At 34.4% G+C, this 144179-nt stretch overlaps 1 protein-coding gene across 1 annotated transcript; it reads right to left on the minus strand.

The window, feature by feature from the left end:
* Positions 1–19539: 19539 nt before the first annotated feature.
* On the minus strand, positions 19540–91128 carry ME2 (malic enzyme 2). Its single transcript, XM_051969619.1, has 16 exons — positions 91033–91128; positions 73947–74066; positions 72197–72330; positions 70793–70942; positions 68735–68810; positions 67422–67583; positions 66982–67085; positions 64722–64831; positions 64516–64613; positions 62888–63001; positions 54807–54921; positions 52271–52413; positions 45673–45775; positions 41598–41668; positions 38856–38954; positions 19540–23941 (listed from the first exon to the last, which is right to left on the minus strand). Exons 2-16 carry the CDS (start codon positions 74052–74054, stop codon positions 23774–23776), a joined length of 1755 nt encoding a protein of 584 aa, XP_051825579.1. The 5' UTR covers positions 74055–74066; positions 91033–91128; the 3' UTR covers positions 19540–23773.
* Between the last annotated feature and the right edge of the window lie 53051 nt (positions 91129–144179).

The raw sequence follows: 144179 nt of genomic DNA on the forward strand, positions 1-144179 counted from the left end.
ACCGATTGAAAGTAATTCTATCATATACCATTTAATTTAGGTCACATTTTTAGGATAAAACTCTTCTTCCCCTCTCAAAAACTCCACTCTTCTAGACTGCCTGAAATCTTTGAAATAGCAGTAAACTATTTGAGATTTGAGATGGAGACACAGCCCCTGAAAATAAAATGGCAATGGCTCCTATCTCCACCTAAATTTTGTTCTCTTCCCTATGTGGACTACTATATTGGGAAGGGGAAAGATTTTAAAGTGTAAAAATTCCCCTAAATTTGTCCAAGCCATGTGGAGATAGACCACACCCTTTTACAGAGTACCCAAAGAAGAGTTTTGAGACTTGAGGGGTAGGAGGAGAAGAGAGCGGGGAGTGGTTTGGAGAACATAGGAACCTATCTAGAGAAAAACTAAGGCTGACTTTAGAACATGGGGCTTGGAGGGTTTTTTGTTTTTTTGGAAAATTGCCATTCTTTGGAGAGGTTGGACTGGATATAAATCCACATGCAGCAATTCTGGTCATTCCCAGGGAATGAAGACAGGGAGAGAAGCTTGAAAACTTAAGAAAAATTTGAATTAGTTTTCATCAAGATGCCTTATAAGCTCTTTTAAATCTCAAAATGGACAATTTTTTTCCTTTGTAACTCATCTGATTTAGAGAAACATAGTAGATAAAACCCACATACAACACAAACTGCTTTAAAATTCCTTTTCTTTCTGTCTAGTATAGAGTTGTTCCCTACTTCTTGGAGACGTTTCTCTTTTCTTCTGGAATTCCACTTCTTTACTTCTCCCCTAGAGTTTCTTGTAAATTTTTCTTGTGCAGATCCTTCCTGCACCCTAGTGTATAGATCTCCACACTCCATTGACCCCAGATCACTAATATTTATTCAACTCTAGATTTCCTGACATCCTCTCTCTTCCAGGACTATATGAGAAGTATATCCTAGGAGTTCCCACTCCTTGGTGCCATTAAATTCCCCATCTTACTAACCTGTCGGACACCTCAGGCCCCATAAGATGGCCCCAATCACCAAAGGCAAATGTAGATGGTCTACGCTCTACTTTGGTCTGTGCACAGAGTTGTGTGGCTGCTGCAAAGCCTACTCTAGTTCCCTTGATTCCTGGATTCATCAGTGACCTTACTTACCAACATGGTCCTGGGATCTTGAACAGTCTATAAGGGGGGAAAATCCAATCTGAGCCATGAGGGCTTTGAAATCAATGAGACCCATCTCTTTGTGCTTTGATTGGGCCATCCTAAACTCATCATGTCTGGATCCTGGACAAGCCCCCATTTGTAAGAAATAAAAGACCTTCCTAAGATCTCCACTGACTCACTGATGAATGTAGGAAAAATTTATTTTACATTCTTGCAAGAATGGGTACCTAGGTGAGTAGAGACACCTATGAAATTCCAAAGGCAGCATTTTATTTCCATCCTGAAGCACAAGTAATTCCCCATTAATTGGATGCTACAGAAGTTACAAGCCTGGAATCTCCACCCCTCATTATGTAATCAGTCCCTGCTCTCAAGGAACTTCCATTCTAGAAGAGGGAAGTTAACAGAGGAGGACTAAGGGCAAAGAACAAAATTTTTTTTTTTCAAATCTCCTACTACCACCCCTTGATCAACAAAGTCAGTCCCTTCCTCCAAGGAGCTTACATTTTTGGGGGAGAAAATAATCTCCACCTTTAATTATTCTTTGACGTTCTTGTGGGTTTCAGTTTTCTTATTTAAGTTTCATTTTTCCAATTTGATCTTCATAATTGGAAAACAAATGCCTATCCGTTTCTCACAGGAGGCAATCTGAGAGAGGAGGAGAAATAGAATGGTATCACTTGAACAGGTAGAGGAGTTAGGAGTAAGACTGTACCATCAGGTGAGATAGAAATGGAGGAGGAAGTGATAGAAGGTACTTGAATGATAAGAAATGAGCAACAGGGGAGAAGAGGGAGTTCATGGCAGATAACCTCATTTTTTTCCTGTAAAATATGAACAAGGTTTTTAATTGGAGAATGGGTGAAAGGGGAGTGCTGGGAGGCTTGAGGAGGAATGAAAAGATTTGGAAGAGTTTTTGAGAGTAAAATAGTGGGTTACAGTGAAAGAACTCTGGGAGATGACTATGAACCACTACATAGAATTCCCAATCCCTCTATTTTTGTCTGCCTGCATTTTTGATTTCCTTCACAGGCTAATTGTACACTATTTCAAAGTCTGATTCTTTTTTGTACAGCAAAATAACTGTTTGGACATGTATACATATATTGTATTTAATTTATACTTTAACATATTTAACATGTATTGGTCAACCTGCCATCTTAGGGAGGGGGTGGGGGGAAGGAGGGGAAAATTTGGAACAAAAGGCAATTGTCAATGCTGTAAAATTACACATGCATATATCTTGTAAATAAAAAGCTATAATAAAAAAAAAATAGTGGGTTGATAAGGAAGGAAGGCACAACAGAATTTCTTTTACCTTCACATTTAAAAATGGGTCTGGGAATTTTCTTGATATATAACTGGGGGGAGGGGGCAAAAAATGGATCTGGAATTATTTTGTTTCAGTTCTATTTCCTTTGTCCTTCTCAATTTTTAGTTGTAGGTAGCAATCTCTACCTGACCTGGGAGTCCAAGCCGTGGCAACTGTAGAGTATTGGCTAGCTCCCTGGAGGTCTTCAGGGTCAGCCAGACTCAGATAAATTAAAGTCCTTGGTCTTTAGGGGAAGAAGTGAAGGAGGCAGGCAAGCTGCTACGAGGCTTGCCAAAGATGAATCCTGGATTCTGGAGTCCGGAGTCACCAGCCTTTCTCCTCTTCCTCCTGCCACCAAGTACCTTTGGCTTCTCTCCCTCAGCCCTCTAATCCTTGCCTATGATTATCTTAACACCAAACATTCAGCAAGCACCAATGGTGAGAAGAGCTATTTATTCAAATATATGCTAATAGTCGTCTCACATTGAATATGTAATTAGCCTTAAGTGCTCGATTATCTGATTCAAGCATACCTTTTTGGAGTTTCATCCCTCTACAAGCTGTAGCAATTCTTTGTACCACACCTACTGAATAGGCTGAATCAGATATTATATTTATATCTCCTGGATAATAAGTAAGAGCTAGAATGATTGCATACAATTCATTCTGCTGAGTGGACTGAAAAGCAGTTCTGACTACTCTCTTTATAGTTAAGTCATGAGAGTATACAGCACAAATATTATGTTTGGATGCATCTATAAAGATAATTGGTCCTTTAAGAGGAACTTTAGAAACCTTTTCTTCAAGAATCCATTGCCAATTATGTAATAGTCTGGTGATCTTTAATGGAGACCCATATGTAAAATTTGGAGCCATGGCTAATAAAATTTGCCACTCTGGGATGGTTTCACAGCATACATTAATTTGTGCATTAGTATAAAAGGTGTATATCTTGTCAGGTCTTGTCCCATATAATTGTACTGCTCACTTAATGGCCTTTAATAAAATTCTAGCCACAAGCACTGGGTAAGGAGTAAGGCTTTATTCTGGTTGTGCCGGGAGGTTCACCCACTATATCACACTGTCTCCTTGATGAAGGACTGCTGTGGGTGCCTCTTGTGTAGCAAAAGCTGATATTTTCAAGGGTTTTTGAGTGACTCTTTCAACCACATTGGATAAAGCCAGTTCAACTTCTCTAAAAGCCTCTTGAGCTTCTTTTGTAAGGTGGTGGATTTAAAGCACTGTCTCCCCTTTAAATGTCATATAATGGTTGTAATTGATGGGTAGTCAAGCCTAACACTGGTCGCATCCATTGGATATCTCCTATCAATTTCTGAAAGTCATTTAAGGTGTTTAGCTTCTCTGTTCTTAAGGACAGTTTTTGTACTGTAAGCACCTTAGGGTGTACTTCATATCCTAAATATTGAAAAGGAGCGTGTTTTTGAATTTTTTCTGGAGCTATATGTAATTTGTAGTTCCTTAGTGTTTCTATGGTCTTTTGTAGATATGCTTCTAACATTTGCTCCTCAGGTGCACATCTTAATATATCATCCATGTAATGTAACAACATAACTTATGGAAATGTTTTTTCTTACTGGAGTAAGAGCAGCAGCCACTTATATTTGACACATAATAGGACTATTTTTCATTCCCTGTGGCAAAACTGTCCATTCATATCTTTTATAAGGCTCAGCTAAGTTAATGCTGGGCACTGAAAAGGCAAATCTTTTCATATCCTCTTTATCTAGAGGGATAGAATAGAAACAATCCTTAATGTCTATGACCCAAAGAGGCCACTCTCTAGGCAATTGAGTAGGAGATGGAAGCCCAGGCTGAAGAGTTCCCATAGTTTCCATCTGTTCATTTACCTTTCTTAAATCAGTCAACATCCTCCATTTTCCAGATTTCTTTCTTACAACAAATACTGGGGAATTCCAAGGACTTAGAGAAGGTTGTAAGTGTCCTTAGTCAAGTTGCTCCTGTACTATATCTAATAAGGCCTATATTTTATCACTACCTAAGGGCCACTGTTCTATCCACACTGGTGTATCAGTTTTCCATTGGATAGGAACAGATGAAAGTGTTGGCAGGTCTTCAACAGCAGCCATGCCTAAAAAATAGAGGTACTCATTTTTAATCCTAATTGTTGTAAAATGTCTCTTCCCCACAGCTTGATGGGAATTTATTCTACTATAAAAGGAGCAAAAACTCCTGTTTCACCTTCAAATGTTCATCTCAAAGGGGTAGCACTAACTTCAGCTGCTATTGACCCTTCTACACCAGACATGTAGGTGTCTGCCTTAATCTTTGGCCAGTGACTGGGCCAACTGGCACCTCTAATAACTGTACGATCTGTATCTGTGTCTACCAATCCTTCCAATGGTAGGCCATTTATATAGATAGTGAGCATAGGTCGGTCAGCTGTCACAGCTGCTGTCTAGAATATTCCTGGATTCTGTTGCTTAGAGTCAGAATCTGGGCGACTATCACCATATTGCCTATTAGGAGTCTGTATCAGTAAATTTGATGCTACTACTTCTCCTGGGTGTTAAGTCACACATTGCCTACCTGTATTAGTGACTGGGATATTATCTACACATTCCCCAGTTTCCCACATCAGTGTATGGATGAACACTGTTTTGTAAGTGCTCTCAGGAGGTGAAATGGTCAAGCTTACTGTGCCTGGAGGCAAGGGATCCATAGGCTGGAGATGAACAGATTTCACCTGTCCAGGGAGTATCTCAGTTGTCTCTGCTGCATACAGCTCTGTTCTCCCCAATTGTAATTCCTTTCTCCCATCAGGTTGCTTCCTGGCTGATTGATTGTGTAATTCCTTTCTCCCATCAGACTACTTTTTGACTGATTGGTCATGTCTGAGTACTGAACTTCCAAAGACTCTCTGGGTGTAGCATTGGCTGCCATCATGCCTCAAGTGTTTTTTGCCTGGGGTCCTGGAGCTGGACCCCTCACCCCATTTCCCTGAATCACTCTACATTCTGATGCCCAGTGGAAACTTCTGTTACATTTTGGACATGGGGTTTTGGGTCTTGTTCTCCCACCCTGTTTTCTCACTCTTTCTGTGCCAACATTGAGCTTTCAGATGCCCTACTTTACCACATTGAAAGCATTGATGAGTCTCTCTGGAAGTCCCTTACTAAAAGGAACCCTGTCTTCCCAAATTTGGATCTTGGGAAGTCTGCATCATAGCCTGGGTATAAAAGGTATTTGTGCCCACTCTGCCACAGCATCTTATGATCCCCTCTAAAGGAGCATCCTTGGGTAGTCCTAGTATAATTCTTCTACAGACTTCATTAGCATTTTCTTTTTAGCAAGTTGCCTTATCATAATGTCTGTTACTGCATTTTCACCAGTAGTTCATATGACAGCTGCTACAGGTATCGCACAAAATCAGCAAAGTGTTCATTTGGCTCCTGTGCTATTTTTGTGAAGGCTTCTCTTCTGTCCTGGGAGAACTCCCCATGCTTTGATAGCAGCAGCAGCAGCAATATTCTTATATGCTGCTATGGGGTAATAATTAATCTGCACTAAAGTGTCTGCAGAAGGACCTACACCTGTTAGTTGGTCATAGGTGATTGGAGTATTAAATCCAGTTTGCCTATTTCATTGGTCTTATATCCTACAGAGCTCACTATATTCAGAAAGCCACAATAAGTTTTGTCCAGGTTCTAAGCATGTCCTTGCTATAGATTTCCAGTCACTAGGAGTTAAGACTTCATAAGCCAAATTCTGTAATAACATCTTAACATAAGATGATGTAGACCTATAAAGAGTGCAAGCCTTTTTCAGGTCTCTGAGGATTTCCAGTCACTAGGAGTTAAGACTTCATAAGCCAAATTCTGTAATAACATCTTAACATAAGATGATGTAGACCTATAAAGAGTGCAAGCCTTTTTCAGGTCTCTGAGGATTTCTGGATCAAAAGAGTATATCTTCTACTTTCTTGCTCTGAAGAGTTAAGCTGTTCAATCACAGGATACATTCCTATTCTCAAATCAGCTGTATTCTGCCTTCCTCTTTGGCTTTAAGTAGTGCCTTTTGCAATGGAGTCTTAGAGGAGGGGTGGTTGCTGGGGGGTTGGTGCTGGTGATATCACTGCCCCTCCCATTCCTCTTCCTCCCTCCACCCTAGAAGGTGAAGTTGATGGGGGAGGGTCAAGGACCTGTTCTGGTGTAGGGGGAATTGAAGCTGGACCTTGAGAGAGAATCGTCATACCTTTTTAAGTACCCCATGCCCTTTGGCTATTTTATCAGTACCATCCCCCTTCTCTTCCTCTTTCTTCTCATGCTTCCTTGTCTGACTATTCTCCTTAGAGCTTTTCTTTTTTCTAGAACTTGAGGGATTCTTTAAGGCCAATTGTATTATGTTGTATATATGGAATGTTTCCTTAGAAATTGAATGAGGACCTTTATCATTGTAATATTCACATAGTTGATCCTCTACTAGTTTCCAATTATCTGCCTCTATTCCAAGGGGAAAATGCGTTCTAATGTATTCAAGAGTCCATCAATCTGCTCTCAAGTTACAGGCAAATCTTGCCTCTTTATTAGTCTGAGTATGCTGTAGATCTCCCTCGGGGAGAATCTTTTCCCAATATCTGCCCCATTTCAGCTAGAAAACAAGTCACTAGTTTAGCTTTTAAGAAAGTAAATTCTCTGTCTATTTTAATACTCACCCTGTTTGATGATCATAGGGACTTCTTCAGTGAAATTAGGGTCCTTTGTGCACATTGGGTGCCAAATGTAAAATACAGGCTAGCTTCCTGGAGGACCTCAGGATCAGCTGGAGTCAGGATAAATCAAAGTTCTTGGTCTTTAGGGGGAGAAGTGAAGGAGCAGGCAAGTTGCCATGAGGCTTGCCAAAGATGTATCCTGGATCCTGGAGTCCAGAGTCTCCAGCCTCTCTCTCCTAGTCCTGCTGCCAAGTGATTCTCTCTTCTCTCTCCCAACCCTCCAATCCTTGCCTATGATTACCTTACTACCAAGCATTCAGCAAGCATCAAATGTGAGGAGAGCCATGATCCAAATATATGCTAATAAGGCCATTGTCTCACATCTAATTGGTAATTAGCCTTATCTGCTCTGCATTCTCATATTCAAGTATACCTATTCAGAGTTTCAGTCCTCTACAGGCAACCTCAGAGCAGGGTCTACAGGCCTAATCATCCTGGTAGGGAAACCCTGAGAAACTGGGATGGCTGGGACTCAATCCCAAGGAGGGTTTCAGATTTGGAACTAGGATTGTGCTCTACTAAATTAAACTATGACCCTAATCCCTTTTACTTTCCTGGAAATTAAAGTAGTATGGGGGGAGGAGGCAGAGAATATATGTCACCAATGTGTTGGGGAATTAAATTTGTGTATTTGTGATTATATAATTTAAAATAAATATTCTTTTGTAAAAGCTAATCTAACTATTGTTGGATTTCTTTTGATCCTGATTGGATCTGCTATGAACTTAAGGGTTTTTCAGGAACAAGTAGATAGAAGCTGGGAAGCCTTACCTAGTCATGTTTGTTTGAGCCCATGTGCTGTTCATGTAATAAAAGAGCAAATCTCTGTTATTTGTGATGGGTGCCTCTGTTATGATTGTTTCAGTCAGATTCAAATCTCTATTATACTATTTTTATAATATTCTTTTGCAATTATGTTCTCCCAATCTATTTCATATTTCTATTCTATATTACCACTTATGGTACCTTCATATCATTTCACTTAGTATAGTATTTGGAACATAGTGAGCACTTAATAAATATTTATTGGATATTGAACAACTATGTCCCTTATTCTGGACATATATAATATGGGTTGTGGTTCCTTTAAGAAACTACATTTGTGATTCCTTTCAGATTGATTTGTTCCTTTCTGATTCCTCCTGGCTGAGGCATTATCAATCCAGGAAGCTAGGGTCTTTGATTCACAAATCCTGGTCAAAAGGATCCCTTTGAATTCCAATAGGAGATCCGGGCTTGTCCCAGCCCCCATGGGATCTGAGCCAACTTGGGCCATTCCAGCCCCCATTCTGATGATCTGCTTGGGTTTCCCAACCCCCACCAAGCAAATTCTAGCCCTCGCTGAAACCCTGTGACTCCATCCATGGGCCCTCTTGGGACTCCATCCATGGGCCCTCTTTAGCTAAATCTCTCATTATAAAAAGAGCCAAACTAAAATCCTCTCCTTGCAGAGGTTCCAAACATGCCATGCCATGGTATGCTATGCTTGGCACTCCAAGGGCCTCTGTCCACTGGAATACTGTTTTCAGTGCTATCCCTTCTTTACTCTCACCTATTTCCCTAACTAGACTTTAACCTTACTTCCAATCCCCATAATAATAAATCTCTTTTATGAATCTAGGTTTTTGGGTCTGTAAATTCCTTTACAGATTACCTATGCTTGCGCCAAATCCCAAGGGGTTGCAGGGGAGACAAACCCCTCCATTTGATACCCTGAACCCCAAACCTGCCCCTAGACCTTATTTACTCCCTGACCACCAGAAACCCTAATTTCATTTGGGTACCCCAAATCTAAACCTCCTCAATACAATGCAACATAATTAATGCAACATAAAATCATAGTAACTTTATTAGTTATTAAGTCATATTCATATTGAACTTGTATAATAATGTTGTTGTTTTTCAGCCATGTCATGACCTCATTTGAGATTTTTCTTAGCAAAGATACCGCAATGGTTTGCTATATCCTTCTCTAGCTCCTTTTACATATGAGGAAACTGAGACAAGCAGAGTTATGTGACATGCCCAGAGTCACTTAGCTAATAAGTGTCTGGGATCAGCTATAAATTCAGGTCTTTGTGATTTTAGGCCTAGTACTCTATCCACTATTCCAACTAGCTGCCCATTGCTTTTGTTATTATGATGCTTTAAGTTTGCAAAACACCACAATGTCATCACATTTCATTAAAATTCCTAGACCTTATTCAGATTCACTGTTACCTAGCCACTTGATTCCCATTTGTAATTGTGAAACTGATTTTTAAATTCAAGTGTAAAACTTCACATTTATCTGCACATTGTACCTGTTTGGATATTTTTAGATCCTGACTTGTCATCCACCATATTTACTGACTTGCACAGCTTTGTGCAACATCATAGCTATTTTGGTTGTCAGTTTAAACCTGCCTCTCTTCTCTCCATAAAGTCAAGGGTAAAAGGGATATGGTGGGAAAGGGTGGACTTTGCCCCAAATTTGAATGGCAGCTCTGTAACTTATGTATTGTGTGGTCTTGAACAATTCATTTAACTCTAGATCATGATTTCCTTATATTTAAAATGAGGGGATTGGATTCAATGGCCTATGTGATAGGAGAAATATCTTCATGGTCCCCTGATATTTGGGCTAGGCTAGTTTTTTTTCTCTAAAAGGTTATTGAAACTGTCCTGGAGACTTAATTAGCTCAGGGAATTAAAAGCTGCGATGACCTGGGAATATCAACTAGGTTATGAAGAATCACTTGGCTCCTTTCTCAGGAGCAAGATAACCAACTTGGTACAGAAAAGTAGCATTCTGCTGAATTAATGCTGTATCTTCCCTGAAGCTCATTCTCTTCAGGTGGCTAAGTAAACCTCCATTTGTTAACTCTACCATGTGCCATAAGCATACATTTCATTTGGTCTCATGTTCAAACCTGAGCTACTTTCTGGTCTTGAACCAGGTTTGGAGTACTCAGCCTCTGCTGAAGCTTCCAACTCCAGATCCAACATACAATGACAGTGATTCTAAATGCATTCATGATATAGTTCTGGGTGATGAACAGATCAAAGGAAAAGCCAGACTAAGGTCCTTGCTGCCCAGAAGATGAAAATCAAGTAGGCATAATAAGGCATATATGTAGAAAATATTTCAGAAAAATGCAAAAGAGATCCAAGTGGAATAACGAGGTCACTCAAGACTAAGGAACTTAAATTGAGCCATAGAATGTGAAAAGGAAATTTATATGGAAAAGAAAATCAGTCAATAAGCATTTGCAATAGATAATCAGATGGCAAATAGTGCCCAATCAAACCCAGCTTGTCAGCTGTCTGGAAGGAACATTAACTTAGAAAGCCCTTCCCTTGCTAGGTCCTAACCCTATTGCCTACTTCCTACCAGGTACTAGCCACCCTTCCCAGATGTTTGCTTACCCTACAAATACCCTGCCTGAATAACACAGAACCCTGCTTCACTCAGACTTTTAGGCCTGTTACCCTCCTTCTTGAAACCTTCTTCCCTACTATTGCTCTCCCAGGTCCATCAAGCCTTAAGAATCTGCCCTGTTACTTTTTAATTTGAATTTCCATCTGAATGGCCAATATGCCTGAAGGATTACCTGGCCTTTCCATGTATTCCTAAATTGTATCCTCCTGTGTGGGTTGTCTTTCCTAATTAGAATGTGAGCACCTTGAGAGCCAATTGTTTTGCTTCTTTATTTGTAGTCTCAAGATTTAATGCAGTGAGTGTATGGGACTAGTAAGCACTCAAGAAATGCTTTCCCATTCCATTTTTAAGCACCTATTTTGTGCTGTGTACTATACTAGAGATATTTTCAAATATTCAAATGTGATGCCATCATTTGGCTGTCACCTTCAATAGTGCAGATCATAAAATTTGTTTGCCCATTCTTTGTAACTTGTGTTCATGTCCTGCTAATGGGGTGAATAAGACCCAAACAAAAGACCAGGCCCTTAGCAGGTAGGTGGGCCATAAAGAGGGGCATTGATAAGACATCTCTGTTGAATTTAAGTTGGCCTTAAGTGAGCTTTTGTTGAAGTGGGCCCTTACTAATTTTCTTGAATCGACAGTATTATCTCGACCTCCATAGTTACTGTATGCAATCAGAAGGCCAAGCTATAGATGTCAATCCCCATCTCCACTCTCACACCCCACTTATTTCTCTACTATATAAGGCCCTGCCCTCCCCCATCTTAATTGCTAGTTCATTAGGAACTTAGCCTGCCTTATGGCATCTTCCCCTTGTTAACTGTGAGTTCCACTAAGGTACTTAGCCCACATTTTCTCCTTGTTATCATTAAACTCCCTTTTGGAATTTAGTTCAATGCTAACAGTGTAATAACATCTTTGTCTCTTGATTTGAAAATGGTCTAAGCCTATAAATTCTTTTGAGACATTTCATCACACTGCCCTAAAACCTCAGCATATTTATTTTGGCTCAATCATTGTTTCCTATCCTTCCCATTAGTTAGCTTCAGAGGAGCCATACTACTTCTATTCAATCAAGGAAGGCCTTACTCAATTTACCCTAACATTTTAAGAGTCCAAATGCTGCACTTGAACTTGCGTAACCATCATTCCTTGCTCCATGACCAGCTGGTTCTATTATAGTTCTAGATATACCCTATAACTGCTTAGGTCCCCAGTGTAGTGTTCTACCCAGACCTACCTTTCCCAAAATTTGTTCTCACTATGCTTCTTCCCTTTGAATCTTACCCATATTTCGTTTCCGGAGGGGCAGGTTCTCTGCCAATTAAAGTGGCAACAGGACAATATAGCAAAGTAATTCATGTTAAAGGGAGAAATACAGACATTATTCCCCTCTTACCCATTCTAGGTTACACATTTTGTTGCCATTGTTGGTCAGTCATTTTCATTTGTATCCTACTCTTCAGGACCCCATTTGGAGTTTTCTTGGCAAAGTTACTAGAATGATTTTCTATTTCCTTCTCTAGCTCAGTTTGCAGATGAAGAAAGAAATAAAGCAAATAGGGTTAAGTGACTTGTGCAAAGTCTTACAGCTTGTCTGAGGTCAAATTTAAATTCAAAAAGATAAATCTTACTCACTCCAGATTATATGTTTATTTTATTTTAATTTTAAAATTAAAATTTATTTCTTACCCATGCTTTTCCCCCAGCTTAAAAAAAAGAAAAACAAACCGAATATAATAAAATACAATAATAAAATTCCCACATTGTCCATATTCAGAAATGTATACACATATGAGTCCCTTTTCTCCATATATTAACCATTGTTGGACTTTGTTTTGCTTATGACTAATCCCTCCCTGAAATTATCCTTTCTTTTATTCTAACTTGCCTCTTTCCTTCCTGTTTCCCTATTGAGTGAAATATATTTCCACATCCAAATCCGCATATCCTGCCCTCTTTTTGACCAATTAAAAAAGTAAGATTTACAAATGCCTTGGTCTAACTAAAACAATGTCTTTTATAGTACAAATAGTCACCTCAAACAGTAATATATATAAAAGTAGAAGAACCCTGCTTTTTTTTTTTTTTTTTAACTCTACAGACTATTTATATTGATTCAGTGGAATTTAGTAATATCAAAATATTCTTTGCACGGTATAAGACTAATGCTAAAGAGCTTGTTTCTGCTAAAATAATTATAAATTATTTCATTTTTTAAATTGGTGTAAAAAGTTGCAAAAAACATAAGAAAATATATTACACTAGTGGTGATACTGTTATCAAGATTTTCTTCCCTAGTGAAATGATTATTCCTATGTCAAAATATAGTTCTTGTTCATCAGTGCTTCTGAATAACTTGCAGTTATGTATGATTTCTTGTCTGATAAACAATGTTTATGGAAAGAGCAGATACCACATAAATACATTTGCACTTTTGACAAATTTCTTGCTGCAAAATATCAACTGAAAATCTGCCAGCATATAAAGGATTTTCTGGGGTTAGAGTTGATATTAATTAACATAAAAATTAATGTTTAGCAAACACTGTAATTGCAGATAAACCAAGGGGAAGGGATGCTATTTTGTTTGTTCCAAACCAACAGCACTTAAGAAGGTATTATATTTCTATATCTGTATTTCAACTTAATTGTATTTGATTGAAACATTTAAAAGAAATGAAAAATGAAATTTAAAAAAAAGTATCATCTGCTTCTCTATCCACCTCTCCTTATTTGCCTAATTTTCTATTTGTGTACTCAAAATATATGATATGAAAAAGTTTTTTTTTCACTTTACCTTTCTCTTTTCTTACAGAACAATAATATTCCATAATATTCATATACCATAACTTATTTAGCCATTCTCCAATTGATGGGCATCCACTCGGTTTCCAGTTTCTTGCCATAACGTGGTACTTTTGCAAAGAAATAGAGTAGAAGTGATTTCTTGTATCTCTTTGGGGCCATGAAACTACTTCAGTTTCAAAGGTAGTCTGTGGAATTGTAGTCCTAAAACGATAGCTCCCAAATTCCCAATGGTGAATTCATCTTTAATAGCCAGTCATTTGATGTAATAATTATAAAACATCCCCTAATAAATCTGGAACACTTCCCCTAAACACACACACACAACACACACACACACCCTGTACTAGAAGGAAGAAATGGCATATACTTAGTAATTTAGTACACTGTAGTGAAACACATGGTCTAAACAATTTGTGTCTATGGTACTGCAAGTTCCTCGTGTCCACTTTTTCCTTATGATGTTCTCATTTTGTTCTCTCTTGGTCAAATCATTCCCCATTATTCCCTGGGTCTGTGCAGCTCCTAATTGTCAGAACTAATTCTCCATTGAAATCACAGATAGCTCTCTCAGGGAGCTGCCAGGCATCATGCTCCTTAACCATCAAATCCATCCATCGTATTTTAGTCCCCATATGTCTTTCTGTATATCTGGCTGGATGCAATATCTCCTACTGGGTGAGTACCTTCACTGTTGGTTAGATGCGATGGCTAATTCAGGGGAGGAGACAATAATCTTTGTGCTGTTGTTACAGCACAAATAAGGGGTTTATACTCCCCAAGGATGCTACCTGCCCCAACGTCCTTAGGGCTGGTAGACAGCTTTTTAAAGGACATCAGATCAGGCTTGTGGTCTGCTTCATTTCTAATTCAACAAGGAAAGCTTTTTTGACTTGACTAAGCAACATCAAGGCTAGATCTGTTTTCATATGTCATTTATACATTAACACTTTATTATCTATAGCTTTCTGTAACTATAGCAGCAGAGATGGAGGAAGGGGAGAAATTAACTATATACCACCCATCACTCCCAACTACTTATTATTGGAGGGGATTGGAGAACATCTGAAAATTAACCAGTGAAACAAAGAATAAGTATGCCCTGCTCAAGAACAGGTCATGTCAGATTAAAATTTCACTTTTTGACAAGGTTATTAAACTGTTAAGTCAGGAGTATTTGATAGAAATACCTTACCTAGATTTTAGCTATTTGACAGTCTCTCTTTGTTCTTTGCTGCACACCTTGTTTACTTTTTTCTTCCTTTCATCACCCACCATCATCCCCAAGCAAGATATAGTTAAAAAAGATTTATCTATGTATACATATATAGACACACATATATCCTTTCCTTTCCCTGCTGATTCTTTGCTTTTAATTCCGCTCCTAAAAACTTACCTTGCTATTACTTAACCTCCCTCCACCCATGGATCCCTCCCTTGTCTTCTTCCCTTATTCTTTGCTTCCCCATCAACCCATCTTTCCCTCCTTATTTCTTTATAGATTTTGGAGGGTGCTAAATCCTTCTGGCATATATGTAGCATTGTCCATTTAACCCATTCCCAATATGAGTTAGTTTTCAGAACTACAAGCCTTCCTTCCCCCTCTAATGCCTTTGTGTTTCCTCTGCACCTCATTTGTATGACATGATTGCTATTTTTATCTTAACTCTGCCCCAATCTTTCTTTTGAATCTGCAGGTTCGTGGAATGTCCTTCCCCACCCCACCCATTATTATAATTTTACTATATTTTTGGCCACAAGTCTAATTGCTTAGATTGTAAATAAAAATGATTCCAGGATCTGTGTCCCCTGTTGTTCTAGCTCCAGCAACAATTATAGTTGGGTTTTTTTTTCTTGTTTTTTGCAAAATTTTCTTTGAGATATATATATATATATATATATATATATATATATATATATTTTTTTTTTTTTGGAAATTGGGCAATAATATTCCTATATGTTTTCCACAAAGGATCTCTTTGAGGGTGGTGATCAATGGATTTTTCCTATTTCTACTTTCTTCTCATGTTCTATCACTCAAGGATAATTTTCTTGTATAACTTCTTGCATTATTGTACAAGGTTCTTTTTTTGGTCACAACTGTCAAGTAGTTCATTTATTCTTATATTTTCTCTTCTTGATCAGTTCTCCAAATCTGTTGTATTTCTTACATTTCACATTTTACTTTTTCATTCTTTATACTGTTTTGTTATTTTTTAGTCTCATTGTTTCACTGTCTTTCCCTTATCCAATTCTAATTTTCATTTTTGAGACTTACTTTCTTTTCTATTTGGCTAACTTTTTTCATAATCTTTTCATGGATAGTTTTTATTTTGTTTTTCCTCAATGTTTCTTATTTGATTTTTAAATTCTTTTTTGGGTCTTATAAATTCTCTCTTGGCAGGGAGCCATTTAATGTTACTCTTTGGTATAGAGCAACTTTTTTACTTCTGTGTCCTCCTCTGAAGATGAACCCTGTTCTTCCCTGTTCCCATCATAAATTTCCACGGTGGGTTTTTCTTCTTCTTTGCCAGTTATTTTTTTTTCCAAATAAGAGGCATTAGTATAAGTACCTCTAATCATAGGGTAGGGGGAGATGGTGCCTCAAGCTTCACTTCAGTTCTCTCAGATTTGCTCCCAAATCAAGAGCTCCATCATCTAGTAAGTGCCCTGCATCAGCAGCATCTTAGTCCCACTGCTTCTGCACTCATGGGTGTGCTGGTTCTTTCTCATCCAAGAGCCTGGCTTGGCAACATAGCTAAACCCAGCACTCCTAATCAGTAAAGATTCACTTAAGAATTTCTGGAATCAGACCCTGACTTCACAAACAATCCAGATGGTTTAAGTTTCTGTGATTTCTGCTGAGGGGCCAGTCAAACCCAACCAGCCCCAGGGCTCCCCATATGGTGTTTCTGAAGTAGGTGGTTGCACTGCACATGGTTAATCTCTAATTTCTTCAGATTTTCTTGCGTTGTATCTGGAGGACCCTTTTTCTGCCTCATCTTCTTGATTTTTCACCAGTCTATGTGATGAGTCTATGCCCTGAGGCACAAATTTGTTCTATTTGTGGGGGAAATCTGGAGAACTTGAAATTTACCAACCCACTCAACCATATTCCCTAAATCCTCCCTCAATTGCAAATCTTAAATTACCTTTTTCAGTTGTCATATTTTGACTTCTCTAGCATTTGACATCAGCCTCTACCATTTCCTTAATAGTTTATCTTCTATGAGTCTTTCCTAACACAGATCTATTTTTATTTTCTTAATGATTACCCCTCCTTCATATTCTTTATTGGTTTACTATACACCTCATGCTGTATTATGGGTGTATCATAAAGCTCTGTACTGAACCCATTTATCTCAACACTCAGTAATCCCATCAGCTTAAATGTAACTTTTCCTAAACCCATTCCTCTTTTAAATTTCCTATTTCTGTTGAGTGCATAATCATCCCGTCAACATTTATAGCCTGTACTTCTATCATCAATCCTTCTCTTTCACACACCCTATATTTCCATTCAGATGCCAAGCCTTCCTGCTTCTATCTCTACATTTGTTTCTTTCATTCTACATCCATAGCCACTGCCCTAGTTCAGGCTCTCTCATCAACTGATCTCCCTGCATCTGGTCTTCCCTCTTTAGCCATCCTCTCTACACAGTTGCCCGAATGGTTTTCTTGAATTGCAAAATTGCTCTATTCCATGATCAGTAAACACCACTGGTTATTTCTTCCCAGATAAATTACAAATTTAGAATTCAAAATTCTTTACAATCTCACCGATCTTTCCAATTTTATTCTACATTCCCCTCCCTCCCCATTTTGCACTCCACAGTTCAGGCAAAGCAACCTTCTTGATATTCTGCACATGACATTCTGTTTTGTTTCATTGCCTTTGCATTGGCTAGCCTTCATGCATGAATAACCTTCTTTTATCTCATTTCCAATCCCTTGTTTCTTTGAGGTCTGCCTTCAGGAAGCTTCTCCTAATCTCCCAGCTATTATGGTCCTTCCATACCACAAATTAAATTTTCCATATATTTGATATTTATGTCTAATCCATACAATATAATCTTTTTTTAAGACAGCAATTGTCTTTGTATCTCCAGATTCTATCACGACACCTAATAAATGCTTCTTGATTTAACACCTGACTTTTTTTTTAACCTTGGAGTATTCCCTTCTCAAAGCAAAATAGTCTAGAGAAGATGCTTGGGAGCTGAATGTAATAGCAGTAAAGATATAGCTATTGCAAAGGATGAGCAAGAACACTTTCCAGTTGGCCCTGCTCATGAAAAGATGAAATCTTTCCTTTAGAAGGTAATGCAGTGCTTAAGCGTGCAGGGCCTTGAGTCCAAATCTAATCTCAGACACATCACACATATTAGCTATGTGTTCCTAGGCAAGTCACTTGTTTGCCTGTTTCCTCAACTGTAAAATAAGGAAAATAGGAGCAACTCCCAGGATTGTGGTGAAGATCTAATGAGATAATTAGCACAGTGAATGACACACAGTGCTATATAAATATTAGCTATTGTTTTTTAAAAAATTATTATTTTTTTTTTGGCGAGGCAACGGGATTAAGTGACTTTTCCAGGGTCACACAGCTAGTATGTGAGAAGTGTCTGAGGTCAAATCTGAACTCGGGTCCTCCTGACTCCAGGGCTGCTGCTCTGCCCACTGCCATCTAGCTGCCCCAACTATTAATTAATTTTGATAATACCATAGAACTTTTCTGAAAGAATTAGTTTAAAAATGGTGCAAGATGGTAATTATTTTATACTTTGTAACATGGTTTTTACTTTATTCCTCCTTCCTAATAAAATGTACAACCTTGAATTTATGGTCCAATATTGCATTTTTCTATAGTTTAAGATGAAAGTACAACAGAGATAAGTATTTTGGGAGGACATAGCCAAGTAGAAAAAAACATCAGAGAACATAACATTCCACAATGTGAATTGAAATTGGTAATATTTTCATTGAATTAGGCATTCTGGAGTTATTTTAAAGTTTTAAGATAAGCCATTTAAAAAGTAACCAATATATACAATGGTATACTTAAGAACAAATACATAAGCATAATTTATGAATAGGAAAATTTTACTAAGAAAATATAAGACCAGAACACATCAATTACAATGCCCTAAAAGAGAAAAAAAATTTACATAAATTTTTTATAACTGATCACTAGACCTTCATATAATAAATCAATGTTGCATACAAACATTTTCCCTCCTTAAATTTATATTCCCATGAATAATCAACATAAAAAGGAATCATTCTTTTTTTTTTTTACCTTAAATATTAATGGGGGAAAATAGTAAGTAATGATTTTTGTAGTATATGATTTCCTTTAAATCAATAATCAATTCATGTAATAGATTAGTTTGTGAAACAGTATAAATGGTTAAAAAAATTGTTGCAGTTCTTTGCTCAATTCTACATTTTGAGAAAAGTGAAGGAAAACATTTAGGATTAAATTTTTTGTCAAGTATTTAACTTTCTGCTCATCAGTTTTAATTGTTTTCTTATCCTGTAATAAATTATGTACATGTAAAGTTGCACTTATACATGTACGTGCAGTAGATATTATCTAATACTTTCTACAAAATGAATATATTAGCATAAAATGGGAATTTTAAAAATCCTGAGTTGAGGGCAACTAGATGGTGCAGAAGATTAAGAGCACTGGACCCAAGTTTAAAGCTGGCCTAATACACTAGTTATTTGACTTGGGGCAATTCACTCAATCCTGCTTGCCTCAGTTTCCTCTAAATGATCTGGAAAAAGAAATGACAAACTACTTCAGTATCTTTGCCAAGAAAACTCTGAATGGGGTCACAAAAAGTGGGGCATGACTGAAGCAACTGAACAAAAGTTGAGAGGTAAACATGAAAAGGATGAAAGAGATAACTTTTAAGAGAACAGTAAATGAGTGTTTCATTTAAGATAATTTTCGAAACTAAAAGGCATTTATATTCAAGAACAAAATGAAAGGGCTTAGAGAAATAATTATTCTTGTCTCATCACTCTCTTTCATATCTTGAGTATTACTAATTAATGTTAGAATTGGAAGGTTACAATCAATGATTGGTTAAGTATTTTTTAATTTGAAAAAGCATTAAAAAAAAATCACTGACATTGAAACAAATCATGAAAATCAAGAAAACTCTTAATTTATCAGCAAGATTTCCTCCTCAAACATAAAGCTTAAAAAATTTGCTCAACACCAGAGAATAAGAGTAACAAAAAAGGGTTTAACGTTTTTTTATATGGAATAGATAACAGTAGAATATAAAAACACAGCTTTTTAGCAAGAAGCTGTTACAGAAAAGATACAAAGCTTTTAAAGACATTTTATTTAATGTACAGTTTCTGCAACTGAACTTTTAACATATTTTCATTTTTATCCCACTATCCCCTTATAAAAAAGCAAAAAGATTTAAAATTCTCAAATCCATTTTGCATGGAATTTTCAGTGAAAGCAAATCAACATTTCATAAAGACTACTGGCCTTTCTTAAGTCCACTCTTATTTAATAGATTTAAAAACACTGTGGGTCTAATTCTATGCTCACTATTACAAGACACAACACTGAATTTAACACAATTTCTTTACTAATAATATGGGAAAATTTGCTGGTTAAATTAAAATACTGAAAAACCTCAACCACATTAAAGACCAGGAATTTTTTAATAGTTGAATTATTCTAATCGATACATTTAAATGTTAGATTTATTTATTTAGTTTGTCTGCAAAGTGCTCATTTCAATACTAGTAGAAAATAATTTTGATGCATATCAAAAGATCAGAGTTAGTACTATTTCATAACAGGTGACATGTCTCATTGTAACTTTCTAATTTATTAATATAGCAGCATCTGAACATATGTAATTTCAGATACAAAATACAAGCACTGCCAATTGCATTTACTTCTTTAAAAGTGAAATTTCAGGATTGGGAACTTTAATTAGAGCTCTTATAACTGTGCTCCTATACAACTGACCCTATTATTGTTAATGAATTCAACAATGTACAGTATGAAGAAATCATCCTTGGGGCACCGAGGACTAAAAAGGACAATGAATATGGGTAATATCTGAATGAAGTATAGGAAAAGAATTTCTCCATATCTCCCTCCTGGAAGCTTTGTGACAACTGTTTATTTACTATTCGTTTATAATTGCTGTTACTGACTCCAAGCTGTAGATAACATTTAACAACCATTACACATTAATCCTAAAACAATCAATCTGAATTCAGAGAAGCAGGACTTATTTCTTAAGGTCTTAGAATTTAGTATAAGGTAATGCAAATTGTTAGTAGACAATATATTGAAAAATCAGTTGGATTTTTTTTCAAGATTACTCTTTACAAAGTAAAAAATGGTTCTCATTTGATGAGTCTTTTTCTAAACCAATACAAAGAAATACATTGTAGCTAGATGTATTTTCAGGAAATCTTCTGAAGCATTATCTTCAATTCAAACAAATTACATTTATTTTCAGACCAATACCTTAAATTTAAGTGAACTTATAGACTGTAAACACTAAGATAGCAAAAATAGATGAAAAGTCATTCTATGTAAAAAACATCATTTGAGTTGGTATTTTAAAAAATATTTAAAATGCAGAAAACTATTCACAGTATTGAATTTAAAACTCATACCACATTTTAATACTTTTAGCAATTTAACCAAAATCTCACACTCACATACTTTCCCCATTATAGTGTAAATTAACCTTCTCTTCAATTGGGGAAAGAGATCAGTGAAGCAATCTTTCCCCTTATTCTTACATAAGTGCTCCATTTGGCCTACACTATATCTGGTACCAGATTATAATATTTTTTTACTCTGGACTATTAAATCATCTCTGACAAATCAACAGTGGTTCTAGTTTCTTCTTTCTCCTGTAAGGTGCAACTATTTCTCTGTTCCTTATGAAATCAATTACATTTTCCCCAGACATAATCTCATAGAAAATTTTTAAAATTAGTTTATTTCCAGTTTTTTCCCAATCTACTTCTCTATATTAATATTTTCAACCAGTGTATATATTGTTGTAGTCGATTTAGAAAGTACAATTCTTGAGTAACACTAAGAAGAATCAAAACATGAATCTGGAGTCATAATCACATGAAATTAACAAACTTCTATTGTTAAAATAAAATTCTCCTTAGTTTTCTGTCACAAGAAAGGACACTGGTGTCTAGCAGCTTTAAAGATACCTTAAGATTTAAATTTTTTAAAAACTTGTACTACCAAGTTTCTTTTCCTGACATTTTCTTGAAAACCATATTACCAAAATGTGTAAGCCATTTTCCCCCAAGACAAAAAAACACAAAGCTTACTGCTTTATTTGAATTATATGTAAGGGCATTCACTAAAGATGCTCACTTTATTTCTAAAATGCATAATTATACACTGAAAGTATAGCAATGGACATATTTACCAAGAACGTAAAATTTATTTTCTAATTCGCAGTTCCTGGCTTCAAAAAACAATAGCTGAAAGAAATCTATAATTATGCCCATTATTTTACATTAGAACCTCAAATTATTACAATTTTATGGATAGGATCATTTTAAAGGTTACCTATTTTAAATGAAGAGCAATGAGGAGGAAAAAAAGTTAAATGCTTAGTCTCCAAGCATGAAAAATGCATAACTATAATTTACTTATTTCATAGGAAATAGATTTACAAAACATAGTGGTGAATAGTCAGGGCATCCATTTATAATTATTTAAATCAAATTTCCTAAGAAGTCATATTAAACAAGGGGGATCAACTGAAAGGTTTCTGAGTTTCAAAAAACACATACTCAGAATTACCATCAATCTACCTTTCAACAACTCTTTCCACTGAAGAAATGAAACAAAAGAAAAAAAGATTCCCCTCTTAAGAGCCACTACACATTTTTCTATAATGTTAGAGGAATACATGACTATTGTGAAGAAAATCAAGTAACTTACACATCTGAAATGAGATTACAAATTACTATGCTGACCAAAATGTATACTTCCAATTAAATGTTGTTTTTCAAATCTCAAACTCTTGGTTTGGAATTGCCTCTAAAAAGGAAAGAAAATTAATCTCATTATTTTATGCTTAAATCCCTAACCTGCAAAAGATATACTCATCTTCCTAACCCACTTCATATATCACACTTGCCTCTGAACAATTTTTAGCTACTTCTAAAACTCAAATCCACCTCATGAGAATGAAAATTTTTAGTAAAAATCAAAACAAAAAGACCCCAGTATTCTAAAAATAACTCCAAAAAATTCTAAAAATGTTGTGAGAAATGACAAGGTAGTAGGAGGAAATACAAGAGATTCCCAAAGAGATGATTAAGAAGGGGACTATTTAGCTGAATAATTTATGAATATGATACATTACATTAAGTCGTCTTCTGTATTACATCCTGTTCTTAAAGAATCATTTGCAATTCAAGAAGATGGAAGTATTGTCAATTACGCTTGTTTCAGAATATAACTTCAAGATTGAACAATTAATTAGTATGCTGTTAATTATAAACCAATATTACCTATGTAAAGTTTAAAAAAAAAAAAAAGAGAAGATCCTGATCACAATTTTGGTGTATTTTTCAATAGACTGGTTGACCATTTCCTTAGTTTTTCTAAAGCTCATACTAGCTCTCATTTCACCCTACTAATAAAATATTTTAGATAAAATAAATAATATAGAAAACTTTTCCTATTTCACAACTCAGTCTGTCAGAGATTGACAAAGTCTATGGTTAAATGGAATAACATTTTGGATACCAGGAAAAGCTTTCCTTTAGACTTTAGAAAAGTGTAGAGTTTCTAATTAAAGGGATTTCTTGCTTCAAGTTAGAATTCAAAATTTGTTTTTTCACTTCCACAGGAGTGAATTTTAAATAATCCTGAAGGAATTGGATGGGAGAAGATTATTACTTATAATGGCAGAAGTAATTTTACTTTGGCAGTCAGCAGTGAATGGGAATACAATAAACACATCTAAAAAATACATATGCATTTATATTTTTAGCATATACGGTGTGGCATGTACTCCAAGCTTGTATTAGAGCATTATAGTCGTTTGAACTTTTTTCTTTTTTAAAAACGCACAAACAATGTAGGTGATGTATTCTCTCACAGATCTGATTTATAGATATTTGGAGAAATAAATCAAGCAAAATGGAGTAAGACAATAAAATACGGGAAAAAAAAAAACCCCTGCAAATATCAATTATTTTTTCTACTTGGTGTGGAAAAAATGGGGAGGGTGGGGAAGGAGGTCCCTGCAGCTTAGCAAGTGTCCTTTTAGAAGGAATGCTTCTATTCGTGTAGTTTGGGAGGATGTGATGCAAATTCAGGCCATTCATATACATCTGGCAGCAAAGACTCATAATCACTTCGCCATATTCTTGATCTAACATAGTCACTCTTGTTTTCTGGTTCTGGGTAACGGAAAGCCATCTTCTTGGCATACAGATATTCTGTAATCTGAAAGATAAATAATATTATTATGCAGTTTGCATGTAATATCAAAAAACAAGAGTAGTATATGATAAGTTTTTTTTTTTTTAAATTTGCTGGTTAAATTTAGTTCTTTAAAAGAACCCTAAGTTCTTTTAGTTCTTATTAGTATATATGGGATGGACAAGAGGCCTTCTCAAATAACTGACCCCTACCATAGTTTGGGGCTATAATTTCAGGATCTCCCTTCTTTGCTTGTACCCTTGCTTAATCTTGCACAAACTACTTTGTAATTTATAGCCCCCCTGCTGTTGTACCCTGAGAGTGGAGTGGATTCTTGTGAAAGACTGTGAGCCTTGATATTAAGTCAGGAACAGCTGGGAACAAGATGGGCTAAAAATTGTTTTAGGGTATAAAACTGTTCTTTGTTGCCTGACCTTTTCCTCACTTCACTATCCTGGGGAAGGCAATGCCCTTTTTCCCCAGGTATTGAATAAACTACTTTCTGCTCTGACTCCAAGAAATGTCTATTTGGATTATTTTGGTCCCACACAGTTCAAAGTAGAATTTACTTTTACTTTTCAATTGTAATCTATTGCCTTCTAGAGATGGAAAAAAATTTAAATGACTGTCACTCTACTTTTGTATACAAAATATGAGTAATAATGTTTATTCTATGACAAACACTTCTCTTACCCAGAGGTTAATATTCTAGAAACCTTAAATATCTTGAATAGTAACTCCCAAGTAAGTCGAAAGTAAAATGCACAAATAAAACAAAAACTACCCTGTCGGGCAAGAAAGAAACTATCATTGAGCAACAATAAAATAGCTGGGAAAAGTGAAACCTCCAATGCAATAAAACTAGCTGATCTGATATACAGATGCCAATCAATTATCAAGCCTTTATTAAACAAGTCTGACATGAAGGAAACTGCCAATAGTACAAAGAGAAAGATGAAATGGTCTCTGTCCTTAAGGAGCTAATGTTCTATGTGGGGAAACCATATGTCTATGGCTAAGTAAATACAAAACACACACACACACACACACACACACACACACACACACACACACACACACAAATATACTGGAAGGTAAAGAAGCTAAGACTACAACCAGGAAATCAACTACTTGAAAAAATTAAGCATTATACTTCAAGGAAAAAATGGTGATTCAATGAAATAGAGGCAGCAGTTTTTCAAATGAAGAAATCAAAGCTACACGTAATCATATGAAGTATTCTAATCACTTCTGATAAGAGAAATACAAATTAAACCGCTGAGGTACCACTTCACATCAAAGGAAAAACCCTGAAATTCATCCAATCAGGATCAAAAGAAATCTAACAATTATAACACTGTCACAGAATTGCACAAATCAGCCAGAAGCTAAGAAAAACAAGTATCAACATAACCAGATAAGGGACTTGCATAGTATAGAAGTCTTTTTTTCAGAGGGAGCAAAAGCAGAGGGTGGGGACCTTGGTAGCTGTAGAAAACAACCAGATGCCAGACTGGCATCATTGTGCCACAGAATTGCAGGAATTCTGAGGTGCCTACACACCTTACTGTAATCCAAAATATCAGAGAGGATCCTAAAGATCTAGTGCTCAGAAATTCAGGGGAGTCACAAAAGAAGTAGATGTGAAAAATAAAAAATGATGGAGAGGATATAGGAAAATTGGAACACTAATGTACTGTTGGTGGAATTATAAATTGATCCAATCATTTTGGAGAACAAAGTATAACTATGTCCAAAAAGCAACCAAACTATGTATATCCTTTGAGCTAGCAATACCACTGCTAGATTTGTATCCCAAAGAAACTATTAAAAAAGGGAAAAGGATCTACATTAAATATTTATAGGAGCCCTTTACATGATGGAAAAGTATTGGAGATTGAGGGATGGGGAGTGGGCTTAACAAGCTTGGTATATGCATGTAATGGAATACTATTGTTCAATAAGAAATGATGAATGGGCAGATTTCAGAAAAACTTAGAAAGAATTGTATGAACTGGCACAATGCGAAATAAGCAGAATCAGGAAAGCATTATACATAATAATCACCAACATTGTATGATGATCAACAATGAATGACTCAGTTTTCAGTATCACAAGAATCTACAAAATGCACAAAGGATTCAGGAAGGAAAATGTTATCCACGTTTGGATAAAGAACTGATGAACTCTGAATGCAGATCAAACATAATTTCTTCGTGGTTTTTTCCCCTATGTTTTTTTCCCTGTTTGATCAGTTTTTTTTTTTTTAAATGACTATGATTAATGTGGCAATGTTTTATGTGATGGCACATATATAACCTATCTTAAATTGCCTATTGTTTTAAGAAAAATGGAGGGAAGGAAGAAAAATCTGGAACTCAAAAATCTTATAAAAATGAATGCTAAAAATTGTTTTGAGAGGTAAGTAGGAAAAAATATAAAATCTATTTTTAAAAAGTAAATATAAAATACAAAGTGAGGATGTGGAAAACACTGGCTGCTGGAAGAGACTAGACAGGATAGGAAAGGACTCATGAAGGAAATGTTCTTGAATTGAATGCCAAATAATTCTTCAAAATATAGATTGAGAAGAAGAGGGTGGGGGGAGAGAGAGAGAGATAGAGGGAAAAAGAGAGAAGAGCAAGGGGGGAAGAGAAGGGAAAGGAGAGGGAGAGAAAGAGAGAGGGAAGGAGGGAAGGGGAGAAAAATAGGGAGAGAGATAGAAAGATAGGGAGGAAAGAGGAGGGGATAGGAGGGAGAAAAGGAGGTATGGAAAGAGGAAGAGAGAGAGGGGAAGAGAAAGAAAGAGAAAGGAAGGGAGGAAAAGGGAGATAGGTGAAGGTATTTGAGGAAGGGTAACATGATAAAAAATACCAGATAGGCAGCTATATTAGAGCAGGGAAATTAAAGAAGAGGCTATTGAAATATCTAAGTAAGTAGTGGTAGGGATAGTTGCAATATGCGTGGAAAGAAGGGAGAAAGTGTTATTGAAGAGAGGAAGATAATGGTAAAATTACAAACCTGGATGAATGGAAGAATGGTAGTGGTCAACAAAAATAGGGAAGAAAGGCGATTTGGGAGGTGGGGTAGGAAAGATGACGTCTATTATGTATAAAATCTACATGTTGAGATTGCTATGCCTACAGTAATATAGTATTATATTATATTATATACAGTAATATATATATTATGTAATAATATATAAAATCAGAAAAGCTAAATATCAAGAAACACGGCAACAATGTGCTATGAAACAAAGGAAGAGTGAGTTTAAACATCAAGGAAAATAAGTAGAGGAAAGCAATAAACAGAAATAATTGGGTTTATATACAAGCTCCTAACAGATATTCTGATGGCTGCAAGAAATTATGAAGCAGAGAGAGGATAAAGTGAAGTGTTAACAATGAAAAGAAAAATAAATCAACCAGTAACATTCCAGTTGCCTCCATGGCTTTATACTTAAGGCACATCAACTTTACTGCTATTTTTCTGAATGTTTAGTAAAATAAGACCCATTTCAGTAGTTTTCATGGGCATCACTATATTCAGACAGTATTGTACTGAAGGGATACCAAGTAGGGCAATGGTAGTGCACCAGAAAGCTGAAACATAAAAAGTAAGTACAGGAATAGAATAAGTACAGCCCAGATGCCAATCTATAGGATGGCTTCTAAACTTCCTATGAATGTATCAGAAAATGCTCTTAAGTGTCCCAATGTAAATGAAAAAGGTAAAATAATTTTTTTGGGAGAAGATGAAAATGATTATAATATGTGTTTTTCTCCTTCCCTGCCCCAATAGGTGGTTTTAGCACTTAAAAAGAAATATTTCACTAGATATTCCAAAACCCCCAACAAACTCTGAAACAATTTTATGCATTTTTTTCAGACAGCTCTTTTCTAAACACTTTATAAACCTGGTTTATTTTGGTTAAGTTTGCAAGTCTGATTCTTTCAGGTACTAATGAATCAAGTGTCTAATGTTGAATAGAATAAAAACATGCTGTTCATTTGTGCTAATGACACAAATTACATAAAACAAAACTTTTATAAGGATTGTCAAGAACTGCCTAAAAACTTCGTGCATTTATCTTTTATTTAATGATAATCTAATATATAACAAAGATATGTTTAAATGACTGATTCTTTCACCTTTAAATGGTGTGATCATTTACTTATTTCACCAAAGCATCAAAATAACTCAAACATCATTATGGAACCATTGGCTCATTTGAGAACTGCCAAACAATAAAGACCACTGTAGAATTGAACTTGAGGAAACAGACTTAATATCTGGCAGTATTTTATACCATCTTTCAATCTCCCCTTCTTATTTTTTTTCTCATTGATAAAAACCACTTTATTTAAACTTATTGTAGGTCAAAATTTGTTTCATCATCAAAGCATCATGATAATCATGCTATAATATTAACAAATTAAATCAACATGCTATGCTATGAATAAAATATTAAGGACTTATAGTGTGCAAGATTAGGTTCTGAGGATAGAAAAATGATCAAAATAGTCCTTGTCACCGAGAAGCCTAAAGTCTAAATGGTGAAAGAAGAAATACATAAAAATACATATGATATGAGCTAGATTTGTGAGGGCAAAGGAGGAGCCTAGAGAAAGTGTTTTAAGAAATATGAGAAAGATAACCACTATACCTGAAATTGTCTTGAGAATAGAAAAATATTACTAGGCAAAGATGTAGAAGGAAATATCAGCCAAAGAACATGGCCTGGTTGAAATCATGTAGAATGGGAAGAATAAAATTGGGGAACAGCCACTGTTCTAGTATGGTTAGGTAAAGAGTATAATCAATAAAAATTGAGAAGTCAATCAAAGCCAATCTTTGAAGAGCTTTAAATGTCTGACTAGGGTGTTACTATTTTATTTTAGAGGTGATGAAGAGCCACTAAAGGTTTTTGAGCAAGGGAATTTTTCTTATATGTCAGAAAGTTTATTTTAGCAGTGTAGATTGGATTGACCAATTATGAAGTTATTACCATAGTCACCAGAAGATCATAGCATTGTTGTGTTAGAACTAGAAAGAACATTAAGGGTTATCTAATCTAGTGAGGTGAAGTGATTTGCCAAGGCCAAAAAGGTTGTCAAACATGGGATGCAGAGCTCTGTCCCAGGATGGATGCTGACTCCAAAGATGACTATGCTATTACCTTCTCATTTAAGTGGGGAGAGCCTGGTCTGCAGCAATGGCAGAACAGGAAAGGATAGTCCCCACTAGAGATAGGTTAAAGGGAGCCAGAAGTGACACCACACAGCATCTGAATGGGTACATGAAGGAAAAGGAGAAATCACGAAATCTATTAAGGTCTAGAGCCTAAGTGATGGGGAAGGTAGTACTACTCCAAAGTTTTGAAAATGAGACTAGGAATTAAATTTTGGACCCATTGAATTTGAGCATCAGGAAAATGCACCACTGGAAATCTTATATGCTACCTCATAGATAGCTAATTTCTGTTTGGTATATTCTAATTTTTAGAGATCATTTCTTTATGTCTAATTCTAGTTGTCAGCAATTTAATTTCTTGAGTAAGAATCATCATTTTTTCTTCTAAGCTATTTATTCATTTTCTAATTCTTTCCTCAGGGCATTTAAGTGACACAGTGAAAAAGCATGCTATGCCCAGAATAAGGATAACTTATCTTCCTGAATTCAAATCTGGCCTCAGATAGTTAAGTGACTGCATGACTCTGGGAAAGTCAGTTAATCCTATTTGAGTCAGTTTCTTCATCTTTTATAAAATGATTTGAAGGAAATGGCAAACCACTCCATTATGACTGTCAAGAAAACCTTAAATGTAGAAATGAAGAGTTGAATAAAACTGAAATAACTCAACAAATCTTTCCTTCCTCTAGAATTTCTTTTTTATAATTTTTAATCTTCTGCTTAATGTTTTCTAAGTATTCATGTTGTCCTTGTGGAAAATGTTTTTCCTCTCTGCTTGCAGTTGTTATGAAGTTGCTTGCTTTCTTTTTGGGTATCTCTAGATTTGTAATAATTTGCAAGGATTTAATCATTTTTTAAATAAAAATTTTGATATTCTCAGACTTCTGGCTTTAATTCCTGATTTGGAGCTTTGTGCTAGGATGAGATTCTACCTTTCTATCCCTTTTATGATACTTTTGAATGGTGTAGTTGGTGCTCTTTGGTATTGCTCAGTCACTTGAATTTCTGCCCTAACTACAAAGTTACTAAGCCTGGATATTTAGGGAGCCCTTTTAAGACAATGTAAGCTAGCTAATAACTTCCTAGATCTGGGGTCTTGAGCTGGCTACTGTTAAGTCATACTTCTGGTTACTGCTGATATTATATAGCATTTGCAAGATTCCTATATTGGGGCTTTTTTTCAGGGAGCTCTTTGCTCTTGCCAACTCTAGATACAGGATCTGGTAGGCTACTCATATCCTTAGCCATCTCTGCAGTTCCTGGAGGAAGGACATCTATTAATGATCCTAGCTTGGCTAGTACCTTTTCCTATTAGCCAAGAGTTTCTAGCTGACTTCTTATCCCTTTCTAGGGTGGAAGAAATCACTTATAGTTTCTCAATGGATTTCTTGATTATTATTTTTCTGGTATGAATTCTAGGATTTTGATGGACTAGGTATAATAACTGGATGTACAGTCTCCTTTTCAAGCAGCCATATTGTCAGTTTTCTCATAAAGCTTTAAAAAGATGGGAAAGTAGGCATATGGTATTGTAGTTATTGATGTCTTCTGGAATACTTTTTCCAATATTAATCAATATGTTGAGTTTTTCCAAGCTTTGAGTATAATCTCCTTTTTTCAGATACCCCTTAATGAATTTGCATGAACCATCAAAGGCACAATTTGGGTGAGAAAGAAGGGTGCTAAGAACTGTCAGTGTGGGCTTATATCCCAAAGAGATCTTAAACAAGGGAAAGGGACCTGTATATGAAAGAATGTTTGTGGCAGCCCTCTTTGTAGTGGCCAGAAATTGTTAACTAAGTGGATGCCCATCAACTGGAGAATGGCTGAATAAATTGTGGTATATGAATGTTATGGAATATTATTGTTCTGTAAAAAATGACCAACAGGATGATTTCAGAAAGGCCTAGAGAGACTTTCATGAACTGATGCTGAGTGAAATGAGAAGGGCCATTATATACTTATATCATTATATACTTCAACAACAATACTATATGATGATCAATTCTGATGGATTTGGCCCTCTTTAACAATGAAATGAACTAAATCAGTTCCAATGGAGCAGTAATGAATTGAACCAGCTACACCCAGCGAAAGAACTTTGGGAGATGACTATGAACCACTACATAGAATTCCCAATCCCTCTATTTTTGGTTTCCTTCACAGGCTAATAGTATCCCATTTCAAAGTCCGATTCTTTTTGTACAGCAAAATAACTATGAACATGTATACATATATTATATTTAACATATACTTTAACATATATAACATGTATTGATCAACCTGCCATCTGGTAGAGAGGGTGGGAGAAGGGAGGGGAAAAATTGGAACAAAAGCTGAAAAATTACCCATGCATATATCTTGTAAATAAAAAGCTATAATAAAAAATAAAAAATAAATAAAATTAAAAAAATAAAAAAAGAACTGTCAGTATTCTACAGTTAGTGATATAGAACAGATAAAGTTTTTAATGTGGTTGACACAATAAATACTGACATTATTTGAAGGTATGTTTTACAGAATAAGAAAGTTATTTGAAAGGCTATTTTGATTCAGTAATAAATTTTTGTAGAAAGCCAAGTTACATGATTTTTATATAGCCACACAATTTTCAATTCATTTTTGAGACAAATAACCAAGAAGTAAACTGACGTCGGAGATCTTTTCCAGAAAACATTTTCAAAGAACCTCTTGATATTGGTATTGTTTTGCCCCTCATTCTTAGATCATCTACATTAATTAAGTAGTAGATAACTTTATGTACATTATTTACTGGACAGTATGTTAATCATAGAGAAGCAGAGACAAAAATTAAAGACTCTACACTAAGGAAATTCTATTACATTGTGAAGATGTACAGAACCATATTTACAAAACAGATATAAATTCAAGATAAACTGGGGCCAATACCAGGAATTGGAGAAATCAGGAAAAGAATAATGTAGAGAAGGTACTTAAGCTGAATCTTTTTTTTTTTTTTTTTTTTTGCTGAGGCAATTGGGGTTAAGTGACTTGCCCAGGGTCACACAGCTAGAAAGTGTTAAGTGTCTGAGGCCAGATTTGAACTCAGGTCCTTCTGACTTCAGGACCAGCACTCTATCAACTGTACCATCTAGCTGCCCCTTGAGCTAAATCTTAAAGGGAAACCAAGAGTGAGGAGAAAGCATATGTCCTGTTAAGCATTTCTAGAAAAGTATTGCATTAATTGGACAGGCTAAGCCTCAAAATGGAGGCCATGGGAAAAAAATAAAGCAGCTTGTACTAAATCTTCTCCCATATTTCCTACTATACCAAAAAATGTAAAACAGATGTTGTACTTTACCATGAAAGAAATCTAAAATTTGTAAATGGGAATCAGAAGGGCTGCAGCTTGTGAGTTATTATAAGATGATGCAGTTTTCTGGCAAACTGTTTCTTGAAGACAAAAATCAAGCATAATCAAACTTGAAATTCTGTATTATACTTAAATTATTCTCTAATAATATCAATCCTGCTGGAACAAATTCCCACTGTAGCAGAATGGACTTTATAAAACTGTTCTGTTTTATGTTTTCTTCTTATTTTTTTTTTATTCTCTGCATTAAACAAAAATGTCTCAAATGTTTTGAAATTTTTTTTTTGGCATCACTATTTCTTTGGCATCACTATTGTTCTTGAGTCATCTCTTGAACGACTCTTTGTGACCCAATTTAGGGTTTTCATGACAAAGACTGAAGTAATTTACCACTTCCTTCTCCGGCTCATTTTACAGATTAGAAAACTGAGCCAAACAGGGTTAAGTGACTTGTCCAGGATCACATTAATATTTGAAGCTGGATTTGAACTTAGAAAAATGAGCCGAGCATATATTTAAAACCGTCAGTAAGCATCATATGCAATGGGGAAAAACTGGAACCTTTCCCAGTGAGATCTGGAGTGAAGCAAGGTTGCCCACTATCACCATTATTATTCAATATTGTATTAGAAACACTAGATTCTGCAATAAGAGTCGAGAAAGAGATTGAAGGAATTAGAGTAGGCAATGAGGAAACCAAACTATCACTCTTTGCAGATGATATGATGGTATACCTAGAGAACCCCAGAGATTCTACTAAAAAACTATTAGAAATAATTCATAATTTTAGTAAAGTAGCAGGATACAGTGCCAAAATGTTTGTGGCAGCCCTGTTTGTAGTGGCTAGAAACTGGAAAATGAATGAATGCCCATCAATTGGAGAATGGCTGGGTAAATTGTGGTATATGAATGTTATGGAATATTATTGTTCTATAAGGAATGACCAGCATGACGAATACAGAGAGGCTTGGAGAGACCTACATGAACTGATGCTAAGTGAAATGAGCAGAACCAGGAGGTCATTATACACTTCGACAACGATATTGTATGAGGATGTATTCTGATGGAAGTGGATTTCTTTGACAAAGAGACCTAACTGAGTTTCACTGGATAAATGATGGACAGAAACAGCTATACCCAAAGAAAGAACACTGGGAAACGAATATGAACTATTTGCATTTTTGATTTTCTTCCAGAGTTATTTTTACCTTCTGAATCCAATTCTCCCTGTGCAACAAGAGAACTGTTCGGTTCTGCAAACATATATTGTATCTAGGATATACTGCAACATATCTAACGTATATAGGACTGCTTGCCATCTTGGAGAGGAGGTGGAGGGAGGGAGGGGAAAAATTGAAACATAAGCGAGTGCAAGGGATAATGCTGTAAAAAATTACCCTGGCATGGATTCTGTCAATATAAAGTTATTATTAAATTAAATTAAATTAAATTAAATTAAATTAAAAAAACAAATAAATAAATGAAAGTAGCAGGATACAAAATAAATCCCCATAAATCCTCAGCATTTTTATACATCAACAAAATCCAACAGCAAGAGATACAAAGAGAAATTCCATTCAAAATAACTGTTGATAGCATAAAATATTTGGGAATCTATCTACCAAAGGAAAGTCAGAAATTATATGAGCAAAATTACCAAAAAGTTTCCACACAAAGTCAGACTTAAATAATTGGAAAAATATGAAGTGCTCTTGGATAGGCCGAGTGAATATAATAAAGATGACAATACTCCCTAAACTAATCTATTTATTTAGTGCTATACCAATCAGACTTCCAAGAAAATATTTTAATGATCTAGAAAAAATAACAACAAATTCATATGGAACAAGAAAAAGTCGAGAATCTCAAGGGAATTAATGGAAAAAAAAAATATCAAATGAAGATGGCCTAGCTGTACCTGATCTAAAATTATATTATAAAGCAGCAGTCACCAAAACCACAAGACAGAATAGTCAACTATAGCAATCTAGTGTTTGACAAACCCAAAGATCCTAACTTTTGGGATAAGAATTCATTATTTGATAAAAACTGCTGGGATAACTGGAAATTAGTATGGCAGAAATTAGGCATGGACCCACACTTAACACCATATACCAAGATAAGATCAAAATGGGTCCACGACCTACGCATAAAGAACAAGATTATAAATAAATTAGAGGAACATAGGGATAGTTTATCTCTCTCAGACTTGTGGAGGAGAAAGAAATTTGTGACCAAAGATGAACTAGAAACCATTACTGATCACAAAATAGAAAATTTTGATTATATCAAATTAAAAAGCCTTTGTGCAAACAAAACTAATGCAAATACAAAGTTATTATTAAATAAAATTAAATTAAAAAAAAAACTAATGCAAACAAGATTAGAAGAGAAGCAACAAACTGGGAAAACATCTTCACAGTTAAAGGTTCTGATAAAGGCCTCATTTCCAAAATATATAGAGAACTGACTCAAATTTATAAGAAATCAAGCCATTCTCCAATTGATAAATGGTCAAAGGATATGAACAGACAATTTTCAAATGATGAAATTGAAACTATTACCACTCATATGAAAGAGTGTTCCAAATCACTTGATTAGAGCAATTCAACTCTATGATACCACTACACACCTATCAGATTGGCTAAGATGACAGGAAAAAAATAATGATGAATGTTGGAGGGGATGCGGGAAAACTGGGACACTGGTACATTGCTGGTGGAGATGTGAACGAATCAAACCATTCTGGAGAGCAATCTGGAATTATGCCCAAAAAGTTATCAAACTGTGCATATACTTTGATCCAGCAGTGTTACTTCTGGGCTTATATCCCAAAGAAATACTAAAGAAAGGAAAGGGACCTGTATGTGCCAAAATGTTTGCGGCAGCCCTGTTTGTAGTGGCTAGAAACTGGAAATTGAATGGATGCCCATCAATTGGAGAATGGCTGGGTAAATTGTGGTATATGAATGTTATGGAATATTATTGTTCTGTAAGAAATGACCAGCAGGATGAATACAGAGAGGCTTGGAGAGACTTACATGAACTGATGCTAAGTGAAATGAGCAGAATCAGGAGATCATTATACACTTCGACAATGATATTGTATGAGGATGTATTCTGATGGAAGTGGATTTCTTTGACAAAGAGACCTAACTGAGCTTTAATTGATAAATGATGGACAGAAGCAGCTACATCCAAAGAAAGAACACTGGGAGACGACTGTGAACTATTTGCATTTTTGTTTTTCTTCCTGGGTTATTTTTACCTTCTGAATCCAATTCTCCCTGTGCAACAAGAGAAGTGTTCGGTTCTGCAAACATATATTGTATCTAGGATATACTGCAACATATCTAACATATATAGGACTGCTTGCCATCTAGGGGAGGGGGTGGAGGGAGGGAGAGGAAAAATCAGAACAGAAGCGAGTGCAAGGGATAACGTTGTAAAAAAATTACCCTGGCATGGATTCTGTCGATATAAAGTTATTATAAAATAAAAGAAAAGAAAACATAAAAAAGAAAAAAAAGAAAAGAAAAATGAGCCATCTTGATTTCAGGTCTGGCATTCTATACCCTGTGCCATTTATCAGCCCTTTACTACTTCTAACTTTCATTAAAAAACAGGAATAGAGAATGGAAGAGAACGGAATCACTCTTGCAACAAGTAAACATATTCAAGCAAAACAACATCCATAGTAGATATCCAAAAATATATCTTTTTTTCTGTACCTTGAGTCCATCACATCTTCATCAGAAGGTTGATAACATGATGCATCATGGAGACGTTGTGATCAAGGGCTCTTAAGTATTAGATTTTTTTTTTACAAGGTTTTTTAAGATCTATTTTTTAAACATTAAAATTCTTTCTTGATGTATAAATCTCTACTCTGGGTCACATAAAACACATAATCCATAAAAAGTAAGAGTTGTAGGATCTTTCCAAGAGTAACATAGAGGAGCAAACTGAGTTAGATGCAACATAATTACCAAAAAATTGTGCTGGAGAAAAAAGTTATAACCAAAAAGCCATATGACTAGAAAATGAAATGGGCCAGATATGTAACAAGACCAACGTGACGTAGGAGCTATGAAGTGTCATGAAATTTTAGAAGATCTCTCGCATATTAGGTGGATTCCTGATAGAGAAGAGTCATATAAAATGTGAAGATATGGACAGGTTATAATCTGAAACACTAGAGGAACACTCACATTGATGAGATCAAAGGTCTATCAAAGTAAAATCTAAGTAGTACAGAAAGTTAGAAGTTACTTCTTGCTTATGTCTTTGGGAAATATAACAGAGGAAAGATAATGCCGCTTCTAGGTTAAGGTGGGGAAAATTTTACATATTTATTAAAATAAGGGTTTTTTGATACCTTTTGTTTTAACATTGCTAGAATTTCTCCTTGTAGCTATTTCTCAATCCTTTTCCATTGTTATTTCACATGACAAATAATTTTTAAAAAGAGAGAAAAATCAGTAAAATCAATCAAAACATTAAAAAAAAAATCTCAAAATACATTCAAAGTTACACATAACGGATCTCTACCAACAAAAAAGAGGGGTGGAATGTCTTCTATTTCTTCTTTGGGACTAATGTTCATTTAAAATTTTGCAACATTCACTTCTGATTGCTTTGTGGTAGTTCTTACCATTTATGTGGGTTGTGGTCATTGTAGATAGATTTTTTTTTGGGGGGGGGGGGGCGCGCGGCGCAAGTATATGTTGTTTTACTCTGCATCAGATTATGTGTATTTCTCTGTATTAATTTCTTATAGCACAGTAATATCGCATTACATTCAGGTAAGACAATTTGCTTAGCTATTCCCCAATCAATATTCCTCCTATCTTTTCCTTTCCTTCTCCATTATTAATACCTTAATTCAGCCCTTTAATAATTAATACTTAAAGACTATTTCAATTATCTCCTAACAGATCAATTCATTTCTTGTCTTTTTTCCATCTTATCTTCTGTGCTTTAGATAAATTATTTATTTGTTCCTATCATCTTCCTTTTTAAAAGAAACAGTCTATGATCTCTATTGTTTACCAAAAACATTGCAGATTTTTTAGGCTAGAAGTAAAGGTTTCTTCAATATGGCTATTACTTACCTTTCCAGCCTTATTTCCTTTCACATATCCTGTAATCTGCCTATAGTGAACTACCTGCCTATACTTGAACATGTCATATTTTCTCATTCTTATTCTTTTTTCATGTAACTACCTTTGTCTGGAATGTCTATCTTATCCTGTTTTCAAATAATTGAAAGACTTAGTTCATACATTTGAAGCATTGGAAAAGGACCTCTCTTATGAAATAAATATATTCTTCTTTATATTACAGCTATTTGTGTATGTGTGTATATATATATATATCTTATCATGTTTATTAAATTAAAAATTTCTTGAGGGCAGAAGACATTTCCATAACCTATAGCACTTACTATAATAAGTGTATACTATAAAAGTGTATTACTATAATAAGTATATAATTCTACATAGTAGGCACTCAGCAAAGGCAAATATTTTTGATAATTAGCAAATCTTTAGTGAATTCACTAATAAGTTTATGAAACATTACTACGATGCAGAAATTTATGTTAAGTTATAGCTCTTATAAGTCAAACAATATCTAGCTAGCTGTTCTTTTTATAGTGGCAAGAAATTAGAAACTGAATGGATACCCATCAATTGGGGAATGGCAGAATAAATTATAGTACATGAATATAATGGAACATTATTGTTCTGTAAAAAATAATGAACAGGTTGATTTCAAAAAGGCCTGTAGAGACTTATATGAATAGATGCTAAGGGAAGTGAGCAGAACCAAGAGAACATTGCACACATGTGATGATTAACATTCATATACTATAACTTATTCAACCATTCCCCAACTGATAGGCATCTACTCAGTTTCTAGTTCTTTGCCAGTACAAAAAGGACTGCTACAAATATTTTTGCACATGTGGATCCTTTCCTCTCTTTTTATGATCTCTTTGAGATACAGACCTAGTAGACCAAAGAGTATGTAGGTATGGTATGATAACTCTTTGGGCATCGTTCCAAATCACTCTCCAGACGATTTTAAACTGTAAAGATTATTTGGTCTAACTACACATTGGTAGCATAAATACCCAACAACAACAAAAAATCAATTGTATTATCTTTCTCACTCTGAAACCAAATTTGAACATCTCAAATGCTTGCATGTAGTTTTTTTTTTTTTAATTTAATTTTATTTAATAATAACTTTGTATTGACAATCCATGCCAGGATAATTTTTACACAGCATTATCCCTTTGCATGTAGTTTTGATTTGTATGTTCATTCACCAACAGGTCGCTCTCTCACAATGTCAAATTCAAAAGCACATATATTACAAAAAAACTACATTTTATTTATTACTTACTTTAATAGCAATGTTAATTGAAACTTCCTGAATATTGGAGAGTCGTGGGTAAAGCCTTCCTTCCTCTAGCTCCTTTTCTGTCAATTGTTCACTCAATGCCTACAATACAGAAAAAAGCATTTTTAATATCACAGAATCATTACAGTTATCTGATGAGGGGTATCAAAGACTACTACAGGAAATAAAACCCACAGGCTTACTTTCTGACAGCAATAAATCTAAAACACCATCCGCATATGAAAATACATAACTACACATAAAAAAAAGTTGTATTCTTGTTAAATTCTACTCAGCAAAGACATCAAAAAATCACATGAAATTTCTGAAATTTTAAGAAATCTCAGAGATCACCGAATTTAATTCTCTCACGTTTTATTTTTTTTTTGATCTTCCTTTCTTTTCAGTAAAAAAAAAAAAAAAAGTTTTATTTAAATTTTTGCCTTTATTCCAGTCATTTGTAGAAGTTGGAAGAATTTCATCACCAGAGTGACTCCATCTTTGTAAAATATAAGAAGTAAGAATAAGTCAAAACACCTGTTATCATGACTAATAATAGTAAAAATACAGCAATTACTATATGTCAGGCAATGTGTTAAGCTCTTTACAATCATTATTTCATTTGATAAATTTATACAGATGGGGAAACTGAGGCAAATAGAAGTAAAGTGAGTTATTCAGGGTCACACAGCTAGTAAGTTTCTGAAGCCAGATTTAGACTCAGTTCCCAAACCTAGGCCTGGAACTCCACTGCACCATTTGCTAGTTCTTAAAACACAGACACTACATTTTCCCTACTAGTTGCATGCTCTAAAATTGTGTCTGAAAAGTTACTAAGAAGAAAGTTCATGCTTAAACTCATAAAAGCTAATAAGATTACCTAAGGAGTGTATAGCAAAATAAACAAACAGAAAGGGGTACATTGCATTTAGGGATGTGTAATATCAGGAAAAGATTAAGAAGGAACAATCAGTATAAAGAGAAAATGAGTATCATGAAAATTCTAGAGAGAAGAGAATATTCAAAAGGAGAAGGTAATCAAAAGTGTTAAATGTTTCAAAGAGGTATAAAACAATAAGGATTGGAGTTGCCTCTCACATTTTATAAATAAGGAAGTTGAGATCTAGCACTATAAAATGATTTAAGGGCACACAGACAGTTAAATACCAGAACTAAGATTCAAAACTAGGATCTGGCTCCAAATCCATTTTTCTTCTTACTATACAAGTGCTTGATATTATTCTTAGACTTCAATAATTATTTGAACTACTATTTCAGAATGAATATCTATAGCTGTCCTCAAAAATTAATTCCTATTCTAGACTTTATGGAGACTGGAGTTCAAATAAACCAAATATATCAAGAAAAAATCAGCAGTAAATTTGAATTTTTTCTACGGTCAAATGAAAAAAAAATCAGTTTTACTGATTTAAAAGAAAATTTTAAAAATTACTCTACAAAATGCACAACTTTCTGGTGGGTAAACGAGAAATGCAACAGGCATACTACTTTCATTGCCAGACTGATTTAAACTATTCTCTATTAGTATGAAAAGAAACTTATCATATGTTCAATTTCAATTCAGAAAGCAATTATTAAACACCTATTATATATCAAGCAAAGAAGCAGAAAATAGAGATACAAAGACAGAAAAGAAATAGTTTCTCTGGAATGTGAACTATTTGCATTTTTGTTTTTCTTTCCGAGTTGTTTTTACCTTCTGAATCCAATTCTCCCTGTGCAACAAGAGAATTGCTCGGTTCTGCAAACATATATTGTATCTAGGATATACTGCAACATATCTAACATATATAGGACTGCTTGCCAGATATCTAGGGGAGGGGGTGGAGGGAGGGAGGGGAAAAATCGGAACAGAAGCAAGTGCAAGGGATAATGTTGTAAAAAAAATTACCCTGGCACGGATTCTGTCAATATAAAGTTATTATAAAATAAAATAAAATATTAAAAAAAAAAAAAAAAAAAAGAAATAGTTTCCCTGCTCTCAAAACTTTTATTGACGGGGTAGGGATAGAGAATGGGAGTTGAATTCAGCATTGAGAAAGAAAATTATTATAAATGTTACCTTAAAAAAAATCTATGTAATTTAAAAAATTTAATTGTTATTATTTTGGGTTATATTTTAAGTTCCAAACTATCTCCTTTTCTCCGTCCCTCCTAATCTTTCTCCAGAAGAAGCCACCATTTAGCACAACTGTGTGTGTGTGTATAAAGTATATTTTTATTTATCAGTTCTTTCTCTGAAAGTAGACTGTATCTTCCTCTGTAGTTAATTTGAATATTTATAATATTCAAAATATCTAAGTTGTCCTCTGAACAAGATTACTGTACTATAATACTGTTCATTTCATTCTTCATTTATTTCATACACATCTTTCCATATTTTGTTAAAATCAACCAGCTCATCATTTCTTACAGTATAGTAGTATTCCATCACAATTATTACCAAAACTTGCTCAACCATTCTTTAATTGATGGACATTCCCTCATTTCCAGTTCTTTGCCATAACAAAGAGAGCTGCTATCAATATTTTAGATCACATAGGTTCTTTTTCTTTTTTCCTGATTGGGAAATATAACTAATAGTAGTATCACTGGGGTATATGGTTTTATAATTTTTGGGGGTTTGGGAATAATTCCAGATTATTCTCCAAAACACTTGAATCAGTGTCCCAATTTTTCCACAACCCCTCCAAATTTCTTGTTTTGCCCTTCCAAAACAGTTACCTTTGAAGCTTCTAGAAAGACGTGATCACTGATATGCCGAACACCACTAAGAATTACAGCTAGAGCCACACCTAAGATAAAATGTTTTAAGTTATTTGACAAATTAATCTCATATCACATGAAATTTCATGTTTTTCAAAGAGTGCAAAGAAGACATAATAATGGTCATTACTTTTCATTTTAAGAAAATTCCTTGAGTCAATAAAAAATGAAAACTATACAAAATACTAAATTCCTTCTGCTAATCTCCCAAACTCTGGAAGTTAAAACAAATAAAAAAATGAACATCAATGTCAAATAACTATGTCATGTTTTATTAATAATAAATGAGACATTATGGTAAAACATAAAGACCATTCATTGCATTCCAAGTCAGGAGACAGGTTCTCATTTTAATTCTACCACTTACTAGCCCTACAATCTTGAGGGAATTACTGCTCCTTTCTCAGTCTCCGTTTTTCCATCTGGAAAACAGGAACAATAAAATCTGTTCTGCCTGTAGTATAAGCATGAAAAATACTTTTTTTGCATCTCTACTGGCCACGTTATGAACCAGGAGTAGCTATTTACCACATAATCATCAAGTAGTTTAGAGATTTTTGAGGAAAAAAGTCCAGGAATTCATCTGAACCATGAATTAAGGTTCAAGTGTAAGCCCACCCCTTCCCTCTCTTTTATTTATGATAATGCCTCCTTGAGCATCTTATGTAAGTCTTTTTCCTTCTCCCTCTACTCATGTATTCCTTTTCTTTTTTTCCCCATTTTTCTCTTCAGACAGACAAAATATAATAGAACTACTCCCTAAACCTTGCCTATTTGGACTTCCTCTATAATTTCTTATGATAGGATTCATCTCCCCATATTACAATGTAAGTGGTTTATTCTTATTTAGTCCATGATCATTGTTTGTTTACTTTAAGTTTCTCTCTCTCTCTCTCTCTTTTTTTTTTTTTTGCTCAGGCAATTGGGGTTAAGTGACTTGCCCAGGGTAACACAGGTAGGAAGTATTAAGTGTCTGAGGCCAGATTTGAACTCAGGTCCTGCTGACTTCAGGGCTAGCACTCTATCCACTGCTCCTTCAAGTTTCTTTTACCTCTTTTATTTGAACTTCAAAGTTTCTATATAGCTCTGGTCATTTCATCAGGAATTCCTGGACGGTTTTTTATATCCCCTCCTTCCTTCCTTTTCTGTAGGACAGTACTCAGTTTTGGGGGGTAAGCCAATCTGGGTTTTACCTTCTGAAGTAGCACACTCCAAGCTCTCTGTGCCTTTTGAAGTGGTGACCGTGAAATTGAATTAAATTATAACTGTAGCACTGGGCTTGAATTCTTTCTTTCTGGCTGCTTGCATGATTTTTAATTTGACTTGGGAATACTGAATTTTAATTATAATATTTCTGGGAGTTTTCATTTTGGGGTTTATTTTAAAAAGAGATAACCAGTGGATTCATTTTGACTTGGCCCTCTGCTTCTAAGAGATCTGAGGAATTTTCCTTTAAGTTTTCTTGAAATATGACATCTAGATTCTATTTTTGGCAATAACTTTCAGAGTCCAATGAATGATTTTTTTTCCTCAAATTATCAACAAGATTAGTTCCTTCTGTTATACATTAAATTTTTTTCTAGCCTTTTGACTTGACTTTACTATTTCTCATTTTTTAATGGAATCATTAGCTTCTATCTTGTCTATTATAATTTGTATTTCTTGTGTCAGACTGTTAATTCCCATTACAATATTTTCTTCTACAGATTTCCTTTTTTTTTTTTTTTTTTTTTTCGGCAAAGGCAATTGGGGTTAAGTGACTTGCCCTAAGTCCCACAGCTAGGAAATGTTAAGTGTCTGAGACTCAGATTTAAACATCCCTGATGTCAGGGATGGTGCTCTATCCACTGCATCCCTCTTCTATAGATTTCAATTATTTTCCTTTAGCACCTTCATTTTATTGACAAAAACTTTGATGATAATGAAACTTTTGTTTCATATTTATTCCCAAGCTGAATTTTTCTTTGAAGTTTTTTCTTGTCTGGGTTTTGGAGTTAATTTTTCTTCTCCTTGTGGGTTTGTATCAAGCATCTTTGTTACTATAACACCTCTTAATGGTGGAAGTCTTTTTTTGTTTGTTTTCTCCTTTTTCCAGCCTACTGCCTGACTTTGGGCTTGATATTAGGACTGGACTCTGTGCACTTCTAAAGATAAGGTCTGGGGTGAGCCTCTTGCTGTTTTGAATATTCCAGGCATAGTTCAGGCTAGAAATCTGCAAAAGCTTTCAATACTCCTAAAAGTCTGATCCAGGGCCTGCCTTGGTTCCAATTCTTCAAATTCTTGACCTGGTTTTAGGACTGAGCAACAATAGATACCAGCTGAGTCAGCCTCTATTAACCATTTGGAACGCTGTGCTGGTTTAGAGGGTCACAACTGATGGCTCACCTATGATTTGGGACTCCTCTGCAGGTGGCAGAAGCTACTTGATCCTGAACCTGTCCTCCCTGTACACAGTCTTAGGCCTGTGGTGGGACAATGGTGGGAAGCAGAATCAGGGTTAAGAGAGATTTTCTTTATCTTTCTGTGGATTCACAATTGGAACTTAGTTATGGGGACCAGTGCTGCCAACTGAGATGTCCCTGCAGCAGTTTGGGATCTATGCAGCCTCTTCCAATGTTGGAATGTTCCTCAAGAGGTGCTCCCCATCAGACTCTCCTCTCTATACCAATTTTGGCTGTAACTTTTTCTTGAAATTTCCCATTAGGATTCAGTCTGGGGCATTTTCTAGATCTATTTGGAAGAATTTTTGAGAAGAATTTGTTATACTGCTTCTTGCTACTCTGCCAAATTGTTTCTGCCTTCAGTCCTAGCATCATTCATTCTTAAAAGCTATAGCAGAGGAATGCAACCGTAGTAGGGTCTAGCAAGCAACAAAGGCTTGGAATCAATTAGTGATATATTGAGAATCTTAACCTAGGTATGTCTGAAAAGGAACTTCATTAGATTATTAGTAAGGTAAGGAATTTTTAAAAACTAAACCAATTGTCAAAGATCATTTAACTAAGAGGGAAAGTACCTGCACCAACAAAATTATAGATCCTAAAGTAATGAAGTTAAGTTTTCATCTGAAATTCAAATATTGTCAAATCAATTATTCATATCAACTGAAGAGAAGAGTGGTATGGATACTACAAAATTAAATTTACTTTTCCCCTATTTTGGTTAAAAAACAACTTTTTTTTCTTTTAGTTGTTGTTTTAAAATTATTTCTAGCTCTTTATATTTTTCAATAAAAAAATGAAATTTTATGGCTTTAATGTTACTGAAGGATATTATAATTACTGTCAATACTCATTCACATAGCACTTCACAGTTCACACATAAACACATAGAATGAAGTGCTTCATTTAATTATCTCAAATGATCTTTGCATTAGTCTTATGAAATACATAGTACAATTTTATGATTCTCTCCATAACAATACAAACAAACAAACAAACAAACAAAAAAAAAAAACCATAAAATCCAGATACACTAATGCTTAGGGAGTTCACAACATTTCAAACAAAATAATGAAGTAATTGAATGAATGAATGTAAATGAAGTAAATGAAGTAAAATGAAATCTCCAATCATAGTATGAATGTTGTTCTGCTTTCCCATCTAATTCCATCCCTTTTCACCATCTGAATACTGGTAGTTGATAGCATTGTTTTTCATATTATAGCAAAGCTTTTTAAAACAAATGGAAAAAGCTTGGATAAGTGCTTACTTGTTTTACTACTAGTAAATACAATGCAAAAGATAATGGAATATTTCTGTGGATTATTTTGATTTTCATGATTTGTTTAGTTTTGATTGATCAATTGATAATACTACATTATAGATTACAAACCTCAAATTTTCTAAGACTATAAAATTCCTAGAATTTGAAAAATACTGTCCTTTTGTAGGAAGAACAAAGTTAAAACTGCTTATTTCTTTGTAAGACAAACATTATTCCCATCATTTTCTTTGTGTGTGGGTGTGTGCACATATGTGGATGTGCACACACAAAATTAAATCCTATACTGTAAAATATCTTTGGAGTTTACCTGGGAAAATATAAGCATTGTTTCCTTGGCCTGGGATAAAATATCTTCCATCTTTTAATTTCACAGGCTCAAATGGACTACCACTGGCAAATAAGCATCGGCCCTGTTTAAACAAAATACAGTATTAATGAAAAATATCTTTAATAACTAGGTGACTTTTTCTGAACTACAATTCAGTAGTGAATCCACACAAAAGAAGTCCTAAAACTATAGGACTTATAAAGTGAAAGTTATAAAGCAAAAAAAACGGAGAGATCTAAGTCAATATTTCTAATGCAATAAAAGCTAGCTAACATTGAAAAAAAACCCAAAATTTATATATTAAAATGGACAAGTACAATATAGAGTAACCATATGAAAAATGTTACTAATTTTGAAAAAACTGATTTCCAAGACAAAAGACTTTTTAATTTTTCTGTAGTCAATTTAAAACCAAAAACCAAGGATAAAATGCCTGGCAAATACCACAATACACATGATACTGTTACCTGTCAACATTACTGAGAAAAGAGAAATGAGTACAAAAGTGATACCATGTATGTTCAGAGAAATAAGCATATGTCCGTTATTTTTTCAACTTAGGAGAAAAAATAAAACTTTGTTATTACCTTGAAGGCAGGTACTGAGTTTTCTAATTATTTGTATCCTCTAATAACTGGTGCAACTAGTTCTCTAATAACTCTGCAATCAAATGCTCACAAATAAATAAAAAAATTGACCTAAGCAGCACTTATGTGAAATCTCAGATATGAGATATTCCTTTCAAGTTTGTTTATAAAATAAATTTTTGTAAAGTGAACCACTTTCCCATAAAATACCAAGAAGTCAGAAAACAAAGAAGAAACTAGTCAATTAATGAACACTATAAGCAGTCATCTAACATTCAAAAATTATTTATAAAGAACAACTGAAAATACCATGAGGTTTCACAGTCAGATTTAAACTAACTCCATAAAATATTAAGGACAGATTTTTTTATGATATAAAGCTATCAAGCAGTTTTTAATGGTTATTTCTAGCCATTACAAATTCTGAAAAGGCAGAATCAGTGGTGTAATTCTACCCAGATCATTTAATTCTTGTAAATAGAAACAAAGAATAACATTCTGGACTGAATAATTTTTAATAGTACACTTACATCCACATTCTTTCCTCTCAGGTAGTCTCTTAAATTCTACATCTATAATAGGCTGTTTTTTAAAAAGAAAATATTCTCAAACAGCAGAGGGCACTAAGATACCCAAATCTTCTAATACCTTCTCTGAATACAAGCTACCATATTACATGTAAAACATGACAAAGCATTTTTTAAAAGCTTTCATAAAATGAATTTACCCAAAAAGTGCTCTCCTTCAAAGTAATGATCTTGAAAAAAACTATATGCTTACTTCATCAATATTGTAACATCAAAATATTGTTGGGAATATTCTCTTAAAATATATTTCAAAATATACAGGATCACAGGAGTTTGGAGTTGGAAGATAATTTAGAAATCTAAGAAACTCCCTAAATTCATATTAGAAAACTGATGTCCAAATTCATGGAGGCAATAAATGGGAGAGTAGAGATCTGAACTGTGAGACCTCTGGATCTAAGATTCTTTTTATTATGTCAGGATGCCTGTCTCTTAATGTTTTTAGAGATCACAAGTCTTCAAAAGCCTTTGAGGAAAGATTTGATTGCCAGAAGTTAACAGTTAAGCACAGGGCTTAAATAATTGCCCAGGATCAAGCAGCATAGGGGAAAAGCAGGAATCTGAACTGCACCACACATGGCTAACAAGATGATCAGGTTGGACAATGCTATTTTTGGTTAAAAATAGAATGTGACTCAAGGTAGGGAGACCAGTTTTCTTGTATGGCTCAAATTATCTATGAAGACTTAAAGAATGTCTGAGAAAGAATTTCAGAAGCCTTAGAGAGCAGGTGATCAACCTATTGCTAGAGTAAGAAAAGTCTGAAGAAATTCCCTGACAAGAAGTCACCCAATGTTTGCTACAAGTGAACGGGAAAAGAAAATTTTCTCAAGGTAGTCAATTTACATTTTAAGCAAAGTTTCAACATATTCAAAAAAGGGGGGGGGGGGGGGAGAGGTAATTCTTAACTCTGTGGGTCTTACCAATACAGGCTGTGGCAGGATCCAGCCCTAGTGGAGTAATTTGCTGACCACTGATCTACATCAAAGCTTCTTAAATTGTGGGCTATGACCCCATATGGAGTTGTGTAACTCAATGTGTGATATTTATTATCAGTAAATATATGATTTGTATATCTATTTTATATATCCATTGTAAATAGCAATTATTTCTGCTTTGGCCAGAAATCCTGAAGGTCTTCTCCTCCCAGATTCATTCATTCATTTGTTTGTTTGGACTAGGTGAAAGAGTAGATTCTTTGCCTCAATTACCACCTAGCCTTAATCACTGAATGGGTGCGACCTCAGTCAAAATAAGATCTATTTAAGACTTTAGTTTACAAAGGCCACAGTTTCCTATCGCATCCAGGGCCATCTCTAGTCATCGTGATATATATCTAGTCACTGGCTCTAGAGGGGAAAGTGAGGCGACTTTATTCAGCCCTGCCTCACTTAAATGCAATTCACCTCTATGCCATGGGATTACTCCCGAATATCATGGTCCTCTTTGAGAATGAAGGACCAACAAAAACAACAGGTAAAAATTTCTTGAGTACAAAGAAGTTGTGTCTGGAAAAAAATTTAAGAAGCCCTGATCTAGATTATTTCTTTGCCAACTTTCCTTGATCCAATTTCTTGATGCTCCTTTTTACTTCTTCCTCATATAGTTGCCACAGATATCCCTGCAGGGCCGAGTCTAGGGCCCGACTCTCATACATACCTCTTGTGTCTCTATAATGTTTTTCTGCATTAAAAAAAAACCCACAAACTTTTTTTCCTTGTTTCTATATAATTTCCTAAAGAAGAGTCCCTAAAATCTTTTGGATGTCACTGGAATAAAAGTGGTACTCTAATACAATTAACTTCAAAGGACAACATTTCTTTCAATTGTAAAATTTTAAAGGTTCATATATTTCATTTGCCTTCCTGATCCTTTCTTAAACACTAATAATAGGCAATCTTCTAATGACAGAGAATCTCATTAAGATAGCAAATTACATTTTTTGGACTTCCAGTTTTCTTGACTTATTATAGAATCATGAAACACATAAGAGTCAGAAAGGATCTTAGAACTCATCTAATCCCCCAGTTTCTTAAACTGTGGGCCTTCTCTGGGGCTTTGTAACTGAATGTGATTTAACAATTTAACAAATTATGACTTGTTATCAGTACCTATTTTTATATAAAATTTTAAAAATTTCTTGAGTGAAAAGGGGTTGTGAGTGGAAAAAGTTTAAGTGCTCCTCTAGTTCAATTCTGCCAATTTAAAGATGAGAAAACTGAGTCCTAGAGAGGTCAAAGAACTAGACCAAGGCAGAGATCTTTATCTCTTTATCTAGTCTAGATATATCTAATATATGTAGCATATCAATATATCTCTACACACAAACATGTATGCATGTGTGCAAACTCTTAGAGGGCAAAGACTTATGTTTTTTGTCTGTGTATCCTTAACACATAGCTTGTAACTTGCATAGAAAAAGTGCATAACAAATGTGTAACAAACTAAAAGATCTCATGGACTCAAGACTCTTAATGGGAATTTAGCCTGTGAGGAATGAAGGTGGGGTGGTGATATTAAAATGACATTCTGGTTTTATTCACTTATACAACAACAATACTAATAGCCCACACACTTATGTTTTTTAGTGATTTACTATAATGCATTTCATTTGATCTTCAAAATATGTTCTAATGGAAAGATTATTGGATTTAAAATTAGAAGACAAGGGTTTGAATCTTATTGCTGCTCCTTATTAATTATGTGACATTGGTTAAGTTACTTAATCTCTCTGTGCCTCAGTTTTCTCACCTACAAAATAAGGATAATAAACTCTTACTTCTGACCTTACAAAAGGCTGTTAAAAGTATGGCATGAGAATATATGTAAAAAACACTCTGAAAACTAAAAAACTCTGCATTAGGTAGCAGTATAAATTTTAATTACTAACATTTAGGAAAAAAAACTACTAAAAATAAAGAGTTAAAAGATGGCCTGAACTTAAACCATGGATATTTTCCAAAATAGCATAGCATATATTTGTTTGGGAAGATGGCATAGTTTTAAAAGATAACAGAGAAGGAAGATTCCTCAACCATTTGCTTCTTCTAAAAGAACAATTATCCAAATGGAAAGAGCAGAAAGTCCTCTTGAAAAGGAGTGCTGCCCAAGGCAGGTGAGGAAATAATAAGATGGAACCAAGCTACTTTAACTTAGATTGTTTCCAAATTTGGTCCAGATTTAATTTCAAAATGACTGCTGGTAATTTTTAAGAGAAATCACAGAGAAAGAAATACCAGAAGACTAGAAACTTGACCAGTGCTACTAACAATGTCAGAAAGAGTAGATTAAAGAAACTACAGACCTTGATATAGAACTGATATTGAGAAGATGGTAGAGTAGTAGGAAGTAGTACAGCTGAGCTCCTCCCTATAAATCCTCCAAACAGATCTAGAAAATGTACCAGGCAGAATCCTGATGGGAAAATCCAAGAACAAGTAATAGAGTTATTTTTCCTGCATAGGTTGGCAACAGGAAGACAGACTAAAAGACCTTCAGCCCATGGAGATCAGTGGCCAACGGAGCCATGTACTTTTAAGCATAGGGAGCAGCTTTGCACCAGGGTGAGCAAAGGTCCCAGACTCACATGAGGGAATCTTGAAGGGGACAGGTGCCAATTGGAAGCACCACTGCCCACTTTTCAGTTTGGTATCACAGATCCAGAGTATACTGAGGAGGGGGTGTATGCCCAGGTGCTATTCTGAACAGTAGAAGGCCCAAGACAATGTATTGAGAAGAAGCAAGTTCAGAAGCCAGTAGCAGTCATGTGCTTCAGACCAGAGAAAGACAGCAGAAATTTGAATTGCATTTTGGACATAGTCTGCAACCTGTAGAGGAATATCAAAGGGCAGGAATTCCACACCAAAGGGTAGTTGTACTTCTGTCAGTCTGAACCAGCAGAGCTTTCTAGGGGGCTAAGAGAGCCCAAGACAAGCAACATTTACAGTTGTCCAACTCAGAAACTTGTAGAGCTCAATTGGGGGTAGCAGTCAACTTTGCTCTGGATCAGATCTGTTTGGAAGCACTAAAAGCTTTCACATGTTCCCACTTTGAGCTGTGCCTGAGTTCCTAGAAAAACAATTCGGGAGTTTCAGCAGTTTGGGAGAGGGGGATTTTTGCTAATTGATAAAAATATATACTTAAAAAAACTGGCATTCATCTCCGCCAACATATTTTCTTAAGAACAAGCCATATTAACTTTATTTCCTTATTTTCCTTTTGTGACTTTCTTTAGTCTCAAGATCAAGGAAAACAGATACAGAAAGTCAAATAACGATGCATTCAATAATTTTTACCATCTTTAAAGTGCCAGTTGTTATTATTTGGGATGAACAGTGTCCCAAAAGCTTCTGTGAAGTTTTAAGTTAATTTAAAATTGAACTAAAAATTGCAATGAGACATTGGATCCCTACATATTGATTATAGCAAGCTTATTAAATCAAGTCTCACTATTTTCATGAATAAGATGATGAAATATGAGCAGGTATTGTTAATAATAATAGCAAACTAATGAATAATTGTTCTGTGTCAAATAGCAAGAGACTCAAAAGGCAGGTCATAAAAGTAATCAAGTTATCTAGAATACCAGGTTTTCCATAATTGTTGTATCACCTATGTTTTGTCTTCCTTTACCCAAAAGATACCACAAATAAGAGATGTTATGATTTTATATTTTCCCCAAAATGAATTTTAACAGGTTTCATACACAGCAAAACACTATAAAGTATCCATCATCCACAAGCAAATTAAAACCAACAACTTGGTACCATTCTCCATTCTTCCCAGCTGGGTATATGCTTATCAAAAATAAGAAGAGTCAATGTTCTTGTTGATACTTTGTTCTTGAAGATGATCAGACTCAAGGAAGTTCCTATATGATGGCTGTACATCTGACCATCATATGTGCCAAACACAAATGATTTAAGACGTATCAGTTATTTAGGCTAGTTGTGATCCTTTCCCTCCCTCCCATTAGAGTGGGCAAATCAGACTACCTTCTTTTGTCAACTTTTTTCCCTAAGATGATTACTCTTTAAAAATCATTACATTTTGAGTATCAGTTTTAATAACTGATTAGTTCAGTTCAAATAACACTTTAAACTACCTTTTCATTCATTTTTCTTTTAACAAACTTCAAAACACAGCTAAAATATTTGAATCAGATATATGCTTATTCTTCATCTCTCTTATAATTAATATATTTATGTATGTACTCTTAGTAATTTTTTGCCAAGCTCTATACAACAATCTAAATTCTACACAGATCAAGTTCTAGTAATGCATACAGCATTAAAAATACTCAAATCAGAAAAGATTGCTTATAGTAAATTTTTGATTCCTTAGAATTAAGTCTTAGAAAATTATATTTGTTTCTAAATTTGTTTTCTTATCCTCAATTATCACCTCCGTAAGTGTGTATGCTTCTTCAGCTGTGCATTCGGCCTTTATTGTAGGATTGCTTAATGCAAATATTACTGGCCGTTCATTGATTGAGGCCATGGCTTTGATCACATTAGGAGTAAAGAGTCGACCAGCACCTGCAACACCTGTAACATAAGATAAATGAACAAAATATTTCATTATACAAACAATAACACCTTTCTCCTCTTTCATAATTAATGAGATGTAAGGCACTATTGGGATTTGTGAATACAAAGATAATGAAACAGACCTAGATCTTATAGAGCTTAGTGGAGAAGAATAGCAAAAGATGTATACATTTTATACAAGATGTGATGAGCATAAGAAAAATTTAGGAAAAGAAAGACCACTAATAGTTTGGGCAATCATAAAAAAGACAACATTCAAGTTAATCTCTGAAGGCTTAAATTTTTGAGGTCCAGATCAGAATTTGAGAAACATATTTCAGAATGTGGAGAAGCTTACATGAATACATGAAGTTCATAGAAAATGGAATATTGAGTTAATGGAGTAATTATAGTCCAATATGACTGTATTATCTGAAGGGGAATAGAATGAAACAAAACTGGAAAGGTAGATGGGAGCCATAAAAATGAAGAAGGCTTTAAATATCAGGCTAAGGTGTTTATATACTATACTAAAACACTGGGGAACCAGTGAAGGTTTTGCAATAGAGAGTGTGACATGGCCCAGGTCTGTGTCTCAGGAACATTATTTTGGAAGGTTTTTGGAGAACTTGCTGACATACTACTGAGGTGTTATCAATTTTATCTTTAAGTTCAATAAACATTTCCTTATACATAATAAACACTCAATTCTTGATTGTTCATACTTTTTAACAACATTGATTTGAATAAAATTTCAAACATTGCAAAAGAACAGTCTAGAAAACTAAAATGAAAGAAGCTATTTCTTAAGCTCTCAAATAGTTTACAAGTCTCAGATGTCTCTGTGTTAACAAAATAGTAGGATCTTTATTTCAGGCCCTACTCAATGCAACAAAATTTCAGAATATCTGGACTTGTCCTTTGAATTTTTATAAAACTATGTTCACTATTGAAGTGAATGTTTTAATAACCTATTATGAAGGTCTTTTGTTCTTAAAACTATTTCCTTCTGAAGCTTTTGCTCAAAAAGAGGCAACATATTATGCTGGTCTGATATCTTTTAATTTTTGGAGACAGAATTTTTGCATTTTGCTAAGAATAGATTTATAGAAAAGGAAGATTTCTTAGAGATTATTTAGTCTAACCCATTCACCTGAGAAATCTGAGGCACAGAATAATAAAATGACCTACTCAAACATAGGCCACATGGCTAGTTAGCTACAAGATCAGGAGTTAAACTTGGGTCTTCTCCCTAGCTCAACATTTTTTCATTCCCTTTACAGACCTGAAACATTTCTGATTGTGTATGTACCATTATGAGGACAGTTTAGCATATTATCTTAGCTTTATCCAGAATGTAAATTCATCATTTCTTACTAACACTACAAAACACTCTACAATGAAGCATTAAGAAATAAGCAATAATTCCTAGATAATATGCTATACTTTCCATATATTATAAACAATAGAACTGTATCTAAAGAAATATTGATCTTATGCTAAAAGGATGAATTAATATATTTCCTTGACAAGCAATTATTAAGCTTTATGAAGAATTCTGTACTAGGTGTTGGGGGAGACACAGTGAGTCAATAAGGTAAGACTTCTATTCTCACTGAGCCTGAGGGATGTGATATGCTCACAACCAAATGATACATGTGAAGTAGATAAGAGTTTAAGAGTTCAAGAAAGGGCTCTAATCAATTCAAGGGACTAAAAGTACATTAAAATTGAGAGGAAGTACTTGAATTAGACTATGGGAAAGGTAGCTATTTCAACAAGTAACACTTGCAGGATATTCCAGGTAGAAAGAATACGATGAATAAAGGTACAGAGGTGAGTACAGGAAACTGTGAGTAGAACACAGCCACTAAGTATAGAGAGGAAGAGTATGAGACAGACTAGAATAGAGAAGTGGTGTAATATTGTGAAGGACTTTAAGTATCCTTAAGTATCAGGATACTGAGCCTAAAATTCTATCAGTAGATAATCAGGAGACACTAAAGAAATAGCAGCAATATACAATTCAACCAATATTTATGAAATGCAATATCCATAGCTGGGTGCTAGACTTGAGCAGATCTATGTATAAACAAGATTAATTTGATATTGGAGTGATAAATTATAAAAAGGAGAGAGAGAAGGGGATGGGGAGAAGACTAGTTACTGCAGGTAATTATGAGGGCCAGTCGGGAAGTGGGAAACGAAGACAGATAGATTGTAAAAAAGCAGACAGTGTGGCTAATCACATTATGTAAAATGAGGAAGAGGCAAGTTTCAGAGTTGACACCAAGGTTTTCAATATAAGAATATGTATTCCTAAACCTCCAACTTGACTTTTTCAAGAGGCAGCATTAGTTTGTGTTTGCTTAACAAACAGATCAGTAAATTGGATTACCATCTTTACTCACCAATAATAGCTGTAGGTTTAAGTATATTTACTGCATCTTCAAAAGTTTTAGGTATGTTTTCAGGAGCTAAGTGAGCAAATGGTTCTTGATGGCTATCTATCATATCTTTCCTTCCCTATATTTCCAAGTGAAATAATACTTTTGTTAGTATAGAAGTTATAATAAAAAGACATCATTTTTATAAGCATAATCTTATCTCTAATTTAGCCATGCACATCTTTCTATTTTCCTTTGTAATTCTGAAGTGTCCCATTTTATTTATTCTTCCCCATATATCAGAAGATCTTATTACTTCTAAAAATTAGCTTTTTCCTATTGATGTCCTTTCTCAAAATTCACTCGCTCTGGGAAATTCTCAAATCTCAAAGATAAAAAAATAAAGAATATAATAACTAAAATTCTCCTAGTGCCCAGTCTTTTTTCTTTATATATATTTTTTCTTCATAAGACTTCTTGAATTCACTTCTGTCTTATAGATTCTTACTGCCAAAGCTCTTGTCTACCACTGTTTATGAGACTATAAGATCTCTAAGGACACCACAGTGATGACATCACATTCAAGTTTTGTATTCCCCACTGTGTTATGGGGGAAAATACATGATATGTGTTTGTTTATAAGTTTGTTGAAGTTAATATGTTGACCTGCAACCATTTTTTCAACCTCTGTGTTTACTCTTCCTTCAATCTTATTAGCAGCAGGAATACTGGCATTCCTCTTAAAAATATATACCATAGGTCGTAATTAAAAAATATTTTATTGGCATTCCCCTTTATTATATGACCATCACTTCCCACGGAGCCCTACTAGTTTATTTCTATCTATCCCATAAAAACCATTCCTTGGAACAAGTAAGTACAGCCGAACAAATTAAATAAACATCTTCCAATTACTTTTCACCTGAATTAGAACTAATCACAGGCTTCAAACATGCTCAAAATTTCATACTAAATTCTCCCCTGCCCCCGTTTCAGAAAGGAACAAACTTTTGCAAAGTATTTCTAACACTTCTTTCTTCTCTCTCCCCTTCCTCTTTCTTTTTCTCCTCTCTCTGTCTTCAAAGTTCCAAGCAAAGGACTAATAACAACATTGCTGGGGAGAGGCACAAAGAAAAAACATCTTAGATCACAAATACAGAGAGAAGAGACCTCAGAGGTCATCTAGTCCCAAATTATCTTTATAGAAAAAGATACTGAAATCCAGAGAAGTTAAATTACTTTCCAAATGTCCATCACACATGTAGCAGTAAGCATTAGCAAGTTCTGAATCCAGGTTCTCTTGATTCAAACAACCGATCAAACAACAAGTATTTGTTATATGCTTAATACTTGTCAAGCACTGTGTTAGGTACCGGGAATAAAAACACAAAAACAATGAAATAATTTCTTCCCTGCTTTACTTCTCTGGTATAGAGAACTCCTTATAAAGGAAGTGCCTCTACAAATATAAGTCAGCATTTACTCTATAATTTAGTCTTAGGTGTCTTTGGCATTGAAAAGTTGTATGACTTGCCTAATGGCACAAAACTAGCACATATTTTATACCTAGGTCTTTCTGAATTTGAGGCCAGTTGCCCATAGAGTGTGCTACTCTGAATGAATATAATGAATAAAGTTAACTTGATTTTGAGATTTTTCTCTGAACTAGCAGAGATAGGACTTGAAAAATTAATGGTTACACATGACTGGTAGGAAAAGCAGAAGACCAAGAATATGAGGAATTCTAAGATGAGAGAACAAATGTGGTTATCATTTATCTTATCCTTGAGCTAAAAATATTGGCATTTGTCTTACAAATATATGCAACAGTTCCAATTACTTTTAAAAATATTTTATTGATATCCTCCCTTTAAAAAAAATTTGACTATCACTTTCCACTGACTACCTATTTACTTGTATCCATGTAAAGCTTTCCTATGGGACAAATAAATATAATTGAACAAAGTAAATAAATACACATATTTTTTACTTTGTTAAATCTTTATTGTTTTATTTAATATATCACAACTACATTTTCATCTGACCCAGACAACCTTGTGGCCTCTTTGACAATTTAAGACTCATCATGCTGAGTTCCAATCTGATTTCAGACACTTACTAGCTATGTGACTCTGGAAAAGTCACTTAACGACACTTACTAGCTATGTGACTCTGGACAAGTCACTTAAACCCAGTTTGCCTCAGTTCCTCATCTATAAAATAAACTGGAGAAGAAAATGGTAAGAAAACCCCAAATGGAGGATTGAAATGAGTGAACAACTATCTACCTAACAGTAGTGCTGAGGAAAGTACTTTGTAAACGTTAAAGTACTATACAAATATGCTTTTAAATATGATGTTTAGCAAATTATTAAAATGACTGATTATAAGAAGACAAATGAAACAAAAACAGAAAAAGAGCGAGAGTTAACTATAGGCACAGGGACTGGAGCAGTGATTTGACTGGTACAGGAAAAATCCAGGTAAAACATCTATCAGTCTATGTAGGACAGCATTTTCTCTTTAAGTATAAGATAATGTTCTGGAGTAGTCCTGAGAGGTTGAGTGACTTGTAATGGATCTAACAGACATGTGTCAAACTCAGAACTTGAAACCAGATCTTTCTGATTTCTAGGACTGCTCTTTGTGTTCTATTCCGCAGATTATGGTGAAAACAAATAAGTTTGCTGTGGATAAGAGAATATGAGAGGTGGAAGGACAAGTCCATAGTCAAAGGATAGAACTTTGAAGTTTAAGATAATGGAGACAGTACAGGATTGTACGGATTGTAGGATGATGAACTCATGATGTTTTTAATGAGGTAGAGAATTTATCACAGGAGTTAATAAATTATGAAGTCAAAATATTTAGGTATTGAAAGTATCATAGAATTAATGCTGAAGTCCTTCCAAATGATGGCAAGAATAGGGACAAGAAAAAGCCTATGTTTTAAAGTAATGTTGTAATTGAGAGTAAAATATTTTAACATATTGTAATTGGACCACTGAATAAATTAACATTTTTCAACAATTGAAACTGGGTCATTTAAAATTTTATGTTTTGTATTAGTGTAATGTGTAAAACTACTTAGCAGCAAAAGATTTACAGAAAAATAACATTTTCTTTTCAATCTGTGGCCCTGGAGTCAAATGATCTGAATAACAGGTAATTTCTATGTGCGCATGCACACACGTGCACACACACACACACACACACACACACACACACACAGAGCATTGTGTCCTGTTACATTCCTTCTCCCCCTGACCTGAGGGGTAAGGAGTAAGCTTACTGAATAAGCTTAACTGTGAATGGTTAAGGTATTTACTATATGAAACAGATGAAGGAAGAGTCAGGAATTTTATAAGACATATTTGACATAGATAAGGTATTCAGAAGAAGAAATAGCAGGACATTTCTACACTGATTAGCACTGATCTAAAAAGAAAGTACTAAAGTCACACTAAAAAAAATTATTTGCAACAGGTAAAAGCAAACTTAGAGTTCTCAGCAAATATCTGACTTTTATCTGGGTGCTGGCCTCAGTTTTCTCATCTGTAACATATATGTAACATATGTAGGACTGGAAAACTTCTAAGTCTAACATTTGGGGAAGAAGAAGAATAGATAAAGCAGGAATAGTGCAGAATAGTGCAGAGGGAAAGATGGAAAGGCAAGAAACAGGTTTTAGTCAGAAGAAAAAAATATGAAATAAGGGTCAGGCTAAGATGAAATTATCTCTATGGGCAGCTAAGGTAAGATAGAGACATGGAATATTGAGTAGGTTAATGATCTAACAATCAGAATAATCAAAGGAACATCAATGTGAATGTTTAATGGCCAAGTATGAGACCAAGGAGTAAAATGGAGGAAAAATGGCAAGCCAGTGAATGAACTCTTTGGGAAAGAAGGGAGAGCAACCCAAAAACTAACAGGTGATAGTAAACAGAATCTGTATAGAATGGATATCTGAGTAGAGGTTGCTAAGAAATAATAGAAGAAAAGTCAGAAATAATAGCAAAAATAGATTTTTTTCTCACAGATTTTGAGAGTTGGAAGAAATCTCAGATCTAGTCAAACCCATATCCTATAATATACCTGACAGGTGATTAATCTTAGATCTTAATCTTAAAATCCAAATCTTAAGTTTAAATTCTTCTTGAAAAACTTAAAGCAGAGAATCTTACAATCTTAAGTCAGGTTGTACCAATTTGGGAAAGATTCCAAATCTTTCAATTACTGCTTTCAATTAAACAAGTTTAATTCCTCTTACATACGACAGTTCTTCAAATTCTATTAAACAGCTGTCATGTTCCCAGTCACTGTGAAAGACCAAGCACAAAGCTTGGGTACTCCACTGGAGACACCCTGCTATATTAATGCTAACTTAAAAACTACTATTGGAGGCCAACCAGTTTTGTATCCAGCTGTTTAATGTATGACAGTTTAATATATATATCTTTCCATTTATTTTCCCCACAAGAAAAGTATGAGAACCTTTAGATAAATTTAGATAAATGCACATATCCTCTATTCAATGAATGATCCTATCAGAGTAAGAAAATGAAATTAGTATGGTATATCCTCTTCTTGCTTTGTGTAATCTCTAGTTTTCTATAGTGAGAACTATCTCTAATGATTTTTCTGAACCAGTGTGTTGATGGAAGGAGCAACCAGCCTTAGGAAAAGTGATAAAAAATGAAGCATTGACTGGAAAAAGTTAGGTTTAAGCCTAACTTTAAAAAGGAGAGTATGAGAAGATGATATAAAAAAAAAGAAAGTTTATTATAAAAAGACAGTTAAAAGTTTTAAGAGAGAATGGGGAATGAAGAGTGATGTGGCTGAGGACAGTAATAAGAGATAAAGTAAAAAGACTTTCCTTTTGACAGATATCTATGTTGAATTACAGCAACCAGAGGAGTAAGAGATAGGAATTTGTTAGCTGTACAAGAAGAGAAGTGCTAAATTGATTGGAATTTATCCTAGTTGAGTTCTACAGTTTAAGGTTAATGGAGTAAGGAAAGATGAAGAAGGGAAAGTAGCCATTTAACATCAGACAACACCCAGATGAGACTACCACTTTATTTCTCCATACTTCCTCTTCATAAGCCTTAAAACAGACAAGAAGGGTCATGTATAAGAATATTTTAATCCTAGGCATTTCATAGCTATTTTATTCTACCCACACCTCTTTCTACCACAAATTCAGCAAAAAGTTAGAGCTGTGGCAGAGACCAGACATCTGTGTGGGAAGCGACAGTGGTGTTACCTTCATCTACCTGTGTTTTCGGTGGTGAAAGAGAACTGAGAAGACAAACCCTGCAATCTTCCTCCCTCTCTTTAATATTTAATTTCTCCCTATCTATTAGGTTATTCCTAGGTTATAGCAACAAATATGCTCAGATCTCATACACATGCATATGTGTATATACACATTTATAAATGTGTGTGTATATATAAACACACACACATAAAAACATACATTTATATATATGTATGCATGCATGAATATATCCCAGACAAGTTCTTTGATCAACCAAACCACTAGAAAAAGCCATCTACACACTGCCGCCAATTTTTTCACTTATTTCTGATTCACTTAACTGAAACTCACCTCTCCAAAGTTATGAATTTGTAATTACCAGATCTAATCACTTCTCTTAATCCTCTTCTCTGCAGCATTTCAATGCACTTTGTTCCTTTTGAATGCTCTTTCCTATTTTGTGTGACACTTCTTTTTGGTGTCCTCCTACCTGGCTGGTCATTAAATGATCTCAATGCAGATGATTCTTGAACTTACACATACACATCCATGTTCTTCCCTGAATTCTAATATTGTACCATAAACAGATATTTTCAACTCAATATCCTAGTCTACTAATCTAACTGTCCAAAATAGAACCCAATAAATTTCTTCCTAATCTATTCTCTCTACTCAACTTTTTTTTTTTTTTTTGAGGGCAAACTCTTCTATACTTGATCACTTAGATTTGCAATTTCTAAATTCTAAATTCCTTGACCTTTCATTATCCCCCATATCCAGAGAAGTTCCCAAATCTTGCCAGTTCTACCTCCATATCATCATTCTCATCTGCCCCCATCTCTCATTCACATAGTTAACAATCTAGTTCAGGGCTTCATTATCTCTTGCTTGAACTACTGCAAAATCATCTTACTGAGCTCCTTGCCTTAAGTTTTTTCCCTCTCTAATCCATTCTCCACAGTCAGATAGCAACCACAGGGATGCCAAAATGATTCTCCTAAAATTCCACTATGACTATATCATTCACTTGCTAAAAAGAAGTTCCAGTGGTTTCCCAGTTGTTTCTAGGATCAAATACACACGCCTGTTAGGCACTTAAAATGCTTCTCAACATGGTTCTAGGTGACATTTCTAGTTTATTGTAGGTTACTCTCTTTTATGCATCTTTTTGTTCCAACTAAACCTGTTGTTCTGATTTACAATATCCCATCTCCCATCATGCTTAGACATTACTATCTCTTCACCTTTGTTTTTGGAATCCTTGGGATGTCCATTACTTCCTAAATAAAGACTTTCTTGACTTCTGACACCCTGATCGTCCTGGCCTCAGCAATTTCAAGTACAAGAAACTCTTGGTAAAGTGCACTCTTATCACTGCAGGTCAGCGCCTTATCTGAAACTTGTAGGCTTCCTGGCTTCAAAGCCCATTTTTTCCTACCATTTGTGCCCCGCAAAGTACTGTGTAAATACATTAAATTTACTTATATGTGCAAATTTTGTTTTCTCCAATAGAATGTAAGATCCTTGAAGGATTCATCAGGTATTTGGTTTTTAGAGTCATTTATTATTCCTCCCTTCTATTGTTTCCTTTCCCAGTGAATAATAAAAAAGAAATTAAAATGTACAGGAAAAAATCCTTTCCCTACCATTCCCTTCCCACATTTTTTTTCTTCTCACAGTTGACTTCACCCTCGGCCTACTCAATGGCCTTCCTTCTTGCTGTTGCTCCCTCAGGACTTGCCATCTCTCAATTAAGTCTTCTGATTGTTTGACCCTGGAGTGTTCTCCATTCTTACCTCCACCTTCTGGCTTTCTTCAAGACTCAGCTCAAATCCTTCCTTTTATATGAGGAAATCTTTCTCTTATACTTCCCACTGCTAAAGATTTCCTTTTGGAATTACTTCCTATTTATACTGTTTGTATGTTGTCTGTACATAGTTATTTATGTATTACCTCCCTCATTAAAATGTAGAGGCAGGGACCTTGGTTTTGCCTTTCTTTACAGACCTAGAGTAATTCAGTGCAGTATCTGGCACAGAGTAGGTACTAATTATGTAATAATTCACAGGAATGCAATCTTTAGGAAAAAGAGAAAGACTGTAAGGAATTTGGGGGAAGAAAAGTATTACCATCATCTATCTCAGCAAAACCAACAGCAACATTTCTGAAGTGGCACCATGGCTTAACCTCTTGCCTTGACTGTGATATAGACAAATACTGTTGTCTTTTCATCAATTCAAAAATGAATCCTGCCTGATATGAAATCCTTTTATGTGGCTGCTCCCTGCTTAGTTCAAACCCCTGACTCCGAATTTCTCAAGGACTTAGTTTAGAATCTTCCTCAGAGCTGGGATGAGAGCCTTCTTGGCTCTCATTCAGACACATGCTTCTGGGGTGCCTGCCTCTTTGACAAACTCAAGAAGTTCCATTTTGACTAATGGAACTTCTTCATAGTATATGTTAGAGAGATGCCATTGGTTAAAAAAATTATTTTATTTTCAAAAGCACCATTAAGTCAAAAGAAAACAAAACATCCTTTTTCCTGTAATAGTAAGCTTCCAGAAACAATTTATATTCCAGAAAATTGGTAACTGTAATGAATTCATAACATTGGGATCTCACCAAAAGGTTTGGAATCAAAGAACAGACTTATATTTTATATTCCCATGCCTTCTCTATTAAATGGAAACTACATTGATTTTAAATAAGAAGATGGTTTTGTGATATTAAATACAATAATACTTGAAAATTAGATTTTTATCACACAAAAAAAATCAAACATTAAAATACTACTGGGGAAAAAAAAAGTGTTCAGCTACACAAATTTCAACTGAAACCTTACCTTGACTAATAAGCCAAACTTGTCAAACATCCAGATTTTTTTTCGTGCTACTTCTTCTGAAATACCATTTTCCATCATGGCCATAACAATGAGGTTTGCAATTCCAAGAGCAGCCTGATGAACAAAATTTGAACTTCAAAAGTCAAAGAAATATAGCCCTTAATTTTATTAACTTCCATAAAGAATGATTATCCAAGATCAATATCCATCACCAATTATTGGTATCAAAAACAATATAGGTTTCCCCCTCATAAATATTCCAAAAGCCAGTTTCCTATGAAACATGCCCATTCATTTTATGTATAGATGCCACGAGGTATGTAGCTATCTAAACATTGAGATAAATATATAAACAGGTAGATAGGTATATATGTTTATATATACATATACTTGTACTTGCATATTCTGATACCTCACTGTGACAAGTAATCTTGAAGTAATAGAGACTAGGGTACCAGAGTAGAAGATTTAAAAGGTGTTGCTTTGCTGAACAGGCTTTCAACTTATAAACTCTCTGTCTTGTTTGATAATAAGCCTAATTAAATTCAGAGAGGCTAGTTTTGGTCAGAGAAAAATAGGCTTTTCAGTCAGAGTTTCTCTCTTTTTTAATTCAAGCTTTTTATTTTTCAAAATAAATGCATGGATATTTCTTTGGCATTAACCCTTGCAAAACCTTATGTCCCAATTCTACCCCTTCTTTCCCCACTCCCTCCCCTACATGACAAATAGTCCACTATATGTGAAACATGGAAGAAATATATGATAAATCCAATATATGCATACATATTTATGCAATTATTTTGCTACACAAGAAAAATCAAATCAAACCAGAAAATTAAAAAATAAAATGCAATCAAACAACAACAAAAAGACTGAAAATGCTATGTTGTGAACTACCCTTGGTTCCCATAGTCTCCTCTCTGGGTGTAAATGGCTCTCTTCATCACAAGATCATTGTAACTGGTCTGAATCATCTTATTATGAAGACAGCCACATCCATCAGAATTGATCATCATAGATCTAACTCAGTTTCAATTGATCAATGATGGACAGAAAAAGCTACACCCAAAGAAAGAACACTGGGAAATGAATATAAACTGTTTGCTCTTCTTCCTGGGTTATTGTTACTTTCTGAATCCAATTCTCCTTGTACAACAAGAGAACTGTCCGGTTCTGCACACAAATATTGTATCTAGGATATACTGTGGTATATTTAACATGTATAGGATTGCTTGGCATCTGGGGGAGGAGATGGAGGGAGGGAGGGAAAAAATCGGAACAGAAGTGAGTGCAAGGGATAATGTTGTAAAAAATTACCCTGGCATGGGTTCTGTCAATAAAAAGTTATTTAAAAAAAAAAAAAAAAAAGAATTGATCATCATATAATCTTATTGTTGCCATGTATAATGATCTCCTGGTTCTGGCTCATTTCACTTAGCATCAGTTCATGCAAGTCTCTCCAGGTCTCAGTCAGAGTAATTCTCAAAGATCATTTGCAAAACCACTTGATTTTGTATATCCTCTCTATACATTATACAGTCATGATTTCTATGTAGTCTTACATAATTTTTAATTCCTATCTTTATTTTCATAGCTAAAAAAAAAAAAAAGCAATTAAAAGAACTCACCTCTCCTGCACCAAGGAACAAGATAGTATGCTCAGAGATTGGTTTACCAAGAACTTTCTGTACAGAAAGAAGACCTGATAGTGCAACAGAGGCTGTCCCTATTAAAAACAACAACAACAAAAGCCCCATAAGATTTAACATGGAAGAGCACATTTTAAAAGTGTTTTTTGTTTTTAAAGTAGGAATAAAATCTGAAATTATTTTACCTTGAATATCATCATTGAAGGTACAATATTTTTCTCGATATTTTCTTAGAAATCTGAAAGCATTGTGATTTCCAAAGTCTTCAAACTGAATAAGAGTGTTCTGGCCATATCTAAAATCAGAGCAAAATCCAAACACAGTTGAATTAGTCATTTTAAAACTGCTTATATTCCAAGATATAACAATGTATCCTTCAAAACAATTATTTTTGTTGTTCACTTGTTTCCAGATGTGTTTGACTTTTCAAGATCCCACTTAGGGTGTTCTTGGCAAAGGTACACTGGACTAGTTTGCTATTTCCTTCTCCACCACAACAATTCTTTACTGGATATTTTTGTACCTATAATCTCATTAATCACATGAGGCATCATAATGGCTAAGTGTTACCTATTCAACAAAGATCTATTAAAATACAGCATTGTGAAAGAACATAAGAGATGCCTAAAGACATTGTTCTTAAAAGCTCTTCCTTTGAAAAAACTTAAAATTCAATTTTATACATGGTATATAAATATGAAAAATAACAGAATTCAAAGAAATGTGAAATGTATTAAGTATTACAAGAGTTCTAAGGGCAGGGATCAACGTGGGTTGGAGTATTCAGCAAGGGTTTCAAGTAGATAGTGAAACTAACTTAAAGATATTTCAAATCATTCTTCAAATTATCTACTTTCAAATAAGACTATGCAAATCTTTCAAGAAAAGCATGATTAAGACTTTTTAAATTGTTTTCATAGCTTTCACCTAAATTAGCCTCATGTATTCTGTTTCGAAGCTCTAGAAGCATGTTGTAGAAACAGGGCCCTGGAGTCAAGAAGATCTGGTGCTATTGTAAGACCTATTTCTGAAACCTTTCATTACTTAAAATTCCATGTTGAAAAAAAGTTGATAGTAGGCATCAATAAAAGAGATTTTTATCCTAGGAATTACCTATACCAGCAAAACAATAGATGAGATTTTTAAAAATAGCATAGAAATAAAAATATATTAGTAGATACGTAATTGTCTAAAGGCCTGAAGCAGTAAAAAGTATAATAGGAAGTTCAAACTAAAAATGGAAAATGGTAGTATCTTGAGATCAAGATTTTAAAACATAAGGAGAGGGAGCAGCTTGAGATAAGCACAAAAGAAAATTATCTAGGGATTATAGCTTTATACAAGCTAAGCAACAAAGTTAATATTGAATCAAGGATCCCAATAGAATGAATCTGTAGATTAAAAAAAAAAAAGCCCATATGACAAAAGGTTAAAAAGTCATTGAGGTTCTTTGATGTGATAAATTGTATATGAAAAGAAGAATTATCTGAGAATGTTGTCCATTGCTCCTCAAATTCCTGGAGGACAAGAAGATGTGAGATTTAAAAGAAATTCCAAGTTAGAATTTTCTCAACTCTCAAGGTGCTAAAACACTGGCATGAGCTGCTAAAGGTAATGAGAACATCTCAGGTTCATTATTTAAAAAAAAAAATCAATATTTTACTAGCTCCTAAAATTTGGAGTTGGTAAATTATCAATTTGCTCCAATATGTTTTCCAGGTAGGAAAAAAAAAAAAAAAAAAAAAGGATATGCACATTGAAGACACAAACAGAAAACTCATTAGATAAGGGTTAAGCCAATTATAGAGAAGATTATATATCTCTCACTTATCAATTGGCCTAATCAAAAAACAAAAAGAATAAGATGCTCTTTTAAAATGTAAACTCTTTCTAGCTTTCTTAATCAGAAACTGAGAACTCTTCTTTAAAAACATTCTGTGAATTGATTAATGTAAAGAATGTAGGACTTGGAGACTTGTGTTCAAATTCTGGCTCCTATATGTACTGTGTGACACTGAGCATTTTATTTGAGCTATGATATCATATGGAGATAGCTAAGTGATACAATGCAGAGAGCTCTGGATTTGTGAGTAACAAAGATTTGAATTCAAAATACCACCTCAGACATTTCCTAGTTAACTGGCTTAATCACTGGGTAAGTTAGTTAAATTCTCTCAGCCCGTTTCTCATCTCATTTTGTTTTTTAAAAACAGGGACAAGAGCACCTCCTCATAAATTTGTTGTGAGGAACAAATGAAATCTGTAAACCTTCCAAACCAACCTGCAAACCTAAAATGTGCTACATAAAATGTTATTATTATTATTTTACAAAGTTTTGTTGCTACTTTTAATAAACTTAACTTTAACTTGTAACTGAAAGCCCCCTTCATACAACCTAGTAATTTTCCCCTAATACTTTAATATACTTGTAATTTTATTAAATACCTGTCAGTTATGGCTGCCATAAATTCATCAATCAGGTCATCATAACTGTTTGAGCGATCTCTTTTCTGATATAAGCCCATATAAAATGGATCTTTTAAGAGTGACTACAAAAGAAAACAAACAGTATAAAAAATAATCTTATTTACATAATTTCCATGTAAAAATATAGCATTAAATGAATTAATAAGAAACTAAAATTCTTGCTATTTTTCCTAAAAACCTCTTTGGTAGCCTTGCACTTCACTTTATCATACTAGATATGTTTAGTTTGACTACAAAACCAGCAGCTAAGCTAAATTCAATCAATAATTCCGAGCCAAAAATATAAAATGCCTGGAAAATTTCTTTCTTATTCATCAATTAGAAAAAAATACAAAAGAAATAATTTTCATAACAAAGAACTGGCAGACAAATAAGAAGGTGGAAAATGTTAAACTCACTGGATTGTCAGTTCCCACGTCAATACACACAGGGAGGCACTTATCTGGCCGTATTCCAGCACAAGCTGTATATAAACAAAGCTTTCCTACTGGAATTCCCATTCCATAGACACCCAGATCTCCAAGGCCCAATATTCTCTCTCCGTCAGTTACCACAACAGCCTTAATTACAAAAAGATAGATGTTAAAAGTTAAGTTAAAATATTAGAGGTTAAAATGGTATTTTTTACAGGATTTGTTTCTTAAAGTACTTGTAACTATAACTTTGTCAAATTGTCTATCTTAAAAAATTTCAAAGAAAATAACCTAAAAAGAACACTTGACCTTCTAGAACTATTCCTTGATAAAAGTATGTTAAGAAAAATGAGTTAAAACTAATCTCTCTCTGTTAAAAGCTCTCCCTGGTAAACCTTTAATTTAAACATGGAGGCAAAAGAATGTGCTAAAGGAACAAAAGCCTTTAATGTGTCAAATCACAATAATCATGGATAAAAAAAGAAATTGTCACACAAATATATGCATGACATGGATATCTAAATTATTTTAATGGATAAAGATTGCTCTTTGGCTAAAGATAAATCTAAAACGCTTAGATAGCATAGTGAATTTCACTAAGTATTTATCCCCTCAGTTAATTAACAAAGTTCTGTTCAAAATAATTATTTTACTGCGATATTCAAGCATACAAATGTAAAAACAAAAACACTTATAGGTAAAGATGCTAAAATTTTATTTGATGAAAGAAAATAGGAAAGGAAACTCAGTAATGAATTTGGAATCCAAAGATTTGAGTTTAGAACTTTAACTATCTTTATAAATCATTTCTTCAAATTTTAAAATGGGGATCATGATACTACTACTAGGTATACTTCACACTATTGTAGTAAAACTTGGAAGTAAAATATGCAAAATGCTTTTGTTCAAATAGGAAATGGATCTAACCTAGAGCTTTTAAAGAATTAAAAAATCTAGCAATCAGTCTTACACAAAAAATAAAATCATGAACCCCCAAATAAAAAGCTTCTTGGTACTTTAAAAAACTGAAATCTAAAAGAAGCTGGGGGCAGGCAAGGGTCAACACTATCGCCATTCTCTTTTTCTGAGTGAATCAATCTTTTCACATCAGCGATTCCTAAAGAGAAAGGTTATCCCTTACATTTGTACAATACCATGATATCCTCATTAAAAAAAAGCACTATGACATAAAAGTGCAAAATAAACTATGACAACAATGAAAAATGTTGATGTCTATGTACATAGGTAACTTAAAGGGAAAGACAACATTGTGAAAGGGAGAGTTGTGCTATTAGTACCTTAACATCATTTTCTGGCCAGTTATCCACAATTGATCTAATATGGCCTCTGTCTGAGATTGAAATAAATAATCCCCTGCAATAGAACAAAAACACTTTTGCACTTTACAATAGTTTACTTTCTTTTGTGTTATGAAGTCCCTCCCTCCCAACTATTAGTAAATTAGATTGCTTTGTGTAGTTTAATGAGAAAAGGCAAGTCATTGCATATTTCTAAATTGATCTAATTATGCCCCACTGATAAAACTGCTTATTAAACAGCTGTCAGGGGACATTATTATATTAAAATGCTATCACTGTTTTATGTAAGATCAGGCTACCATACTCAAATAAAGCTATCAAAATGATATAAAAGTCAATCATCAATATAAGTATGAAATTATAACAACTTCTATGAAGTAAATCAATATAAAAATGTCATTAAAGCTTGAAAGAGTAGCAAACAAGAGAGAAGAAAATATATAATAGCTTAAAGTGCAAAGTTATATAAAATATAATACTCTTATCCGGAGTAAAAGAAGATTTAATTATTTGGAAAAAAATTTCTCTTCCCCTCACCAAACTATATTTGAAGATATAGTCAAATAGAAATCAAAAAAGTAAAATCCAATTTTGCTATAATTTTCAATCTTCTGCCAACTCATCCTTACACAATCTCTATGTTGCTGTTCCAACTCTTAGATCAAATAATCATTCGTCCAACAACAAATATCTACTGAACTATCTAACATGGCAAAAAGCACTATGCTAAGTACAGCATGTTATGGTACAATCTGCAAAGCTTAAAATTTACCTGAAGAGGTAAGACATAAAAAGATAATGAATATAAAACATGACTGACACAATCAAAAATGGTCACGGTATCTTGGAATTAGAAAATCAGAAAGATCATCTAGACCAGCTCAAGTTTAACTGGGAAAATTCTCAACAACTTCTAAAACAAGGGAGCAAAGAATGATTAAGGGATAATAAAGTCATCAGCCTAGATGAAGAAAAAAAAATTCATGTGAAATACTAGGAAGAAAAAGTAAAAAAGTACATTCGAGATGAGTTAGGGACAGCAGTAAAAGGGAAGAACATAAAGGATTTTTAAGAAGGAAAATGGGAGGTAGTTAGCAGTATGGATTAGATGAGGGAATCTGATGAGAAGAAGAGCAATTAGAATGTTTCATTTCATTATATTTAACTTCACATCTGAGAGAGAAAGCAAAAAAGCAAGCAAAAGAGAGAGAGAGAGGGGGAAGGGGGAGAGGGGAAGTATGGCAAGATTTTTGTTTAGCTCTATCAGCTGAACAAAAGACATTAGAATATAATGAAATGATAAGAGAAAGAAACCAACAGAACTCAGTACTCCATGAATATGTGTGTGCTCAAGATATTTAGAACTAGAAAAATCACTATCCGATTACTAACTGGAAAATGAAGCTTTATCTATTTTATGAAAGGGAAAAAATGAGCAGAAAAATATAAAGTTAAAAAAGAACTGAGGAAAATCTCTTAAATTAGTAAGAAGGCAGTGATAGCCAGACTGCCAAGTATAGTTTTAATGAAAAGTAGACTATATCTCTATTAGAATTCAAAAAGAATTCCCAAAGAGGTATCTTGATATAGTCAAAAAGAACAACAGACTGACAATCAAAAGACCTCTATTTTCTTCCTGGTTCAAACACTAAATTTCTCTGAATCTAAATTTCTTCATCTGTAAATAGCAGTTAAAATACAATTTACTTACAAAATACTTTGTAGACCATAAGGAATGACACAAATATTAATTATTATTACTTAGTATTATGCTTATTTTTTGAGCATGAAATAGAAAAAATCACCATAAATTTTAGGAGCAATAGGAATATAGTAATAATCATTTCTGTCAAAAAAGTTTGCTTGTTGTTTTTCTATTACTTTTACTTAAGCTACTGTAATATAGAAAATATAAGACATGAGGAATAAGAGGCATGTCAACAAACAGACAGGAACTACAGATTAAGTATAATACACTGTATTTTCTATAAGCCATGGTCACAATAATTTCTAAACATAAATAAGAATTAGCTTTACTTTGGTCTCCGAAAGATGTGTCCATATTGTGAACAGGCTAGACCCACTGTTGGAGTATATACTATTGGCATTAATCTTTCAATGTCATCTTGAAGAATCCTATAAAATAACTTCTCATTTCTTTCTTGAACTCCCATTATGTAGATATATCTGAAAACAAGCATGGTACATGATAAATAAACAAGCTTAAAGATGATTTACTGCTCATGCTCCAAAAATATACATGAATATATCATTGTATATTAATAGCTTGGTTAATAACACAGAAAGCACTACTTTTTAAGGCAATGTGATCATAAAAACTAGTGTTTCTGACTATAAATTCAGAAAAATACAACATAAAATTTCATTCAACTCTAGGAATCAACCAATAAAGATATTTCTATTTATGCACTTAAAAGTATTTAAGTATAGAACATAACAAATTATGAAAAAGAATTTAAATATTTATAGATTCTAAAACAAGTAAATAATATTTAAAAAAGAATTGATTATAAATTATTACAAAGCTCTTCCCATAGCTTCCTTTGATCAGTTTTGGGCAATAGAAAAATAAACGAAGAGGGTATTATGCAAAACCAAAGTATTACTGTCACAATATCTCTTAAGAATAGGTTAAATCTCTTTAACTCTTTCCTTTATACTATACTGCTTCTCTGTGACAAATAGCCATAATAGGGTGAGCAATTTAGTAAGTAGCTTATAATCCATGTAATGTAAGAAAAAAATACAGAGAACAGATAAATGAAATACAGAAAGATGACTTAGGGGGAGGACATGGTAATTATTTTCAAACATATTAAGGACAATCACACGGAAGGGGGATTAGATTTATTTTTGTAGTTTTAGAACCCAACTTCTTAAATTGTGGTTCATGACCCCATATGGAGGTCTCATAACTAAATGTGGAGGTCATGAAATTATGATTTTTATCAGTTAATGTTTGATTTGTGTATCTGTTATATATACCTATATACCTAGGGTTATGTAAAAATTTCTCAAGACAAAAGGGGTCACAAGTGGAAAAAAGTTTAAGAAACTCTATTTTAGAGGATAGAAAGGCAGAACTGGAATAACTAGAAGCCAATTTCGATCTGTTAAAAGAAAGAACTTTCAAATAACCTCTTTAGATACAAAGGGATATTGTAGAGGAAATTCCTGCATTTGGTGGGAAATCAGACAAAATATTCTATAGGTAAATTTAGGAAAAGTTTCCCCTCAATAAACTTACAATGGCAAATAAAAGTGAAATAAAATTATTTAAATAATCAAAAGAAAACAAATTGCAGTACAATGTCAAAGCACTGGTTGTATTACAATAATGAAATTAGTTTAATCCTAAAAATTGGAATCAAACTCCCACTCCCAATTTAACAAAAAAACAAATTTATGACAAATTCTTACTTTTCCAAAGGATCACTTATTCTTTTTATGTTTCTATGGAATCTTAAAGCTTGAATATCCTGTGTCTCTATTTTAGGAGGTAGAAGTCCTTGAAGTCCAAGCATTTGTCGTTCTCTCAATGTAAATGCCATTCCCTAAAAGAGTAAAGGTCAAAATATTGTTTATAAAAAAGTTAATCAACATTCATAAGCAAATTTCAAAATTATTAATTATTTGGCTTTGAATTATCTAAACCCTTTCCCCCTATTCATCTCTACTTCTCGGCTTTTTTTAAAATCCCATTTGTGACTTAATTGATTATTAAAAATAATTTAATATAATTGTCATAAATAACAGTTATCAATACTAAATCTTCATTTTGGTAGGTTACAGCTAATTAATAAAGTTAGTAAATTTCATTAAAACCTGTTAGGCAGCTAACTTCTTACTAGAAAACATGAGCAGGAAATAAGTCAAACTAAAGCTATCATGGGATGCTCTGTAACTAAAATACATCTTCATCTTTTGAGTTCCAAAAGTTGGAATAATTTCATGACTTTTAGCATACTACTTCTCAAAAAGTTTCCCTCCCTTTTCTCTTTCACTCCCAAACAAGCTTGAGAAATGGCCACTTGTCAAGTATATTGTGGAGAGGACTGTTTTGTAGGTATAGGTTAGATCAAAATCCACTGAGATCTTATCCAAATCTCAGAATCTATAAACCCAGTATTAAAAAATAACTGGCTTTTCATGTTAAGATAAAGTGAGGAAGACTGTCTCCTGAAATCTGGCATGTCTCAATCAGAAATTTACATATTTTTAGATAGGTCACAGGACAAAATAAGTAGTATGAATTATTTTGTTTTTATCTTCTACTTAAGCCAAGATAAAATGTCAATTTAAAATATGTTTTTGAATTCTATATGCAAGAATCTGAATGTCAGTTTTCTAATATAAGAATTTCATTGATGGATATTTATGGACTTTGCAACATATGACAGAAGATTAAACTTACAATATCCCTTTATTTAACAACTTTGAAATGTTTTTTAAAACTGTATTACTAAAAGGAGCCACTACTAATGAAATTAGTTAAATTTTTATTTGGCAAAAAAATAGTTGACAAAAGCATGCCAGTAGGAAATAAGCTTCTTTAAGAGCTTACTTTAAGAGCTCTCCTCAGACCCACTCTACTCTATTCATCAAAGAAAAAACCCTAGCTTTAACTACCTATCAAGTGAGCAATAACAGTCACCTTGGGCTTTGTTTCAAGCTGGAAATGGATAAATAAAAGGGACCATTCATTAAGTTCATTTTCCTCACTGCCCTCTAAGAGAAATTCTGAAAATAATAGTACACAAATTCTAGCTACTCCTGCAAGTAAGGGTTTCAATGTTAATTCAGAATCCTGAAAGCTGTAAGAAGCTGAGTTTTCTTATATGTGCTTCCAGAGTGCTATGATGCTTTTTAGATGAAATCTGACTACCTAATGTACCATAAATGAACTGACCCTTAGACAACTATATAGATTCAAAATACCTTATTGCTATAGGACTATCCCTGCTAGAAAACTCTATCATTCAAAATGCTGTCAGAATGATTCCCAAAGCAAATTCCACAGAATAATTAAACTTTCAAAATTCAAAGAGTTCATTTGATGGTATTTATTTGATGAGTTGCCTTAATTGCATCATTTATTTGATGGTAGCAAAATATTGTGTTAAATTAATATATAAGAAAAGAGAAAATTAATCGTAATATTGTTACTAACTTTGTTTGTTCTTGGATTCAACATTAATGGCTTGCCTTTTTCTTTGGTGTGTATACTTCGACATGCCAATGTACAAGGAGAGGCAACTATTCTTAATCTAGAGAACATATTTTCTTTTACCTAGAAAAAAAATGGAAAAAAATCAGGATAAAAACATATTGTAGGGTCAAAAACACAAATTAAATTTTAGTTTTCAAAAGTATATTCAAAAAACATTTAGTGTATAGAAAAATTTATTTTTGAATTTCTAGCAACTGGCTTTGTGATCTGAAAAAGAATGGGAAGAGCAGAAGGTGAAATAAAGAATCTTTTTTTTCCCCTGTCAGCAAAGCTCATATAAAGGCATATCCCCCAAAAAGGTATTTATTGGTGTTACTTATAGAGCTGATAGTATCTTTAAAACTGCCAGGGCAGGCATTCTGCTGAACTTTTTTTTCCTGGGAACCACGATCTAAGAATACACAGGTATCAACAGAAGGAGGGGAGAAGAGAGGTTCAAATCCATTACCAGATCCATGGATTGCTTAAATATTAGTTGTAAAAGATGGAGAGAGGGGGCCAGGTAGTATTATCAGGAGATAGCTAGGACATTATGAAAGGGTTGAAATAAACAATCAGGGTAACTTAACTTGCGATGAAAGAAGAATGGGTGAGAGAAGTTAACTTGAAAAAGCTTAACATATCCATACAGATAAAGTGAACTTCATAAGGTAAACAACATGTTGTTTGTGGACAAATAGTTGACCTTGAAAGTAGAAACTCAATATGTCCCAAGCAGAACTCATTCAATACAACTTTCCCCTAAAACTTTCCTTTCTTCTGAACTTAACACAATACTTTTGAGGACTCAAACGTTTTCTTAATCTCCTAGATTCCCAACTTCATTATCAATCATCCTCAATACCTCATTCCCACTATCTATTAAAAAAAAAAAAATCAACTTTTTTGTTGTCAGTTTTATCTTCACAACATTTCTCCTATGTCCCTTGCATTATATTCACACAACTACTACCCTAGTTCAGGATCTCTAGAATTAGTCTCCTTACTTCAAATGTCTCTTCCCCCTACATTCCATCTTCCACTTAGCTGCCAAAACAATTTTCCTAACATATAGGCTTTCTAAAAGACAACTGGGGGGAAAAATCTTTGCAACAAGTTTTTCTATTAAGAGCTTCATTTCCAAGAAATATGAGAAACTGATTCAGTCTTATAGGTCTAAGAGCCATTCCCAAAAGATAAATTTGATCAAACCATATGAACATTTTTCAAATGAAGAAATCCAAGTTATCAACAGTCATATGAAAGAATGCTCTAAACCATTAATTGGAAACACATAATGAAGCAATTTTTATATTCTACATCCATTAGACAGGCAAAGAAAAAAGAAAAAAATGTTAGAGAAGCTATGAGAAAACAAGTACACTACTTGGTGTAACGTTAATTGATACAGCCATTCTGGAATCAGCCATTTAGAAATTTATCCCCCAAAGTCCCCTAACAATGTATGTATGCCCTTTAACTCAGCTATAACTCTACCAAGAATGGCTATATTCCAGGAAAACTAATGAGGAAAAGCACCTATGTGTACAAAAATACTTTAGTAGTTTTTATCATTTTTTTGTGAAATAAAGTTTTAAAAAGACGACAACAAAAATAAAAATAATACCATGATCCCAAGAAGCTTACTTTCTAAAGGGAAAGACAACATGTAAATATATAATTACAGGATACAAGAAAGATAATCTCAGAGGGCAAATCACTTACCAGTTTAGAGGGATGGGAAAAGTCTATTATAGGAGTTGGGATTAATACTGAGTCTTGAAGGAACACAAAGACATTAAGAGGCAGAAGTGAATGAGTAGAGTATTCCAAGCATGGGAACAAAGGCACAGACATGGGAAATTGGAACACTATGTTTGAAGAACATGAAATAGGCCAGTGAAGTTGAATTGTAGGGTACATGGAGGAAAACACATTATAAAAAGTCTGGAAAAAGAGGAAGGGACTTTAAATGCCAAACAGAAGACCATATTTTATCCTAGAGGTAATAGGGAAAAATGGAGCACATAATTAAGAGGTGGATAGTCAGGTATATATACATATATACATACATACACACAACATAAACATATTTATATATTTATTGAAATAGTTTATTATTTTTAATCTTATATAAGGCAGTGCTACCTCCCTCCCCACCATTAACCAAATTTAAAAAAATATTTCTTAATGCCTATCTACCTACATTAGCTATGCCCAAAAATGTCTCCTTTTGCATCTTAAATTAGTCTCTACATCAGAAGTGAATGGCATTTTAACATTCTTTTATTCGATTGCATACTTATTGTATTGATCAGAATTCTAATGTTTTTAAAAGTTGCTTTTTTCTATAATGTTCTTATTATATAAATTGTTTTATTTCTGCTCATTTTCTGCTACAAGAGAACATACAAGTCTTCCCAGTTTTCTCTAAAATTGAACATTTCATCATCTGTTATGACATACATATATAGGTTATCTATAATCATACATTATACATACACACATGTCCATTCATATCTATGTAGGGTCTTACCATTTTTATTTGTCCTGTTTTTCTGAAGGGAATAACATCATCCTTCATATGTCTAAATCCTTCCATATTTTTTTAAATCCACCAACTCATCATTTCTTATACCACATCAATATTTCAACCTTATTCTATCTAGCTATTTTAAGCAGTCTAAAACAATTGAGTGATATAGCTAGCCTATATGACAGTTTCTCTATTTTCATTTTTATATTTTTTAAAACTTCGCTCCCTTATCCCCATCCCCAATTAAGAAACCACATGTGAAGCTATGTAAAGCATTTCCATAAAAGTTTCTTCCACCAATATCTTCCACCAAAAACACAAAACAAATACAAAAACACCTCAAGAAAAATTGAATTTGGCTATAATATTCCTGGAAGTTTTCATTTTGGAATTTCTTTCAGGAGGTGATTAATGGATTCTTTCAATTCCTGTTTTGTCCTCTGGTCCTAGAATAACAATACAATTTTTCTTGAGAATTTGTTGAAATATGATGTTCAAGCTCTTTTTGTGATGATAACTTTCAGATAGACCAATAATTTTTAAATTATCTCTCCTGGATTTATTTTCTGGGTCAGTTGTTTTTCCAGTGAGATTTCACATTTTTTCTTTCTTTCTTTTTTTGGTTTTGCTTTATTGTATATATTTCTCATAAAATTTTCCCATTTTTTCCCCATTTTTTCATTCTTTTGGTTTTGTTTTATTGTTTCTTGATTTTCCATAAAAGTCATTAGCTTCCATTAGTTCAATTCTATGACTATGGAAAAAAATGTGAAATATCAAATAATAAAGTTTATCTATTTACATTCCTACATAAAAGGATGATATTTGTAACTCAAGAACTTTCTAATTATTATGGCAGCTAGATGAAGTATATATACACAGACAGCACAAATGTGAGTTGACTATGAAGGGATAGCTAAAAAATAAAATAAAATTAAAGATAAGAGTAGAATATACAAGAAAAAAGGGAAAGAGAGAGGTGGAATGGCATAAATTATCTGCCATAAAAGAGGCAAGAAAAAGCTTTTCCAATAGAAGAAAATGGAGGGAGGAGAAAAAGAATGAATGAACTCTACTCATGAGAATAGGCTCAGAGAGGAAATAATATACACATTCAATCTATCTCACCTTGCAGGAAAGTAGGAAAGGAAGGGTAACAGTAGAGAGGGAATATTCAGGGAGGGGGTGATCAGAAGCCAAACACTTTTGAGGAATGACAGGATGAAAGGAGAGAGAGAACAGAATAAATGGGGGGAATAAGAAGGGGAAGAGAAATATAGTTAGCAAGAGTAATTGTGAAAAGAATTTGGAACCAAATTTCTCTGAGGAAAGCCTATTTTCTCAAATGTATAGTGAACTGTGTCTTTAAAAAAAAAAAAAAAAAAAAGCAATTCCCAATTGAGAAATGTAAAAAATTGATTTTACATGTAATTGGAGAAAATAAAATATTAAATAAATAAAAACACCTTCCAGCTATGATATAGGGGAGAGATTGTGATGAGCCCATGATTCCTAGCTTGCAAGCCTGAGGGACTGGGAAGATGGTGTTGCCCTCTACACTAATAGAGAAGGAGAAGGGGATGGGGAGGGAAAGTTTAGGAGAAAAGGTAGTGAGTGACATTGAATTAAAGATGTCTACTGGCAAACCAGGTGGAGACTTTCCTTCCTATCAAACCCTGCCCTCATGATATAGAAAAACATTTAAACAAAATCAATCAATCAGTAAGTATTATTGCCTACTATATGCCAGGCACTGTGCCAAGTACAAGATATAACAGGTACAAAGAACGAAATAACATCTACTTGCAATAAGCTTCCTTTCTAATGGAGTAGACAAGTAATTACAAAAACATATTCAGTATAAACATAAAATTAATACAAAAATAATATATAATGAAGATAAATACAAGAAGGCACTAGTCACTGGGAGGAATTGGGAAAAACAATACAGAAAGCAAGTTTCTTAAACAAGAAGTTTAAACAAGCTTCTTAAAAAGAAAGGTAACAGGATACCAAATAAACCCACATAAGTCATTAGCATTCACTAACAAAATCCAACAGTTAGCGTTACAAAGAGAAATTCCATTTAAAGTAACTACTGATAGTATAAAATATTTAGAAATCTATCTACCAAGGGAAAATCAGAAACTTTATGAGCAAAACTATAAAACACTTTCCACACAAATTAAATCTCATCTAATCAACTAGAAAAATATTAAATGCTCTTGGATAGGGTGAGCAAATATAATAAAGATAACAATACTACCTAAACTAATCTAATTTTTTAGCGCTATACCAATCAGACTCCCAAAAAACTATTTTAATGACCTAGAAAAAAATAACAACAAAGTTCATATGGAAAAACAAAAAGTCAAGAATTTCAAGGGAATTAATAAAAAAAAAAAATCAAATGAAGGTGGCCTAGCTCTAGTACACTAGATCTAAAATTATATTATAAAGCAGTGGTTACCAAAACTAATTGGTATTGGCTAAGAAACAGACTAGTTGATCAATGGAATAAGTTAGGTTCAAAGAACAAAACAGCCAATAATTGTAACAATCTAGTGTTTGACAAACCCAAAGACCCCAGTTTTTGGGATAAGAACTCACTATTTGACAAAAATTGCTGGGAAAATTGTAAATTAGTATAGCAGAAAGTAGACATTGACCCACATTTAACACCGCACACCAAGATAAGGTCAAAATGGGTTCATGACCTAGGCATATAAGCATGAGATTATAAATTGGAAGAGCACAGGATAGTTTACCTCTCAGACCTGTGGAAGAGGGAGGAATTTATGACCAAAGAAGAACTAGAGATCACTACTGACCACAAAATAGAAAATTTTGATTATATTAAATTGAAAAGTTTTTGTACAAACAAAACTAATGCAGACAAGATTAGAAGGGAAGCAATAAACTAGGAAAACATTTTTACAGTCAAAGGTTCTGATAAAGGTCTCATTTCCAAACTATATAGAGAATTGAATCTAATTTATAAGAAATCAAGCCATTCTCCAATTGATAAATGGTCAAAGGATATGAACAGACAATTCTCAGACGAAGAAACAAACTATTTCTAGCCATATGAAGAAACAAACTATTTCTAGCCATATGAAAAGATGCTCCAAGTCATTATTAATCAGAGAAAGGCAAATTAAGACAACTCTGAGATACCACTACACACCTGTCAGATTGGTTAGAATGACAGGGAAAGAAAATGTGGAATGTTGGAGAGGATGTGGGAAAACTGGGACACTGATACATTGTTGGTGGAATTATGAATTCTGGAGCCATTTTGAAGAACAATTTGGAACTATGCTCAAAAAGTTATCAAACTGTGCATACCCTTTGAACCAGCAATGTTTCTATTGGACTTATATCCCAAAGAAATCTTAAAGAAGGTAAAGGGACCTATATGTACACGAATGTTTGTGGCAGGTCTCTTTGTAGTGGCCAGAAACTATAAACAGAGTGGATGCCCATCAATTGGAGAATGGCTGAATAAATTGTGGTATATGAATATCATGGAATATTATTGTTTGGTAAGAAATGACCAGCAGGTCCTGGTCCTCAGCAGGAGGATTTCAGAAAGGCCTGAAGAGATTTACATGAACTGATGCTGAGTGAAATGAGCAGGACCAGGAGATCATTATATACTTCAACAAAAATACCTATGATGATCAATTCTGATGGATGTGGCCATCTTCAGCAATGAGATGAACCAAATCAGCTCCAATAGAGCAATAATGAATTGAACCAGTTACGCCCAGAGAAAGAACTCTGGGAGATGACTAAGAACCATTACATAGAATTCCCAATCCCTATATTTTTGCCCATCTGCATTTTTGATTTCCTTCACAGGCAATTGTACACTATTTCAGAGTCTGATTCTTTTTGTGCAGCAAAATAACTGTTAGGAAATGTATGCTTATATTGTACTTAATTTATACTTTAACATACTTAACATGTATTGGCCGACCTGCCATTGGGGGGAGGGGATGGGGGAAAGGAGGGGAAAAATTGGAACAAAAGGTCTGGCAATTGTCAATGCTGTAAAATTACCCATGCATATAACCTGTAAATAAAAAGCTATAATAAAAAAGAAAAAAGAAAAAAACAAAGGTAAGAAACAGTATATTCCAGATATGGAGGTTAGCCAATGCAAAGGTGTGAACGTGTGAGCTCAAGTCAAATGTGGGGAACAAAAAAGGAAAACCAGATCCGTCTGGATCAGAGTATGAGAAGGGGAATAATGTTGAACAAGGTTGGAAAGATAATTAGGGTCAAGTTGATTTTCATTTAAAAAGCAAAAGAGAGGAATTTATATTTTATTCCAGGGGGCATAGGAAGTCACTGCTACTGGCTGTATTAAAAGGAATTACATGGTCAGAACTTTGCTTAAGAAAAATTAATTTTGGCTAGTGGACCAGAGTGACAGCAGATCTAAGAACATAGAAAGCAATTAAGAAGCTGTTGAAATAACCCATGTGAGAGGTAACAAGGCTTGGAATTAAGATGGTTGCTCTGAGAATGTAGAAAAGACATCAAATATCAGAAATATTGAGAAGTAGAAACAAGAACTGGCAATTGAGTGCATGTGTGTGGGTGAGGAGAGAAGGGTCTGGGGAAGAGTATGAAATGCAATAGAAAGATCTGGAGATCCTAACCTTGTTATATAGTCCTCTGACAGATCCCATGAAATCCTTTTCAGAATGATGTTATTTGTTGAGTTCTTGTTCTTCTTTAAAATATATAATATGATGGTTCTCTCTGGGGGAATGCAGGTTTCTCAGGGAGGTTTTCTAGAGGCAGCCTTAGTTTCAGTTAAAAGTAAATAATCACCCAAAACGCAGCCAGGTGATAAAAGTTCAGATCTTTTATTGTCTCCAATATAGCCCGGTTACCTTAGAGGCCTATCTCTCTGCTTGGTTCCAAAAGCTCCCTCCGAATGTCTCCAAATCCAAAAGTTTGTCCTTCAGTCCTCCAGCCAGCCAAGTGGACAATGAAATGGAAAATGGAATGGATCTCTCTTGCCTCGGAGAGAGGGCTTCTGGCTCTCAATCTCTAATATACCCTGGTTAGCCTCTCTCTCTCTCCTTGGTTCTAAGAGCTCTTGCAGCTTGTCCTTTGCCTCTGCTTTCTTCTGCCTCCAGCCAGCACAAAGATGGAATGAATCTCTTGTCTCCTTCACTTGGGGCTGGGCAGCTTTCTGGAAAGCCTTTCAGACCAGACTGATCTCAGTAGGGGAAGTGCAGGAGCCCAGCCACCACAGTGGTGTGAGATGAAGATGAATCTGGTTGCGCCTCCGAGAGAGTGCTTCTCCTCAACTGAACTGATGCTCCCTTCTCAATCATCAGCTGAACTCTGTCAGAGAGCCTCTGTCTGTTTCTTATATATGAGAGAGAGGGATTATGGATTTTCTCCCATAGTGCTCTCTGGCCCTAAGAGCTTCAAGGGAGGTGTGAATTTGGATATCTCATACTAAACCCTAAAATCTCCCAAACGGGTTAACTCCAATGAGTAAAGATGTGAACAGAAGCATTGTCTCAATTAGTTCTACTTAGTACCTTGTTTCAGGTTCTGGCCCAAAACAAGATCAGATCAATAATTTATCAACTCTAATGAGTTAGCAATTTGTAAAGATTCCAACAGTTCATAAAATGTATAAAACAAGAGAGGATGGCAAAGAAAACCAAAGGTTAGTGAAAATAAAGATGCATTTTTTTCCCTCAAATTCTCCCTGACATCCACCTTCAGGTTAAGAAGCCATAAAATAAGTCAAAAAGGATTAAGATTGAGAAAAAAATCATCAGCTTTGGCAATTAAAAGGTCATTGGCAATTTTGGAGTAAATAATTTCAGGTGAATGAAAAGCATGGATGCCAAACTAAGAAAAGCTGAGGAGAGGAGCTAGAAGCAGTGAGTGTGTCAACATTTTTTTCCTTTTTTTTTAAAATGGTATTTTTTTCTTAACATTTCATTAAAAAAAAACTTTGCATTCCAAATTATCACCCTCTCTCTCTAACCATCCCCTTCCCAGGAAGATAAGCAATTAGATACAAGTTATGTATATGCAATTATTCAAAATATATCTCTGTATCAATCATGTTGTGAGAGAAGAAAAGAACAAAAGGAAAAGAATTATGAAAAAATAAAGAAGTAAAAACTGTATGTTTTTTTTTTTAATTTGGGGAAAGGTGGAATGACAAGAGTTTATGCTCAGATAAGGCAATTAAGAGTTTTAAATAATGAGTGAAGACAAAGTCTAAAGTAACTATGTGTGTATTCACTTGCATTGTTTTCTTATTCGTTTTCTTTCCTTTTTGATCTGATTTTTCTTGTGCAATAAAATAATTGCATAAATATGTTTACATATATTAGATTGCTTGCCATCTAGGGGAGGGGGTAAGGGGAAAGGAGGGGAAAATTTGGAACACAAGGCTATGCGAGGGTCAATGTTGAAAAATTATCTGTGCATTTTTTTTTTTTTTTTTGCTAAGGCAATTGGGGTTGAGTTGAAGTTCTCAGGCCACATTTGAACTCAGGTCCTCCTAACTTCAGGACTGGTCCTCTAACCACTGAACAAACTAGCTGTCCCCATCCCCTTCCCTCATGCATATGTTTTGAAAATAAAAAGCTTTAATTAAAAAAAAGAAAAAGGAAAAAAAAAGATCCTCCTCCCACCCCCAATAATTTTTATTTTGTTGTAACATGACAAATTTTACTTGACAAACACCAACTAAAAGGAGCATTTCTGTATACAAAGTAGAACAAAAAAAGAGGATTGTTTGACCACATCACACTCCTATTCAATAAGCTCCAATAACTCCTCATTGCCTCTATGATCAAATACAAACTCTTCTGTTCCACATTTAAGGTATACATTATTCCCTTTCTAGTAATATACAATCCAGTCAAACCAGCCTAGCCTTCCTGCTACTCTTCCTAGCTGGCATTCCATTTTGTCTATTGCCTCAAAGATATATTAGAATCCAAACTTCTATGAAATGGTAAAGCATATACCCCAACTCAGTATCTAGCATCAGGTGAGAGGCAATCCATTTTAAACAAATGCTTTGGGAAAATAACCCAAAGAGCTATCCAAAACATATTACAGGAAAACAAAGCTAATTTATTTTAAATTTTGAGAATAGCTTTTTATTTTCAAAATACATGCAAAGACAGTTTTCAACATTTACTCTTGAGAAACTTTGTAGAACAATAAATTAATAAATTAAATTAAATTAATTAATTAAAGGCTCATCAGATTTATGCTGTGGGGATTTGTTACACCAACATCTCTTTATTCATATAGTCTCGTGATGAATTAATACCATCAATGGAATCGTCTTTAAATCACAAAAAGAGCCACAAGTTACCACATTTCCAATAAATTTCCTGCCTATCGCCTGGAAAGCATTTTTAAGCAATATATACAATTATGTCTAAAGAAAATAATACTTGAAAAACCTAAGATAGATTAAACATAATGATCTTTAATAAATAAATAAATAAAGCAGAACCAATTGCAAAAGACTACTTGCTCTTAGCAAAGAGATGGTAGTTTAATGGGAGTTGAGAATGAATATTTTTAAGACAGTGTCTAGATTGGATAGTTTTTGCTAACTTTTTATTTGTTGCAAGGCATAAGTCTATGGGGGAAGTGACTGGTAATAAAAAAGAAGGCATCAACAAAACATTTAAAAATAAAAAGTTTTTCTCTCTTAAAATGATTTATAAAGCAATGTATATTAAAAATAAACAAATTTTAAAAAAATAAATAAAAAGCATCGGGCAGTTTTTCCAAAGATTCTCTTCTTTGTCCTGTATAATTCTGGGCCTAGATCGTTATAATCTGTACAATGTACATTTTTTAAATCATTGGCGACATGTAAAAATTCAATATGAATAATCATAAAATTATTTAAAAGAATCAAAATATATGAATAAAATCTAAAACTTTTAACTATACATTACTAGATATTTGCATTTTCCCCTATTTTTCTTTTAAATGTTTTAGCATTGTTTAGCCACAACCTATACACAATTAATATATTGGACATCATAATTTTTAAAAGTAATTACTAAAACGAGTTAGCTTTCTTTTTCTAGTAGCAGAAAACTATTATAAAGTTACACAGGGCAACCCCACTGGGATTTACAGATATAGAGAAAATGTTCTCTTCTTTCTTTACTCAAAGGGAGTTAGCCCACATTCTGCTCTCCTATCTCCAAGGTCACAATTACAGGCATGATCCAGGATCAAACAAGATGGAGTCATAAACAGTATTTAAGTGTACTGATTTTGTTATTATTTAAGATTACCAACCTTTCCCCAATCCCTCCGCCCTTAAACTAGATTTTCAGAGTTATAGTCAGTATGCACAAGTCTGCTTGATTGACTTACTTGATAAGACAAGCAAGGGCTAAGCAATTCTCCAAGAGAAAAAAAAACTGCTTGCAGTGATTCTAAGTTTTTCTTCCCTTCATGATAAGCATTAGTAGGATTCGCAATGGCAGACGATAATAAAGTAACTACTATACCACAAATTACAGCAAACATTTAGTTAATTTATGTTAATGAAATTTTCCCATGTAAATGAAATCCCAAAACTTGCAATTTGTTCTTTTTTGACTTATGTGAAACAAAAGTTTCTACTTGAGAACTCTGATAAATTTTTAAAAGTATACTTAAATTATTTGCTAAAATGTGACCCACTCAACACCAAAGTCATGGCAAAATTTGTCTTCGATACAAAGACTTTTGAGGCATTTGTTCTAGGTATTCAGTTATAGACTGTGTCTTATTTTTTAAACATGACCTTGTCATTAGTAAAGATGTGATCAACCACAGGATTCATATTATAAATGTACTTCTTTAATGCTAAGATGATTTTATTCACTAAAGTATATACCTTACTTAACATACGATTTATGTGAAATTTCATATCATACACAAATGTAAAGTATCATAATTAAATCCCTTTTAAGAAAAATCAATAGAATTATGAAGGACTGTTAAATTTTAAGTAATATTATTAGAACTCAAAAAATAAAATTTGAAATGTCTGAAACTGAGGAAACCATTCAGAAAGCACAAATTAATTTTCATACTGTATTCCAGTTAAAAAAGCACACAGAAGATCTAAATTAAAATCCTAACTCTAATACTTACCAACAACTCTAACCTTAGAAAAGTAATTTGAACTCCCATTAGACTTCAAATTTCCTCAAATGTAAAATGAGGGGGATTGGACTGGATGGTCTTTGGGGGTCTCTACTGGCTTCAGACCTATGCTCCTATTGCTACAATGCTTAGTATTTAAGTATTGCAATTGACACTTTTAAACTCTCCTTTGAGGTACAGAACTTCACAGAACATCTTTACTTGAGAGAATTAAGAAAAAAAAAAAGTATAACTATGAGAGGCAGCATGATTTAGTGCACAGGATTTGGATTTGAATTTCAGGAACGTTCAGCTGCCTTTAACATTTATTAGCTGTGTGCAAATCACAATCTCTCTGGGCTCCAGTTCCTTCATATGTAAAATGAGGAGACTGGATTCAATTTATGAAGTCCCTCAGAGCTACAAAACAATAGATTCATATAATTTTTAGAGCTAAAGAGCTAGAACTAGGGTGATCTCAGTGTGAATGGAGAGATGATGAACATGAAAGGACCAATTAGTTGTTGGGAAGGAGTGGGAAAAAAAATCAAAATAATCTTGACCAGGGAATTTGGGGAGACTTTAAAACTGAATGAATGAGAGGACAGTAGTGCTACCAGCAGAAACAGGGATGTTTGAAGAAGGATTCAGAGAAGAAACGTTCAATTTTGGAGGCATTGTTTTATCATAAGTTGTAACATTAGGAGAAGTGCATTATATTATTTATAAAAACAAAAATCAATAAAACAAGAATATCTTTAATTTAGACTTTTTTCCTTTCCTTTTTTTTTTTTTTTTTTTTGCTGAGGCAATTAGGGTTAAGTGACTTGCCTGGCATCACATAGCTAGGAAGTATTAAGTGTCTGAGCTGGAACAAAGATTCCAATTCAACATTTAGCTTTAAGTATATTCAATAAAATATGGTGTGAAGGGTGGGGGGTGGGAAGGAGGGAGAGTGTTTCAGTGTAATTTGTCTTTATTTTGTGTGGTAGTCTACAAAATGGATTCATGGGATGACTATAAAGGACTACTAGATCAACTAATCCCAGGCTGAATCTCACCCTCCCAGTAAAGGACAATTATGGGATTTTATCTCCAACACAGCTATACCTATTATCTCATACCTATATCTCCCAACACAATCCAAAGCCTCTCCTCTAACAATGTAAACTCTAAACCCAATCTCTTTCCTATTTCACAGCAACTGAGGATCCTAGGGCTGTCATACTCTAAACCATGTCTGGGCACTTGCACCAGTAGCTGTGCAGATGCTGAAAGAAGAAAATCCTCTTCTTTCCAGTGTGTTCAATAACCCTTAAGGATCACTGCTTGGTTGCAGCAGCTGGACCTATATACATGGCAGATAAGAATTCCTGACCCCCTTTTCTATCATCAATGGGACAGTACTAGGAAGTGAACAAAAATAGGTGACATGTTCTATAATGCAAATTTCATTCTATTTTCTTTTTTCTAAACATACCCAACTTCCAAACTTTCCTATTACTTTTCTAGTTACATACATAATTATATATAACAATACTATTATCCTTCTAGTTACCCTGGTTTGCAGCATCCTGAATTCCTCACTCAACTCACCTCACAAATGCTGTTAACTGCCAAATCTTGCATTTTCTCATATATGCCCACTTCTATCTATTCATATAACCACCATCTTAGTTCTTGCCCTCATCATCTCTCATGGTCTCTTTCCCCTCCCCCACCATCCTCCAAGATAGAAGTGGTTTTTTTTCCCCAAAGGGCTGGGTTGATCCTATGAGGACCCTGTTTGCTAAATTCTACGAGTTCTCTATTGAATCTAGGAACAAATATGCCATTTTTATCCTATTCTTTTATTTTAATTTTTGTCTGTTTTATTATATAATTAGTAGTATAGTTGTACATATATGTAATTTACAAAGAGACAAATATGTTTGGGGATGTGTATGCACAAAAATATTTTACTTAAGAGATATGTGATCAAAAGAGTCTGGAAGCTACCGCTCTAGTATATTTTAAACATAATTACATAAAAATTTTACTTTCAAACAGCATTTCAATAAAACTTCTATCATATAAAACGAGTTCCATCTATAGTTCAGTCATGGAAACTCATGGCAATTTATTGAAGATATTTTAAAGGGTAAGAGCATTTAAGATATGACCTTTGCCCAAATTACCATAAAAATATGCTTAACAGGGAGGAACATTGATGACAATCAAATATGATTGACTCAGCTCTTCTCAGTAACACAAAGATCCAAGACAAATACACAAGATTCACACGGAAAATGCTATCCATAATCAGATAAAGAACTGATGGATTCAGAATGCAAATCAAAGTATGTATTTTTCACTTATTTAATTTTCCTTATTTTTTTTTCTCCTTTTGATTTGATTCTTCTTTCACAACTGTGACTAATATGGAAATAATGTTTTACATGAATGCACATGTATAAATTTTATCAAACTGCCTATCATTTTTGGAAAAAGGGAAGGAAAAAAATTTGAAACAATTTTTTTTTGCGAGGCAATTGGGGTTAAATGATTTGCCCACAGTCACATAGCTGGTGAGTGTTAAATGTAGCCACATTTGAACTCAGGTTCTCCTAACTCTAGGGCTGGTGCTCTATCCACTAAACCACCTAGCTGCTCTTGGAAATGAAAAGTTTGTAAAAGCTAAAATTTTTCTTGACATGTAACTGGGGGGAAAAAGCTGTTAAAAATTAGTGAGGAGCAACAGGGTAGTTATATAGAATTTAATAGACAAAACACTATCATTTCCCTTAACAAGGTAATAAAAGACCTTTACTGTATTCTAAAATAATTTTATTTCCCTGTGATTAAAATCTTTACAGCAAAGATGACATGGAACTCAGCAAAGAATGTTTAAATGGAAATATGTAGCATTATCAAAATGACGAAACATACATTCAAGAAATTAAAAAGGTCATTTAAAAAATTTTGCTACTTTTTATAAAATAAAATCAAGCACATTTTTCCTGCTAGATAGTTTTACTCAATGATCTATTCTTTTCAAAGAAAAACACCATCAATTTTAGTGTCAATTATATTTTAACAGCATATAGCCCTTTAGTCTCTATAACTACACCAATTTACATATACAAAAGAAAACCTAATCTTTTAGCTTTAAAATTATATAAGCCAATTAAATTTCTTAACATTTTAATGATAAATTAAAATTAAATATAAATAATATATGAACAACATTAGTTAAGAGTAGGATGGCAGAATGGAAGGAAAAATCAGGTTTCCATTAAATTTAAGGAAATTAAAACAGGAAATACTCAAAATATTGAAGTTTTCTTAGCATAATTTTTAGTCTAACAAACTGGTGTTGTGGGAATAGCACTATACTTTATATCCTATTATCTATGTTAAAGTCTTAGCTCTAAACTCTATTAAATATATTACCTTAAGTTAATTCATTTGAGTATCAGTTTCTTCACTTCACAGAGTTGCTATTGATAAAATAAAGCCTCTGTAAATGCTTTGTTATTTTATATGAATGATAAAAATAAATAATATTTTAACAAGTATATCATTAATGCATTATATATGTTTTGTATACATAATACACATTTTAAGTTTGCCAAGTTTCCTTATGAAGAATATGTGAAAGGCTACTGAAAAAAAAAATTCCAAGGAAAGTGGGATGGATGTTGGACTGGAATTTAAATTGGTCTATACTGCTGCATAGATCCCAGAGAAAACTGAAGGATAAGTATTTAAAGGATGATTTTTCAAATATATAACATACAAAAGTTTGTCCTAATTCTAAAAGAATGCATAACTCTGCTCTAAAATTGCACTGCCCAACATTTCCTAGTCATTTTATCATTAAAGCCATGTCACCAGTTCCATTTTGTACATTTAACTTTCTAGTCCTTATAACTATTTTTTTTTTTTTAAAGCCAGTTACCAATTAAAAGTTAGCTTTCTTAAATTAACAGGAAACCTGATAGGTTTCCTTCCAACACACTCTAAGGCTGTTCATGTTTAATCCTTTAAAGTTTCCAACATAAAATGATTACTAATTTACCTGTTTTTCCCCTGAATTTATGCCAATTATTTAATTAAGTGCTCCCAAAATAATCAGTACACAACTTGGTAGATTTAGTCCCCCCTAATTTTTGCAGTTAACAAAAGATAGTTGAGTAGTTTCTGACTGGATATACTTCTCTCCTCTACATCTTCCACAATACTTTATTCTCAAAGACAAAAAGTGGTTATTTTTAATTGAAAAGAATTAGGGTTATAAGACGCTAGTGACGTTATTAAACCATGAATGCAAACTGCATAACTATCTCTGCTACGTAGTAACCATTTCATAAAGCCTAAAATATTTCCTAAGAAAGCATCTCTACAGCAATTTATTAGTTTGCTCATAGCTGTGACAGAATACATACTAAAGGCAACTGCTGTTATTTTTTTGAAAAGCCTCATTATTATCATCATTGCCAAGCATCTGTTTGGAACCAAGAATAGTTATTTTCTCATTAGGGTCAAGGAAATTTGACACATAAGTAGAAAGATATTCCTAGTAAGGCAAAATCAAACCCACCCCAAAACTAACTACCTGCTGCCCATCCAAAAGATGCAAATGAAACTGAATTTCTCTAAACTATCAGTTTTCCAACTTTAGTCTCCTAAAACAGGCCGATACATTTAAAACAAAACAACCACCTGTCTCTCAAAGGCATTCCAATACCAGAAGATGCTCTTTTTGCAACCTTCCTCTTTCGGGGGTCACAGGAATACACTAAATAAATTAATACAGATAGAAATGCCCACATTCAGGGTTGTTTTCTAAAGGCAAACTCGGTTGGGATAGGTGGCGCCGGACAAGGATGCTCTAGTTCTTTTTCTAGGTGAGACCATCCGAGCCGCACCACTCGCACCTTGGAGGCGTACCCGGCGTACTCGGCGTACCGGGAAAGGCGGCCGGAGGTCGCATGAGGTCACCGGTGGGAGGGCGAGAGGGAGGTCCCGGGGCTCCGAGCCCCTCCCCTCGCCCATCTCTTGATTCCCGAACCTGGATCACTGCGTCGCTGCTCTCGGGAGAAAATCGCGGGTGTTGGACCTCTCTCTCATCCCCTCAGGATCTTCCCTTAGGAGCCCACCCCCACCCCCCCAGGACCGCGAAGCCGAGGGGGAAGCGCTGGAGGCCGTGGCGGGAGATGGAGGCTGTGGCCGTCGCCTTTCCCAGTGTCTCACGCACTCGCGGGGCAGGCCCCAGGAGCAAGACTCGTACTTCAGCCGAGGGCAACCCCTCTTCCCCTCATGCCACCCGCAAACCCAGAATTCTCCAGCACAGGTCCTTACCGGGCTTCTCGCCTAGCGACAGGTGGTGCTGCTGGCTGGGAGACGATGTATCCTCTTCCACCTGCTCAGACAATGTTCCTTCCCGGCCGCCGCCGCCGCCGCCGCCTCTTAATCCTCCCTTTTTCCGTGTGCTCCGCTCCAGCCGAAGAAGGCGGCCTGGCAGACACAAGCGAGATCCGGTAAAGGGGCGGGGTGCAGGCAAAGTGATGGGTGGGTGCGGCCTCGTCGTCGAGGCGGGGAAGAGACTGACGCCAGGCGCCGACCAATGAAGAAGCGGGATTCCATCCGGGAGGGGTGGGGCTGATCCACGCGTCGTCTCCGCCTGCTCCCTCTAGACTCCTCCCCTTTCTCCCTCTTTCCCCCTCCTTCTACCGCACTGCTCATTCCCCCCTCCCCCACTCTCTTCTGCTGCTCTGAGTTTAAGCGCGAGCCTCGCTAGCTGGTAAGCCTGGAGGAGAGCCCTGGGGGAAAACACCGAAACTCCAGCCGCGCCCTTCAACTCCGAGAAAGAAGCCGGAGGGCGGGGCGGGGCCTCGCCCTTGCGAGTTCCCCTTATCCTCTTGCGGCTCGTGCTTGGATGGAGGCTGTTGTGGACTACAGTTCCCGGTGGGGAGAAGGGAAGTGAACTAGCGGGGACCGGATCGAAGACCTGGTGTACTGGGGCCAAGAAGTAACGGATATAGAAAGAGACTTCGCTTTGGCGCCAGCGGAGAAAGCGAGGAAGAGGAAGATGAAACGCTATGAGGCTGAAGGGTGGAGGTGGGGAGAAGTAACGGGACTCCCGACTGACTGCGGTCTAAGTGGGAAGAGAAGGAGGAACAGAGGAAGAGGATGAGGGGACCCGGGTCCTTTATATGTGTTGGTGGGTTTTGTGAAGGCGGAGGGGGAGTTGACTTAATTTGACTTCGGCTTGGAAGCCCCAACATTGGTACCGAGGCTACAGCCACCGTAGACAACGAAGACGAACCATATGGGAACCAAATTAAACCCTCTAGAGTCCAGTTTTCAGCTTGCACTAATCACTCCAAAGCAAAGGCCCAGTGATGAGTATTGGACCATGTCAGGCCTGTTGTGCTTTTCCCAGGAGATATATCAATTCCAGCATTTAAGTGTCTATGAAAAGCATTGGGTTAGCTTCTGGGGATGAAAAATTTGAAGAAGTTATTTTCCGTGTTTACCGTGGGATAGGTGGAGAAAATAGACACAAATAGATTTTTAATACAAGACAGATGTAGTAAGTACAAAGAAGAGGTGTATGATATAGTTATTTTGGAGTAGAATTGTACTTAGTTCTTCTGGGTTTGTTAGTAGGTTTAAAAAAAGCCTGATGATTCATATAGTTTTTAGTTTATATTATATATTGCTACTTTGGTGAAGTTATTTTTTTTCAGTTTTCTCAAGTTAATTTCAAGGACTTACTAAGAGTCATATCTGAAAGAATATAGTTTTGTTCATTTTTTTTTTTTTTTGCCAATGTTCCCTCAGTTTTTTCCCTCCTTTTATCATCTCTTTTACGAATAAAAAAAAAAATCATTATATAAAAATTAAGGGCCGACTCTGTGCTAGGCTTAGGGGTTACAAAAAAGTTCCTGCTCTTATGGAATTTAATAACTAATAGTGGAGACAACATGCAAATACAAACCAAACCATATATAAATATATAGGATACATAGGAAATACAGACTGAAAGCATTGGAATTAAGAGGTAGTAGGGAAGGCTTCCAGTAGAAGGTGGGAATTTAGTTGAGAAGAAAAGGAAGCCAGGAGATATAAATGAGAAGGGAGAGAATTTCTAGGCTTAGAGGACAACCAGAGAGAACATCTATGGTGAAGAGATAATGTCTTGTTTGGAATAGATAGTAACGATATTGTCATTGAATAAATGAGTATGAAGAGTACTTCTCAGGGAGTTAGGTATAAGAAGACTGTAAAACTGAGAGGGGGCCAAGCTATGAAGGGCTCCACCTCTTAACCAATATGGAATAAAATGATTTAGATCATACAGTGTAAAATGCTAGTCTAAGTCTTATTCCTGCTTTGTTTCAGTATTCACAATGTTTTTAAATAAAATATCTGTATTACCTGCCTGTCATTTGTTATAGGTGCTATTCTAGGAGCTGAGGTTGCAAAGGCAAGAAAGTGAAATTTTATATTTCCTACCTTATTGGCACTTGTTCAGTAATAGTGCTCTAAGATTTACAAACTTTTTTTTTTTTTTTTTTGCTGAGGCAATTGGGGTTAAGTGACTTACCAGGATCACACAGCTAGGAAGTATTAAGTGTCTGAGGTCACATTTGAACCCAGGACCTCCAGACTTCAGGGCTGGTACACTATCCACTGGGGCACCTAGCTGCCCCAGGCTTACAAACTAAATGAAAATGTCCAATTTTCCTGACTTCATAACTCTGATCTGATGATAAAGCATCACGTGTATCTTGCTAGCTGGTCTTTGATGAAAGACTAGGAGCAGCTAGGTGGTACAGTGAATAGAGTGCTGCCTCCTGAAATCAGGAGAACTTGAGTTCAAATCCATCCTCAGACACTTAATATGGTCTAGCTGGGTGACCCTGGGCAAGTCACTTAATCCCAATTGCCTCAGCTAAGAAAAAAAAACTAGGCTACCAGGTTTAATTGATTCTCTTCAGTACTTTTTATATTGGCATTTTGATATAACCAATGCCAATTAGTTTTAATAATCTAATGTAGTTTAAGATCTGGTAATTTTTCATTTTTTGTTGTTCATCATGATCTTTGATATTTTTTGCTTTTTCAGGTAATTTTGCTATTTTTTTTTTGTCTTGTTCTTTTAAGTAACCCCTTAGTATTTTGATAGGAATAACACTAAATCTATATAGGTAATATCGGTTTTATTTCATGGTACAATTCAGCTATGACAATGAATATTTTCACAGTCATTTATACAATGTTTCACATTTGTCCTAAAGGCCTCTTGGTCACCTTTCACATTTTAATGTATTTTTTAGTTTTTTTTAGTGATTTTTTTGTGGTGTTCTCTTCTTTAAAATGTAATGGTTCTCTCTGGGAGCAGGTTTCTTGGGGAGGTTTTCTGGAGGCAGCCTTAGTTTCAGTTCAGAGTAATAATCACCTCACATACAGCCAGCTGATAAAATCTCTTTGCTTGATTTTCTCCTTCCTTGATTCCAAGAGCTCTTGCAGATTGTCCTTTGCTTCTGTCTCTGCTTTCTTCAGCCTCCAGCCAGCACAAAGGTGGAAGATAGAATGAATCTGACTCTACCTCCGAGAGTGGGCTTGTGGGCTTCTGTATCTCCCAGAGTGCTTTGTGTCTGGCCCTGAGAGCTTCTTGCTTATATGCTGTTCACTGAGTACACACCAATCATTATATCCTTGGGAAACCATTATTTGTTGTATGATTAAATCAATGCTAAACTAGATTTAAACATTGTCTCCTCAATTCCACTTAGTATCTTGTTTCAAGTTCTGGCCCATAACATCTCTTCGTAGGATCAGATCAATCATACTGAACCATGCTAAATTAGATAATTATTGTCTCTATCAACTCTAATGAGTTAATACTTTGTAAGGATTCCAACAATTTTTGTCAGTTTATACTGTATCCTAGTAATTTTATCTAATAATGAAATGTTTTGGTTGAATCTCTAGGGTACTTTAAGCAAATCATTGTATCTACAAATAAAGTACTTTCATACTTTTTTGCTCCATTTTGCTTTATTGATATAACTAGTATTTCAAGAATAATAGCAAACCATTTCTACTGATACCCTAATATTCCATTACAACCATTTGCCTTAAATTAGTTAGCCATTCCCCGTTTAATGGATATTTTTTTAGTTTTCATTCTTTGCCATTATAAAAACTGCTTGGGTATTTTTGTGTGTAGGGAACTTTTATTCTCTTTTGATCTCTTTAGAATGATCAGAGACTTATTACTACTACTGAGGGTAGTGGGTTAAAAGCTATGTATAGCTTAGTAACTTTTTAGTCAATTTCTAGAATAACTGGAGTGATTCACAAATCTTATCAATACTGCATGAACATAACTCTTCCTCACAGCCCATCTAACATTTTTTATTTTCCATTTTTGTCAACTTTGCTACTCTGATAGGTGTGAGGAAGAAACTGAGTTGCTTTATGTAATGTTCCCTTCTCTAAAGTATAATCGTTCTCTGGGAGCAGATTTCTTGAGGGGCTTCTGGAGGCAGCCTTAGTTTCAGTCTAGTTCAATAATCACCTCAAATGCAGCCAGGAGTTAAAATCCAGTCCTTTATTATCTCTTCCAAAATAGCCCAGTTAGTTTTCTTAGAGGCCTCTCTCTTCTCTTTGGTTCCAAGAGCTCCTGTTGCTAGTCCTTTTGCCTCTGCCAGCTTCAGCCTCCAGCTCTCTCTCTGAATCCTGACTTCTCAATCTCCCCATGCTCCCAGGGGGCTTGTCCTTTTATATATTCTTTTAGAGGTGTGAACTCAAAGATTGACTCCTCCTCCGAGAGTGGGATTGTGAGAGCTGTGACTTGTGAAGCTCCTCCACTGGACTTGTGAATCTCCCGACTGAATCCTGACTTGTGAATCTCCCGGAGTGCCTATCAATTCCAGTGACTTAGCACCTGTAAGAATCCTAACTTTATTTTTCATTTCTCCAATTAGTGTATCACCTTAATTTTCAAATATATTATTCCTCATCTCCCCAGTGAATCATTTCTCATGACATTATAAAAACCAAAAAAGTTCCATAAAACTAAAACATTTAGATCTTATATGAGTTATTTTATAAATCCAGCATTCTACAACTCTTGAAAGAAGTAAAAGAGGTGCATATCTTCAGTTCTTTACTGCGATCATCCTTGGTCATAATTATACAGCATCTGGTTTCATTTTTTCTTCTTTCCATTTACATATTTTAATCTACTATGTGCAGGGAGCTATAATAGATACTAGATATAAAGATGAAATGTGTTTCCCTTCAAGATTTTTATAATCTTAAAATGGATTGGAGGTGAGAAGAAAGGATAAGGGATTCACATAAATAATAGACAGAATGCTATAAATTATTGAGAAATCGAGATGGAAAGATCACTTACCTAGAAGAAGAGTTAAGAGAGGAGGTTTAGTAAAACTTAACTGTGGAAGAGCTGTTGACATATTTGGTCCTCATATTGCTCCTTAAGCTATGTACAATTTCAAACTAAGTGTATATATGGCAAGTATACTATGGCTCATTTTCATAGAACTGGTGCCTACATCTCTTAGGGATATAGGAGTACCCCAGGGTTTTGAGTGGTCTTTTTCCATTGCCATTGCCTTGTGTTTCCAATGTTAGTGCTCTTTCTACTATTAGGTTCCCATGGTGTACCCTATTTCCAATTAACCACTCTGGGCATCTATTAGCTTTACAAAGAGAGGTTCATACATTTCCCCCAATTTGGAGCATATGCCCTAATACCTCCTCAATTTGGGGGAAGAATAAGCTCAAATTTAGTTCGGTTCCTACATAGTATTGGTCCCACCAAGTTCAAATCCAAATGTAGCACTGATGGTGAATGAGTCCTTGTCTCAGCAATTGCTAAACTGGGTTGCAAAGGTTATTTGATTATCATTCTGTGTTACACATGACATTGTTGCTGAGCTTGCTGCAAATGCCAGATATATGTGAATGGGATAAACTAAGTGAAGACCTCATAAGAATTAACCTTGACCTGTGCCCTAAGTTGCAACTTTGCAATCAGTTGAGCTATAGCTAAAAGCTTCATGTGTTCAAACATTTCCTTCCTGCACTCCCCGCCTCCAATTAGCATTTAAGTACTTAATGGGTAAAGAGTTTGTTATTTACTAATATTCTTTTGTTTCTAAGATAGATTTCTGAGTTTAGGGTGTAAACCTGGAATCCTCCAGACAATGGGAGAAAAGGTGACAGGGAGTGGGGAAAGGGCTTCTGGTTATGGTCTATATAATCTTGTATTTTGCAGTTTTCACTTTGCACTTTACTGTTGACATCCTGTCTGTTAGGAGTTGCCCTTTCTGGGGAGATTGTAATAAATTCTTTTTGCTTTTCTATCTTGAGAGTCTGATTTAATTTGGGTTGTGATCATAGATATCTCACACATTATGGATATCAGAAAGCCCAAATACTTGTTCTGATCTTTTGAAACTCAAAATGGTTCTAAAGTCCAATCCCTTCCCCTGAGCTGGAAAAGAATAGAGGCAAAAACAGAAGTTTTCACAATTCATGTTAGCCTCATTAGGGAGGTTGTAAGTCTTCTCTCATAATATTGCTTCTCACTTAGCTGCCTTCAGGGAAGAAATCAAACCAATGGCAGAGAAACCAAACAATGCATCCAAAAAGAAAAGTTGAGTTCTTTTGAATGTGCCCACCAGAATAGATAATCAAGGAGGTTTCTTCTAACCATACAGTTAGTAGACACAAACTAGTACACATACGTGTTCATTTCTTACTGAAGCACATGTATGGTCATGATTTGGGGAAAATCTCCGAGATTAATACTATCAGATACTCTGTACATGTGCCAATTTCTATTGCATATATAATATAGTCTGAGATACACACATATGTATACATGCACACACTAAATATAATGTAATATTTGTAGTTGGTTATACAAGTGGGTTATATAGATAATCTCTAAAGTCCTTTCCAGCTCTAAATTAAATGTTCTTATATACATTTGTCATTTTATATTTACATTTGCCTCAACTTTAAGCACCAGGCAAAAATTCATTGCTAAATTTTTGTTGATAGATTCTAAAATAATGAACCCTGACTATTAATAATTAACATAAAGTCCTTTAAGTTACAAGTCACCCACTTACTGCTTCAATTTCCTCATCTGTAAATTGGTGCTATTATCCCATTTTATAGATGAGGAAATCATGAGAAAGGTTCAGTGATTTGCCCTGTGTCACATAGTAAGTCTCAAGTCCAATATTTATGCACTGTGTGCATATCATGGTGTCAAACACCAAGATACATTATAAACCCTTTAAAAGCATGTCTTATATAACTTTTTGTTCCTTACAATAGCATTCTTAAAGCCAGTATTTTTAAATTTAAAATCTGTAGCTCCTTTTTGGATTCTCATTTCTTTTAATGCTGCCATCATTTCTAAGTTGTATGTAGTGTAGTATATAGTGTATGTAGTATGTAGTGTATCTAGTATACACTACATAACTAGTATGTAATTACTGCCCCTACTATATTTTGTATATCTAAAAGTCTTATTTTTATTGGCTGTCTGTTATAGTGAAATGCACATAGTAGGGCACAAATTTATTGGATTTTTTTTTACTCTTAATAATAACTTAGTTAATTCAACAAACATTCAGAACCTATTAAGTACATGGCTAGTCTAGGGAACAAGTGCAAAGATCAATTAAATGACAAAGATATCTCGGGGCTATGCAGTTTACAATCTAATTGGGATGATAATACTCATTAGCAAATAATTGCAATACAAAATAGAATGTGAAAGGTACAAAGATAGATATGAGGGAAGGCAGATTATTTCAAACTGGGTGGGCTGAGCATTTTAAATGTGTTACATAAATGTATCAATGATATTGAATGATGAATTCCACTACACTCATACATGAAACAAAGTACTCTCAAGGATTTTCTACTCTCAAAAAATTTAAAATATAGTTTGGACCATAATATATATATAAATTTGTATGTATATCATGTATATACACACACATAGTAACTTTTTGAAAATATCTTGTAATAATTGACAACCTCAAGATTTTCACAGTATTTTTGAAGTTACCCAAACCAGAGTGTTAATTTAAGAGAAAGTAGTATTTGACACTGTTAACAATATTGACTTTTTAGCTCTCAAAGCAGCCTTAGATTTTACTCACAAATTTTTGTTTACCTTCTAAAACAAGCCTAGTAGACGAATAATAGCATCCCAAAGGGCACCCGGAACTTTTCTATTCCATGATATTTTTGCATCCATGTTTATTTGGATTGAGTTCTATTTAGCCTAAATTATAACAGCAGTAGTAATTGTTGACGTTGTTAAAAAAAACTTTTTAAAATTTGCAATGACTTCTACATATATTTTCTCAAGGGTTGCCATCTTAAGTCATCCATTTTGCATTCTACTTCAGGATGAATACATATATGCACCTGTCATATTTTTAGTGGCTAGTAAATGACTATGATAATAGTTTAGGTGGTGAAGGCAGAGCAATAGGAATTAATATATAGTACATAAGAGCTAGAGTAGTTGATGAAGATAGTATGATAATGCTAGAAGCTAGTTTATATTTGGGCTACTCCTTGGGACCTAATTCTGGGGGGAAAATGTAGTGAACAAGCCCTTGTGTTTGGGAGGTAGAGGAAGTTTTTCACTATCAGCTTCAACTAAGTATTAAATCTTGGTTGATGAGAATGGGTATTTATACAACAGTTTGCAAACTGTTGTATAAATATATTTCTACCAGTAATGTTTTATTCTGTTTTAAGATTTTTAAAGGCAAAGAAAAAATGAATGAAGTAAACATGAACTGAAAGCAATTAGAAGAATAATAAAACTAGTAGAGTAGAAGAGCTGGGAAAATTAAGGAAGAGAAAAAGAAAGTAAATGTAGGTTCTGGGTCTAGTTGAAGTGTATGGAAAATATTCAAGTTACAGAGTAACTAATTTGCTCTATACCTTCTATGGGTGGGGCATGAGAGGAAACACTTTGTAATCAAATACTTGGTATAGTCACCACTACAATAAAAGTGACTTTAAAATGAGAATGACCTAAAAAAAAACTTACTTGTCAGGAATTTTTCAGCCAAGGAAAAGCTGAATCAGTGAAACTTTAACAGTCACCACAGATATTATAAAAGATTCAATGAAAACCATTTTTTGTAGGAAGATTTTTTTTTTTGCTTTTAATCATGGGACAAGAATCACTCAATTTATACATATAATAAAATTTGTTTATAAATATTAAATTGATTGCTGAAATAGAAGTAACAGGAACTTTGAGAGCAAGTGTGTTTGCAAAAGAGATAAAGGGGAAAGATTGGAATAGTTTGTATATATTCTAGATTGGAAGTGAATGAATTTCTTAGAGCATGTAGAAATGATGACTGGCTTAATATTCTGCAGAGGAGTCTGTTACAGGCATGAGAAGATCCTAAAAATGAAATTGAAAATAAAATTCCATTGAGTAGAAGAATAGGGAGATGCATATAAAAATGCACATGACTGCAAGGGAAACTGAGTAACTAACTCATGTTTTATGGCATGCATAAAAAATATAAACAAGGGCAAATATCTGAGGATGAACTTGCAAGGCTATCATTGCCCCATTTTAGGACTGCGAAAGCTCAAAATGAGTTAAGACTGATGAATCCTAAATTCAATCAAAATGAGATTTTGGAGGGTGAATTGGGGGTACAAGGGAACTTAAATGAGGTAGGATTGTTGAAGAAAAAAGAAAGAAAAAATGGAATTACTGTTTAAGGTGAATAGAATGATGACTTTGGACAAGGAAAAGAAGACTGCATTATTCAACTCTTACTAGCTTCTGTTTTTCTCTCCAGGGAGAATGATTAAAGCAGGAAGGAATTTAAAAAGTAATTTGGTCAAATTATCATTTTACAGCTAAAGGAACTGAGGCCTAGAGAAGTTGATGACTTTGCCAGTTTTACAAAGAAGGAAAAAAAGAGGCAGAACTGGGTTTTGAATATATATTTCCATTCTATTTTCCTACCTCTATGGACTGGGAAGAGTACAACAAAAATGATTAACAAGAAATTGAAACCAATGGTCCCTGAAGAGATAAGGGAACATCCAGTTGCCCACAATAGATTTAAATTTCCCTGCCTAAATGAACTACATTTTTATAGTACTGAAAGAACTGGAAGAGGCTTAAGCAAAGTGTTCTAACTAAATGAGTATAGGGTGCCTTAGAGCCCAATCAAGGAAGGGTTTAAGTAGAGTAGCCAGTTAAGAAGCTGAACTGCCCAGCAGGTAATCTTTGGCACAAATTGTTCCCTAAGGAAACCTAGGTCATCAAAACTTGTAATCCCACATCATGTGTTGCCTCAGACACAAATACACAGTTTTACCCACTCACATACTTCTGAGTTTCTGTGTGTGTCCATTCTTTCCCACAGACATCATGTATGGTTTATGCTTTTCTATTAAGGATGGTCTACTATGTAATGATTATTCTACTTTTGCATTCTATTTAACAAATGTTTTGTGATTAAGAGCTAATGGAGTGATCTTGACTAATTTGTTTAAATGGGAAATACATATGGGGGAATTTAGGAGATATAGTTGTGAGTAGTAGATATTGTGCTTCTGTACATCAGTTATCTCTAGACCCCTCAGAGACTGATTTGTAGAAGTGTTGCCACCCTCATCTATCATACTCTTAGCTACAAATGCTCTTGAAAACATTTTTTCCTCCTGATTGACTTGAGTTGAATGTAAATAGAAATCATTTCTGCTTTGGTCAGATTTATTTATTTAGCTTTTTTGGATTAGGTAAAAAAGATTTTTTGCTTCAATTGTTATCTGACCTTAATCACTGAATGTGTGCAATGATCAAACTGAGATCTGTGGAAGACTTTAGCTTAAAAAAGCCAAGGTCTTCCATTTCATCCAAGGGCATCTCTAGTCATCTTGATCTATATCTTGCCACTGAACTCAGGTGGCTCTGGAAGGGAAAATGAGGCAGTGTGACCTTGCACAATCCTTTCTCACTGAAATCCCATTCACTTGTATGTCATGGCATCACTTCCCTTATGTGATGATTCTCTTCAAAAATAAAGGAAAAATCATGTTGGAAAGAATCGTTTAAACCAAAGAAAGGGAAAAAAGTTGAAAGATTGGGATGTTCACATTTAAACAAGTCATTTAAAAAAAATAATGTAATAACTAGAGGAATCAGGAAAGGCTTTATGTAAGAAGTGGTACCTAAGCTATACTTTAATAGACATTTGAGATTCTCTGAGATGAGGATGGAATACATTCCATATATCAAGTACTTATTGTGCAAGGCATGGGGGATAACTATTGGGAACCCTAGTAGAGTAATTTGAGTTTAATGGATAATTTGGGGGTGGAAGGGAGTATGGTAAGAAGCCATATTGTGGAAGTTTTTAAGTGCCAGTCTGAAGATTTGTGTTGTATCTTAAGACAGTGTAGTCCTAACCAATTTTGTCAATATTTTTTCTTTCTAGTTTACCACAATAAGCCTCTTTTCAGAGAATTCAGTCTACTTACTCTCCCCTAATAAATATAACTTTTGTATTCCCTTCCTAATGATCTCTTTTCTACCTGTAGAAATCCTAGCCGTCATTCAAACTCCAGCTCAAATAATAACAGATAATCTTTATACTGGGATTTAAAGTTTTGGAAATATTTTTTTCATTCATTGTCTCAAATGACTCTTACAACAATGCTATAGGATAAGTAATACTACCATGCATGGATTATATACCATGTCTCTTATAATTATATTCCTAGAACCATACAAATTTAGGATCTTAGAGACTATATAATCCAGTGGTTCCCAGAAAAAGTCTTGTTGAAGGGATCTACAAAGCTCAAAATTATTTTCATAATAATATTCATGTTTTAATTTCTAACATGGTAAATGTTGATCTTACCCACATAAGTAAAAGTTATTTAGGAGTCATTAATAATTTTTAAGAGTGAAAAGGGATTTTAAAATGTTTGAGAATCACTGAAATAATCCAATCCCATTCCTGTTACAGATGAGGAAACTGAAGTCTTCTTACAAGAAGAGACATGCTCAAAGTCATTATTATCTCTTTATTACCTCAATCTGAAGTGATCTTTTTCACTTTTGAACTCTGATCATCACTTAATAATGCTACTATTCATACTCTTTACTGCTTTGATTATTTTTTGATATATCTTTGTCTTCTCTCAATCTATATTATGAACTATATGATAGAGGCAAACAGGGAAAATATTTATTTCTTTATATTTTTACCTAAAATATAATTATACAATGGATTAATATTAACACATGTGCACCAAATGGCATAGCACCTAAATACTTATAGAAAAAGTTAGATTTAGATAAATTATAGGGAGAAGTGTAGAGTAAAACATAATAATGTAAGCTTTCAATTGACCTCTGTCAGACTAGATAAATCCAAGCAAAAGATAAAAAAGAAATGAAAGATCTGAATAGAATTTTAGAAAAGTTATGTGAAAAATGCTGAAAAGTTGGGTTTCCACAGTATTGCAAGCTTTGATTGAGATTGTGGGTATCATTGACCAAGAGGTTTTCAGAATGTGAGAGGTTAAGGAAGATTGGGATTCACAGAATAATTAAGAGATCAATAGAAGTCTTGAACAAAATTGGGGGACTAGGAAGGCACAGGTGGATCAATCAATCAAAAAGAGTCTTGTGGTTTTCGAAAAACCACAAACTTAAGATAATAGCCCATCCAGCCCAAACTAGTTGGAGTCAATGACCTGACTTGACCAAATCACTACTGTGCCTGCTTAATGGGCTAATTGAACATTAAACAACATACCCCAAAGAAGGAGTTTTCTGCCATTTTTGAACACGGAATGTATGATGAGGGAGGGGGAGTGTATTTTATACACATTAAGGGGAAACATGTAGTGGGCATATCAGAAAGACTGTAACCCGGATAAAATAGACCATCCATTTTCTGAAGGGAGGAGCTGTGTCACACAAGCAAATATAAAAGTTCCCCCTTTTCTGTACTCAGCACTCCCTCTTCCCCAAGAGTAGGGCCTCTTCTGGCCAGAAACATTAAGAAGATTCCTTAAGATTCTTTTTAAATAAATTTTCCTTGATACCTGATTTTCAGTATTAAGAATGTTATTTTTAATAGTTAGATATGATAGACTTCTAGAGAATATTGAATAAAACTAGAAAGGAGTAGACATTAACTATATGTGGCATCTTCACAAAAACTGATTATGTACAAATATAGAAAAGCAGAAATATTAATTCATCTTTTATCAACCATAAGGCAACAAATGATATTCAGTAAAGAATCTTTGAAGTAAAGATTAAAAATTAATTTGAAATAAAATAACCTTAATGAGTCAATAGAAACAATAATTAAAGACAATAAGATTGAGACAAGATACCAAAATTTGGGTAATGTAGTCAAAACAGTACTTAAGAGAAAATTTATAACTCCAAACATCTATCAATAAAAGAACAAAAGAACTAATCAATAAATTAGACATTCAATTAGAAAAACTAGAAAAATAAAAACTTTCAATCAAAAGCCACAATTGAAATCTTGAAAGTCGAGAGATTAACAAAGTTGAAAGCAAAAGAATTCAATGAAACTAGAAGTTATTTTTAAAAACCCAATAAAATAGATAATCTGTTAACTAATACATTTGTAAAAAGAAATGAAACCCAAATTATCAGAATCAAAAAAGAAAAAGGTAAATTCATAACCAATGAAGACATAAAAACAATTATTAGGAGAAATTACTATATGTTTATTATATGTCAATAAAATGGATAATCTAAGTAACATGAACAGATATTTACAAAATTTTAAATTATCCAGATTAACAGAATAGGAAAATCCTCTCTTAGAAAAATAAAGTTAATAACCATAGAACTCAAAAGGATATCAAGAACAGATAGACTTACAAGTGAATTCTACCAGATATTTTTAAAATAATTCTAAAATACAGAAACATTTTAAAAAATAGGAAAGAAAGAGACCTTGTCAAATTCCTTTTGTGACATAAATATAGACTTCATATTGTTCAGGGAGAGTCAAAAGACCAATTTCCCTAATAAATGTTAGGGCAAAAGTTTAAATTATATATCAGCATGGAACCCACTGTGACATATCAAATTTTATGCAACTATGACTAGACTAGATTTTATAACAAGAATTCAAGACTGGTTCAACATTGGGAAATTTATAAATATAATGAACCATATTAATAACAAAAATAATAAAGCATCATTAGCATAATTATCAATACTGAAAAAATCTGTAAATAAGATTAAATTTCCATTCCTAAATACTAGACAGAAATAAATGAAGTTATAAAATCCAAATATCTAAAACCAAGAGCCAGCTTTTATCTGTAATGGAGATAAGCTAGGATCTTTCCGTATAGTACCTGAAGTGTTAGATATAGCAGTAAAACAAAGAAATTATCTTACTACAATAGCCATAAAAATAAGAAAGAAAAAGAAATTTAAGAAATAAACATAGGCAAAGAGAAAATAAAAACTTCACTTTCTGCAAATGATATAATGGTTTACTTTAAAGATCCCTAGAAAAATCAACTCAAAATTGAAGCAATTAATAACCAGCAAAATTGCAGTATATAAAATAAATCTAAATAAAAAGTTTTCTTAGAAAAAAGCAAACAATCCACAATTACCCCCAAGATAATGCTTTTTATAGACCCTTTTCAAAGTCAATCTTCCCCAAAAGACTATGCTATTTGCCTCTACTTGCTCTCTTCTCATCTTACTTCACTTCAAAAAACAAAAACAAAACAAAACAAAAACAAAACAACCTCTAAGATTGAAGAGACCTCAGAAACTTTTTAGTTTAAGTCCCTCATTTTCCGAAAAAGAAACTGAATCCCAGAAAGAGATTTTATTCAAGGTCAAATACTTATTAACAAAAGTGTGATTTGAATCTAGCTCCTTTCTAGATTCCTAGAGACTTCTGAACCTATTGAAATCTTATTCCCATCTTATTTACTCAATTAAAACTGTTCAATGTTTCATAATTAAGGAGAACCCTCTAAAGGTATCCTAAATTAATAAGTCACAAATGATAAAATTGTCCATTTTGAAATAAAATCAATATATGTTTGATAGACATCGATATGAGGCAGTTTGTTTAGCCAAGTCTGATACACATTCCTGAGGCTAAAATGACTACTGCAGGTCTATAGGCAGTTCCATCTGATGTAAAAAAAGAAAACACTTATAAAATGACTGTCATTGGAAAGTGTTCTCTAATACTGCAGGATCTAAAAATACATAAGGGAAATCAGCATTAAATTTAAAGGTATTTGTGCTGGGTGACCCACAGAAGTAGAGACTGTGCCAAAGTAGGCAGGAAGCAGTAGGAATATAGGTAAGTACAACATAAAGAAACATTTTCATTGTTCTTTGAAATGTTACCCTAGTGCTAACATTCAAAGAGAGCTCTAAAAATGGTTCCTATAATTAAAAGAAACACATTTTTTCCAGAGCATCTCAAACAATAAAATTATGCCAATAATTAGCATATCCTCCCCAATTAGCATTAGAGATTTGGAATCCTCAAAATTTGAGTTTTGAATAATGATGCACTCTCTGTTTGCAAAGCTAGATTTATTCCTTTGTAGAACAAATACCTTGATCTGAAAAGAGTAAGACTGTTTTCTTTGTGAGGATAAATTTATGTTTGTTTTGGGATTTTTTGGATAACTTACAGCTTTGGAGGGAGAAAAGAAGTAGATTCTCCAGGAAAAATGACATATCTTGAAACTATGGGAAAATGCTCAGCTTCCTTGGCAAAGTTTCTTCTTTGAGAGACCCTTTTAGTACCTTGTTTAATATTATGTTTCTCCATAGTAATAATAAGCACTTAATTCCTCAAACATTTATTATGGACTCTATTTATAAAAGGAACTGTGATAGTTGCCACTTATAATACAGTTTCTGATCTCAAGAGCAGGAGATAAGACAATTGTAACACAAAGCAGGATGTATTATGTATTATAGAAGAGACATAAATTGAGAACTACAGAGGTTACAGAATTGAGGTAATATATGATTATATATAATTATTACTATTGGTAGTGTAGAGAGAAATTTCATAAAGAAGTGACATTTGAACTAGGCTTTGAAGGATCAGTAAGTTTTTGAGGCACAAGACAGTGTAATGTGATTTGCCTAAAAGATAAATGTTGAGGAGTAGTACAAGAGGATATTAAAAACATAAATTGAGGCAAAACTTTAAATGCCAACCCAAGGAATTTGGATTTATTTTTTGGTCAGTGGAGAACTTTTGAAGGTTCTAAATTATGAAGTTATGGGAACAGAGTTCTACATTAAGAAGATTAATCAGTTAGCAATATACAGAGGCACGGGTGCTGTCAGTTAGAGACAACTTCTAAGAGCTTGCTTCCCTCGATTCTCCCATGGAGAATTCTTTGGTAATATAGATGGGGAATAATGGAATCCTTTACCCTATAGCTTGGCTGCTCTCATGTGGAAAATGGACTGAACTAAGCAAATTTTCACTTGGATCTTAGAAATTTCTTTTCTATTTTGTGTTGCTTTTTTTCGAAGTAACAAAATGTTATCCTGAAGGTGATCTAGTCATGCTTGGAGGTGACCTTGGGAATTCAAGGTCAGGAGGTTCTGCATCTAAAAATAGAGATTTCTGCACCAAGGAACAAATCTGACTGCAAAAAGAGGAGCCAAAACATGTGGCTTGGCTTGCCAAAAGATAGGGACTTTCAGGTTCACAATTTTTGGTTTCAGTATCAGCCTTTCAACAGATTAAAAAATAATTATAAAAATTCTGAATCTTTCTTTAAGGTAGTCTATGTTGTGAGTGTTTTGTATGTAAGAAATAAGTAATTCTTAAATTTGAATACATGGAATACTTTTGTACTTTACTATTTGGGGAAAGTCCCAGTCACGATCAATCACTAATCATTAGGCCCTCACATCTGCTAAACATTCTTACTCTATCTCCCTTATCAACTCCTTATTCCAGTCTTCACAACAACTTTTCCCTCCTTTTTCAAATATTCCATGGATCCTTCTCCTTCCACTCTTTTAGCTGAGAACCTTTACTCATATTTTACACGAAAAAAATTTGAGACCATTTGCTCTGAACTTCCTATATTTCTCTCTTCCTTATTTCCTATCACTCTTCCTTTACTTCTGTCTCACATGATGAAGTGGCTTTACTCCTTACCAAGGCTAACCCCTTTACTTCTTTAAGTGACCCATTCTATACATAGATAGGGCCATTCTGTCATCTCCCACTATTTGATTTGTTTTCAATTTCTTCCTCTCTACAAGCTTCTTCCCTGTTGCCATGTACATATACATTTCTCCCAGCCTGAAAAAGCCCTCACTTGATCCTTTCATCCCAGTTAATCTATTGTCCTATATCTCTGCCTTTTGTGAGTTATCTACAATAGATGCCTTCACTTTCTCTCTTGTCATTCTCTTCTTAATCCCTTTCCCTTTGGCTTCTGCCCCTATCATTCCACCAAAACTGTTCTCTCCAGTTACTAATGATCTCTTAATTGCTAAATCCAATGGCCTTTTCTCAGTCCTTATTCCTCTTGATCTCTCAGAAGCCTCTTAACACTGTTGATCATTCTCTCCTTTCTTCTCTCTAGGTTTTAAAGGAGATCACTCTTTCCCAGATTTCCTCCTAATTATCTGACCCACCCCTTTCAGTCTCCTTTGCTGGATCTTTCTCCAATTCTTGCCCTTTAAAGCAGGTGTCCACAGGGATCTGTATTAGGCCTTCTTCTCTTGGTGATTTCATCAGTACCCATGAATTTCATTATCATCTCTATGCTGATGATCTCAATTCTTTCTGTCTTTCCTCAGCAGCCATAGGAGTGGTAGTCAGCCCAGTTTTCCTCTCTTCTGTCTTCCTTTCACTTTCATGTTTTCCGCATTTGGTCTTTCATATATGGTCTTTTGCATTCATGATTCTATAGGCTGGCATTTCAACAAAGCACTTTTTTTTTCTGTTTTTAATCCTTTCCCACTTGTTCTTTCACTCTTCTTAACCTACTTATCCCTGGGGCCTGGTTGTTCCCTGCAATCTGCCTTTTCCTTCTTACCAAATTGCCATGGTCTTGGGAAAGAAGTCATGAGACAATACTGATTTGTCCACTGAATTTTTAAAAATTCTGAACTTAACAAATATCAAATAAAATGGACGTTTCCATACATAATGTAATAGAACAAGAGGATTATATCCAAAACTAAATCCTCCATTGCAAATTAGTGCTGGCTAAACTTAACTGGAGCTTTATGGTAATCCTTTTATTCATCCATGATTGACTTCTTTTCAACCTTCCCTCAGTTGTTATTTTAAACTTTCTCTCTTATATCAAAATGCTTTGGAAGGGAAAGGAAGAAGAATTCAGAACTCAAAATCTGTAAAAATGAATGCTAAAATTTTTCATGACATGTAACGGGGAAAATAAAATTCTATTTAAATAAATTTTCTCACTCTTTAAATCCCAAATCTACCTCTAATTTCCTCTCTTATGAAATAATCTTGTATCATGCTTTATGTAGAAGATAAAGGCCACCTGTGAGCTCTCGTGGAACAAAGAAAAGAGTACTGATTCTAAAATCAGAGAACCTCATTTCTAATATTGCTTCTAAAAATTTCTTTTGTGACCTTAGAAATCACTTAATGTCAATGGGCCTTAGTTTCCTCTTATGTATAAAATAAGAATGTTGGACTAGATGACCCTTAAAGCCTCAGAATTAGAATATGAAAATCTTTTTGTCTTTACCCATATTCTCCTTTTATACAGTGTCAGAAAATTTAGGTGGCTCTCCTTACCAAGTCTGTTACTTTCAGTTATAGTTTTAATTCAGTCCCCTGTTCTATTATTTCTTGATTTCAGTCTCTCTCTCTCTACTGACTCTTTCCTTACATGCAAACTTTCTCAAGATTCTCTATTTTGAAAAACAAAAACCCAAATAAAAAAACCTCATCCCTTGACCCTACCATCCCTTCACTCTGTTGTTTTTTCTTTATTCCCTCTCTGTAGTAAACTTGTGGAATTGGCCACTATACCTGCTTCTTTCCTCATGAGTAATTCACAAATCCCTGCAATATTAGTCAGTTCATCAACAAACATTGTTAAATGTCATCTATATACCAGGCACTACACTAAGTGCTAGGGATAAAAGTGAAGGCAAAAACAGTCCCTGTGCTCAAGAAGCTCACAGTCTAATATGGGAGACAATATGCAAACAGTTATGTAGAAATGAGACTTATAGACTCTCATTTGTAAATTGGAGCTAATGTTGCATGGAAGTCACTAGCAAGAGGGGGATTAGAAAACATTTCTTGTCAAAAATAGGCTATAAACTGAGATGAATCAATCTGACTTTCATTTTTCTACCTCTCTAGCCAACTTTCTGTCTCCAAGCTTACCAATGATTTCTTAATTTCCAAATACAGCCTTTGCTCAGGTCTTTTTCTCAATCAACACTTGTCTACAGCATTTGATGTATTGAGCACTCTATTTCTTATGATATTTTATCCTTTGTTTTTGCTTTTTATAATTCTATTGTCACCTGCTTCTCCATTTACCTGTTTGACCTTTTCTTCTTATTGCTCTTTGTTGGTTGATCATCCTTTTCCTATTCCTTAAAGTCTCCATCCCAAGTTCTCTTCTTCTCCCTCCTTAGATGAGCTCATCTATTCCCATGATTTCAGTATTACATCTCTCTGACTAAAAAAAAAATCTGCTAAGGTAGCATAGGTTGGTACCTCCCAATCCATATTTTCTTTTCATGTGTGTGCTTAATGGTATTTCATTTTATCCCCAATTACATATAAAGATAATTCTCAACATTCATTTTTGTAAGATTTTGAATTCCAAATTTTTCTCCCTCCTCCCAAGGCAGTAAGCAATTTGAGATAGGTTATATATGTACAATCATGTTAAAGATATTTCCCCATTAATCATATTGTGAAAGAAGAATTAGAACAAAAGGGAAAAACCACAAGAAAAAAAAAAACAGACAAAAAAGTGAAAATAGTATGCTTTATTCTGCATTCAGACTCCATAGTTCTTTCTTGGTTATGGATAGCATTTTCCATCATGTGTCTTTTGGAATTGCCTTAGAGCCATTGTATTGCTGTGAAGAGCTAAATCTATAATAAGTGATCATTACACTTTCTATCTCTTATTGTAATCAGTGTTTTGCTAGTTCAGCTCACCTAATTCAGCATCAGTTCATGTAAGTCTTTCCAGGCTTTTCTGAAATAAGCCTTCTCATCATTTCTTAAAACAGTAACAACAACAAAAACACAATAATATTCCATTACATATATCACAACTTTTTCAGTCATTCCCCAATTGATGGACATTCTCTTAGTTACTACTTCTTGGCAACCATATGTACAAAAAGCTGTACATATGGTTCCTTTTTCCTTTTTTATGCTATCTTTGGTATCTAGACCTAGCTAGTAGTGGTATTGCTGTATCAAAGAATATACACAATTTTATAGTCCTTTGGGCATAATTACATATTGCTCTCCAGAATGGTTGGATAAGTTTACAACCCTACCAACAAGGTATTAATGTTCCAATTTTCCCACATCTTCCCCAAATGTTATGGGCCAGAACTCTCTACTTAAAACAAGGATTCTTATAAAGTGCTAACTTAGTGGAATTGATAAAGACAATGGTTATCTAGTTTAGCATGGTGATTAATAGCTCTCTAGTTCAGTATATGTACTTTAGTACTTAATATAGTTCCACAAGATTCACACCTATGATAATGTAATTAGAATAGAGCATATAAGCTGGGACAAACTCTGCCAGGTGGGATGCAGAGACAGATTCATTCTATCTTCATCAGCCTTGTGGGGGCTGGTCTGTCCTCCTTTTTCCCCCATTGAGACCAAGGCCAGTCTGAAGGGCCTCAAGAAAGCTAACCAGGCCCCAGGCAAATAAAGAATTTGGACTTTAATACCTGACTATTCTTGTGGTAATTACACTACTGAACCGAAGACTGCTCTAAGACCTCCAGAAAACCAACTGCAACACTACACCCAACATTATTTTCCTTTTCTGTCATATTAGCCAGTCTGATAGATGTAAAGTAGTACTTCAAAGTTGTATTAATTTGCATTTCTCTAATCAATAGTGATTTAGAACAGTTTTTCATTTAACTTCTTTAAGAATTTGGATGCTATATCACTTAGTGCAAGCAAAAGCAAAATGAGATCTAATTGAAAGATAAGGAAACTACATCTTGCTAATAAGTACTATAGACAATGAAATAATATCAATACTAAATACATATGCACCCTTCATATCAATATTTTCACCTGTGCTGCTGAATGAATTCATCTAGATATCCTATTGACACAACCTACCCAACATGTCCAAAGTCAAATTAACCATCTTCCCATTTCTCCTAACTTCCCTATTTTTAATGATGGAATTTATCTAATTAGATAGTTAATTAAAACCATCTATCTAATTAACTGGGATTGAACCTCAGACTAATATCAGACTCTACTTTTCCTCAACTCCCATATTCACTTGGTCAAATCCTGTTGATTTTATTTCTACAACATTATACATGCATACACACAGAGAAAGATATGTATAACTATGTCTACATATCTTATAATTTTCATAACTCTCACCTTGGTTCAGGTCATCATGACAGTTCCCCTGAACTTTTGCAATAGCTTCTTAATTGGTCTCCCTGCTTGCATTTTAACTTGCACCCTAACTTCAATCAGTTCTTTGCCACGCTACCAAAGCAATCTTCCTAATTCATGTCTGATCACATTATTCCTTACTTAGAATCCTTTAGTAACTTTATCTTGCCTCCCAGATAAAGCACGAACTTCTTAGCTTGGCATTTAAGCTTTCTCTGGCTTCCAAATCTTGCTCTAATTTACGTGTTCAGTCTTATGCCATATCATTCTATTTCATAGATTCTCAAGCTAAACTGGATGACAATTATTTCACAATCTTGTCTTGTATTCTTCTACCTCCATTCCTTTCTTAGGGCTGTCCCCCCATTCTTGGAATTCACTCTCTTTACATTTCAGCCTGTTCAAATCATTTTCTTTCTTTAGAGGTCATCTTAGGTGCCACTTCTTATTTGAGGGCTTCCTATCTTTAAACTAAAAGAGAACTCATCTTGTAATTATCTTTATTACTTTATCACTTCTTCACTTTTAACACAATCTATCATGCATCATGCTTATTTCTACTATTACATCCTACTATTGCAATATAAGGACAAAGATTATATTTCTACCTTGTATTCCTAATACCTAGAATAATGTAATATAATTTAACAAATATGTGTTACTTAGCACTGTAGTATACATTTGGGAAGCTATAGACATCAGATAAAAAACCTCATTCTCAGAGAATTTACTAATAAATCTTTTCAGTTTTATTCCATGAATGTAGTAGGTGATTAATAAATATTTATTGGATTGAATTGAATTGTGGTATTAGCTTGCATTTCTATAGATGGGTAAAGTTTTTTTATTTTAAAAATACATGCATAGGTAGTTTTCATCATTTACCCTTGAAAACCTCATGGTCCAATTTTTTTTCTCCCTCCCTTCCCCTCACCTCCTCCCCTAGACAACAAGTAATCCAATTTGTTAAACTTGTGCAATTCTTCTATTCATACTCCACAATTATCATGCTGCACAAGAAAAATCAGATCAAAAAGAAAAAAATGAGAAAGAAAACATTGCATTGCTTTCTATTTCAAGGGAAAAATTACTTTGAAATAGTACTACTAGGTTATAGAAGACTCCTAAATCACTTTCCAAAGGGCCATTGAGTCTAACTTGGGAGCCTCTGGGAAGTGCAGGGTCATCTTGGAGGTTCAGAGCCATACAGGGAATCACAGTTATTCCAAATGGTCTACTCTAAACCCAGATTGTTAATGGGGAAAGTGCTAGATTACCCTGGATCTAAGGTGAAGGAGAACATATATTTATGTTTAAGCCAAACTACAGTTAGCTTAAACAGGAATGAAGTAGAACAGTGATTAATTCAGTAACATATTTATTAAATGTCTTCTGTGTACAGTTCACTATTCTAAATTCTAAATGTCACCACTCTCTAGCAGATTTTTCACAGAAATGTGCAAATTCCAACTTATTTAGACCATCTAATGCTGCCAACAAAACATTTTCCTCTCATTTCTATGTCTAGTTCTAGAAAAACTTTTGAGGTTTACTTGAGAAGTATTTTCTTAGTAGCTTTTATCTGGATCTGCCTAAGGCCCCTACTTTATCAGCCATCTGAACCTATGTCAATGGAAAGCAGTTTTAAGTAGCAATTGGACACCAGTATTATTGTTGCTTTTGGCAGACCTCCAATTTCAAGGTCACGTTGAGACATGTCAACAGATCACTTGTGACAGTTGGTAAACTCCAATCTATTTTATTGTAGGAAATTTACTAGGCAGTTACATAGAATTTCTGACTTGCATTTTATAAATCCTTTTGCTTGATCAGTATCATGACATAAATTCAGGTTAATTAATTAATGCTGCAGATGTTACTTCCTAGTTAAAAGCAGGCCAAACTTTTTTGCCTTCAAGGGTTACACTTTTAGAGAGATTTTCCTTAGTCATCCTGTCTACATTTTGAGGAAGAATTTGATCCTATCTCATTTTACTTACTGGCATATAAATATAGGTATGAAGTGCAATAGGAAAGCTTTTTAAATTAACCTTTGCAACTTTGGAGTACTTTATTTAGGTTGTATATTTGATTTTTTTTTTTTTTTTTAGCATTTTAATACAGGTTTGCTTGTTTTTTTTTTGAGAAGGAAAATATATTTTAATTCCAGTATCAAAAGGAAAATGGTGCATGTGAAGATGTAGGAATAACCATTTTCTAGGTATATGAAACTTACCCAATTTTAGCAATTCTTTTATGTCATTTATAGAAGTAACATTTATACTTTGGAAATCAACAATGTTACAGATTAAGCCTTTAATTTATTTTTTAAAATTATCTAGATTTGAGAAAGTATGGAGAAAATGTTAATAATGCAGCTTAAACTTTAAAAATGTGTCAAGTACATATAGTCCCCCGGAAAGCCAGTTGTTAAACATTCATTAGCTCACCTTTGCCTCTGCCCCTACATTTTTCACTAGCATTTTCTTGAGAGTTACTCTTGGGTAGATATTATAGTCAACAGGACCACAAATGCAGTTGCATATAATTATATGCCTAGTTGCTATTATTCTCTGAGAATTTTTTGGTTAAGTGCTTATTTATGTAATTCCATATAAACTCCAAGGTATCCTTATTCAAACTTTCACTTCTGCTAATGGATCTGGGTTCTCATAGTAAGGCTGCATATATCCCTCAGAGTTCTAGGGGTACACTTGATAGTGATTGGGGGTGATTCTCTAATGATATAAGTTCAAGTCCCATGGTATGTTCTACCCTTCTATTAACTTCCAGCAATTAGCACCCCAGTTCTATTTAATCTATCAGTGTCAATTAGTAATTATCAATCAAGGAGATGTTTACTTTGAAAACATAGCAAAAACAAAAACATAAGCATTCTCTCCCCTTTCCTCCTAAATAACCTCTGTGCCTGTGGAGACAGTATTCAAATTGAATGTAATTTTTTTTATTAAACAAATATTTATTAGACTTTTTTATGTATATGTAATAAGATACTGTAGAACTAACCCATGGAATTCACTTCCAAATGTGCTTGATCACTAGGTACCACTGGTAGTTAGGTCCACTCAGATCACTCCTTGGGTTGGCTGTGCATGTGACCTCATAGACCCTATTTAAGCTGTAGGGACTAGGAAGTAGCTCTCTTTGATAGGAGTTCATCAGGAGTTCACTAGGAGTCAGCAGGAAGTCAGCGAGGGGCAGGATGTGAACATATGAATAAAAGACTTTGAGCTTGCACATGGCTGTTCTCGAGCCCTCTATTGTGCATTTAAACCATCATTCTATGAAATGATGGCCAGAGATCTCTGTAGACCTCAGACAGAGATAAGCTTGGTAAAACTGGCTTAAACACTGCAAAAGACAGTGACCAGAGATTTCTCTGAGGGCCTGGGAATGAGGAGAGACTGTCAGTAGTGAATGCAGAGCGGGCATTAACAAGGGCATTCACAAGAGTAGTCAATGCCTTGAGTTGGCATTCACAGAAGGATACTTTGAAATTATACAATAATTATATAATACAATGGAGCTAGAAAGCAAATTCAGCCACCAAAGGAGCTTCTAAGCTATTATGTTTGACAACCCATCTAGACAATCTAGAGGAGAAACAGAAGTAACAGCATCAAGGGAATGGAATAGAAGATACCTGCCAATGCTCAAAGATTTCTTCCTACAATATGAGACAATAAGGATTTTTACTTCCTCTTTTGAAGCAGACTTTTTGCTAGTGGACATAGGAGCCACAATTTAGTAGTGCGTATTGTCTCTATGCTTGATTTGGAATTCAATCCAGTTCCATTCATTCACATCCTGAGAAGATCATTAGTGCATTTATGATGGGAGCAGCAGAGATTAATTCCTAATTTTTCAATCATTCATGAAGTTAACAGTAATAGTAATAAGTCATCAAGATGTACTATCATTTGTGTTCATCCCACAGGTAAGTTATTAATCTACCATATCCTGATTCTCTTGACTAACTGTGAGGACAGAACCAAGGTAGACTCAACACTGTCTGTCCTAGGATTTTTGAAAGAGATGAAATGCTTTAATTGAGGTCATGTATATTTGGAATGTTGGTTGTTAAAATTTCTTCTTGATATCTCATTGCTTTTAAAATGTTCTTGTTCTCACTATAAAATGAAATCATCTGACAAATTGTAACTGATTTATAGGGAAGAAATTCAGTCATTAGCAACTTAAGAATACTTATAAAAAGTAGTTTTGAACCCACATCTGGAAAATTTATTGGGGGTGGCTGCTTGGAGATATTGTTACATGTGAAGAACATCTGGATACTGATTTATGTGAAGAAACTGTATGTTGCTACCCTCTAAAGAGGAATAGAAGAATAATTTGGAAGATTTTTATAAACTGAAGAAGGAGGAAATAAGCAAAACCAGAAGAAAAATTTATTCAATAATTGAAACACGGTGAAGATAAACAGCTTTAATAGCTGTAAGAACTATGACCTATATACAGTGACCATCCATGAAGAAAATTGATAAGAAAACCTGTTATCTGCCTTCTCACAGAAAAGCATTTAGGTGCAGAATGAATCATATATCTTTTTGTATATAGTCATTGAAATAATTCATTTTGTTCAACTACCCATATTTGTTACAAAGAATGTATCTTTCTTCTTTCTTTTTTTTTCCTCAGTAGGATAGATGATGGGAGAGAGAGAAAAAATACAGAGAAGGTAAAGGTGTACTGCAGATGTGGAATTTTGTCTTTATTTTTGTTTTTACTATGAGAGACCTCTCACACATGGTAATAATCTGTGTTTGCAAAGTAAAAACAAAGTTCATCAATATACCTTTTAAAAATAAGCAAAAAGGAATGTAAGCAATATTTTGTAGAGTGGGAGTGTACTAAGCTGATGGTAATTTATCTTAAATTCAAATTCATAGAATGTTAGTGATAGAAAGGACTTTACCAATTTACAAAGAGATTTGCCAATCTCTTAATCTTTACAGGTGAGAAATTTGAGGCTCATAGAGGTAAGCTGATTTTTTCCCCCAAGTTCATATGATAAATTAGTAGCAAAGTTAGGACTAGAATTTTCCCTATGTCCACAAATATTGTACTGTTCCTTCAGTAAGATCATTTTTGTGAGGATTTTTCTTTTGAGAAGTATTTTCAAGGGTTCAGCATTTCTTCATCAGTTCAACAACTTTATGAACCAAGATTTTCTTCAAAAACATGAGGCTCAGTGACCTAGAGGCCAAAACATTATTATCTCCAGTCAAAATCTAACTGTAGTCTTGCTTTTGATTTGACCTTGAACTTTGACCTTGCTCTTTAAATTTTCTCTCTTATTAAGTATTGATAATAAAACCATTTATTTGCATAAAAGTGAATAGAAATGACATGTTACATATAAAGTATCAACTAGCATACTTTGATAATAAAAATTTATCCTAATGTATATTGAACTTTGAACCAAAAAAAAAAACACAACTGAACTTCTTATGATGATGTAAGAAATGATTATCAACTGGCTTATCAAAATGTGTCCTGATTCAAATGGCTTGAAAAACTATTAGAAGACATTCAAACAGATAACTAAAGTCACCTTATATTCTTATTTTTGTTTAATCATCACACAGATAGTATTCATAGGTTCTATAAATGTGTATCAAGTGAGAAGAAAAAGCTGAGACAGAATCATCAAGGATCATAGGATTTTAGAGTGAGAAGGGATATAAAAAATGTAACAATCATTTCAGTGTCCTCATTTTAGAGATGAGAAAATGGAAATCCAGAAAAAAGAGAACACACAAAAAAGAGAAAGACATTTATTAAGTGTCAACTGTGGGCCAGGCACTGTGAAGCATCTTACAAATATTATCTCAGTTGACCTTCACAAGAACCTTGTGAGGTGAGTCTTATTATTATCCTAATTTTTACAGTTGAGGAAACTGAAGCAAACAGAGGCTCAATGACATGGCCAAGGTCACAAATCTAAATATGTTTGAGGCCATGTTTGAGCTCTATCATCTATAACATTGCTGACACTTAGGTCTTCTGACTTCATATCTAGAGCTCTTTCAAACTAGGCAACTTAGTCTTCTTTCAAACTAGGTAATGAAAACAAACAAACAAACAAACAAACAAACTAGACAATGAGTCCAATCAGGAGAACTGGGTTTTTAATTTAACCAAGATGGGGGCAGAGTTAAAATGGCAGAGTAAAGCAGGAAGTAGCCTGAGTTCTTCCTTAAACCCTCAGAACCCACAAAAAGAAACAATTTTGATTTCCAGACTAATTAGCCCAGAGACACCAAAGATAACTTGGAAGGTTGACAGTAAATGTTTGTCTCATTAAGGCAAGAAGGCTATGGGGAAACCAATAAACCAGGATTATGGTAGAGTCAGCAGTGGTGGTAGAAGCAGCTTCTGAGTTTTCATTACTAACATTGAGGAAGGAATTTGTTGCTTTGGCACTCACAGGATCATAACACTTTGAAAAGACTGAAAACTTACAGATCTCTAGAAGGATCACTGTAAACAGTTGACAAAATCCCTGAAGCTTGGGACATTACACCTTCCACCCTGGAAACGGAGCCCTATTTTAGCAAAAAAGTTAAAAACAAAAGTTAAAAGTTGGGAAAATGAGCAAACAACAAAAAAGCATTCTAATGATAGGAAATTATTTTGGGGCCAAGGAAGATCAAAAAAAACACACTCAGAAGCTAATAAAGTCAAAGCTCCCACATTCAAAGTCTCCAAGAAAAACAAAAATGGTCATGAGCCATGGACAAGCTCAATAGAAATTTTGAAAATAAAATAAACGAGGCAGAAGAAAAATTGTGAAGAGAAATAAGCTACAAAGAGAAAGGAATACAAAAAAGTTAATGAGGATAAGAATGCCTTAAAAAGCAAAATTGCTCCAATGGAAAAGGAGGCACAAAAGCTCACTGAAGAAAATAATTCCTTAAAAATCAGAATTGAACAAATGGAACTAATGACTTTATGAGAAATCAAGAAATGATAAAACTAAAAGAATGAAAAAATAGAAAACAATGTGAAATATCTCAATGGAAAAACACAACCTGGAAAACAGATCCAGGAAAGATAATTTTAAAATTATTGGTCTACTTGAAAGTCATGATCAAAAAAAGAACATAGACATCATCTTTCAAAAAATTATCAAGGAAAATTGTCCTGATGTTCTAGAACTAGAAGATAAAATAGAAATTGAAAGAATCTACTGATCACCTCTTGAAAGAGATCACAAAATGAAAACTCCCAGTAATATTATAGCTAAATTCCAGAACTCCCAGATCAAGGAGACCTTCTCAATAGGGGTGGAAATGGGGAGAAGAGGAAAGAATCTGAAACTCAAAGGTTTAAATATAAAAAAAAAAATGTTTTGCATGTAACTGGGGAAAATAAAAATATTTTAAAGTAGCCAGGATAAATCATTATATGTTTGTTATAGGTTAGTGCTACTGATAAAAAGATAAAAATAAAACAATCTTTGCTCTCAAGAAGTTTACATTTTATTGATGAATACAATGTGTGTATATCTATGTCTATATATTTATGTGTATATAAATATATATATGCATGTGTACACACACATATATATGTATTCTCACATAGCTGTGCAAAATATGCTACATTGAGAGGCATAGATTACATGAATATGTAGGTGATGGTGCTGTAGTATTCTGTCCTGATAGGAATTTAAAAACTGCTGAGGTGATTTCAAATTCTGAAATTTTGTGATATTGTGATTCTAATTCTATTCTTAGGGCCATTGCTGACTCAGATTTTGTTATTATACTTTGTTTCAGGAAGGAACAGATTGACATTTTAAAGTAATGACATTGGTTTCATCATAGCAGAACTAGTCTGACCAGACTTGATGTCTCAATGGGACTAGCTGGTTAAAATCGAGAAGTTTCAAACTGATCTATTTGGTTGTTATCTTGTAGGCAATACTGATTTGTTCTGCTTTCTGACATGAAACTGAAACCTGTCTCAGGTTACTGGGCATACTTCACCCTTATTTTTTATTTTTAACTTCATTGTTTTTACAGGTACTGAGATAAAGGAGTAGCAGAATAAGTATTTCAATCTAGCAATTGAACCTAATCAGAAGAGGGAAGTAGAAATCATTGAAGAAGAATAACACAGATATAAATGAGACCAGCCCTGGATCACTTTCTTCCTTGTTATCCCCTTTCCTCCTTCTAGTTCTTCAGGTTCAATCCTTGTACTCATAATCATATTTTCCCTTTTATCTCTTTCCCATTATCTGTTTCTTCACATTCTCCCATAAACTCCTCATTCATGTGGGAAGTACAGATTTTAAAGCTGTTGACCCAGGTTGTGTAATCAGCAAGACAAATACATCTAATCACACATACCTTGTTTCACTGTAATTCCCAATAGATATAGTAAATCAGAGATCTTAACCTAGGTTCTGAGAACTTAAAAAAAATTTTTTTTGATAACTTCATTTTCGTATAATTGGTTTCCTTTGTAAACTGATTTTTTTTACTTAATATGTTTAAAAACATGTTTTGAGAAGAAATCTATAGGCTTTACCAGACTGTCCAAGAGGTCACCAACTCAAAAAGGGTCAAGAACTTCTGCTCTAAATCATCATTATGGAGTTTGAAAAAGATGAACTGGGGACAGATAGCAGTTTCCAAGAGCCATCTGATGTTTCTTCCCCCTCCTCCAAAAATGGAAAAAAAAAAAAAAAAAACTGCTATTAGAAAAATGCCATAAAAAGCTTTCAAAAAAAAAAAAGGTCTCATTATCTTCCAGAATAGCACAAGCTTACACAAGTTGAGGCCCCTGCTTTCCGTGCTTTGCACTGCAGGAACTTATCCTGCCTGATTTCTGGAGACAACACTCAGATAAGCAGAAGAGGTAGGCCATGCCCAGCTTTTTAAACTATGGTTCACAATTCCATATGGAATTGTATACCTGAATGTGGGGATCATGAAATTATGATTTAATATCAGTAAATGTTTGATTTGTATACCTATTTTTATAATTATATGCCTGGAGTTATGTAAAAATTTCTCTGGTGAAAAAGGGTTGCAAGTAGAAAAAGTTTTAAGAAGTCATTGAGCCTAGCCTTTGTAGTCTTCAGAGATTTTAAATACTTATTGGGTATTCCAGGTGTATTAGACACATATGGAACTATTTAACAAATAATTATTTAATGAAGTGTATGTCACAAATATGTGATAATCCTCAAATTAATATGTATTAATAATAATAATGCTCTTATCAGTTCTAAGAATTCCCCTTCCCCCCTTTGGAGCTACAATTCATTAATCCTCACAGTACCCCATTCTGAGGAAAAAGAACAGTTAAATTCATATTTTCCTTTCACAGATGAGAAAACCAAATCCCTCCCAAAGTCAAGGGACTTGATCAAAATAATGCAGGTTATAAGTGGTAAAACCTGAATTTGACCCCAGATCCTCAAACTCCAAAACTATAATTTTTTTTGTGCACTAAAGTGCTGTCGTTTATAAATATTATCCCAAATTATATAAAATAAGTAAGAAGTCAACATTATATCTTAAATATCAAATATCAGCCCACTCTGACCAATGATCTAGATTTTTTTTTTTTTAATAAAAGGAAAATACTAGTGATAGGCTTGAAAAGAACTTCCCATGTGTCATTTTTTTCATCTTATCATTTGATTTTTAAATTTAGTTTCATAAAGTCTAGAATGTGAGATCTGGAAGATCATTGTGTTCAGTCCTCTAATTTTACAAGTGAAGAAACTGAGGCTGAGTCACAGAATACCTTGAACAAGGTTACTGTCATTCTGTTTTTGAAAATAACACTGGGATGGTGATTATTTGTGTGTATAACTAAAGAGATAAATAAGCATTTATCATAAATGAGGCACTTCCTAGAGTTCTATATTTTATGTATCTAAATTCTTAACCTTCCCATTTTCTGGGTCTGAGCTACTATTTACCAGTATACATGAAAGATTATGGTTTTTTTTTTTTAATAATTTTTTATTGATAGAACACATGCCAGGGTAGAAAGATTATGTTTTATTGAGCTATCATAAATGAACAGAGGTTCAAGGAACTGACCTCTCCTTCATGCACTTTTTCATTTACACAAAAACAAAATATTTAATCACTTATTAACTTTATTGTTCCTAAAAACTGCCCTCCTGCCTTTTTATGATAAACAAGATGACCTGACTCCACAGAGACACTCAATAGCATTTCAGGTTGCCACTGCACATTTGTTGTTATGGTTCTTAATCACAAAATCTTCAACTTGGAAGAGACCTCAGAGGTCATTTAATTTAACTTCCTATTCAATGAAGGAAACTTTAGAGCATCCTTAATAAGGCTTTTCTTGAATATTTTTAGTAAAAGGAATCTCCGTGCCAAAGGTAGTTGCCTTTGTTTTGTTGCGTTTTAGATGGAGTGCTGGACCTGGAATCACAAAGATCTGAATTTAAATCTGGTCTCAGACACCGATTAACTGTGTGACCCTGGGTGTCTGAACCTCTCACTAGAGGATTTTGGTACCAGCCCAAATCCTGATCATGACGGAGGAGTAAAGGGGTGGAACTCTTGAAGATGGTCAAATAAGAGTCTGTTTATTCAAAATTTTCTCAGCATTATATATCCTAATTCACTAACATAACTATAGCACATTGCGTATATGCTAACTATAGGATACTGCACATGTGGGACCACATCAATTTGCTATAGAGTGTAGAGATGTTTCCTTACCACTTTAGTATAACTCTGCTTTAATTACCACACAGATTGATTGTCACACCCCCTTACTATGTTACTTACTTACAGATGTTCTTAGGGGTGATGAGGAGTTAAACCTAACACATCACCAGAGTTCCACAGGACTAAAGGGTCTTAGGATTAAAGGATCACCCAGGATTAAAGGATCACCACCCCACTATCTGTGACCCTCTACATCTGCAAATTACTTTAATTTTTGTCTGCCTCAGTTTCCTCAATTGTAGAATAGGGATACTAATAGTTCCTACCTCCCAGGGTTGTTGGGAGGATCAGATGAGAGATTTGTAAAGTACCTGGCACATAGTAGATACTTAATAAATGCTTATTCTTTTCCTTCCATAATAAAACATTTTAGGGTAGCTCTCTTTGCTAATACTTTTTTTCTTTGTATAAAAGAGATGAATCATGCAATGGAAGTGATTAGATTATTTTTCCTCTACATAGATTCATAATGAAGTACATAGAATATAAGCCATTATTAGTTTTTGATCAAATAGAAAAAATTCCTCAATTAACCTGGGGATATTATAGGACAATAGTCATTGGATGAAGACTAATGGAGTACTAAAAACTCTTATTTATTGAACAACTGAGTATCAATTTAATATACTTTGTGATCTATAAAAAGCAAACTGCTCCCATTCTGTTCAAACTGTCAGCTCTTGAGGATTTGTTCTTTACCTTTTTGCCTTGCATCTTTTCCACAATATAGCAAGAGGGAAGAGGATTCTCTACTTCCCTCCAACCAGAAATAATAATGGTAATGCATGGAAGAAGTCCATAGTTAATTGTGTAGGAGGTATGTTTTTATTCACTCAGAGAGGAGAAAACAATGATATTGTTTCCTAAGCTCTAACTTTCTCTGTAGAGATGGGGTATTCTTAAAATTTTAAAAGAGCATGATTCTAGAATCTTGTCTTATAACAGAGAAAGTAGATTTCAAGACCAGCATCAACCTTGGCATTGCCTCATGAGCCACTTCAAATTCAGAAGTTCCTGAGAGTTCCAAGCTCTGACTATTTTAGAGAGAAAAGATTGCCTGATGAATCCTGTTCTTTAGAGAATAAGACAATTCACATGGTTCCCATGCAATATCCTGCTTACAATATCATTCTGGGTAGAGATTTTTGTTCTTTTAAAAAGAGTAGTGCAATGCTCCAGCTGAGGATATCAACAGTCAAAAGCTGGAGACAGTAGAATGGAAACTATTGCCTACTATCAGGGCAACATCTGGCAGATGCTAGAAATCAAGGTTAGGAGAGCAGTGTGAAAATACAAAAAGATATTTTTTTGATACTTGAGCTGCTCCTTTTCACATATGCTTTGGCAAATATATTAAAAGTATATCTCTCTTTGTTCTTTTTATGTATATCTGTGTTCTCTGCTGAGGCTCATTATATTTGTAGGAAAGTTTATCCTAAGTTTATGAGGTGGTGTTTTGTTGCTGATTTTCATAGAATGCCATTTCAGTACATGACTTTGTTTTGAATTAATTGTCAGTCAACAAGCATTTATTAAGTGCCTACTGTCTGCTAAGCATTGTGTTGATGACTAGTGGTATGAAGAAAGGCAAAGGCAGTCCCTGTTCTCCAGAGGCTCACAGTCTAAGAGGTGAGATAACATATGCACATAACATATGAACAAACAAGTCTTATACAGGTTAAATGAGAGATAGTTAACAGAAGATACTAGAATTAAGTATTAGAAAGGACTTCTTGCAGAAGGTGAAACTTTACCTAGGACTTAAAAGAAGCCAAGGAAACAATGCAGAGATGAGAAATGAGATAATTTCAGGATTGGAAGACAGCCAGTGAAAATGCCTAAAGTTGGAAGATGGCATATTTTGTATATGGAACAGTAAGGAGGCCAGTTTTATTGGATTTACAAGAGTGTTAGCAACATATAATTGTATCCCCTAGCTATACCGAAAGGTAAACATATTGCCCGGGATTTGTGAGTGATAACTTTAGAATTGTGGGACTCAAAGAATACTTGAACCCTGAGGTCACCATCATCTGGAGGACTCATCCTGTGAGTTGGGAATGCCCCAGGTACTATACTCTTTCTGATTGCTGTACTCTCAAAGAGATGAATGGAAAAAATGAAGAGCATGTCCTCCAGAGCTGAGAACTTGAGCAATGATACCAGTTTGCTTTTACAGACCATAAAGAATATGAGTGATCTCCTTGTATGCAGTCATTAGAAGTTCCCTATGTCTCACCACTTGCCTTCATCCAGTCCCATAACTTTATAATCTCATCTGGTTGATTGATGAATTGCAATGAACAATATTCCCCACCTTGTTATGTCATCAAATTGGATTGGGAACCTCTAAATTTGATCACTCTCCCCATATTTATCTCCTTTACATTTATATTAAACCAAAATCTGCCTTTAAGTTTCCTTAACTCTCTGGTTTTAGCTCTAATCTCTGAGAGACATAGTTTGTATCTGATTCCTCTATGGTAGTTCTTCACATATATAAAGACTAACTATTACTCTTTTTTCTCCCAGGATCCCTATCTAAATCTTACCTTTCCAGGTTGAATATCCCTGCTTACTAACCCTTTCTTCATATAACATAGCTCCACATTATTCCTGTTTGCTCCATTAAAATAAAATGCTCACAACTAAATACTATACTTCAAATGTTGTCAGACCAATAGTGAGCTGATTAAGGGACCATTACCATTTTAAATCTGGACACTATATGACACAAATATCCACTAACTTTTCATTGATGTCATCATACTGTTAGCTCACACTAAACAAGTTAACTGTCAAGATATAGGGAGATACTCTGTTTTCCAGGGCTAAGGCTCACAAAGCCTGTGTCTAAGATCAATGATTACTACCTGTACTTTTTTTTTTCCTACTAAATTCAACTCCTGATCTTTATGTTATGAGCTTTCCATAACAGCAATTCTTTGTGCTGACCCTCCGGATGATCTCAGTCACAGTAAAATCCCAGAAGTGTTTTGGACTAGCATCAGGTGGTCTCTGAGCTTGTACAAGCACCTATAGCACCAAGTTTGGGTCATATCAATCAAACTTATTTCATTGTTAGTTACCCTTCATTGTCAGGGCCACAGTTCACTATGTTGCCATAGGTATAAGTATTGAGATCTCCCCACACTGCCTCAGGGAACCCTACTAGAGAAAGGGCTCTAGCACATCTGTTTGTTTTTAAACCATTTTTTTCACTTAGAAATTAAACAGCTGTTTGATTTTTGACTTTCCTACCTTTAGCCTACTTTGTATGACTTCAGTCCACTGGTAAATTAGAGGTTGGTTCTGGTTCAGTTGACACAACTAAACACCCAAATCTCATGCATAGTTAGCTGTTTCCTTCCTCTCTCCTTCCTTACCCACCAGGCTCAGTACTTTGTCATTATACCTATTAAATTGAAACTTTTGAGTTTGGGCCCATCATTCTGGCCTGTTAAAGTGATGATTTTTTTAAGTGGATTCTGTGATTTATGTATATAAGTATATACATAGCATTGCCACAACCAAGTCTTTTTACATTACCTTTGCAAATACAAATACAAATACAATTAAATTTATTCTTATTTTCTTCTCCCTTTTGTCTTTTTCTCTTCTCTCCTCTTCCCCTTCTGATTTCCTTTCTTCTTTACTCTTCTCAGTCCTACCTCTCCTGTTTTACACCCCTTTGCTCTTCACTTTCACTTTCATACCTTCCCCCCCCTTTCTCTCCAAAGTAGTTTCCAATCTTCATCCTGTAATGTTTCTTCTATTTCATGCTATCATGGTTTCCACGAATGACTTGAAGCAATACTTATATAAATTCTGTCTCCTTAAATTTTGATAAGCATACTATACATATTTTCATCCCAAGTCATTGATTAAAAAAAGTTGACCAGGATAAAAACAAATATTAAAGATTTTATTTCAAACTAACAATGATGTATTAATAAATATTTTCTTGCTGTGTTGTTCAATCTCCATTCCATTTGTAGATTTTTAAAATTTACTGTTTATTAAAAAGAAATAAGATAGAAAAAAAGTCAGGAAAGACAATTAAAACAAAACAAAGCAGAACATTGTCATGTGCCCAGCAGAATGTCAAGGAAAATTCAAAATATAGAATAATGAATTTCCAGTTCAAGAAAAGAAATATAGTAGTAGAAGAAATTATATTCATAAATGTCCATCTTTTCTTTACTTTCTTGTAGCTTGTTCTTTTGTTTTCTGATGTGCACTTTTTTTACTCCTCCCCACTTTAGTCCTCCCAGTTCCTATAAAGAGGCTATAGTTAAGCACATCTATATTTAATAGATATCCAAACACACATAAGCCCCCACACAGACATACACACACACACACACACACACACACACACATATACACACACACATACGTATCCATACCCATCTATAGACCCGTACACATATACATATACATAGAGCAACATACATACATATCTATATATACTAAGACACATACATATACATTTACTCATATATAAACATCCATTTAAAACAATATCAGTATGGTTGACATATAATGTAAATTTCTCTCTTGTTGAATCTTTAAGTTTGTCTGTGTCTAAGATCAATGATTATTATCTGTACTTTTTTGTTCCTACTAAATTCACCTCCTGATCTTTATTGTAGTGGTTGTCTATATCTCTTTTTTACCATCCCAGTTAACTCTTCTACTATAATTCTGCTCCTTTACTTGCCTTGCTTAACCTCCCCCTACCCATGGATCCCTCTCTTATCTTCTTCCCCTACCTTTGCTTCCTCCTCCATCTATCCCTTCCTGCTTATTTTTTTATACCCTTTATGGTATATATGTAGTATTTCCTATTTAACCCATTCTCAGTGTGAGTAGGTTTTTAAAAGTATGAGCCCTCCTTCTCCCAAATGCCTCTGTGGCTATTCTTCCTCTGCATCTCATTTGTATAAATCTTTATTCTGAGCTAATCAATTATTGATGTCAGTCTTAAACGTATGGTATATATTTCCATGTAAAAAACATAAACAATCTGTCCATGTTAAATTCCTTAAAATTAATCTTAGATATTGGCTCTTATATATTACATTTTCTATTGAGTTCTGATTTGGTTGATAGAAATTCCTGAAAATCTGCAAGTTTGTTGAATGTCCTTTTTTTTTCATTGACTAATATAGATAATTTTGTTGGATATGATATTTTTGGCAGATACATATGATTCCAGGAACTATGGTCTTTTACTGTTGCTACTGATAAATCCTGTACAATTCTAATTGTAGCTCCAGCATATTTGAATTGATTTTTTCACTGTTTCTTGCAAAATTTTCTTTTTGATCTGGGGGTTTTGAAATTTGGCAATAATATTCCTATGTGTTTTCCATAAAGGATCTCTTTGAGGTGGTGATCAGTGGATTTTTATTATTTTTGCTTTCCCCTTATGTTCTTTCACTCTAGGACAAAATTTCTTTTCTTTTCTTTCTTTCTTCCTTTTTTTTTTTTTTTTTTTTTTTGCATTTTTTCACATGAAATGTTTTCTTTCATTTTAAATTAAAGCTTTTTATTTTCAAAACATATGCATGCATAATTTTTCAACATTGACCCTTGCAAAACCTTGTGTTCCAAATTCCCTCCCTTTCTTCCCACCGCCTCCCCTAGATGGCAAGTAATCCAACATATGTTAAACATGTTAAAATATGTTAAATCCAATATATGTATACACATTTATACTATTATCTTACTGCACAAGAAAAATCAGATCAAAAAGGAAAAAAAATGAGAAAGAAAACAAAATGCAAGCAAACAACAATAAAAAGAGTGAAAATGTTATGATCCGCAATCAGTTCCCACAGTCTTCTCTCTGGGTGTAAATGGCTTTTTTCATCACAAGATCATTGGAACTGGTCTCAATCAGGACAATTTTTCTTTGATTGTTTCTTGCATTATTGTGTCAAGATTCTTTTTTTTTTTTTTGTTACAACTTTTAAATAGTCTGATTATTCTTATTTTTCTCTTAATCTATTCTCCAGATCTAATTTAAAAAAAAAAAAAGATGTTTCATTCTGTTCTGTTTTTTCATTCTTTATATTTGTTTTGTTATTTCTTGTTCAAGAGAACAAGCTTCACTGGTTTCTCTTTGCCCAATTCTAATTTTCAAAGAGTTTTGTCTTTAAGATTCTGTTTCTCCTTTTCTTATTAAATATATATTTTAAAAATAATCTTGTGTTTCTTGGATGGTTTTAAATTCTCATTTGAGGGGCAGCTAGGTGGTGCAGTGGATAGAGCACTGGCCCTAAAGTCAGGAGAACCTGAGTTCAAATCTGCCCTCAAACACTTAACACTTCCTAGCTGTGTGACCCTGGGAAAGTCACTTAACTCCAATTGCCTCAGCCAAAAAAAAATTCTCTTTTGAGGCTTCTATAAATTCTCTCTGGGGAGGGAGCTATTTAATGTTACTCTTTGGGGAGAAGAAGCTCTTTTTACTTCAGTGTTCTCTGAAGATAAATATCTTCCCTATTCTCATAGTAAATTTCTAAACCCAAGAAAAGTTGGGTTCTTTCTTGTTTTTTTTTTCCCCTGGTTCATTTTTTTTTTCATAAGTATTATTGTAAGCACTTCTAATCGTGGAGTTGGGGGGGGGAAAGGGGATGGTGTCTCTAGCCTTCACTTCAGTTCTCTCCTTTGACCTAGATCCCCAAACCAAAAGTTCCCCTTCTCCATCAAGTGTTGGCAACTAACAGTAACTCTGCTCCATTGCTTCTATACTCGCCAATTGTGTTGCTTCCTTCTCACCCAAGGCTGCATTCCTATAGCACAGCTCAGCCTGGCATTCCTAATTGGCTGAGGTTCACCCAGTTTCCCAGGATTCAGACCTCCTATCCTGCAGTCTGGGAAGTGAAAATTTCTGTGGTTCCTGCTGAGGCTGCAGCCAAACCTAGCTTGCCCCAAGGACCTCCATTTGGTGTTTCTGAGGAACTAGCCCAAAGATATTTGCACTTCACACGCATTTATCCCCAGCCGGGGTTTTTCTTCAGATCTTCTCTGGTTGTAGGACCCCTGTTCTGCCCCAAGTCTTCTTGACCTTTCACCAGTCTATGTTCAACCTGAGGCACAAATTTGTTCTGTTTATGGAAGAAATCTAGAGAGCTTGTAATTTACTGACTACTCTGCCATCTTTTCAGAATCCTTTCTACAGATTTTTTTAACCTGAAAATTTTTTTTACAGATTGTTTAGTTCAGTCTCTTTCCTCTCCAGATAAGGAAATCAGAGCCTACAGACATTCAGTGACTTGTTCAATGCCCCATAATAGGTTAGAACAGAGTCAGGATGGGAAATATTCGCATTTGGTGAGTTTTCTGTTGCCTCATGAAGTATCCTCTTAATTGTACTATCATCTAATCCACATTTCTCCATATTGTCCACAAGGATGATAATGAGAGACTGCTGAAAATAAGGCATTCTTTGTGTATAGAATTACTTTGTCTCCCAGGCTAATAACCCTATCAGTAGTATAGAAGATACTTTTGTATGCTTTATATTCTCATACTGTTTGGGGCAATTGCACCTACCCAAACTGACTACTCAGGAGTCACTCCAAATGATGTACAGAAAGAATTTATTAGAATCTCGAGAAGCGGACCGTCCTGGCCTGTGGGCCCGAAAGGACAGCAAAGATACCCACAGGAGGAGAATCATTCACGTGAAGATGCTTACAACTTTTATACATTTCAGACAAAGAACCCCCAAAATCCCACCCTTTACAGGCTGTGATTGGTTACATAAACCTTTATCTCCCTATTTGGTCAGTGGAATGCAGTGAAAAAGGTGATATACAGCTTTGGCCACTTAATTCCTTCTTTGGACAATGGAATGCAGTCCAGGTCTCATCTAAAATCACGTGACTGGGGCCTATAGGCCTGATCTACTTCAGTTAAGAGTCTCTGATCAATATGTGCTTAATCTGTAAGTTCTTCACCTTTCCACACAATACCACCTAAGACTGTGTCTTCTAGTACTTAGTAAATATTTATTGAATTGAAAACAGGAAAGGAAAGTAGTTTGAAACAACCTATCAGTGAGACCACTGCTGGTTCATTGTGAATACTGCTTCCTTTTATAAGTACTTACAAATCAATGCTTTAATAACCTGATCTAGAATCTTACTAAAGATAGATAGTTCATTTAACTGTAAGGTATAATACTGTGCTTTTAAAAACCTGTTTTAAAATTAGATCATTTGCTAATTGCCAATTTTGCTCACTTTTTCTGTTGTCCCTAATAAGCTAATATTTCTATAATACTTTAAGGTTTGAAAAATGTTTAAAATATATTATGTCATTTTATCTTCACAAGAACCCTGTTAGAAAAATTCTATTATAATCCCTTAATTTCTCAAAGATAATTGAAAGTGTTTCAGAGACCACAATGACAAAATCTTTTAGTATTTCATGATGTTTTCATTATCCAAGGTTGGGCAAATCTGAATGCATTTAAAATAATTTGGTGTTCCCTCACAATCTCTTTACCTATATTGAATTTTGAGTTCCTCTTAACTGTAGTTGTTTTTTCTTTCTACCTTAAAGACTTTCCTCCTTGGTAAAGAAAATACAAATGAAATAGGCATTCAATTCTTCTATTTTCTCTTTGTCATCTGTTAATATTTTAACATCTATCCCAAACAGAAAATCAACCCAGTTCAACATAACTAATACTTAAAAAACAGCTAAATTGCTAGGCATTATCCTGGGTGAGTAGGTTATAAAGATTTCTCCCTGCCTTCGAGGGAGAAATAATAGTTCAGAAATACAATGAATTTGAGTAGAGAGAGAACATTTACAATTTACAACATAGATTGGTGGCATCCCAGCTCACTCTTGAAGGAAGATAAGAATTCTGAAAGGTTGTGACATGAAGAAGAAATATCTTCCAATAATGAACAACAGCTTATGTGAATGCCCAAAGGCAGGACGTGGCATTTTGGATCCTGAGGGAAAATAGTAATTCATTTTAGCATGAAAAGTAAAGCAAATAAAAGGGGAATAATACAAAATAAGCCCGGAAAGAGCATTAACTGCTAAGCTAGTATATTGTTTTTTTAAAGGTAATAGGAAACAACTAGTAGTTTTTAATCAGAGAAATGTGATGGTTAAACCTATATCTTAGGGGTTTTTTTTTTGTTTGTTTGTTTTGTTTTGTTTTTGTCAATTTTGTGGGAAATGATTATAAGGGAAGTATGGAAATAGAAACCTATTAGGTCATTATGATGGTCCAGGCAACAGGTGATGAGGACCTCAATCAGGCTGATGGCAGTGTAAGTAGAAAGCAATATCTCATTCTGTGGAAATGGAATTGAAAGGACTTGGTAGTGATGATGTTAGCCATTTTGACAGTAAAAAGCTCTGCTTTACCACTGTTCTTAGTGGAAAAGCTATCTATATTTTACTATTACATATAATGGCAATTTTGGGTTTGAAATGAAGAATTCATTTATATCAAGTAGGAGTTATATCAGGAGTGCAGGGATAGTTCAAAATCAAGGAAATAGTTAATAACCAACAGAACAGATTTTACAGACCTGGTTCAGTCTTTGCAACACATTAAATTATTCTTTTTGTAATCTGACTAGTGAAAACATCAAAATGTGGCACATTTTTAGGTCTCTTCCTAAAAAACAAAAAAGATCTTCAGCTTTTACATTATTACTCAGGCTAATAAAACATCAAACATAGAATAAGATTTACACTATCCTAGAGAAAAAATGCCAGGAACTAAGTCAAGAAAGCTCTCTTTTTCTCTATGGTTAGCCTTTGTCCTACTCTATTCCTGTCTACTCTGTTTTGCTACTCTGATGATATAGACTTACATTTCTTCAGCTGGCAGCTTGGCTCAGGCACCTGATACACTACTCTATCTACTGAGAAACCTAGGGCTTAAGTTTTCTAATGTACATGGCTATGTGAAGAGGCTATGTGAATGCACAAATTTCAAGGGACCAAGTCCATATCTCTAACCTCTCAGCTCTTGGTTTATTTTTCTCCTCATCCTAATTTCTCTTATAAAGACTAAGTCCAAGGGTGTGATCCAGATTTTGAACAGTCATCTTCAATATGCAGTCTATGAGGCAACCCAAAGCCAGGCAAGGAATTCATACCTTATCAAGAAAACATTATTAATGCTGATCAAAAGTCCTCCTTATGGGAGGCAATAGAAATTTATATACTTTGTACAGGAAGATATCATCAATGTTAGAATAAAGTCCTCATTATTATGGCTAAGGTGAACTGAGGTTAATGTCTAATCATACCCATTACAAATAAATTATATCAATAAGAAAAGTCAAGGAAATCTTATGCTTGTATTAATGTGGAAAAAGCCTTTGGTAGATATAAAGATACATGTTAGGAATCTACTATATACTGGGAATACGAATACAAGCTAAGCATAATAGTCTTTACCCTCAAGAATCTTACATTCTGATGAAGGAAGATAATACATTAAAGGGAACTGAAAAGGGAGGAAGGGAACTATGTTCAGTTTGTTCAGTTCGTGGTTTGGAGCTATAGCCAGGAAGTGATAAAAAACTATGTAGGTAACTATGTTTAAAAAATACTCACAGATGTTGGAATGGAACAATTTTTCTTTAACATGATAAAAAATTTCTCATCTATAAATTAATTGGAGTTTTATTGCTAACCATGATCATTAGATTTCTCAAATAATTTCTGTTCTTGCTATTAAAATTGTTTCATAGTCATTAATAATGATTTTTATTAATAACATATAATATTACTACTGCACACATATTTACAAATCCTCATATATAAATATTTTTATAATAAGAAATGAAAACAGACCACTGGATTATTTATTGATCCAGCCTAATCTATTTCCTGCCTCCATTCTTTTGTATATTGTTTTTGTTCAGTCAGAGCTGACTCTTTGTGACCCCATTTGAAGTTTTCTTGGGAAAGACACTGAAATAATTTGCCATTTCCTTCTTCAAATCATTTTACAGATGAAGAAACTGAAGCATATAGAGTGTAATAAGTTGCTTAGGATTGTACAACTATTAAGTGTCTGAAACTAGATTTGAATTCAGGTCTTCCTTACTCCAGGCCCAGCACTCTATTCCCTGAACCACATGCCTACTCTCCTTTATATTCAATGCCTAAATAATTCTCTCCAGATGTGTCTTCTGATAAGTCAAACAAAAAACTGGGTTCACCTTCTTTCCAGTTACACAGTGAATATAGAGAAGGTTCCTCCTGTAGTATAGTTAGTCCTGACTGAAGATCTTCTCAAATTCACAAGGTTGTCTACAAGCCAAAATGACCATTTTAGGATTGCTGATTAATTACTTATTATCAGTCAAAGAAATACCAATCAAAAGAAACAGTTAGCCAGGGTCTCAAGCTCAGCTCACTGAGCTAAGCTCAGTAGTCACTATGTTGTCAAAAGTGGAGAAAGCTATTATTTCTCAAGCCTGCATGGGATATCTCAGAATTACATGGTGCTACTTGGAGAACTGAAGGAAGAGTGAATGAGAAGGCAAGATCACTTTTTAAAGGAGTCAGAAGCTCTTGATCAATGACCAATAAATTTTTCATCTCAAAGTCTGTCCTTTCAGGAATATGTGTATTCCTGGTAACCCTAGAAGCTTCCAGAGGAGTTCTAACAAACACTCCATGAGCTAGCTTCTATAGACTTATCCCTAAGCAATTTTTATAGGGGTTAACTTCTGCTAAGCATGCTACATATGCATATGTATATATACAGGTATAAGCATGTATGCATATACACATAAATGCATATATCATACATTGTTGAGACAGTTTATGCAAAAGAAATAGGACAGGAGATGGAATGCTGTATACAAAGATCAGCAAGCAGTCCTGTTTAGCTGAAATAAAGAATAAATGAAAATAAAACATATACAATTGTAGGACATGGTGGCGAGATTATGAAAAGTTTTAAATACCAGAGAAATTGGTATGTACTTTAGAAATATCACTTTATCAGCTGTGGAAATAGGATTGTAGAAAGGGCAGAAAAAAGCCAAGGAGAAGGTTATCATAATAACTCAGGGGAGAGGTGAATAAGACTCAACTAGGGAGGCAGCTATTTAAAGAGAATGGGGTTGGCTGCAAGAAATGTGAACTTGACAAGACTTGACAAATTGGCTAATTATGAGGGGTGAGTAAGAATATAGTCATGAATAGTTGCGAGGCTATGAATCCTTTATGCTTAAAATGATGGTGATGTTCTGGACAAAAGTAAGGAAGAGAGGCTGAAGGGTAAGTTTTGGAGAAAGGTAATGAACTTTGTTTTGGGCATGTCGAATTTGAAATGATCATGGGTTGTCCAGTGGTAAATGTCCCACCCATTAGTTAGGGGAAAGGAGTTCAGGAGAAATTGGGGTGGTGTCTTTACTGGAAATGGGGTTATTGAGAGGAGAAAAGTTTTGGGGATAGAGATTCTAAGCTCCATTTTGAACATTGTTTGAGTTGCCTCTAAGAAATGCAGTTGGAAATGTCTAATGGATATTTAATGATGTGGAACTGAAGTTCAGATTAGAGATTAGGGCCAGATTAAAAAATCTAAAATCATCTTCATGGAGTTGAACCCATGGAAGCTGTTGAAATCACTGAAAAAGGGTTTAGAAATACAGAAGAAGATAGCATGGGACAAAGTCTTGCTAGATATAATGTGGGGTGCATCTAAACATAGTTGGCATGATATAGATAAATGATTCAGCAAAAGATGGAGAAAGAGCAGCTAGAGAAGCAAGAGCAAAAGCAAAGAAGAGTATTACCAAAACTGATAGAGAAGAGAGAATTTGGTCAATAGTATAAATTGTGAAGTATAATGTGAGGCAGTTTGGATGAAAAGCTGCAGAGCTATACAGGAAGGACAGTTAACAAAACTTATTGCTACTGCAAGGGGAGGAGGAGAATAGATGTCAGTGGAAACAGTCTTAGTGTGTGGTATCCATTACCTACTGCTGAGGTCAGTACGCAAGTTCCCCGGCTTCCAGGTGTGAAACTGTGTAGGACAGGTGCTAGACCCCCCTTACCACCCAAATTGACTACTCAAAGGCATCTCCAGATACAAACAGAACATTTATTCGGTCTTTGCAAGGAGAGGTTCAAGCACATCAACTAAACAGTACAACATGCTATATGGCATGTGGTAGAAACAGGGAATGGATTATATAGCAGAAAAGCTATGGTTACACCCTCCCTTCCTATTGATTTTTAAATTCATTGGACAGACTGAAAAGGAAGTAACCATTGACCAATGATCAGCAATGCTGTCTACTTCCTGGGGGGGTTATTGTAACTTCCTAAAATTTAAGACTTAGAGTCTGACCTACTCTCAGTGTTCTGACAAATCTTCATCTGGTCCCATTCAGAACCATGCAATGGGAATTTGTACAAAGGCCCAGGGTCCCTCAGGGCTCAAATTTATACAGAGTTTTAGACAAAAAACTAATTGGTCAAATAAGAAACTCATCTATCATCTACAGGACAAGATAGTCCAGATCAGTGAAATGAGGATATTTTCTAAACTGATAAGGGGGAAGGAATGAGGGGCAAAGACAGAGAGAACTTAACTCAACCATATCTTCCTGCACTGGGCAGCTAGATGAGACCATAGTGCTGGGCTTGGAGTAAGGATGACTCATCTTCCTAAATTCAAACCTGACTTCAGACCCTGACAAGCTGTGTGACTCTGGGCAAGTCACTTAACCCTGTTTGCCTCAGTTTCCTCATCTGCAACATGAGCTGGACTAGGAAATAGCAAACCACTCCAGAACCTCTGTCAAGAAAATAGTCCTCCAAGAGGGGGACTTATTTTAGAAGAGTTGGGCGTGACTGAACAACATCAACATGCTATCTCACAAGAGGCCAAAGAGGTGGGGTAGTACCTTTTCTTTGGGTTTATTAATATTACCATATATACAGTCCTTGGGGTGGAGCACTTGAAATGACTTTCATTGTTTTATACAAGAAAGTTAATTTAAAATTATGAATAATGAGAAAAAGCCATTGTAGGGAAGACTGGGAGAGACCAGTTGCACTTGAGTGATGAGCACAGATGCTATACTGCAAAGGAGAGAGGTATAAGAGGAAAGTAACTGGAAGCCACCAGTCTAGACAGCTTTTTTCCTAGAAGTTTGACTGGTAGATGAAGGGAAGAGATAAAATGATAATGTGAAAGAAAGATGAGTCCCATGGTCACACAGGTAATGGGTGACAGAGGAAGAATGTTAATCTAGGTCCTTTGACTCAGAATCTAGCCCCCTTTACACGGTACCATGATGGTCTCTGTAGGAAGAGTAAGGAGATACTGTTCCCATAATCAAAGAAGAAGGAAGGGGGTGAATCAGAAAGGCATTTAAAAAATCAATGGCCATTACTTGGGAAAAGTGGAGTCAGGGAGTGAAAGAAAATGAGTCAAAAATGACTAAGAGTTTAAGCTTAAATGTTTGAAAGATTGTATTACCATTAACAAAGACAGGGAAGCTGGCAAGGGAGATATTTTATGGGAGAAAGGGAAGAAAAATGATGAGCTGTTTTAGACATCAAGAACTTCTTGCAGCTACACTTCCCTACAGTTAAAATTATCAGATCCATATCTTATCTTCTCTTGACTCTTTATGACAACTACTTGTGTTGCTAATGAGAAATCTCTATTCATCTAAGTGAGAGGTTAGCCCCAAATGATAGAGATATTTACTCACTCAGAATGAAGTAAAGGTAATTCAGTGACTTCAGTTTGACCTGAATTATATAGAATGTTTGTTCTAGTCAAGGAGTATCAGACATTCATTCAGTTTCTGTTTTCTTAGAAGGGGCCATGGCATTCCATAGAGACGGGGAGGCTCAGTAAATTAGTAATGACACACCTGGAGTAAGGGGAAGTGACTTTATTTGGCAGCAATCATGTCCTTCCATAGAATGAAACCAGGACATGCCTCTGGTTTTTTCCTGAAGCAGAAAAAGTAGATGTTTGGGAATGGAGAGGCCTGAAGCAATCTTTTTTAAGTCAGTCTTTTTTTCTATGTGTGATGTATTTCTTGTTTCCTAGATTTAAGTTATTTAAAATCAGGAACCAGGTTTTGCAGTAAATGCAGCATTATTGTCTACTTTCTACTATTCAAAAATAGCATATATAAATTCAGGAATGTGACAGAAATTGTTTGACAATTCTGACAAGGTTAGAATATGGAATTCAGGCCTGAAACTTGACCAGGTCCCAAAGTGAAGCAAAGACATGACAGTCACCAAACTATTTCTTAGGTTATCTACCCATGATTTGCTTCTTTGTAGGAGATTTCCCCTTGGGATCACAGATCACTTGCATATTTGATCTTGTGATTGGATCATTTAGCATAGATATTTGGGCTAGATTTGGGCCATAGGTTATTCTGAAAAGCATAATTTGCAAACTTTTAATTTACACTGAAGGTCCTTATCTATACATGAAATTTTTAAAAAATGATGCTGCAGTTATAGCAAAACATGATTTCTGACTTTGAATTACTTAAATCTTGAGAATAAGAAATACATTACTCAAATCCACCAATAAAAAAGATACTGAATACAAAGATACAAAGTTTGTGGCTATTTAGTATGTAGTCAGTAGTGTCAAACTCAAGTAGAATACCTATATTTACATATTAATTTAGAAAACTACAATTTAATATTATTAATGTTATATTTAATTTTTATTTATTCTGTTAAACAGTTCCCCAAAATTACATTTTAATCTGATCTAGATTATACTAGAGAGTTTTAAAATTGGATTCCATTTGTTTGATAGCTCTGCTGTACATCGTGTTCTAGAGGCAGTTGTGGTGTAATGGATAGAGAATTGGGTAAAAAATGGATACCAAAGATGGATGAATATCCCTGAAAAGGATTGTATAAGGTATCAAGGAAAACTAGCACTTCTGGGGTGAGGTTTTACCAAGTTACATAAGTAAGAAGTAGCCAGAACTATTTCTTAGAGACTTACATACTTGTAAAGGATTTTTTTTCTTCACTAGGAACCAAAATTTAGAAGATTTTACAATATCCAGACCACAAATTTGATCTATAGACTTGGATAGGAGTTGTAATCGATTATTTCTAAGTTCCCTTAACACCCTAAGATTTTATGATGCTATGATTTTATTCTACAGCACAATCTGCGAACATTCTATTCTAATATGACATTTTACATTGTCTATTGTGATGCTAAAAGGCTGTGATTCTGGTAAAATTAATTGGTCAGCTTAATCTATGTAGAGATGCCATAATCTCTCTGAAAATTTGGTATCATAGCTCTAAATTCACATTAAGACATAAAGCTTACACAAATGAATAGAGAGCACATGGCTTTGAGATTTGATAGCTTTTCATTTTAGGTTCATGTGTTACTTGACTGCATGTTATTGCTATTCCAACTCAAAAGTTGTAAATAGAATACTGAAATATAATGACTAGGAATAGAACTGGGAGTGTACCTATAATTTCTGATACAATTCTATAACATATCATTAAAGAGAGCAATTGTGAGTGTTTAGAAAAAGAAATGACAATCACCATAAAGCCAGTATAACTCCATCATAAAGAGCTCATTCCACATGGACTGCATTTTTTTTTTTTTTTTTTTTTTGGACAGGCTTATTACAATGGTAGGTGAGAGGAATACTGTGGCTATACTCTGCCTGCATTTTGGCAAAGTATTTAACAAAATCTTTTTATTCTTGTGAATGGTATGAAGAAATGTAGGCTAGATGATAACACAGTTGGGTGAATTTGGTTGAAAGACTATATTTAAAGGATTAAACATTAATGAACTAATACCAACTTGAAGTGCATTCTCAAGTTGAAGTCTCATAGGGGTTCAATCTTAATCTTGTGCTATTTAGCATTTTTATAAATGACTTAAATGAGGTCATTCTTATTAAATTTATAAGACATAATCCTACTTTTGAGAGGTAGCTCTCACATTGTATGATATAATTAAGGGCCCCAATTGTTCTTTAAAGGCAAAATAGGTATACCAAATCACTATTGGTAGAGTTGTGAACTAGTTCAACCACTCTAGTGAATAATTTGAAATTATATCCAAAGGATTATAAAACTGTGCATATTCTTTTGATGAAATCCTTAATGGTGGGTGTGGTGGGCAGAGAGAAATTAAAAAATTGATAAAACTTAATTCCTGAATAAGGCAGGAAGTTTAGTTCTGTGGTCCCACCCATGGGAGGTAATCCAGTCTGAAAACCGAGTTAAGTCAAGTCCCTGAGACTAAATTCTCCCTGTAAGATAACGTATAGCCCATACTGTAGTGACTGCCCTCCTTTGGATCAGTTCATCATGGCACTCTCCCTTTTGGTGTTTCTTCCCCTTCCTCTTCCCCTCTCCCCCATGTCAGGCGGTATCTCCCTTAACTCCAAATTATTTCCCAACCCAACTTTATTTCCTTATGGCTAACTAACTCTTTTAGGGTGTTAAGTCCCTTTCTGGATTTACCCTGCCAGCTAAGGGCATGCCCCAATCTCATAAAATAAAAGGGTATTCCCTTTCTCCTGGGTAATTGTGAGTTCCACTGAAGAACTTGTCTTTCATATGCCCTCCCACTTGATTTCATATTTATCATTCGTAGTGTCTATTCTGTCCCTCCATTTTGTCTGGAACCTATTCCTCTAAATGAATTTACCTTTTGCCAAAGAAAAAGGCCATTGTGAATTGTTCTGTGTTCGAACCCCAATTTTTGGTGTCTGCCACTATTTGGTGACAAATACCACATCATAGATGATATCACTGAGTCAGCAATACCACTATTAACTCTATATCCCAAAAGGATCAAAGAAGAAGGAGAAGAAATTACATGTACAAAAATATTTATGGTAACTTTATTTTTGGTGGTGGCAAAGAATTAAAAATTAAGGGCATATCCACAAGAAATGGTTGAACAAGTTGAGGTACATAATTGTGATGGAATATCATTGTGCTATAAAAAATGACAAACAGTATGTTTCAAAAAATCCTAGGAAGACTTACATGAACTGATGAAATGTGAAATGAAAAGCATGAGGAGGACAGCAATATTGTAATGATGAACAATTGTGAAAAACTTAGCTACTCTGATTAATACAGTGATCCAAGACAATTCCAAGAGATTCACAATGAAAAATGCTATCTCCACAGAGAGAACTGATGAACTCTTGAGTACAGATTGGAACACTTTTTTCTACTTTAATTTTCTTGTCCTTGTTTTTTCCCAACATGGTTAATATACAAATGTTTTGCATGAGTTCACAATAATAGATAGCATAGGTGGGGGAGGGGCTAAAGGGAAGAGAGAATTTGGAACTCCAAATTTTAAAAATGAACAGTTTTTAAAAAGTCATAAATAAAAGAACATTTATTAAATGCCTACTATATGCCAGGAATTGTGCAAAGTTCTGGGAATACAGACACAAGCAGAAAGAGAGTTCTTGTACTCAAAGAGCTTACTTTTTTTCCCCCAATAAATAAATATTTATTAAGCACTTACAATGTGCCAGGCACTGTGTTAGGTGCTTAGAGATACAAAATAAAAGAATGACAGAGCCTGTGCTCAGGAAGCTTACAATTTTATTCTAATTTTTTATTATTTTTAATTAAAGCTTTTTATTTTCAAAATATTTACATGTATAATTTTTTACATTCATCCCTACAAAACCTTCTCCCCCAGTTGGCAAATAATCCAATATATGTTGAACATATGCAATTACTCTATGCATATTTCCACAAATATGCTGCTTTAGAAAAATCAGATCAAAAAAGAAAAAAAATGACAAAGAAAACAAAATGCAAGTAAACAACAAAAAAAAAAAGAGTGGAAATACTATGTTGTAGTTCACAGTCAGTTCCCACTGTCCTCTCTTTGGGTGCAGATAGCTCTTTTCATCACTAGACCATTGGAACTGGTCTGAATCACCTCTTTGAGAGCCATTCCATCAGAATTGATATCAGGTAATCTTCTATTGCTGTATATGATCTCGTGATTCTGCTCATCTGACTTAGCACTAGTTCATGTAAATTTCTCCAGGCCTTTCTGAAATCATCCTGCTGATCATTTATAGAACAATAATATTCCATAACATTCATATACCATAACTTGTTCAGCCATTCTCCACCTGATGGGCAGACACTTAGTTTCCAGTTTCTTACCACTACAAAAAGGGTTGCACAAACATTTTTGCACATATGGGTTCTTTTCCCTCCTTTATGATCTCTTTAGGATACAAGCTCATTAGGAACACTGCTGGATCAAAGGGTATGCACAGTTTGATAGCCCTTTGGGCATAGTACCAAATTGTTCTCCAGAATGACTTGGATCCACTCACAGTTCCACCAACAATGTATCAGTGTCTCAGTTTTCCCACATCCCCTTCAACATTTATCATTATCTTTTCCTGTCATCTTAACCAATCTGACAGGTGTGTAGTGATAACCCAGAGTTGTCTTAATTTGCATTTCTCTGATCAATAATAATTTAGAGTACCTTTTCAAATGACTAGAAATGGTTTTAATTTCATCTGAAAATTGCCTATTCATATCCTTTGACCATTTATCAATTGGAGAATTGCTCAAATTCTTATAAATTTGAGTCAATTTTCTATATATTTTATGAGGTTTTTATCAAAACCCTTGAATGTAAAAATTTTTCCCCAGTTTATTGCTTGCCCCCCCTTTTTTTCCTGAGGCAATTGGGGCTAAGTGACTTTCCCAGGGTCACATAGCTAGGAAGTATAAAGTGTCTGAGACCAAATTTGAACTCAGGTCTTCCTAACTTCAGGGCTGGTGCTCTCTCCACTGTGCCACCTAGCTGCCCCTATTGTTTCCCTTCTAGTTTTTTCTGTATTGGTTTTGTTTGTACAAAGCTTTTTATTTAATATTTTTAATTAATTAATTAATTTATAAATATTATTATAATATTTAAAATAATCAAAATTATCCATTTTGCATTCAATAATGTACTCAAGTTCTTCTTTAGCCAAAAATTCCTTCCTCTTCCACAGATCTGAGAGGTAAACAATTCTTTGTTCTTCTAATTTATTTGTAATCTCATTCTTTATGCCTAGATCATTAACCCATTTTATGGTATTAAGTGTAGATCAGTGCCTAGTTTCTGCCATGCTAGTTTCCAATTTTCCCAGCAGTTTTTGTCAAATAGTGAATTCTTATCCCAAAAGCTGGGGTCTTTGGGTTTGTCAAATACTAGATTATTAGAGTCATTGATTATTTTGTCCTGTGAACCTAATCTATTCTACTGATCAACTACTCTCTTTCTTAGCCAGTACCAAATGATTTTGATGATCACTGCTTTATAATATAGTTTAGATCTGATACAGTTAGGCTACCTTCATTTGCATTTTGTTTCATTAATTCCCTTGAAATTCTTGATCTTTTGTTCTTCCAGATTAATTTTGTTATTATTTTTTCTAGCTCCGTGAAGTAATTTCTTGGAAGTTTGATTAGCATGACATTGAATAAGTAGATTAAGTTAGGTTATTTTTATTATATTATAATAAATTAAAGAGCTTACATTTTAATGAGGGAAAGACACTACTTTAAAGGAAGCTATGAGGGGGATCTTAGGGCTATGTCAGTGAAGAAAGCCTGGAGAAGAAGGAGTAGTGTTTGAAAAGGAGAGAAGACATGACTAGCCTGTGTGTATAGCTTTAAATAGAGTGTCATGGAGGAACCAGCTAATCGGGGACCTTCAGGGAGGAGAATATTCCAGGATGAGTTTTGTATGGCATGATAGGGGAAAGCCAAGAAAGTTAGAAGCAGTGCCTAGAGAGGAATGAGGACCCAACTGACTTGTGTGTTTTCCTTAAAACCGAGGTTATCTAAAACGTTGAAATAAATCGAATAAGATTAAATTTAGTAGATATAATGTCTTACACTT

The sequence above is a fragment of the Antechinus flavipes genome, chromosome 1, assembly GCF_016432865.1.
Source record: "Antechinus flavipes isolate AdamAnt ecotype Samford, QLD, Australia chromosome 1, AdamAnt_v2, whole genome shotgun sequence".
Lineage (NCBI taxonomy): Eukaryota > Metazoa > Chordata > Mammalia > Dasyuromorphia > Dasyuridae > Antechinus > Antechinus flavipes.

Coding starts and splice junctions, on each gene's coding strand:
- ME2 (XM_051969619.1), bottom strand. CDS start 74,054: ATGTTCTCTAGATTAAGAATAGTTGCCTCTCCTTGTACATTGGCATGT. Junction 52,414..54,806: donor TAAACCTACAGCTATTATTG/GTGAGTAAAGAT, acceptor CTTATGTTACAG/GTGTTGCAGGTGCTGGTCGA. Junction 23,942..38,855: donor CAATTAACATTGCTATTAAA/GTAAGTAATAAA, acceptor TTTATCTTTCAG/ATTACAGAATATCTGTATGC.